At 48.9% G+C, this 130,997-nt stretch overlaps 4 protein-coding genes across 9 annotated transcripts in view; 1 reads left to right on the top strand and 3 right to left on the bottom strand.

Moving 5' to 3' along the window:
• Ldhd (lactate dehydrogenase D) overlaps positions 1-3,296 on the bottom strand; it is a 4,175-nt gene extending 879 nt beyond the window's left edge. Inside the window, exons 1-11 of the mRNA XM_021169335.3 lie at positions 3,142-3,296; positions 2,841-2,953; positions 2,504-2,645; positions 2,179-2,320; positions 1,881-2,040; positions 1,423-1,622; positions 1,212-1,340; positions 1,001-1,128; positions 365-455; positions 155-266; positions 1-67 (exon numbers count right to left, since the gene is read on the bottom strand). The exon at positions 1-67 is cut by the window's left edge and continues 879 nt beyond it. Of these exons, the coding sequence (XP_021024994.1) occupies positions 1-67; positions 155-266; positions 365-455; positions 1,001-1,128; positions 1,212-1,340; positions 1,423-1,622; positions 1,881-2,040; positions 2,179-2,320; positions 2,504-2,645; positions 2,841-2,953; positions 3,142-3,213 (1,356 nt within the window). The 5' untranslated portion in view covers positions 3,214-3,296. The remainder of the gene's footprint in view (positions 68-154; positions 267-364; positions 456-1,000; positions 1,129-1,211; positions 1,341-1,422; positions 1,623-1,880; positions 2,041-2,178; positions 2,321-2,503; positions 2,646-2,840; positions 2,954-3,141) is intronic.
• A 14,191-nt stretch (positions 3,297-17,487) lies between these two features.
• On the top strand, positions 17,488-56,384 carry Zfp1 (ZFP1 zinc finger protein). Of its 5 annotated transcripts, none has more exons than XM_029480636.2 (4): positions 17,488-17,684; positions 43,716-43,766; positions 51,160-51,244; positions 54,552-56,384. In XM_029480636.2, the coding sequence occupies exons 2-4, from the start codon at positions 43,752-43,754 to the stop codon at positions 55,619-55,621; spliced, it is 1,170 nt and encodes a 389-aa protein (XP_029336496.1). In that variant the 5' UTR covers positions 17,488-17,684; positions 43,716-43,751; the 3' UTR covers positions 55,622-56,384. The 5 variants fall into 5 exon arrangements, 4 of the variants coding, with proteins under 4 accessions (XP_029336496.1, XP_021026337.1, XP_029336499.1 ...); XM_021170678.3 differs by having other exon boundaries at positions 51,118-51,244; XM_029480639.2 differs by lacking the exon at positions 17,488-17,684 and adding an exon at positions 17,905-18,140 and having other exon boundaries at positions 51,101-51,244.
• A 16,348-nt stretch (positions 56,385-72,732) lies between these two features.
• On the bottom strand, positions 72,733-77,639 carry LOC110300407 (chymotrypsinogen B). Its single transcript, XM_021170577.2, has 7 exons — positions 77,588-77,639; positions 75,397-75,500; positions 75,228-75,307; positions 75,044-75,122; positions 74,457-74,637; positions 73,247-73,380; positions 72,733-72,894 (listed from the first exon to the last, which is right to left on the bottom strand). Exons 1-7 carry the CDS (start codon positions 77,637-77,639, stop codon positions 72,733-72,735), a joined length of 792 nt encoding a protein of 263 aa, XP_021026236.1.
• Positions 77,640-96,438: 18,799 nt separating this feature from the next.
• Positions 96,439-129,011, bottom strand: Bcar1 (BCAR1 scaffold protein, Cas family member). 2 transcript variants are annotated; one of them, XM_021169848.3, is made up of 7 exons: positions 128,845-129,011; positions 105,339-105,971; positions 101,694-101,855; positions 101,367-101,483; positions 99,415-100,512; positions 98,684-98,773; positions 96,439-97,361 (listed from the first exon to the last, which is right to left on the bottom strand). In XM_021169848.3, exons 1-7 carry the CDS (start codon positions 128,854-128,856, stop codon positions 96,849-96,851), a joined length of 2,625 nt encoding a protein of 874 aa, XP_021025507.1. In that variant the 5' UTR covers positions 128,857-129,011; the 3' UTR covers positions 96,439-96,848. The 2 variants fall into 2 exon arrangements, with proteins under 2 accessions (XP_021025507.1, XP_021025508.1); XM_021169849.3 differs by lacking the exon at positions 128,845-129,011 and adding an exon at positions 116,756-116,873.
• Positions 129,012-130,997: the final 1,986 nt, after the last annotated feature.

Raw genomic sequence — 130,997 nt, 5'->3', positions numbered from 1 at the left:
CAGCTGCCGCTTGCCCAGTCCAATGCCGTGTTCTCCGGTGCATGTCCCACAGAGTGCCAGGGCCCGCCTAGGAAACCAATTGAAGGAACCCTCAGCACTCCTCCCTCAGCCTCTGCCCTCCCTAGCCCACACCCCTCCCTGGCACAGTCCTCACCTGCCCAGATTTTCTGCAAAGGCCTTGACCCTCCTCTGCTCCTCTGCATCATCTGGGTCGACCAGGAGGATGCAGTGAAAGTTGCCATCACCCACATGCCCAACAATGGCTCCTAGGGGCCCAGAGAACAGTAACTGTCACCCCTAGCCTCCTTGCCCAGGCCTTGGCTAACCCCAGCGCCTCCCAGACGGCAGTGAAGTAGAACAAAACCTGTGAGTTTTGAAGCTTTAATCTCCTCCTTGGTCTCTACCAAGATCTCTGGCAGCCGGGAGATGGGTACGCACACATCCGTGGAATAGGCCTGAGTCGGAAGGCAAGCTTGTGTGATTCCCCCCATCACCCACTGCCTACCCGAAGTTAAGGGATCACTGTGGCTCAAGTTTAGGACCAATCCAAGGGGTCTTGATGTCATGGAGTGAAACATCTGACCTCCAGCCCACTGGTCTTCGTGTATTCGCTAGCCCAGGTCTCAGGTCTCCACTACTCCCCTGGATCTAAGTAAGCCTGGACCACATGCAGGGTCCCAGCAGCCCCACACTTCTGAACTTCTGCATAATCTGCCCAGCCCGTCCCATCTGGCTAGACTGCCTCCTTCCTCTCCATTTCTTCCCCAGGAGGCCCTTCCAATGTTTAGAATTCCTAAGTGCTCAACACTACACCTGAGGCTGACTTGTGAACTCCTAAGTTTGGGGCATATTAATAGTTCTCTCTCTCTAGACTCTGGAATAGCTGGGTGCAGTGGTCTATAGCCCCTTGTCCTTACAACCACTCAGCCACCCCTTGGTGGGCCTCAGTCCTCTCTATGTGAGTGGGTAGATCCCACCTCCAGCCCCAGCTCCAGCTCACCTTACTTCCTGGACACAGGGCCAAGGCTGCATACCAAGCATTGTGCCGCGCTGCCCAAAGTTCATTGCGTTTTTCGGCCTCCTTGGCCCAGGAGAAGTGAGAGCCACCATTATCCTGAGTGATTGCCTCTGTTGTAGGCACAGAAAGGCTGATCGTTAGACCCCTACACTGGTACAGCCTCAGACCTCACAGCACTGTGTACCCGGCGCACCTGTGCGCTGGAGCTGTTCTGCCAGTGTCTGCTGGGAACCGTGGAACTCCAGGAAAAGTGTGGGTGCCACAGGGCAGTTAAGTTTGCTGTGTCTGTTGCAGGCATCCATCATGACATCATCTAGGAACTCTGGAACCAGGGAGAGGGCTGATCAGGTGAGGCCTGGCCTTCTAAGGGGGCCTTTTCTGTGGAACCCACCCCCCTGGCTCACCAATGCGGGCCACGGGCACTGCAGCCTGGAGGATCTGAACTGTGCTGTCCACAGCCGCTTGAACACTGGGGAACGCACAGGTGGCAGCCACTGTGGCTTCGGGCGCAGGGTGCAGGCGCAGGGTGGTCGATGTAATGATGCCCAGAGTCCCCTCAGAGCCCACAAAGAGTCCTGTGAGATTGTAGCCAGCTGCACTCTTCCTGGGCCCGGAACATACAAGGTAGGTGAGTGCCCAGGCCGTGTGAGCGAGGACTACTACAGAAGTCACTAAAGCTAGAAGACAGGTTTGGTCTGATCTCCTGCAGCCCCAGATTGTCATCACAGTGTTTGTGGTTTAATGACCAGTGAGGCCTTGCACAGGGAGAATCAACTCCAGCACTCTATTGCTGAGCCTCCAGAGTTCCAGGGCCCTCCTGAGCAATCCGGGAGGCCCTGCCACTGGGTCAGGCCGTGCTCACCTGTAATGGCGGCCCCGGCCTGCGGTGTGAAGCAGCCTGCCGTCAGGCAGCACTACCTCCAGGTTAATCACGTTGTCCCGCATGGTTCCATAGCGCACAGCATTGGTGCCCGAGGCCCCGGTGGCTGCCATGCCACACAGAGAAGCATCTGCACCTGGGTCTAGAGAATGAAATGCTGGAGAGGGCAACAGCAGAGAGGCCCTTTCCCTCTTGTGGGAAAGATGGGGTCCCGTTGAAATCCCTCAGACCACGCCCCCAAGCCCTCGGTCAGGTACTCTGTGGTTAGTCCAAGGCCTACCAACAGGAAACCAAAGGCCACTGTCACGAAGGTGGGTATTGAGAGCTTTACGGGTGACTCCAGGCTCCACCACCACTGAGAAGTCTTCTGTATTCAGCTCCGTGATCTGGTCCATATGGGTCAGGTTGATGCACACTCCACCCTGGTAGCAAGGGTGTCAAAAACAGCTGCCCAACCTAGGTCTCTAGGCCCAAAGCAGCCTGCTAGAGCCCCATTTTATGGCTGAGGCCTGCAGCAACCATACCAAAGCTCTGGGATGGCAGGTGAAGAGAGCTGTAAATGTGTCCTGTATAATGGGACCAGACCCAGGGCACCCCCACTATACCTGCACAGCACAGACTCCCCCCTCAACACCGGTGCCTGTGCCAAATGGGATGATGGGAACACCTTGATTGTAGCACAGGCTTGCCACTCGGCTGACCTGGTCCACATTCTGAGGCCACACCACAGCATCAGGAGGTTGACACCTAGAAGCAGGCAGGCCCCAGAGGTTTGAAAAGGTATAGAAGCCTCTCACCCTCTCTTATCCAGGAACCTGGAATGGTTTAAGTGCCTAAGGACAGGGACATCAGCAGATCAGGGCAGAGAGCACCTCTCCATATGATGCCAGAACACTCCAACAGGTGACCAGAGAGACAGGGACCCTCAGTCCCTTCTGATACCTGTGCATCGATTCATCATGCCCGTGTTGCTCTCTGACTGCAGAAGCAGTGGACACGTGGGGGCTCCCTACAACTGCCTTCAGAGCCTCCACAAAGTCCTGGCTGAGTCCACCCTGCAGGGGAGAAAAATGCGAGGGGGTCAGTCATCGGAAAGACAGTCCGGAGGGAGCCACAGACCTTGCCCTGTGGCCAGGTGGGAAGAATGAGGGCTGGTCAACCTGCAAGATGACATCACTGAGCCCCGAGGACGTCAGGTCAGGCTCTCCACCCTCCGGGACCCCATCCACAAGTAGACTTATACCTGCGACCCCCTGGAGCAGAAGCTCCTCCAGGGAGGCAGCCTCTGGGTAGCCACCCGAAGGAGCATGGCCATAGCCAGACCGCAGCTAAGGGGAGAATAACTAGGTGGGGAGGAAGCCTTGCCAGCTTGCCTCTCGCTGTGCCCAATGGCTGCCCTGGGTGGAGCCTGCTTAAGGTGGAGCCAGTTTAAGGTGGCCTCTGCAGATCTGGAAAAGAAGGACAGCAGCTACTTCAGGTCTTACAAGTCAACTGCTGCTCCCTGAAGAGCCCTCCAAACAATCATCGTGTACAGAGGATTTCAAGTCCCACCGGGCACTCAGACTTTGTCTTCTACACTTCCTCCCAGTCTCTTCTTTGACCTCTAAGCTGCAGTTTTCCTTTCCATTCCAGAGCTCAGAGCTCAGGCCAGCCTGCAACCTTGGCACATACACTGTGCCCTACACCCAGAATCATCTCCTGACTCCCTGTCAAGCAGAGCCTTCCTCACCTTGCAAGCCTCAACAGCATGCCACAGAGTAGACTTGCCATCATGACCACAAAGAGGGAAACTCCAGAGGCCATTCTGGGACAGAGTGGGTATCATAGTGCAGTGCCCCAGGGCGGGCCGCCTTGCAGAGGAGGGCTAAGGAAAAGCAGGGAAGGAGCTTGCTTCCAAGACCATCCTGTTGGTTCCAAACAACTCCCACAGCAATTCCAGAAGAGCCTTTGCTACCACCACTGAGATAAACTACCTCCCAATGACTTTCTTCCTTTCAGTCAGGAATACAAACTCCTAATTTATTTAGTTTTTTATCCAGCTTTATTGTGTCTGTGTGCATGATGGAGGAACATACGTGCCACAGTGCATGCGTAGAGATCAGAAAACAACTTCGTGGAGTTGGTGGTTCTCTCTTAATTCACGCAACCACATTTGGATGAATATGTAAAAAGAGAAAATCATGCCAGCCAGGCCGTATGGTATGCACCTATAAACCCACCCAGAGAGTCTGCGTTAGGAGGAGGATGAGTTGAAGCCAGCCTGAGCCATAAAAAAGAAAACAAAACAAGACAAAAATGACAAATTTAGTTATAGGGAATGGGGTGGTGGAGAGATAGCATCAGAGTTAAGGGCACTGATTGCTCTTGCAGAGGACCCAGGCTCAATTCCTAGCACCCACATGGGATGACTCACAACCATCTGTAACTCAAATCCCAAGCAGGGAATCAAACACCTTCTTCTGGCCTCTGTGGGCACACAAATACACAGGCAAAACACTCATGCATATAAACTAAAAAGAAATCCTTAAAATAGCAAATTTAGTTATAGATCTAATTGTCTTTTATTCGCTCTTTTTGGATTGGGACACCCTCCAAGACTACAGAATTGAATGAAACCCTCCATTGGACAGTGGGTTCTCTAAAACAGGGACAACAGGGGGGGAGCTGATGGGTTGAAGTCAGTCTGGCCTTCCTGGTAAGGTTAAAGCAGATGGAACACTCTGTCGATGGTACACACAGCTCCAGTGTCACGGACTGAGCACTGTTACGTTTTGTTCTTATGAAACATCCCACACACTTCCCACTACCACCCCATTCTCAGGGATTCTCTCCTTACAGTGGCTCAGACTGGAATTTCTAGTTTTCGGGAACCTTAGCCCGATGGGATCCTACATGTTTCCTTACAGTTTTGTTCAGATTGTGTGGCATTGTGCTCAAGTGACTCCATTTTGGCCTGTGTGTGAGTTTCTTTTCTCATACTGTGACAGAAGAAAAGAAAAGAAAAGAGAAGAGGAGAGGGGAGGGGAGGGGAGGGGAGGGGAGGGGAGGGGAGGGGAGAGGAGAGGAAGGGGAGGGGAGGGGAGGGGAGGGGAGGGGAGGGGAGGGGAGGGGAGGGGAGGGGAGGGGAGGGGAGAAGAGGGGAGGGGAAAGAGGGAGGGAGAAGGGGAGGGAAAAAAGAAGAGAGGAGAAGGGAGGGGAGGGGGAGGGGAGGGGGGAGGGAGAGGAGAGGAGAGGAGAGGAGAGGAGAGGAGAGGAGAGGAGAGGAGAGGAGAGGAGAGGAGAGGAGAGGAGAGGAGAGGAGAGGAGAGGAGAAGAGAAAGAGACAAGAGAAGAGAAAAGAGGAGGGGAGGGGAGAAAGAGAAAGAAAGAGAAAGAGGAGAAGAGAAGAGAGGAGGGGAGAAAGAGAAGAGAGAAGAAGGAGAGAAGAAGAAAAGAGAAGAGAAGAGAAGAGAAGAGAAGAGAAGAGAAGAGAAGAGAAGAGAAGAGAAGAGAAGAGAAGAGAAGAGAAGAGAAGAGAAGCGAAGCTTCGCCAGGCAGTGGTGGTGCACGCCTTTAATCCCAGCACTTGGGAGGCAGAGGCAGGTGGATTTCTGAGTTCGAGGTCAGCCTGGTCTACAGAGTGAGTTCCAGGACAGCCAGGGCTATACAGAGAAACCCTGTCTGGAAAAAACAAACAAACAAACAAACAAACAGCTCCCCAACTGACTGATAGCAGGCTTTTCCTTTTCCCATTATGAGATTTCCAGGGAAATTCCAGTTTCTTGTGGTCCATCATCAGGGACGTGTGGAGATCCAGAGGCCATGAGGAGGGAAACTCGCAGAAGTTCTTCCAGGGTGCCGCACAGTGTAGCAACCTAGCCTACTCGAATTCTCTGATAGGCAGAGGTAGAGGCACAGGTCTCCCTTTAGGACATCTTCATCGCTGCCAGGATGGCTCCATTCTCACTCTTTGTTTTTATACCTCAGTTCTGAGACATGATATGCCTGTGCCTGAAACAAGTGTCACAAGTAGAATATCAACAGAGATCAAAGTCCAGAGACATCCAGTTACTCAGTGTCAGGTAGTTGAGGATGCGAGTCATCTGTCCTCTCTTGGCTTTAGTTACTCTACAAGGGTGGGCACAGTGATTCCATTTTTTGTTGGTTTTGACAGCATCTTGTTACAAAACCTAGGCAGGCCTCAAAAATCACAACCGTCCTTGCCTCAGGCTCCCTTTGAGCATTGGGATCAAAGGTAAGTAACTACCATGCCTGGGGTGACGACTTCATTTCAGTTTTGACTTTTCCTTCCTCATCTCTGAGCAGTGTTTCTCAGAAGACATCACTGATCGTCAGGTGGCTTGGTCTCAATACAAGGGTGAGATCTGTTCTGTTTTGTCTACTCTGATCCTGTGTTTAGGGCAGAAGGCTGAGGTGTCAAGAGGTTGTGGTCATTTGAAATGAAAATGACCCCCTCAGGCTCATATATTTGGATGCTTGGTTCCCTAGTTGATGGAACTGTTGGGGAAGGATTAGGAGGCGTGGCCTTGTTGGAGGAGGTGACATGTCCGCCTGCTGGCTGCCATACTCTCCACTATGATAACCATGGACTGATCCTCGGAACTATAAGCCCCCAATAAACTCGCTTTGCTCTAAGTTGCCTTAGTCGTGGTGTCTCAGCACAGCAATAGAAAAGCAACCAAGACAGATATCAAGGCATCAATGCCAATAATGCTCTTTATGGCCAATTTTAAGCAACTGAGAGGTATGGAAGGAGCGATTTTTACATCAGACATCCCTAGAACCTACCCTATTTGTTCTGTGGGTAATATCTTCAAATCTCAAAAACATAGTTCAAGTTCAGGGGCACAAACCTTTAATCCCATCCCTCGGGTGGCAGAAGCAGGAGGATCTCTGTGAGTTCAAGGCCAGTCTGTTCTACATAGTGAGTTCCAAGACAGCTAAGTCTATGTAAAGAGATCATGTCTCAAAGGGAGTTTGGTGATGGTGGGGTAATATACAGGTTTTTTTTTTTAATACGACCAATAGGAGCTAAAAATTAAGTACGTATTTAAAGGTGTACTCCTTAGGTGACGAATGTCTAATACATTTTCATTGCTAGGAAGTACTGCCTAGAGTCTACACTATTAAAGAACATCTTTGCATAAAGAGAATAGAGCCAGGGGTAGGGGTAGGGGTAGAGGAATGGCTCTGTCCGTAAGGTGTCAGCACCAAGCCCACAGACAGCTTAAATTAGGCATGATGAGAATCATGATTTTAGTACAAATAACTTGAAAACAGAAATGCAAACCTGAGGGGCCGGAAATGCGGCTCAGCAGTTGAGAACACTTGCTGCAAACAAAACAAAACAAAACAAAACAAAACAAAACAAAACAAAACAAAAAAACAAAACACTTGCTGCTTCTGCTCACGACCCAGGGTTATTTCCCAGCATCTGTATAAAGGTTCACAACCACCTCTAACTCCAGTTCCAGCGGATCCAGTGCCCTCTTATGGCCTCCACAGACACATGGTGCACGGGCATACATGCAAGCAAAACACACTTATACACAGAAAATAAAATTAAATCTTAAAGAAAAAAGAAAAAGAAAAAAAGCCGGGTGTGGTGGCGCACGCCTTTAATCCCAGCACTTGGGAGGCAGAGGCAGGCGGTTTTCTGAGTTCAAGACCAGCCTGGTCTACAGAGTGAGTTCCAGCACAGCCAGGGCCACACAGAGAAACCCTGTCTCGAAAAAAAATAAAAAAAGAAAAAGAAGAAAGAAAAAAAAAGACATGCCAAGGTGAAGTAGCCAGAGATTTACAACTCAGTTATTTTCAGGAATTCTAGGAACAGATGATCTTGCCTCACACTGCCTTACAACCATCATGCGCACACAAAGCTCCGATCAAAATTCTCCCTAGGGGTCACCAATATAATAAAAGATACAAAGGGATCTGCAACCCTATAGGTGGAACAACAATATGAACTAACCAGTACCCCGGAGCTCTTGACTCTAGCTGCATATGTATCAAAGATGGCCTAGTCGGCCATCACTGGAAAGAGAGGCCCATTGGACTTGCAAACTTTATATGCCCCAGTACAGGGGAATGCCAGGGCCAAAAAGGGGGAGTGGGTGGGTGGGGGAGCGTGTGGGGGACTTTTGGGATAGCATTGGAAATGTAAATGAGGAAAATACCTAATTAAAAAAAAAAAAGGAGGGCTGGTGAGATGGCTCAGTGGTTAAGAGCGCCGACTGCTCTTCCGAAGGTCCCGAGTTCAAATCCCAGCAACCACATGGTGGCTCACAACCATCCATAAGGAAATCTGATGCCCTCTTCTGGAGTACCTGAGACAGCTACAGTGTACTTACATATAATAAATAAAATAAATCTTTAAAAAAAAAAGGAAAAAAAAGATACAACAGTCTTTATGGTTATACAAATCACAGAAAAGATCTCCCTAACACCTCATTTCTCTCTCTCTCTCTCTCTCTCTCTCTCTCTCTCTCTCTCTCTCTCTCTCTCTCTCTCTCGTGATTAAACAGAACCATAATTACCTCAGCAGGGAACCCCCCCCCCCAATTTCCAAATGGGATGAGACCTGTCATAAGATGGTATAATATTCCAAATGACTCAGTGCAACTCAAACAGCTCGGAGTTCCAAAAGGCAAAGCTAATCCCCCAACAGCAGTTACCCAAGTGATTCAAGATGAACTTAAATAGTTCAAAGGAGCCCCAAACCAACAGGAAGGCAAAGCCTGGGGGGGGGGGGAGGCACTGACAAGCAGCTCACTGAGGGTCAACATTTGTGGAAATCTAAACCAAGTCCAAGTACTCATTTCTCCACTTTATCCAACAAAAACAACGGTGGCTTCCCGACCTGGGAAGGAAAGAAAAATGAAATGACCCCAGTGGTTGTGTCCCCTTCAATCTTATTCATCTGAGGTCATCTTGTTCCAAGTGGCTGAAACAAACAAGCCAAAAGTGTCTATCTTCCTGGTTCGGTCACTTAAATTGTGACTTGGAGTTGTTAGGGTCAGAGTCTGAGCTGTGGCGTCACCTAACAAGCCAGGCGTGACCACCCACTGCCAACAGGCCACATCAGCACACAAAGAGTACTGAAACACAGATTTATAAAATGTGACCACATTAGGAAGAGGAGCCAAGAGGCCCAGTGGACCCACCCACTTCCAGTCCGTGTTTAGGTTCTAACTTGAGGTTTAAGTAGAGGGTAAGGGGTATGAGTAAGCCACTCACTCCTAGTGGAAGTGTGGTCCCACCCACAATCATCGTCTCAGCTCACTCTCTACAGCAAGGTGATCTGAGAAGTCAGTATTTTGTGAAAACTTCCTAGGAGACAAGCTCTGCCTCTAGTTGGCATCAGAATCCTAGCCTTTTCCTCTTTTCAGCTTGAGGTCCATTGTCTCAATAGCCAGAGAGCCGAAGGGACCCCAAAGGGAGGGACACCGTATCTGTTTATAGTATCTTCATCCTGTAAGGATGGCTACACACATCACTTTTAAATAATTAATTTCAGTCTTGTGGTCTCTAAAGGCTCGTGTTCTTCTCATAATGCAAAATTCATTTAGCCCATCTTTAAAGTCCCCAAAGTCTTTTTTTGTTTGGTTGGGTTTTTTTGTTGTTGTTGTTTGTTTGTTTTTTGTTTTTTTGTTTTTGTTTTTCTGAGACAGGGTTTCTCTGTGTGGCCCTGGCTGTCCTGGAACTCACTCTGTAGACCAGGCTGGCCTCGAACTCAGAAATCCGCCTGCCTCTGCCTCCTGAGTGCTGGGATTAAAGGCGTGTGCCACCACGCCCAGCTCGCTTGTCTTAAAAACCAGTACCCTGTGGAAGAAGCGGCCAAGTTCTGTTTCCAGCTTGAGATGTGTCTTGTCCCCCTGAGAGCACAGTTATGTCAGTCTCTATGTGCTTTCCAGTCTGACCTAGTAAAAACACTTCCTTAGACAGCTATCTTGGATCAGAGAATCCCTGCTGTAGCACTCTCAGTTTAGGCTCTGCGTCCTCACAAGCTGGAGCCTTAGATGGGTGGGGTCGTGCCTTCCGGGTATGTTACCTTTTTTTTTTTTTTAAAGATTTATTTATTATGTATGCAGTATTCTGCCTGCATATATGACTGCAGGCCAGAAGAGGACACCAGATCTCATTATAGATGGTTATGAGCCACCAAGTAGTTGCTGGGAATCAAACTCAGGACCTCTGGAAGAACAGCCAGTGCTCCAGCCCAGGCACCTTCCCAGTACAGAGCAAGAGGTTTACCTCTAAAGGCACTAATGTCTTTAGCAGTTTCAAATGCTTTGTCCACAACCTCCTTGTCTATGGCATTAAATTTTCTCATAGTCCTTTCTCACCAGACAACGTACATTTTCCCTCTTTCTGGTCTCTTTGTGTATCAGAACAAGAACAGAGAGAAGCAACCATACTACAGTCTGAATGCTATCCTGTCTTAAATTCCCTCTGCCAAACAAATTACTTTAAAATTCAACTTCCCCCAAGTTTTCAGCACATAGGCAAAAAAAAAAAAAAAAGCAGCCTGACTCTTCTTTGCCAGTATACAATACAAATGGCTTCATCCCAGCTTGTGACAGAGCCCCGTGACCTATGAAAGCTTGAGAGCCAGGCCCCCACTATCACAGTCCCTTTGACGTTCTAGTCTTCTGAAATCCCGCCGGAGTGGCCTACCCTCTGCTTCCTGATGCAGACCCTCTCTAGCCTGCGGCTTCTTTATTCCTCACACAAGCTAGTTTCACACGTGATTGGATTTACCCATTCCTGGGTACCGAGTTTCCATATTACTTAACTTTGGTATTCTTATGACAAAGGCAACTTATGGAAAGAAAGGTTCCCTTAGACTCACAGTTTGAGGTCCATCATGGCAGAGAAGGCCTGCCGGCAAGAACATGAGGCAGCTGATCATGTTACACCCACATTCAGGAAGCAAAAGACATAAATATTCTATGTTTCTTACAAAACACATTCTCTCTGTGTGTGCTCACATGTGTATGTGTGCATAGATTCATGTCTATGTGTGTGTGTGTGTGTGTATGTGTGTGCATTCAAGTGTGTCACTGTTCTATTGCTGTGAAGAGACAACAGTGATCAAGGCAACTCTTAGAAGAGAAAGTGTTTAACTGGGGATTTGCTTATAGTTTCAGAGGTTTAGTCTGTTATCATCATGGCAGGAAACATGGGAGCAAGTAGGTGTGGTGCTGGGGAAGGAGCTGAGAACTCCATCCTGATCTATGAGAGAGAGAGAGAGAGAGAGAGAGAGAGAGAGAGAGAGAGATTGAGACTCTGGGCTTGATGAAACCCCCACCACCCAGTGACACACTTTCCTCCAACAAGCCCATGCCTCCTAATCCGATCAAAGAGTTTCCCTGCCTGATGACTAAGCATTCAAATATGGGAGGGAGTGTGTGAAGACTGTGGGTGTAGACCTGCTCTGGCAAGCATATGGGCATATGGTGGTCAGAGGGCACTCTTGGGTGTTGGTTGAGATAGGGGCTCCTGTTGTTCACTGTTCCATATACCAGGCTTAGTAACCTGAAAACTCCTGAGGATTCTTTTTTTTTTTTTTTTTTGGTTTATTGAGACAGGGTTTCTCTGTAAAGCCCTGGCTGTCCTGGAACTTACTCTGTAGACCAGGCTGGCCTCAAACCCAGAAATTCGCCTGTCTCTACCTCCCGAGTGCTGGGATCAAAGACGTGCGCCACCACCACCCGGCAAATTCTTTTTTTTTTTTTTTGTTTGTTTTTTTTTGTTTTTGTTTTTGTTTTTTTGTTTTTTGTTTTTTGTTTTTTGAGACAGGGTTTCTCTGTGTAGCCCTGGCTGTCCTGGCACTCACTTTGTAGACCAGGCTGGCCTTGAACTCAGAAATCCGCCTGCCTCTGCCTCCGGAGTGCTGGGATTAAAGGCGTGCGCCACCACGCCCGGCCCAACCCAGCAAATTCTTGTTTCTCTCCCTCCCATTCATTGTTGGGATACTGGGCTTAAAGATGTGCCTGACAATGGCCAGGATTGCATGGGTTCTGGGATTCAAATTTATATCCCGATGCTTACACAGTAAATGCTTTTCACAAACCATTGAGCCATATCTCCAGCCTGGGTACACCGCCCTGACCTGCAGAATGACTTGTGAGGAAGCATTGCCTCTTCTGTGCTTTCAGTGAAGTTGAAGTTTTTCTTAACAGTAAATGAAAGGAACTGTCACTTCCTGAAAGACAGCTGATTTTATCTGTTGCTTAATGATAAAATGAGCTTTTACATTACACAGGATTTCGGCAAAAGTCTGTCGTGCTTCTGGAGATTTAGCCAGTGCTGATGAGAACACTGGTAGAATAAGTATGGGATTTGCTGCTGTATAATAAGATGTGCAGGCAAATAGAGGCTCTAAATGATTTCATGAGCTATTTTCTTTTTTTGATAATAGTTCTTTTTTAAAAGAAGATTTAAGCTGGGCGGTGGTGGTGCACGCCTTTGATCCCAGCACTAGGGAGGCAGAGGCAGGCGGATTTCTGAGTTCGAGGCCAGCCTGGTCTACAGAGCGAGTTCCAGGACAGCCAGAGCTACACAGAGAAACCCTGTCTCAAAAAACTAAATAAAAATAAAAGATTTATTTTTTCATTTATATGAGTACACTGCAGCTGTCTTCAGACACACCAGAAGAGTGTATCAGATCCCATTACAGATGGTTGTGAGCTACCACGTGTGGTTGCTGGGAATTGAACTCAGAACTTGTAGAAGAGTGGCCAGTGCTCTTAAGCACTGAGCTATCTCTCCAGCCCCAATGAGCCATTTTCAAATGATCCAACTGTGATGGTTTAAGTCCACACTTGGATAAAAGAGTCAAAGTGGAAGAGCAAGGACCTTAAATAATATATTTTTTTTCGAGACAGGGTTTCTCTGTGTAGCCCTGGCTGTCCTGGAACTCACTCTGTAGACCAGGCTGGCCTCAAACTCAGAAATCTGCCTGCCTCTGCCTCCCAAGTGCTGGGATTAAAGGCGTGTGCCACCACGCCCGGCTCAAATATTTAATTTTAAAAACACTTAATGAATATTTAGATTTTTTAATTTAACATATATGAATGCTTTGCCTTCATGTATGTCTGTGCACCAGGGGGATGCAATGCCCAAGGAGACCAGGATGAGGTGTCAGATCCTCTGGAACTGGTGTTAAAGACATCTGTTAGCTACTGTGTGGGAGCCGGGAACTGAACTCAAGTCCTCTGGGTCCTCTGTGAAATCAGCAAGTGCTCTAAACTGTTTTTTTTTTTTTTTAAGATTTATTTATTTATTATATGTAAGTACACTGTAGCTGTCTTCAGACACTCCAGAAGAGGGCGCCAGATCTCGTTACGGATGGTTGTGAGCCACCATGTGGTTGCTGGGAGTTGAACTCTGGACCTTCGGAAGAGCAGTCGGGTGCTCTTACCCACTGAGCCATCTCACCAGCCCGTGCTCTAAACTGTTAAACCATCATCTCCAGCCCCGAAAGATTTAAGTTTAATCATTGCTGTCTGTGTGTACGAGAACATGAATGCAGATGACCATGGATGTCAAAAGTGGGCATCAAATCCTGGAGGTGGAGTTACAAGGTGGTTGTGAGTCCTTGAACATTAGTGCTGGGTCCTCTGCCAGAACAGTAAGTGCATGCTCTGAGCTGCTAAGTCACCTCTCTGCTGCAAGACCAAAGAACTTAAATATAATGAGGAAGCTTGTGGCTGTGGTGGGTTTTGTTTGTTTCGTTTCTGTTTTGATTGTTTTGTTTGTGAGGTGGCATCTCACTATATGTAGCTCTGGCTGGCTTGGAACTCTCAGAGTACTGGTGTCAAAGGTGTATGCCACCACACCTGGGGCTGTGGTAGTGTTTAGAGATGTGATTGAGGGAATACGTAGAAATTACATTTCTGTCACCAATCCATGAGCAACTCCCAGTATTGTTGACGCCTTGGGGCTTTTGCTCCACTCTCAACCGTCACTGTTTTTAATGATGAAAATGTCTGCACATGTGCTGCCCCTGCCAAAACGTACATCTAAGCACAATACAAAGTAGCAAGGGAGTGCGTGTTTGGAGTTAAGAGACATATGGCAGCATGCTGAGGGTACCACACAACTGCTAGTGTCCAGTGGAGGTGGCTAACAAGTGAGTCCTGAGTGCACAGTGGGAAGTAAATGAAATTAAGTCGTATTTCAGGCAGTGGATGTCCTTCAGTCGGCAGCAGGCTCACTCAAAGCTCTGTGGTCTATCCCCAGCCCCACTTAGAGCCGGTCTGGTGGTGTATACCTTTAATCCCAACATTCAAGAGGCAGAGGCAGGAAAATCAGAAGTCCAAGGCTGTTCTGAGCTACACATTGAGTACCCCACTCCTGGGTATCAACTTCAAGGAGTGTCTTCAATATATAAGACCATCTCAAAAACAAAGAAAGAAAAGAAAAAAAGAGAAGAGAGGGAAAAATGCATTTCAGCAAAACATGCACTATGTCTTCAAAATTCTCTTGTGCACTCTCTCTTCCTAAGGGAGAAAATGATTAAAAAAAAAAAAAACTTTGAATTTTGCAAAATCTTTAGGAACGGCTCACCCAGGGAGTGCTCATTTGATGGTGTTATCATAAAGGAGAGGGAGGGAGGGAGGGGGGGAGAGAGAGAGAGAGAGAGAGAGAGAGAGAACAAACTCTTTTTGTATCTTTTAGTTTCATCTCAAAATATGCATAGTTTTTTTTTAAAGATTTATTTTATTTATATGTGTGAGTACACTGTAGCTGTCTTCAGACACCCCAGAAGAGGGCATCAGATCTTGTTACAGATGGTTGTGAGCCACCATGTGGTTGCTGGGATTTGAATTCAGGACCTTTGGAAGAGCAGTTGGTGCTCTTAAACACTGAGCCATCTCTCCAGCCCCTAGTTTTTTACAAAAATAGGGACACATTCTATTTCAGTGTAGATGTGGGTGTGTGTGCTGGGAATCAAGCCCAAGGTCTTTACAAGATAGCAAATGTTCTATTGAACTACATCCCCAGGCTAAATAGGGCCACACTTGACAGACTCTCATGTAACTCCTACCTTTTTCATTTCTCGGTGAATTAGACACCTCCATCATCTGAGCACAGATCCTTTTCAGCATCTCTTCCAGTTCTATTTGTATAGAACTACAGTTTATTTGATTCACAATCATCGAAAGATCTAGATAGTTTCCCATGTTTTACAAATACAGATGGCAGGGAGGCAGAGGCAGGCGGATTTCTGAGTTCAAGGGCAGCCTGGTCTTCAAAGTGAGTTCCAGGACAGCCAGGGCTATACAGAGAAACCCTGTCTCGGAAAACCAGAAAACCAAAAAAACAAAACAAAACAAAAAAAAAACCACCAACAACAACAACAAAAAACCCCCCAAAAACCCACAAAAAACAAATACAGATGACAATATGATTTCCATTCTCTTTTTAAAAGAATTGTATGATATTCATAAGACATGAGATTCATGAAATGTGCATGTGCGTGCCTGCACTCACAAATGTGCCAGTGTGCATGTGGAAGTCAGAGGACCACTTGTGGGAAATGGTTCTCTTCTTCCACCATGCGGAGGGCCAGGGCTGCTACTCAAGGCGTCAGGCTTGTTGGCAAGCACCGTCATCCTCTGAACCACCTTCCAGCCCTGCTTTTGCTGCTGGTGGTGCTTTTTTTTTTTTTTAAGGAAGAATCTACATGGCCCTGGCTGTACTGGAACTCGCTATGTAATCTAAGATGGCATCAAATTCACAGAGATTCAATGGTGTCTGCCTCCTGAGTGCTAGGAGTAAAAGCGAGCACACCACAGCAGGCTCCAGCCCTAGTTTTGAGGTTGGTCTTCAACTCTATATCCCAGGCTAGCCTGGAAATCACTGTATAGCAGCCCAGGTTGGTATCACTCAGCAGTAACCCTGCCTCGGCCTCCTGAGTGGAGATTACAGAGATTACAGATCACTCCTCCTCTATGGGAGGGGCAGTCTCCCATAGACCAGACCAGCCTTCTCCTAATCCTGCTGCTCTACTTCTGAGCACTGCGGTCAATTCTATCCCTGTTCCTTTCCTTCCTGACTCCCATGCCTCAGAAATAGTTTCGTGTATATTTTATGCAAAGTTAAAATTATCATCAACAACAAATTTTTAAGATTTTATGTGCACAAGTGTTTTGCCTATTATATGTATGGATGTGCACAATATGCATGCAGCTATGCAGTGTTCATAAACAGGGTCAAAACAGAAAGAAAATCATACTGAGCATGTTACCATTCGCCTGTTAGGAGACATTTCATTAGTCCAGCCATCTCAGAAACAAGTTCCATCTTGCTGGCAGGACCAAAACTGAGTTCATGTTCCCAGATCCCAGAATCAACTCCTATCCTGCTTCTTCAGGTGTTTCATGTCTGTGTGTTAACCAGTAAAGGATGTAAAAAGGGGGCTTGCCATTATCCCGTTATCTAACTAAGGCATGCAAATAGTAAGTGTATTTATTTCCTGTTGTGATTTAACTGACTACTTGCAGTTCCCTTATCATTCTAAATGCAAGGTCAGAGTCCAGGAGGGAACTTGACTGCAAAAGCTGACTCAGGACATTGAAACCAGGATAAGGCAGAGTCACCAATGTTAAACTTCCTTAACTCCTTGTGTCAAAATATGATTGGTCACTGCAACAGCCCCTCCCCGTCCCCCTTTGTGTTCCCATCCTACAGTGCTGTCTCCCTTGGGGGAGGGACGAGGTTCAGATCCAGAACTGGCTGCCCCATACAGAAAATGAAGCTTTAATTTTGAAGCTTTTTTATCTGAAGTGAGTTGACTTAGTTTCCTCCCCTCTCCAGAACCCAGTAAGCAGGGAGCTGAAGCAGGAAGATCATTAGTTTGAAGCCAACCTAGGCTTGGTGACAAGACCCTGTCTGTCTCAAACCAACAACATGGGGTTATTTGTGCCAGTGCTTCCAAAAATAACTCTAGAGCCGAGAGGTTAAGGAAAATGGTGGTAGTGGTGATGTGTGTGTCTGGGTGGGTGTAACACGGGGGACTCACTTTGTAGCCTTGGCTGGACTGAGACTTTCTATTTGTTTTGTTTTGTTTTTTGGTTTTTCGTTTTTTGTTTTGTTTTTTTGGTTTTTCGAGACAGGGTTTCTCTGTATAGCCCTGGCTGTCCTGGAACTCACTTTGTAGACCAGGCTGGCCTCGAACTCAGAAATCCGCCTGCCTCTGCCTCCCAAGTGCTGGGATTAAAGGCGTGCGCCACCACCGCCCGGCTGACTGAGACTTTCTAAGTCTTCCAACTCCCAGGGATCTGCTTGCTTCTACTTCTCACTAGCTTGAATTAAAGTCGTGCACTACCACACCCAGAAAGATGTGTGCTTCCAGTGCGGTTGAGATTTGCTTTAACGCACATATTTTGTTGTTGAAAGTTTTAATCAGTTACTCCAAATCCAGGTTTTTAACAGCACAGGAAGATGAAAGGGACTTGTAGTCAAAACCACCTCTGAGATCGTAACACAAACCAGACTGTTAACTTGGAAAAAACGGTCCCTACCCAACTAATAAAGCGTAAGTTTCCCAGAGTTCCTAGCAGCGCGGCTCAGAGGCATTATGGGAATTGTAGTCCTACACCTCAGCGTCACAGCTCCGAGGACTCTGGGAACGGCCGCTCGCTCCACAAGCTGCACGCTTGCGCAAAAGCGCTAGCGCTCGCCCTTCCCCCACCTGCAGTCGCGAGTGGGTGACAGAGCCCCCTTCTTCGCGAGCCTCGTGACCCGGAACCGCGAGTGGAGGCTAGACCGCTCCAGGTACGTCTGTAAGGCCGGGATGCGCCGGCCCGGGAGGAGGGTCGCGTCTGCGCCGGGGTGGGAGCCCCAACTTCGACGCCTTGCGGACCGCGGCGACCCCTGGGCGTAGGCTCGGGCCTCGAGCTCTTCTGAGAGTCGGTCCCGATGGGCTGCTCGTGGTCGGCGTGTGTGGGGTCGGAGGAGGACGGGCAGCTCCCGGGCTCAGCCTCCCTTTGTGGGGGGACGCGCCACTGCTGGCCGTCGCGGGGCTCAGGCCGCGGGGCGAGTCTGGAAGCCTGGCGGGCGGGCGCGCGCTTGACCCTCCACGAGGGTGTGGGGGCGGGGCTCACGTGGCTAGCCACGCCCCCACGGTGGCTTTACGGGCTCCTGGAACAACCTCCTTGTTCGTGGTGTCTGGTGTTTCCAGTTATAGTGTCACGGAATTATCACGTCTATCCCGTTACTTCCGGTTTGAGCGTCAGTATAACAGATTTTTTTTTCTAACATTGGCTTTTCTTTTTTCTAATATTGACTTTTCTGTTAAGCTTGGGTAAAAGTTTTCATATAAGTATGTTGCCGAGGTCCAGTCTCTGCGTGAGGTGAGGATAGTCCTGAGAAAGGGGTGAGTGGGAGCGGTGCTGATTGAGTAATATCTGAGTCAGTAGTGGATACAAGCTGTCAGTTCATGTGTTCTCTTGTCAGAGAAACTGAACCCAGTCTTTTATTTACTAAAGTTACATTCATTAAATCTTTTTACCACTGTTAATCATTTTCTAAAAAAAAAAATCCATGGTTACATAAATTCCAGTAATCCCGAACCTCCAACCCCCTATTCTTTGAAATGAAAGCTAAACATAAAGCAAAAGTACATTTCCTTATCGCTTAAACACAGTGTTCTCTTCACGGGCAGCAGGACACAGCTCTTGTGGTTTCTTATTGTTTGAACACAGTCTGTTCTTCACGGCAGCTGGGCATAGCTTTTGCGGTTTCCTGGCACAGCAGTCATTACAGTGACTATCTTCATATAAGAACAGAAAGGTGACAGACTACTGAGGTTAAAATGATTTCTTGCCGGGAGGCAGAGGCAGGCGGATTTCTGAGTTCAAGGCCAGCCTGGTCTACAGAGTGAGTTCCAGGACAGCCAAGGATACACAGAGAAACCCTGTCTCGAAAAACCAAAAAAAAAAAAAAAAAAAAAAAAAAAAGATCTCTTACTGGGCTGGAAAGATGGCTCAGTGGGTAAAAGAACTCACTGCTCTTGTGAAGGTCCTGAGTTCAAATCCCAGCAACCACATAGTGGCTCACAACCGTCTATAGTGGGATCTGATGCCCTCTTCTGGTGTGTCTGAAGACAGTGACAGTGTACTTACATATATTAAATAAATAAATCTTTACAAAGTTTTAACATTTTTGCAAGTAAAGCAGGCAGCTCTGTCTGATATCTCTCTAGGCATTGATCTCTCCAGTCCCTCCAGTAGCAAGCAGAATGAAGGACTAACTTTTTATATGCATATCATCTTTTAATTCTCTAATCTTTGTTTCCATATCCTAACAATTCCATAGCCTCAGGTCCAAGTTTGACTCTCTCCATAAACGTTAGTTCACTAGCCTGCTGTACTTTCCCATTAAACCACACTCCTAATACTATTTGTTTCTGCATCACACACACGTTTTCCTCCTATAAGATAAACCCACCTGTCATTTGCTTGTTTTTTTACAGATTCCTTCTTTTTTTTTTTTTAAAGATTTATTTATTTATTATATGAAAGTACACTGTATCTGTCTTCTGAGGGAGTCAGATCTCATTACAGATGGTTGTGAGCCACCGTGTGGTTGCTGGGATTTGAACTCAGGACCTTCAGAAGAGCAGTCAGTGCTCTTAACCGCTGAGCCATCTCTCCAGCCCCCAATACTTCTTCTTATCTTATCCATGCCTTTTTTTCTTGAGACCACTTTAACTCTCTATCTTTGATGTCCCCAAGGTCACCCTGGCTAACTAATGCAGCAGGCATTGGATCAGGGTACATGTGTCTCCTCATACAATTCCAAGTTTAAAGACAAGTCACATAATGAGTGCTTTTTACTAAGGACCATCTAGGTTTTTATGGCCTTTGTAGTTATGTTGTCTAGATCTTTCCATGGCCTCAAGGCCTGTTTGTTCCTAGTCCCCTGCAGCCCCATGACCACCCCCATTCCTGTGAACCGCTTCTGTTTCATCTGTTAAGAAGTGATTTGCTGGGCTGGTGAGATGGCTCAGTGGGTAAGAGCACCCGACTGCTTTTCCGAAGGTCCGAAGTTCAAATCCCAGCAACCACATGGTGGCTCACAACCACCCGTAATGAGATCTGACTCCCTCTTCTGGAGTGTCTGAAGACAGCTACAGTGTACTTACATATAATAAATAAATAAATCTTTAAAGAAAAAAAAAAAAAAGAAGTGATTAGCTCTGAGTAATGGGGGAGGTATATTCACCACAAAGAGAAATTGAAAGTAAAATAAAGACAGCAGATCAGCTTCAGGGCAACCGCAACCATCAGCACATGGTGTCCACAACCAGGTAATGCTGGGGGGCAGGAACTCTGTCACGCCACCCCTTACACAGCCCTGCCAGACTCAGCAATACATATTATACTGTCACCTCTGCCTAATCCTCCCGTTAGCCCCTGCTAGTTCCTTCGTCTTCCTAGTTTCATTTCTATATATGATTTTAGGCATCTATAAATCTAGGAACCACAAATCAGAAAGCATGTTTTTGGTTTTTTTAGAGTAATTTGTTTCATTGACGATATCCAGTTGCATCCCTTTTCCTGCAAATGACATAACTTCATTCCTTTTTTTTTTGGTTTTTTGAGACAGGGTTTCTCTGTGTACTCCTGGTTGTCCTGGAACTCACTTTGTAGACTAGGCTGGCCTCGAACTCAGAAATCCGCCTGCCTCTGCCTCCCAAGTGCTGGGATTAAAGGCATGTGCCACCACCGCCCGGCCTACTTCATTATTCTTTCTAACTGAAAAAAATCCATTGTGGAGTTAGTGAGAAGGCTCAGTGGGTAAGGATTCTTCCAGCCAATACAAAAACTCTGTGAGTTTGAGCTCTGGAACCTGTCTGTACAGTAGGAGAAGAGAACTGGAGGACTGACTCCTGAAAGTTGTTCCATGACCTCCACATGCACATGAAGAACTAAGAATTCCGTTATGTGCCCGGTGTGGTGGCACACACCTTTAATCCCAGCACTCGGGAGGCAGAGGCAGGTGGATTTCTGAGTTCGAGGCCAGCCTAGTCTACAAAGTGAGTTCCAGGACAGCCAGGGCTACACAGAAACTCTGTCTCGAAAAACCAAAAAAAAAAAAAAAAAAAAAAAAAAAAAAAAAGCCATTATGTTTCTTTATCCATTCCTCTGGTGTCTCTCTGCAGGTGTCTCTGTGATATGGGAATCTTTAGGTGAAGAATCTAGGACTGGTATAGCTGAATCACATGGAAGATGTATCATTAGTCTCTGGAGAAACCTCTAGACTGACTCCTATAGCTGGACTGGTACATTCCCACCGGCAGTGGGTAGTTCCATCTGTCTACATTCTTGCCAGTATTTCTTGGTTTTATTTGTTTGTTTTTAATGACTGCCATTCTCACTAGGGTGCAGTGGAGTCTCAGTATAGTTTTGATTTGTGTATCCATGATGTGAGGTTGAACATTTTTCCACTGGGCATTTGTATTTTATCTTTTAAGAGACACTTGTTTTGATCAGAGTTATGGTGGAAAGTAGGGATCTTGCTTCAAGACTGGTCTATCATGACAGGCAATATTTTTGGGATCTTATCTAGCTCAGCTGTCCAGGTTGCCCACTTGGTGGCCGTCTCTGCCCAGGTATTTATTTCCCTTGCTGGTGTTTTTAGTGATGTTATAAGTGAGTAGTAATAGCATCAGTGCTTCTGTCACAATAATCTCAGACCCTTGGTTTCATGGGGGAGCTTTTGGCCATTAGTAACCCTTCTTTCCAAGTCTACACATGGGCGTGTAGCAGCAAAGACCCACACTTGGTAAACACTTACTTGCTCAAGTTGCAGAAGTCCATTAGGGCAGGAGAGATAGACGCGCTCCAGGGGCCGAGAGGTCAGTGGTCCTGTGGCATTCCCTGTGCCATGGTCTTCTCGGCTTCCCCTTCCACATTCTGCCTTTTCTTTCTTTCTTTTTTCTTTTCTTTCTTTTTTTTTTTTTTGGTTTTTGGAGACAGGATTTCTCTGTCTAGTCCTGGCTGTCCTGGAACTCACTTTGTAGATCAGGCTGGCCTCGAACTCAGAAATTCGCCTGCCTCTGCCTCCTGAGTGCTGGGATTAAAGGCGCGTGCCACCATGCCAGGCTCTGCCTTTTCTGTCCCAAGTGGGGAGAAAGGTAGCATAATTTAAGATTGGCATGTTTTTAGGGTGAGGTCATAGCTAGGTGTGATGCTGTGTTCATCTCCTGTTCTTAGCCAGCAGTGTACCTTTATCTTTGGGGGGCTATCAGGCTTAAGCTTTGATCTTCACCCTTAAGCAAGACAAACTGGATCAGGTGGTTCTGAGGTCTTTGGAGTTGGTTTCTGGAGGGATGTGGAAGAATTTGGAACTTTGGGTTAGAAAACCCCTAAAATGCTGCAACCAGAACGTAGTGGGCCATTCTGGTGGGAGTTAAGACCATAACACCAAGAGAAATTTAAGGAGCTGGAGAGATGGCTCAGTAGCTCAGAGTGTTTCCTGCTTTTGCTGAGGATACAGTTCAGTTCCTAGCAACCATGTTGGGTAACTCACAACCACCTATGGCCCCAGCTCTGGGGAGTCCAATACTCTCTTCTGGCCTCTTCAGGCACCCACACATAGATGGCATACACTCATAAACATACACACATATGCAAAAGTAAAAATAAATCTTAGAGAGAAACACTGATAGTGAAGGGTACTGAGGTTTCCGAGGGAGGCAGGGACTTCTCTGAAATGGGGCTAGAGGCCATTTATATTCAGTTCTGGCCGAGAACTGAGCTGCTTTCTGTCCTGAGAACTTGAGTGAGGCTGAATTCAACAGTAATGGACTAACTTGTGTGGTGCACATCTGAAGACAGGATGGGGGCAGAAAATGGGGGATTAGTGATTAAGACACTGGCTGCTCTTGCAGAGACGTGGGCTCAATGTCCAACAATGTCTTCTAGATGGCATGCAGACTATATCAAGGATACTGCTCACTCTTCTTATCCTAGTGTACTGTGAGAGACAGCTGGGCAGCAAAGGGGGGAGGAGGGAAGAAGGGGCAGCTCTGTGTGGTTTGGTGGGAAAGGGAGGGAGTTTAAAGTTGTAGGCTGCAAGGCAGATGCATAGAAAAGAGCTACAATTGTTAGAGACTAGCATCATTTAAAGGAGACCTGCTCTGCACTGAGACAATAGGAGAAGTGCTCTAGGGGCTAAGTCCCACCCTAAGAGAAGTTCCAGTTTGTCCCAAGGTACTGTTCACCTAAAAGGAGAGACCCTAAATTAAGGATGCCACTGAAGGAGTCCTCTGTTTGAAAACCACCACCTGGGGGGGCGGGGTGTCCTCCAGATACGCTTGGAAGGCACACAGGCTGACTCAAGTATGGCCCAAGGGGACCAAGCTACATCCAGCTGGAGGCATCGTGGTAAAGGTGATAGATGCAAGAGTAAAGGGTTCAGGGAGGCTCATGCAAGTTTGTAGAAGGCTGCTGAGGCCAAGCAGAGTGGCCATTGTGAGAAGCCGTGAAGGTTGTCAGGATCAAAGGAAAGTCCAATTCTTCAAACTCCAAAAGATTGTCCAAATAGCCAAAAAATGAGCTCAATCTGCTCTATGGGAAGATTTCTGGAAGTTAGAGAAAAGTTAGTATTTCTTAGGAACTTGTTAAACTGGTTCCCATTTGCCCAAAGTAATTTCTCCTACCTATGGCAGAAGGGTCATATGGCTACTTGTGATACCTATCAGCTTATCAAAGCCTTGGTGGCCTCACTAACAAGTACCTTTTATAAGCATTTAACACCACTGCCTGGCTTTTTTATTTCGAGACAGGGTTTCTCTGTGTAGCCCTGGCTGTCCTGGTACTCAAGACCAGGCTGGCCTCGAACTCAGAAATCCACCTGCCTCTGCCTCCCAAGTGCTAGGATTAAAGGCATGCCCACCACCGCCCGGCAGCTTTTTTTTTTTAATGATTTATTTTTTATTTATGAGTACACTGAAACTGTCTTCAGATACACACTAGAAGAGGGCATCGAATCCCATGATGGTTGTGAGCCACCAGGTGGTTGCTGGGAATTGAACTCAGGACCTCTGGCAGAGCAGGTCCATCTCTCCAGCCCCCAGACACCAAGTTTTCTTAGCCAGAGCAACTTTATTGATTTGAGCAACAAACTGACCATCCAGGGATGCAGCATGGACTCAGGAGCTGATATTGCCACCCCTACTGTTCTAGTTGAGCAGGTTTTAAGCTCAGAATTCATACTCAACATGTGTAAGACAGATCAAAATCATAATCAGGTGGACCATCTAATATTACAGGAAAGGGAACGATAGCAGGTTCTTAATAATAGGTTTCTGGGAACGGAGTAAGAAATGAGTCATGGTTTCTATGGTTGGAACATGGAAGGAATTGGGGGAAAAAAAGAACAGAACACATCTGAGCCCTTGGCTTGACCTTAAATGATATTCAAGCCCTAGCAAATGGGTGTCTGGCTTAAGATGGCAACACTCATGCCAAGCTTCATCTTTCATCGCCCACACCCCTTTTTTATGTAAGTAGATCAAACCATTGATCACCTTCTGTATACAAAGGGTTATATTATATTCTCATGAGTGTAAGTTAAATAGATCCTATTCATTTTTGAATGAGGTTAATAAAGGCATTGATTATATGCCCTATGAGGAGGAGTAAAGACAGAGGAGTCAGAGGACCAGCTAGGGTCATAAATAGGGAGTTTAGGCTGGGAGGCCTTTTTTTGTTTTGTTTTGTTTTTGTTTTTTCGAGACAGTTTCTCAGTGTAGCCCTGGCTGTCCTGGAACTCACTTTGTAGACCAGGCTGGCCTCGATCTCAAAAATTCATCTGCCTCTGCCTCCCAAGTGCTGGGATTAAAGGTGTGTGCCACCACTGCCTGGCCTGTGAAACCAATTCTAGGACCATTGTCTTTCTTGTTCTCTCTATAATAGATTTTGTTTGACCTTGGCTAAAGCACCCTTGATGGCTCCAGAGTGATTAACATAGAAACAATAAGCCTCTCCCAAAGCCTGCAAAGTCCCCTTTTCTGTAGAATAGCTACTCTAATCTTCTGTTCTGTAGGGTTACTTCAGCTGAAGAGTCTGTCTAGTTCTCTAGCTGTCAGACTGTGAAATTCAGGTATCCCGGGTCTGTATCTTTTTGGCTGGGGTAAAAAAGGATGAACAGATTGCAGCGGGAGCTTTTGCTGCACTGCTGTGTGCCCAGAAGCTGTCTTTGGATCCGTGAATGAAAGACACACACACTTTAGCTTAGTTTTAAAATGCCTTGGCAACCTCAAAGGCTGGGCACTCCTAAACCTTCCCTTGCTACCCCAGGCCCAATCGGGGAAGTGGCCAGTGGCGATTCTCTCCGTTCCTCTCTGTGTCCTACCTGCCCAATGCTGATTCCATCCTGTGCCACGCGCCATTGGCTGTTGGCATCTTTATTGATCAGTCAAAAACCAGTTGGGGATAGTGACCTTCAGCGTCTGGACACGAAGATTCCCAGTTGAATCAAAGCATTAGAACCCATCTCCAACAGCAGATAGGCAAGGGTGATACCAAGGTGCGTACAAACCAAGTAGTAGTGGAGTGTTTTCGCCAGCTTTGCCTGTCCAGGGACTCATGCTCCCGTTCCTTGCATATCCTCTAGTGTGATGGAGGCATGAATGGACCATGGGTGGTTTTTGTCCATCTGGTGTGAAGGAATCTTCTGGATGTTGGTTATATTGGGTCCAAGAGTGACTAAATGTGCTATCCCCATATAATAAGAGGGTCTTAAATGTAAGCAAAGCCAGCAATCTTTCATAAGTTGTGGCTGAGTCACATTTAGGTTAAGCAAAGGTAGCAGTCAGGTGTCAAATAGGGGTTCTATAAGTCCTTGTTCAATGAATGGGTGACTGTTCTGAAACAGGAATCTGACCTTCAGGCCCTGATTTATGGCTGTTAGCCTCTGGTTGCAGGGTTGCCAGGGGCACAGACTATGGTTTTGGTCTAGATAGCGAGTAGATAAAGATCTCCCTATTTGTCCTAAAGGGTTAGGGAGCAGCCTAAAGGGCTGTCTTTGGATAGTAAACTCAGTCCCCAGGTCTCAGCCTGTCTGATACTTTCTAACACACCACTTCTGTCCTTTATCCCAGATGTCTCCTGGAGGGAACATATCCTAAATTTTTTAGGTTTTGGTTACAGTATCAGGGAGGCTTGCACGTTCTGTAGGCCTCGATGTTAGCAGACATATGAGGATCATTGTCTAGGGACCAGGGAGACCAAGTCTCACACCCCAGTTTTTACAGTGATACCATTTTGCTCACTCAGTTTGATTCACAGGACATACATAAAAAGATGATCCTGAAGAGTGGAAAATTACTAGCTGCCTGTGAGAACATGAACTCTTCACCCTCGGGCCCCGACCCCTGCTGGGTGACTGTACCCGGAACATTTTTTTTTTTTTAAAGATTTATTTATTTATTATATGTAAGTACACTATAGCTGTCTTCAGACACACCAGAAGAGGGTGTCAGATCTCATTTCGGGTGGTTGTGAGCCACCATGTGGTTGCTGGGATTTGAACTCTGGACCTTCGGAAGAGCAGTCGGGTGCTCTTACCCACTGAGCCATCTCACCAGCCCATACCCGGAACATTTTTAAGAAAAACATTTCCTGGAACAACCACAGAATGTTCCAATGCCCTCTGTGGAATGTTCCAATGCCCCAGGTGTGTTGCTTAATGTAGCACATGACCTAACTGTTGAGTAAATTTATGGTTTTGGACTTCCCCTATTTCCTCCCCAATCCTCCCCCTCTTTTGTGGTTTTTGCCTTTATAAGCCTGTAGAGAGTTTGGGTCGGGGTCGAACTCCTCTACCCCTGTGTGGTGTATGAGTATGCTGGCCTGAGCTCTCGTTCCATCTCGCTTTCAATAAACTTCCTTGTGTGGTTATAGCAAGTCCGGTCTCAGTGTCTCACTGGGTGCATGCTGTTCCTGAGACTTGAGTGAGGGTCTCCCTTGGGGGGGGGGGCGTGTCTTTCATTTGGGGGCTCGTCCGGGATCTGTGCAACCACCCAGGGGTCCTAGACCCACTTGGAGGTAAGGATTTGTGTCTGGTTTCAGTTCTGTGTCTGTGTTCTGTCTAGAAATCTGGTGCGATCACAGTTTCGGTTTTGCGGACGCTCTTTTGAGGCCAAAAGAGTCGCGCTCCTGGAGGGAGAGCGGAATGGATAAGGATAGACGTGTCCAGGTGTCCACTGTCCTTTTGCCCTGGGAAACGTCCCAGGAGGACAGGGGGAGGACAGGGATGCCTGGTGGACCCCCGCAGGGAAAGTCAGGAAGTAGGTTTACTCCTTGATGATCTGTATCAGCGACCTAGTTCTAGGCCGACTGACTCTTTTCAGTGTCTCTGGTCGACGCGGAGTCGAGGCAGATTTTGGTTTCTTTTTATTCTCGTTTTGGTGTCTGTTTTTGTGGTGTGTGTTGCCGAGCTTGAAATGGGACAGACAGTGACAACCTCTTTGACGTTGACTCTTGACCATTGGACTGAAGTAAGAACTAGGGCCCATAATCTCTCTGTCGAGGTCAAGAAGGGACCCTGGCAACCTTTTTGCTCCTCTGAGTGGCCAACCTTCGGTGTGGGATGGCCATCGGAGGGAACCTTTAACCTACCTATTATCTTCGCTGTCAAGCGAATTGTTTTTCAGGCCACAGGGGGACACCCTGATCAGGTCCCATACATTATTGTGTGGGAGGACCTGGTCCAAAATCCGCCACCCTGGATAAGACCCTGGACATCGGGAGCCGAGGCGGCGACCGTGGCCGTGGCCTCAAAACGCCTTTGCCCGCTCCATCGGCTCCCCTGCGGATCTATCCTGAAATTGATGATGTCTCTCTCCTTGACCCTCCTCCACCTCATTATCCCCCACCGATTCCTCAAACTGTTCCTCCACAGCTGCCCGCCCCAGCGGACCCCCGGGTGGCCTCTGAAACAGGGCCAGCGGCAGGGACTCGAAGCCGCAGGGGCCGTAGCCCGGAGGGATATGGATCAGGACCAGATTCTACCGTTGCCCTACCATTACGGGCTTACGTGGGGGGACCCGCCCCTGCCCCAGGGGAATTGGTCCCACTGCAGTATTGGCCGTTTTCGTCGGTTGATATGTACAACTGGAAGACTAATCACCCCTCTTTTTCAGAGAACCCCTCAGGCTTAACGGGACTCCTCAAGTCCCTGATGTTTTCCCATCAGCCCACTTGGGATGATTGTCAACAGCTCTTGCAGGTCCTCTTTACAACTGAAGAGAGAGAGAGGATCATGTTGGAAGCCAGGAAGATTGTCCCAGGACCAGATGGGACCCCCACTAATCTCCCCAACCTTATAGATATGGCCTTCCCCTTGGCCCGACCGGATTGGGACTTCAATACTGTGGAAGGTAGGGAGTGTCTCACGGTCTACCGCCGGACTCTAGTGGCAGGGCTCAAGGGGCCGCACGGTGACCCACCAATTTGGCCAAGGTAAGAGAGGTTCTTCAGGGTCCAGTGGAACCGCCTTCCGTTTTCCTAGAACAACTAATGGAGGCTTATAGGAGATATACCCCATTTGATCCCTCCTCGGAGGGACAGCAGGCGGCTGTAGCTATGGCTTTCATTGGTCAGTCCGCCTCTGATATCAAGAGAAAGTTGCAGAGATTAGAAGGGCTCCAGGATTATACCTTACAGGACTTAGTAAAGGAATCTGAGAAGAGAGAGACAGAGGAAGAAAAGCAAGAAAGAGAAAAGAAAGAGGCAGAGGAGAGAGAGAACCAGCGTGATCGCCGGCAGGAAAGGAACTTAACTAAGATTTTGGCTGCAGTAGTAGGTGTAGGAAGGTCAGAGAAAGGACAGTCAGGGTACCTGGGCAACAGGGCAAGAAGACCCCCAGGAGGACAAAGTCTGCTGCTTGAGAATGACCAATGTGCATACTGCAAAGAAAAAGGACACAGGGCCAGAGAATGCCCCAAGAAGAGACAGAGGGGCCCCAAGGTGCTGGCCCTCGAGGAAGATTAGGGGAGTTGGGGCTCGGCCGCCCTCCCCAAGCCTAGGGTAACTCTCTCCGTGGAGGGGACTCCTGTTAATTTTTTAGTAGACACGGGAGCAGAACATTCAGTCTTGACCAAACCATTAGGACAATTAGGAAACAAGAAGACTATGATGATGGGAGCCACTGGCAGTAAATTTTACCCCTGGACCACCAAGCGGGTTTTAGAAATTGGAAAAGGTCAAGTGACTCACTCTTTTCTTGTGATTCCTGAGTGCCCTGTGCCCCTTCTGGGAAGAGACTTGTTGACCAAACTTAAGGCTCAAGTTCAGTTCACCTCAAAGGGACCAGAAGTCATCTGGGGAGAGACCCCTGTAGCATGTTTGGTTCTAAATTTAGAAGAAGAGTACCGCCTCCATGAACAAAAGTCTGGGTCTTTGCCCTCTGAGGAATGACTGGCAATCTTTCCAGAAGTCTGGGCAGAGCAGGCTGGGATGGGACTGGCCAGACTAGTGCCACCTGTCATAGTCGAGCTAAAAGCAGTTGCCACCCCCGTTTCAGTCAGGCAGTACCCCATGAGCCAGGAGGCTAAAGGAGGTATTCGACCACATATTCAGAGACTACTACAGCAGGGTATATTAGTCCTGTGCCAGTCCCCTTGGAATACCCCCCTCCTGCCGGTGTGTAAGCCAGGAACAAATGACTATCGGCCTGTTCAGGACTTAAGTCAAAAAGCGGGTGCAGGACATTCATCCAACTGTACCCAACCCCTACAATTTACTGAGCTCCCTTCCACCTGAATGGATTTGGTACATGGTCCTGGACTTAAAAGATGCTTTTTTCTGTCTCAGATTACACCCAAGTAGCCAACTTCTGTTTGCCTTTGAGTGGCAAGACCCAGAAGGAGGGCATACGGGTCAGCTGACCTGGACCAGGCTGCTGCAAGGATTCAAAAACTCACCTACCCTCTTTGATGAAGCCCTCCATCATGATCTCGCACCTTTTAGGGCACAGAATCCCCAAGTGTCTCTTTTGCAGTATGTAGAAGACTTACTCCTTGCAGCTTCAACCCAGGAACTATGCCTCGATGGGACCAAAAAGCTCCTAAATGAACTAGGTGAGTTGGGGTACCGGGTATCCGCTAAGAAAGCTCATCTATGCTGCACTGAGGTGACCTACCTAGGTTACACCCTCCGAGAAGGAAAGCGGTGGCTCACCGAAGCTCGAAAGAAGACTGTGATGCAGATCCCGACCCCCATCACTCCGTGACAAGTACGTGAGTTTCTGGGGACGGCGAGCTTTTGCGGACTCTGGATACCGGGGTTCGCAATGCTGGTGGCCCCTCTGTACCCACTCACTAAAGAAAAAGTCCCGTTCACCTGGACAGAGGAACACCAAAAAGCCTTTGACAGCATAAAGGCTGCTGCTTGCAGCCCCTGCTTTGGCCCTGCCAGATTTGACTAAGCCTTTCACCCTATACGTTGATGAGCGGGCTGGAGTAGCCCGCGGAGTCCTGACTCAGACTCTGGGGCCCTGGAAGCGGCTGGTGGCCTACCTGTCCAAAAAGCTAGACCCGGTCGCCAGTGGTTGGCCCTCTTGCCTAAAAGCCATTGCTGCAGTAGCCCTACTTGTTAAAGATGCTGACAAGCTTACTCTGGGTCAGCATGTGACTGTAATTGCTCCCCATACTCTGGAGAGTATTGTACGACAGCCCCCTGACCGTTGGATGACTAATGCCTGGATGACCCACTACCAGAGCCTGTTGTTAAATGATCGAGTGACTTTCGCCCCACCTGCCATCCTCAATCCCGCCACCCTCCTCCCTGAGACAGATGACTCCACCCCGGTACATCAATGTGCTGATATCCTGGCTGAAGAAACTGGAACGAGAAAGGATCTGACTGATCGACCTTGGCCAGGTGTGCCTGACTGGTACACAGATGGTAGCAGCTTTGTGGTAGAGGGAAAAAGAAGAGCGGGAGCGGCGGTGGTGGACGGAAAACAGGTAATTTGGGCAAGCAGTCTTCCAGAAGGAACTTCGGCTCAGAAGGCTGAGCTCCTGGCGCTAACTCAAGCTCTGCGGCTGGCAGAAGGTAAGGCGATTAACATATACACTGACAGCTGCTATGCTTTCACCACAGCCCACATTCATGGGGCCATCTATAGACAAAGGGGGCTACTTACTTCAGCAGGCAAGGACATTAAAAATAAAGAAGAAATCTTGGCCCTCCTAGAGGCTATACATCTGCCAAAAAAGGTGGCTATAGTCCATTGTCCAGGCCACCAAAAAGGGCAAGATCCCATGGCACAAGGGAATCAAATGGCTGACCAGGCAGCAAAGCAGGCAGCCCAAGGAGAAACTATTTTGACAACTAGGTCATTGCCTGAACCGCAGGCCAGTCCAGATGTCAGTTTCACCTACCCATTTAAAGATTATGACATGATTGAAGAAATGTCAGATGAAGGAAAAGCTCAAATGTTTAGCCACCATAGGGTGGCTAAGACTAAAGATGGTAAGATCATCCTTCCTTCAAAAGAAGGACAAGATTATGTGATGCACCTCCACCAGCTTACTCACCTGAGAGCGAACAAACTAAAAGACCTGATTAAAAATTCTAAGTACCATGTGTTAAAGCTCAACTCAGTGGTTGAAAAAGTGATAGACTCCTGCAAAGCCTGCTCCTTCACTAATGCAGCGTGGCCATTCAAAGAACCAGGACAAAGGCTTAGGGGAGACAGGCCGGAGCATATTGGGAAGTAGACTTTACTGAGATCAAGCCAGGAAAATATGGCAATAAATATCTATTAGTCTTCATAGACACCTTCTCAGGATGGGTAGAGGCTTTCCCTACCAAGTCCGAGACTGCTCAAGTGGTAACCAAGAAGATTCTTGAAGAAATCCTGCCTCAGTTCAGGATCCCTAAGGTAATAGGCTCAGACAACGGGCCCGCATTCGTTGCCCAGGTAAGTCAGGAATTGGCCACACAATTGGGGACTAATTGGAAGTTACATTGTGCTTATAGACCCCAGAGCTCAGGACAGGTAGAAAGAATGAATAGGACTCTAAAAGAGACCCTTACTAAATTAGTCATGGAGACCGGCGGAAAGGACTGGGTGACTCTCCTTCCCTTTGCGCTCCTCAGGGTCCGAAACACTCCTGGACGTTTCGGTCTTAACCCTTATGAGATTCTTTTTGGGGGACCGCCCCATTTAACTGAGTCAGGTGGGATATTGGATCCTGGCACTGACTCATCCTCACCCTCTGCTCTTTTTGCTCACCTAAAGGCTCTAGAGGTTGTTAAAACACAGATCTGGAACCAGATTAGAGAAGCCTACACGCCAGGAACCATAGCAGTGCCTCACGGGTTCCAGGTTGGAGACTCAGTCTTGGTCAGACGACAGCTTAAGCCCCGGTGGAAAGGACCGTATCTGGTGCTGTTGACCACCCCCACGGCAGTAAAAGTAGACAGGATCGCTGCTTGGATCCACGCCTCCCACGTCAAGAAGGCACCCAGCAAGATGAAGACAACTGGACAGTGGCAGCCACTGACAATCCTCTTAAGCTTCTCTTGCGTCGCAGGAGTCACCCTGGGCCTAAAGAACCACAACCCACACCAGCCTCTGACTCTAACTTGGCAGGTTCTCGGTCCTGATTCGGATCAGGTCTTGTTTACCACCTCCAGAACAGCGCCGCCAGGGACATGGTGGCCAGACCTAGCCTTCTGCCTCAAACAGATTATTCCAGCTGCTAGAAGCACTCCCCCTAATCTAGTAAGAAGCTATGGATTCTACTGCTGCCCAGAGCATAGCGAGCAGTCCTTATGCGGAGGGTCAGCCTCCTATTATTGTGGCCAATGGAATTGTGTTACTTCCAATGATGGTGATTGGAAATGGGCTAGTGGTCATGTTCCTGACAGGGCTGAGTTCTCTTTTCAGAACCCAGGGCCTGGACCGCACGCCGTAATGGAACTGTATAAAAGGACCGACTGTCGTCCCGGTGATTTAGACAGAGTACTGATCAAATTTACAGACACAGGAAAAAATGACACCAAGGCGTGGATAAAGGGCATGCGGTGGGGATTAGTTTTTTATGACTATAGTGGAAAGCCAGGGTCATCAGTCATGGTTCGTTTGAGCCTCAGTAGTCCCCCGACCCAACCAGTAGGACCTAACCCTGTTCTAGTTGAAAAGCCTCCATCACCACTTCCCAAACCTACCATCCCTGAGTCTCCATCAGACGATGGCCAAGCTCAGGGAATGCTTAGATATACATAAAAAAGAGAGAGAAGACAGGCAGGGATGGTTTGAAAGTTGGTTTAATAAGTCTCCATGGTTTACCACCCTTCTATCCACCCTAGCTGGGCCTTTAATAATTCTTATGCTTTTACTTACCTTCGGGCCATGTATTCTCAATAGGCTGGTGGCTTTTATAAAAGAAAGGGTGAGTGCTGTTCAGATAATGGTCCTACGACAGCAGTATCAGGTTCTACAAGAAGCTGAAGAATCACTCTAAGATTAGAGCTACTTACAAGAAGAAGTGGGGAATGAAGAGTGGAAAATTACTAGCTGCCTGTGAGAACATGAACTCTTCACCCTCGGGCCCCGTCCCCTGCTGGGTGACTGTACCCGAACATTTTTAAGAAAAACATTTCCTGGAACAACCACAGAAAGTTCCAACGTCCTCTGTGGAATGTTCCAACGCCCCAGGTGTGTTGCTTAATGTAGCACATGACCTAACTGTTGAGTAAATTTATGGTTTTGGACTTCCCCTATTTCCTCCCCAATCCTCCCCCTCTTTTGAGTTTTTGCCTTTATACGCCTGTAGAGAGTTTGGGTCGGGGTCGAACTCCTCTACCCCTGCGTGGTGTATGAGTCTCGACCCCAGCATGCTGGCCTGAGCTCTCGTCCATCTCGCTTTCAATAAACTTCCTTGTGTGGTTACAGCAAGTCCGGTCTCAGTGTCTCACTGGGTGCGCGCTGTTCTGAGACTTGAGTGAGGGTCTCCCTTCGGGGGTCTTTCAATCCCTATAGAGACCTTTCAAACTCCAAATCTCTACAACCATACCAAGTAGTTCTAACTCCTGAGGCCCAGGATAGTGAGGCGCTGGGACTGGCCTTATAGTTTCCTAATCCAGCCCATAATATGCAGAGATCTTTCTTAAAAGCTAGAAGGACTCATTAGGGCTCGCTGAGCACCCTGGTTATAATGGAGCTTGTCTGAGTGTTCAGTACTTCTCAGTCATAAACCTTAAGCTGACAGTAGTTGAGGCTAGACAGGGATTTGAAAACCCAACAGACAAGAATCAAAATTTGGCCAGTCTTAGCTTTAGTGGGTCTCTCAGAGTAGTTCCATCAGTGGGTCTTCCAGGGTCTTCTTCCTCCAGCGCCGCCCTGGGGAGGGGCGGGGCGGGGTTGGTGACGTGTTAGGACCCTTCAAGTAGGGAGTCAGAGAGTCCACTTGAAGCCATTTAGCCCTGACTGGATCACCAAACTGGACACCATGCAGGACAGTGGGCAAGGGCATACCATACACAGCTCTCAACTGGGAAAACAGATTGTCCTGGGTCTTTTGTAGGACATGGACAGACTAGAGTAAGTGTTGGTTAGATGTTTCTGCAACTAATGTGGACTTCAGTCTAGGGCACATTGGAGGAGGTCTTCTTCACATAATTGCATAAGGAGTCACTCCTTCATCCAGGGAGTATTTCTTTTTTTTTTTTTTCCTTTCTTTCTTTTTTTTCTTTTTGTTTTTTGTTTTTTCGAGACACGGTTTCTCTGTATAGCCTTGGCTGTCCTGGAACTCACTTTGTAGACCAGGCTGGCCTCGAACTCAGAAATCTGCTTGTTTCTGCCTCCCAAGTGCTGGGATCAAAGGCGTGTGCCACCACCGCCTGGCTTTTAGGGAGTATTTCTAACTCTTTATTTATTTATTATATGTAAATACACTGTAGCTGTCTTTAGACACTCCAGAAGAGAGCATCAGATTTCATTACGGATGGTTGTGAGCCACCATGTGGTTGCTGGGATTTGAACTCTGGACCTTCCGAAGAGCAGTCGGCACTCTCAACCACTGAGCCATCTCCGCAGCCCAAGTATTTCTAACTCTTAAAAGAGCAAAGGGGGGGCTGTTGAGATGGCTCAGCAGGTAAGAGCACCCGACTGCTCTTCCAAAGGTCCTTAGTTCAAATCCCAGCAACCACATGGTGGCTCACAACCATCCGTAACAAGATCTGATGCCCTCTTCTGGAGTGTCTGAAGACAGCTACAGTGTACTTACATATAATAAATAAATAAATCTTTAAAAAAAATAAAAATATAAATAAAATAAAATAGCAAAGGGGCCGGGCATGGTGGTGCAGGCCAGCCTGGTCTACAAAGTGAGTTCCAGGACAGCCAGGGCTACACAGAGAAACCCTGGGGGGGGGGGGGCGGGGGCAAAGGGAGGAGTGCTGTCCAGTTCTTACCAGTCTCTATGGTTAATTTAGTTAAGGTCTTCTTAGCGTCAGATTGAGTCTTATCTGTCCTGAACTGAAGGAGGAAGACAGGTAGAGGTGATAGACAGTGTAATTTCCAGTTAACTCCCCGCCCCCCACAAGGCTCCAGTTATAACTTGTACAAACTGAGATATTAGAGAAGAGAAGAAAAACAAGAAACAACAGGATCGCACCCTTGACTTGACCTTACATGGTATTTAAGCCCTAGCAAATGGGTCATTTCAGCTTGGGATTTGGTGTTTGCCTGCTGGGTTTGGAGCTGGCCTTGGCATACTCTTTCCTTGTGATTAACCCATTCCTCCCTTTTAGAATAGGAGTTTGCCTGTGCCATTGTGTATTGGAAGTATGGAACTTGTGGGTTTGTTTTGTTTTTTGTTTTTCCTAGACAGGGTTTCTCTGTGTAGGCAAGGCTGTCCTGGAACTAACTTTATAGAGCTGGCTTGCCTCTAACTCAGGAATCCACATGCCTCTGCCTCCAGAGTGCTGGAATTAAAGGTGTGCATTACCACACCCAGCTTCAATTTGCACTTTGAACAGGGTTGGAACTGTTTTTAAAAAATGTGGACTTCTGAAGGTGGACTGAATGAATGCATTTTTTTTATCATGAAATGGCCATGAACCTATAAGGTACTAGAGTGGTGTGGCTTACAATATGTTTGTTGGATTGACAAGTGGTAGACTTGGTATAGTTAATACTGTCTACTCTACTGTTGGTCTTTTGCTATGTATTGTAATGCTAAATTTCTAAGTCCCTGGTTGCCTCAGAAAATCTACCTGTACACCCAATAGACCTTGCTCCTTACTTTAAAACTATTGGTTGAATAAAGATGCTGACAGCCTATCGCTGGGCAGGAAAGAGGTGGGTGGGGTTTTGGTTCCAGGTGATCAGTTGCCTCCTGCTCCTGCTGCCCTGACTTTTCTGTCATGGTGAGCTGTACTTGGTGTGAGCTGATTGAAGTTGCTCTTGTCAGGCAGTCACAGCAGTGAGAAAAGCAAACGATGCTCTACTGCTAAAATGGAGGTTCCTGATGTTAATGCAGAACCAAGGGACTGCACTTGAGTGAAGGCTTCAGAGCCCAGATTAAAGAGGCAGGTGGATATTCGTGAGCTCAAGGCCAGCCTGGTTTACTGAGCTAGTTCCAGGACAGCCAGGGCTAATCTGTCTCAAGCAAAACAAACCATACAAAACAAAACAAAAAGAATTGTGTTGGAATTTCGGTGGGGATTGCCTTGAATTTGTATATTGTTTTTGGTAGGAGGACCATTTTTACAATGTTAATTCTATCAATCCTTGAGAGTGGGAGATCTTTCTATCTTCTGATACCTTTTACAGTTTCTTTCTTCATTGAAGTTTTTTTTTGTTTGTTTGTTTTTGTTTTTGTTTTTCGAGACAGGGTTTCTCTGTATAGCCCTGGCTGTCCTGGAACTCACTTTGTAGACCAGGCTGGCCTCGAACTCAGAAATCCGCCTGCCTCTGCCTCCCAAGTGCTGGGATTAAAGGCGTGCACCACCACCACCCGGCTTCATTGAAGTTTTTAATTGAAGTCTCTCACTTGCTTGGTTAGGGTTACCCCAAGATTTTTTTTAGATATTGTCTGTGGCTACTGTGAAGGTTGATGCTTCCCTGATCTCTTTCTCAGTCCATTTGTCATTTGTGTATAAAAGGGCTAGTGGCCGGGCAGTGGTGGCGCATGCCTTTAATCTCAGCACTTGGGAGGCAGAGGCAGGCGGGTTTCTGAGTTCAAGGCTACACAGAGAAACCCTGTCTCAGAAAACCAAAAACAAAAAGGGGGGGGGGGGCTAGTGATTTTTTTTTTTTTAATTAATCCTGTATTCAGCTACATCACTAAAGGTGTTTATCAGCTTAAGAATTACAAGCCGGGCGTGGTGGCGCACGCCTTTGATCCCAGCACTCGGGAGGCAGAGGCAGGCAGATTTCTGAGTTCGAGGCCAGCCTGGTCTACAGAGTGAGTTCCAGGACAGCCAGGGCTATACTGAGAAACCCTGTCTCGAAAAACCAAAAAAAAAAAAAAAAAAAAAAAAAAAAAGTCTGGTAAAATTTGCTAAAACCATCTAGCCCTGGGCTTCTTTGGGTTGGGAGACTTTTTAATGACTGCTTCTATTTACTTAGGAGTGATGGGTCTATTTAAGTTGTTTATCTGATCTTGGTTTAACTTTGATAAGTGGTACCAAGAAAATTATTTATTTCTTAAATATTTTCCAACTTTGTGGGTATAGGTTTTTAAAGTATGACTTAATGATTCTTTGGATTTCCTCAGTGTCAGTTGTTATGTCTACCTTTTCATTTCTGATTTTGTTAATTTGGATAATCTCGCTATTCCTTTTAATTAGTTTGGATAAGGGTTTGTCCCTCTTTTTGATATTCTCAAAGAACCAGCCAACTCTTTGTTTCATTGATTCTTTGTGTTTTCTTTGTTTCTATTTCATTGATTTCAGATCTCAGTTTAATTATTTCCTGGTGTCTATTACTAACTCTCCAGTATATCACTAATTTCTTTATGAAGGCACTTATGTTATGAACTTATCTCTTAGCACTGGTTTCATTGTGTCCCATAAGATTGGATATGTTGTGCAATCATTTTCATTGAATTGTAGGAAGCCTTTAATTTCTTTCTTTATTTCTGCCTTGACCCAGTAGTCATTCAGTAGAGGGTTGTTGTTTCCATGAGTTTGTAGATTTTCTATTGTTTCTGTTATTGTTGAAGGCCAACTTTAATCTATGGTGGTCTGATAGGATGCAATCAGTTATTTTAATTTTCTTGTAATCTGTTGAGACTTGCTTTGTGACAGAGTATGTGATCAGTTTTGTTCTCCAAAAGCTCCACGAGGTGTTAAGAAGGTATATTTTTTTGTGTTTGGATGAAATGTTCCCGTAGTATCTGTCAGGTTTACTAGGTTTATAGCATCTGTTAGCTCCAGTGTTTCTCTGTTTAGTTTTTGTCAGGATGACCTGTCCTTTGGTGAAAATGGGGTATTGAAGCCTTCACTGAGACACCTCAGGCCATCTTTATTTATTTACATCCATTTTCTCACGTACAGTCTCTTTGAAGAACTTCCTCAGTATAACAATAATGTGCACACTGTACTTTCCCCTTCCTCCTCCTCCTTAGTCTCCATGGTTTCCTGCTAACCCATAAAGTGTACCAAGAAAGGAGAAACATTTTTCAGCAAGCAGTTACTATCTAACCCAGCTCAGTGGTACTAGCCAAGTGACGGTGGTCGGTATTAATTTTGGTTACATCTAGAGAGATGATAAACTACATACCGAGGAAATTCTGATTTAATTGTTGGCACCAAGCATCTCCTCATATCCTAATCAGGAGATAGAATTCTTCTAATGCTCAAGGCTTTCAGCAGATTAGTAACCTGAACCAGTTCCTGGTCCTTGCTTGGCTCGCCTCTGAACATTCCTATTAAGTCTTGGAACCAATGCTCCCTTCTCACCTTTTAATAATCATCTAGTTATTATTTGGACAAATTGGTGGGCAGATTGCTGTCAGAACTAAGTTCTCATCAGAAGAAAACATCTGAACTTTAGCTGATGTACCCAGACCAGGGCCCTGTGTTGACTCAACCACATCACCATCATTAACAATCAGAGGAGTAGTGATCTGTTCCACTCCCATGATGCTCAGAGACAAACAAGAATGAATCACAGTACAAGCTTCCTTTTTCTGATTCTGGGGAAGCATCTGTCATAGACAAAGTGAAGGTAAAGGCTTCCATTAGCAAAGCCAGGAATGCAAACACAAGGCAAAGATGAACTAAACGTTCCCTCAGGAAAGACCACAAGATGCTGCATGAATATCCCCACAGGTCCTTGCCGTGTGGCCACCTAATGCTCAGGCCTTGCCATGTGGAGAGCAGCCTGGATTACACTCATGTGCCTTTCCCAGCAGAGGCCTGCTCACCTCCACCTTTGTGTTTGGGGCATAAATGTTAAGAATTGGCATGCCGGGCTGGTGAGATGGCTCAGTGGGTAAGAGCACCCGACTGCTCTTCCAAAGGTCCAGAGTTCAAATCCCAGCAACCACATGGTGGCTCACAACCATCCGTAACGAGATCTGGCGCCCTCTTCTGGAGTGTCTGAAGACAGCTACAGTGTACTTACATATAATAAATAAATAAATCTTAAAAAAAAAAAAAAAAGAATTGGCATGCCAATTTGGTGGATTTTTGCTTTGAGTATGTAATGTCCTTCCCTGTCTTTTTGATTAGTTTTGGGTGGAATTCTATTTCGTTAGATATTAGAATGGCTTACCAGCTTACTTCTTGGGTTCATTTGTTAGGAAAGTCTTTTCCAACCCTTTACTCTGAGGTCTATGCTTGATTTTGAAGTTTTTGAAGTGTGTTTCTTGTATGCAGCAGCAGGAGGGATCCTGTTTTTGCATCCATTCTGTTAGTCTATGGCTTTTTTTGGGGAATTGGGAGATGTCACTGACCAATGATTGTTAATTTCTGTTACTTTGTTAGTGGGGGTGGTAGTAGATGTGTGTGCTTCCCTTCTTTTGCTTTTGCTAGTGTAGATTATCATGGATATAGTTAAGTTCCTTGGGTTGGAGTTTTCCTTCTCCTGTCCCATGTAGGGTTGAATTTGTAGATAGGTGGTGTTTAAATTTGACTTTATCAAAAAAAATTTTTTTTTTTTTACTTTATCATGAAATGTTTTCTCCATTATGGTAGTTAAAAGTTTTGTTGGAGCCGGGCGTGGTGGCGCACGCCTTTGATCCCAGCACTCGGGAGGCAGAGGCAGGCAGATTTCTGAGTTCGAGGCCAGCCAGGTCTACAAAGTGAGTTCCAGGACAGCCAAGGCTATACAGAGAAACCCTGCCTCGAAAAACCAAAAAAAAAAAAAAAAAAAAAAAAAGTTTTGTTGGGTATAGTAGCCTGGGCTAGCAACTGGTTCCTTAGAGTCTGCAGGACATCTGTCCAGGCCCTTCTGGCATTTAGCGTCTGTATTGAGGAGAAGTGGGTATAATTCTCATAGGTCTGTCTTTATATGTTACTTGTTCTTTTCCCCTTGTGGCTCTTAATATGGTTTCTTTGTCTTTATGTTTAGCATTTTGATTATTATGTGGTGAGCAGACTTTCTTTTCTGGTCCATCTATTTGGTGTTTCTGTATACTTCTTGTATCTTTATAGGAGGCATCTCCTTAGGTTAGCAAAATTTGCTATGATTTTGTTGAAAATATTTTCTGGGCCTTTACACTGGGTTTCTTCTCTTTCCTCTATTCCTATTATTCTTAGGCTTGGTCTTTTTATAGTGTCCTAGATTTCCTGGATGTCTTGTTTTAGGAATTTTTTAAAATTTAACATTTTCTTTGACCGATGTATCTGTTTCTCCTATTGTATCTTTAGTGCCTGAGGTCTTCTGTCTCTTATATTCTATTGGTGATGCTTGTGTCTGTAGTTCCATGTTCACTTACCTAGACTTTCTATCTCCAGAGTTCCCTCCCTTTGTGTTTTCAGGTCTTGAGCACTTGATACCTGCTTGTTTCCCTGGCTTTCTGTACTGGGTTAACTCATTGCCTCTCTAAGGCCGCTGTCATCTTCATAACGTTGGTTTTAAGATCTTTTTCCTGTGCTTCAGCCGTGTTGGAGTTTTTGGATTCTGTCATCTCTCTGGTCTTCTGCCCTGTGTGACCTGTGATTGAACACGGAGTCTCTGCCCACGTTGAGAACTGGAACTTCTGGTGGCTGGCTTGGTCTCTTGCCCGAGTCAGGTGCAGGAATTCTGGCGTGGTGTGTGACTTCTGGTCCAAGAGGGAGTTGTCTTCCTTCAGAGCTGGTGTGGCCTGTGGTTGGGAAGCCCATGTCCTTTATTTAATACTAATTTTTGTTGTTTTCATCTATATATGAGTTTGTCTTGTATGTATGCTCCATGTGCGCTGATGCCTGCAGAGGCCAGAAGAGGGCATCATGTCTCCTGAAGCTGGTATTGTGGTGGTTGTGAATGTCTGGTGTGGGTGATAGGCACTGAACTCCAGTCCTCTGGAGGAGCAGGAAATGCTCTTAATCCTTGAGTGTCTTCACCCCTCCATTTTTTTTTTTATCATTATAAAAAAGTTTATGTGGTGGGTGTTTTGTCTGCGTGTATGCTGAACATCACTGCCTGGTGCCTGAGGGCTCTTCTGGAACTGGAGTTAGACAGTTGTGATCTGCCACGTGGATGCTGGGAATTGAATTCTGGTCCTCAGGAAGAGCAGTGGATGTTCTTATGGCACCTCTCTAGTTCCCAAAGGGGGTAGAAAATAACACCTGCAGCAATGTACTGGCTGGTTTTGTGTGTCAGTTTGACACAGGCTGGAGTTACCACAGAGAAAGGAGCTTCAGTTGAGGATGTGCCTCCATGAGACCCAGCTGTGAGGCATTTTCTCAATCAGTGATGGGGGGGGGGGGAGGGCTTGTGGGTGGGACTGTCTCTGGGCTGGTAGTTTTGGGTTTTATAAGAGAGCAGGCTGAGCAAGCCAGGGGAAGCAAGCCAGTAAGGAACATCCCTTCATGGTCTCTGCATCAGCTCCTGCTTACTGCCCTGCTTGAGTTCCAGTCCTTCGGTGATGAACAGCAGTATGGAAGTGTAAGCAGAATAAACCCTTTCCTCCCCAAATTGCTTCTTGGTCATGATGTTTCGAGGGGAATAGAAACCCTGACTAAGACAAGCAACTATAATAATGTGTCCTGGATCATTCTAGATATTGGTAATTTGTGTCTTCCTTGCTTCATTTTAGAATTTTGTTTGGTTGGGCAAGGTCTTGCCATGTAGCCAGGCTGGCCTGGAACTTGTGATCCTGCCATAGCCCGTCAAGTACTACCACCACCACCACCACCACCACACCCAGCTGCTTTCCCTTTTTCTTGGCTAGTTTGGTTAGGTTTTTTTGGTGTGACTGATTTTTCTTCAGAGCAGCTTTGGCTCCATTGCATTTCTCCGTGTTTCCTGTTTGAGATTGGTTTCTGCTCTCACCTCATTGCTTCTGTCCTCATGGGGCTTGCCTTGAGTTAAATGCACTCAAGTTTAGGGTGGGAATGAGCTAAGGTCATTAACTGAAAACGTTTAGCACCAGGTATTGATTGTATCCATTCCTGCCACCCTAGTACTTGGTAGCCTGAGGCAGGAGGATCACAAATTTGAGGTTAGCCTAGGCTAGATGATGAGATCCTACCTCAAAAAGTAAATAAGAGGAGCAGGTTAATACCGTAACTCTCTCTTAATTGCTTTAGTTGCTCTTTCTTAGATATTCTCATTGTTATTTAATTCCTTGCTGGGAGCTGTTTTAAGGATCCAATCAAGACCCTAAGCGTGCTGAGAATTCTTTGGTTCAGTTAGTGTTTTGTTGCAGTGGTAAATGCTTGAGAGAAACATGTCAAAAGAGGATGTATTGTGTGGCTCCTGGTTTCAGTAAACGGCCCCTTGATCCCATGTTTTTAAATCTAAGGTGACATTGAACATCACAGTGGGACATAGTTGAACATCACGGTGTGTTATAGTCTGCTTATCTCCTCTCACTTCTTGGCAACCAGGAAGCAGGAAGACAGGAAGGGCTGGAGACCGCTTTTATCTCCTGGGTCATGCCTTGGCAACCTGCTTCCTCTATGTCCCACCTCTCATTTTCCACTAAGGCTACCATAAAAGTCCATTGGGGATTAATCTATGAATGAAGGGGGAGCCCTCCTGATTCAGTCAGTGACTGAATGTGGGGCAGGGGTGAGGGAAGAACCTGGGGGCTAAGCCTTTGCTTCCTGAGCCTTTCAGGGGTCACCTCATAGCCAGACCTTGACAGCTGTACTACAAGCCCTTAGCATTTTTCCTTTTTTTTTTTTCCTTGTAATTTCCATCTTTGCCGAAGTTCCTTATTCATTCATATTTGCCATTAAAGACTAGTGTGGGGATCTTAGTTGCTTTAAATTGCTGATAGCAGCCTCAGGAATTGGGGTTCTGGGTTCTCTCTTTTTCTCTTGATGATAGGCTGGGTTTTTTGTTTGTTTGTTTGTTTTTTTGACAGGGTTTCTCTGTGTAGCCCTGGCTGTCCTGGAACTCATTCTGTAGACCAGGCTGGCCTCAATCAAACTCACAAAGATCTGCCTGCCTTGGCCTCCTCAGCATGTACCACTGCCACCTGGCAGATGGGATGTCTTATTCTTGCCTTTTTGTGTGTGTATCTCATCATGTTTGGTTGAAGGCAGGTATTGCCAGCATGCTTTTTTCTGAAGAGGGGGTAGTAGTTTTTCAGGGGTGTGTAGTAGTCTGAACAGACCATTCGGGTATCAAGCAGGTCAGATCCATAATAACAAGGTTCCTTTTCTTTTCTTCCAGCTGTGCCTTTGTGCTTCTGTGCCTTCACCCCAGAAAATGATGGGGTCCCAGGTGAGTTGTCTGCATAGTACTCATTTGGTTTTTTTCACTCTTGGAATGTTATATTTATAGAAAATGAACTAGAAAGCATAATGAGTTAGGTCAGGGCTAGAAAGCCAGCTCAGTGGATGAAAGCCCTTGCTGTACCTTAATGTGGATCATAGTGGGGTTTGCCCCACACCAGTGCTATGAAGGGCAGAGACAGGAGGATTGCTGAAGCTTTCTAGAGTCTTAACTCCATGGTCAGTGAGAACCCCATCTGCCCTTGACATTCTGGGGGAGTACCTCATGTTTTAAGGGGCGGCAGAGGCTCTTGAGGGACATTGTTTTAGTATCTCTACCTTAGATAATCACTGATAATTGCTGTTACATTATATAATAAAGAAAATAAGGAAAGAAACAAAAACACATTCTTAACAAAATATGGCAGAAACACTCAAGTCAATCAAAATCTCTTCTGTCATGGTCATGGTGGCCTTAGCTGGTATTAGCACTGTTTTCCTCCACCCTCAGCCAGCAGGCCGCGGCTCTCTTCCTGGAGGAGGGACTCATGCTTTCGTTCCTGAGGGGAATGTTCCCTTTGTCATCCTGCCTGCGTTAGGTTGGGGTAGTTCCCCACTGACTTTCATCACAGGACATGGTAGCAACAAGGGAGGCCCTAAAGGACCTCCTACACTCCAGATAAAATCTTTCTTACCTCCACTGTGGAGGAGCACTCCAATTTCCTCTTGGTAATCTGGATTAGTCACCTCTCTTAACACTTCTTTCATAGTCTGCTGGCTTCGGGGCATCAGAAGCCTTAAGGAGGAAGTCTGCGCTTCAGTCGAGTGATATTTGTTGTGTTTCATTGCTAGAGAACTTCCCCTAACTGGAACCAAAACTTCTACACCAGCAGAACTTAAGGTCAGAGGAACAGGAAGCAAAAAGATTCCTAGTGGGTCACTGGGGTGACAGTAAGTGGAACTATTCCATTTTCCACTCCTTGATTCCTGGACCTATGGATCTTGGCTTTGGGAAAAAACATAGCATATATTGGACACTGATTCAAAGACAGAATCAGACACTGATTCAAAGCATACACTGTCTTCAGGAGAGCCCTGCCCTAGCCCTCCATGCTGCTGCCACCTAATTGGCACTATAACTGTGTCTTCAAAGGCCATTCCATCTTTCTATCAGGTCAGCTGCTTCAGGATGGTGGGGAACATGTTAAGACCAGTGGATTCCAAGTCATGGGCCCATTGTCACGCTTCTTTGGCTGTGAAGTGAGTTCCTTAGAAACAATACCGTGTGGAATACCACGATGGTGGATAAGGCATTCTGTAAGTCCACAGATGGTGGTTTTGGCAAAAGCCTTATGTGCAGGAAAGGGTACATCTATAACCAGAATAAGTATCTATTCAAAGCATTGTCCTTTTCACAGAGGAAATGGTTCAGTGTAGTCAGTCTGTCACTAGGTCACTGGCTGGTCACCCCAGGTAATTGTACCATATCTTGGGCTCCATATATTGGTCTCTGCTGTTGGCTGTGCTCAGCAGCAGCTGTAGCCAGGTCAGCCTTGATGAGTGAAGTCCGTGGTGAGGTATGCACCATAGCCACTTTGTTCATGTGCCCTTAGGGAATGACAGGGTTGGCTGGGGAAAGAGGCTGACTGTCCACCGCACAGGTCATCCTATCTGCTTGGTTACTGAATGCCTCCTCTGCTGAAGTCACCTTTTGATGGGCATTTACATAGAACACAAAAATCTTCACGCCCTTTACCCATTTGTAGAGGTCAATCCACATTCTTCTTCCCCATTGTTTTTTCTCACCATCTCTTCAACCATGCTCTTTCCAAGTCCCTGACCATCCAGCCAATCCATTGGATACACCCCATGAATCAGTGAACATGGCCATTTTTCGTCCAAACAAAATTTATGATGACGTGTACTGCCTGAAGTTGTGCCTACTGTGACAATTTGCCTTCACTGGTGTCTTTCAGGGTTGTCCCAGAAGGGTTGTAATGCTGCAGCTGTCCACTTCTGGGTGGTGCCTGCATAAGGTGCAGATCCATCAGTAAACCAGGCCCTAGTCTTCTCTTCATCAGTCAACCAATCACAGGGCACACGACATGAAACTATAGGTGCATGCCTGGCAGTAGATAGTATTGTAATGAGTAGAAACCATAGACATTTGGAGAACTTCATGTACCTTGTTTGTGCCTTCAGGACCTGCTCAGGCCTGATCGTGTATAAACCACTTCCATTTGATAGTGGATTGCTACTGTGTCTGCCCTACTATGGCATGGTGGGTCAGATAACACCCAGCTCATGATAGACAGCAGCTCAGGGCTCATGGTAACTTGGTATCCCTTTGTCAGATGTTCAGTTTTCACTAAGGCCAATTGCAGACCAACAGCTGTCTCTCATTATTGCAGATAATGATAGGTAGAGCCTTGCTCCAAAATCCCAAAGGTTTCTTCTGTGATTCACCTACAGGGGCCTGCCAGAGGCTCCAAACAGCATCCCTGTCTGCCACTGACAACTCATATACCATCAGGTCTGCTGGGTCATATGGTCCAAGCATATGGTAGGGCAGCCTGGAACGGTTGAAGAGCCTTCTGTTCCAGGCCCCACACAAAGCTAGCAGCTTTCTGAGTTACCTGATATATGAGTGGGAGTAATCACCCAAGTGAGGAATGTGCTGTCTACAGGATCCAAATAGACCCTCTAAGCACTGTGCTGCCTTCTTGGTGGTGGGAGGGGCCGCTGCAGTAATGCATCCCTCACCTTAGAACCAATGTCTCTGCCTGCCTCGCACCACTAGACTCTCAAGAATTTCACTGAGCACACGCCTTTAATCCCAGCACTTGGGAGGCAGAGGCAGGTGGATTTCTTAGTTTGAGGCCAGCCTGGTCTACAGAGTGAGTTCCAGGACAGCCAGGGCTACACAGAGAAATTCTGTCTCAAAAACAAACAAGAATTTCACTGAGGCAGAAGGCCCTTGAATTATAGTTGGATTTATTTTCCATCTCCGACCAACAAGTCTGAAGTGGTTGCTACCTTCCGTTCACTCTGTCTAATCAGCATGTCATCAATATGGTGAACTGATATTTTGTGAAGTTGATGATCAAGATCCAATTGAAAGCTTCAGGCAGGCATGGTGGCACATCTAATCTCCGTGCTTTGGAGGCAGCTGGGTGTGAGTTTGAGGCCAGCCTGGTTTCCAGAGCAATTTGCAGGACAGTCAGGCTGTACAGAGAAACCTCTGACTCAGGTGCTGGAAATTCAGCTGAAAAGAAATTGGTTTTGGTGGTCTTATGGACAGGTACTAGGAAAAAAGGGCATTTAATAGATGAATAATTGCAAACCGTGTGCTAGGAGATGTGTTAATCTGCTCAGGGACACCACCCCTGCCTGCATCCTTCAAGTCCTTAATGGTGGCACTCATTTCTGCAGTTCCTCCAGGATGTGCTACTGTTTTTGATTTACTGTTTTCCCTGCCCAAGGCAACTCTAAAGGCTTCCAGTTAGCCTTTCCAACCGTAATAGGTCTCACTCCACAGGTCAGGGAACCAGTGTGAGAATTCTGCCAACTTCTAAGTATATGTACCCCAGTTATACATTCTGGGACTGGGGAAATAACCAGAGGATGAGTTTGGGGACCCAGTTGGACTTCAACCAGAACTCCATGAATCATCTGACCTCCATAAGCTCCTACTTTAATTGGAGGACAACAATGTTTTTGGGGTTCCCGGAATCAGCAAGAATCAGTATCCACCAATAGACCCAGATAATCCGATTGCTTCCTTTCCCACCACTGTACAGTTCCCCTTGTAAAAGGCCATAGGTCCCTCTGGGGAACGACTGGAGAAAGGCTAAGAGTAACATTTTTAGGCATTTTATTAAGGTCCTTCATCCATGGACTTCTGGGTCTGCAAACTGGCTCAAGTATGGGAATCAGTTCACGGCAGAGATCCCCTTTTGGCATGATCCAGTGTAGCCTTTCTTTCATTTGTTAAGAGATTTTCCATTTGTACAGCTGATTTAAAAAAAAAAAATGCAGTAGGCTTCTTACCATTTCATGCCAGAAGTACCATGGTTGATTATCTAGCACCAAAGGTCCATGAGAGTTATGCCATTATCAAATTCACCACAGATTAGACCATTATGGACATTGCTATGTCTGTGCTTCCCATTATAACTAAAATCACCTTGTCTTTGGTGACTCAGTGCTGCCACCTGCTGCTTCTGCTTGGGGGCCTGATTAGACTCAGGCCTGGTCAACTTGCATTCAATTCATCCAACTGAGCAGCAACATCCCCAACCCTAAGGCCTGGCACAAGGAAAGGGGCAACAACAAAGTTTATCAAATGTGCTGGTGCCCCTTTTACCATTTTGCACCTTCTAGGATTAGTGAAGGGCATTCGTGATTAACTGAGTTACAATAATGCGTTATGTCACGCAAAAAAAAGTAAAAGCACGTCCCCTTGGAGTTATGTAGCAAGAGTGAGTGCAGGTGGGAATTCTCTCTGCCTGCCTGAAGACTGCCTTGGGAATCTTGTCTGTCTGTCCCTCTGTGTGTGTGTTATGTAAGTAGAGTCTGTATGTGCAGTATGTGTCTTATGTGTGGGAGTGGTCTGTCCCTAGCAAAGGGTTTGCTCTGTCTCTATTGGGCAGCCCAGAAAGCACTACATGGCCGTGGGGTACTTTACTGAAATCTAAGTTTTACAAGGGATTCAGTCCTTGAATTCAGCTGATTCCAGCTGACAGCACATTAACTAGAGATTTATTTAACATTATGGTGGGTTTTAGGAAGTATTTGCTGCTTTCGGCAGATGGTGCACATGCATTGCCCGGGGTCAGGGGCATTTAAAATACCTAAGATTAGGGCTATGATTAGCTCAGGTTGTAAAAGTTGATGACTTAGTACACCCAAGGCATCTAATGTTTGTTATTCCATTGTTCTCTTAAAGGCAGGCTAAATAAAGTTGGAGGGTACAGTAACACGGACAGTCTTAAAATATATTAGCTGTGAAGATCCAGTCTCTTAGAATGTAAGATATTCTCAGAATATTGCATTGCCATGTGTCTGTGCACCACATATGCACCTGGTGTATTGGAGCCCAGAAGAGGGTATCTGACCCCCTGGGACTGGGGTTACAGTGGTCAGTTGCCAAGTGGTTCTGAGAATCCACTGGGGTCCTGTGAAAGAGTAGCCAGTGCTCTTAACCACTGAACCATCTCTCAGCTCTGTCAGATAAGTGTTTTTCAAAGATGTTCTTAGTCTGTCCTGTACTTGGGGGGGGGGGTTGATTACTCAGGGGGTTAACTTTGGTTTTGTTTTTTGGGTTTGTTTGTATGTTTGTTTCTAGATAGCCCTGGCTATCATGGAATTCTCTACTCTCATAGACCAGGCTGGCCTTGAACTCAAGATCCTCCTACCTCTGCCTCTCTTGTGCTGGGATTAAAGACATGCACCACCACCTGGCTGGGTTTGTTTTGTTTAGTATTATTGTGGAGGTGAGGGGGAGAGAATCCTGCTGTATAGCTGGTGTTGACATGGAAACTATGTAGTTGGGGCTTGCCTTGAAATCATGGTACTACCTCCGCTTCTCAAGTTCTGGGATTATAGGTGTGCACCAGCAGAGTAAATGACATCTTTTGGATTTATTAGAGCATAAAACTCTGTCATTCTCATCAATGTTGTAAGGGGCATGGTGTCCACACCCTCAGCCCAGCAGCTCAGGAGGCAGAGGCAGGCAGCCTCTGTAAATTCAGCTCCAGGTACTGCTACATAAATAAGGAGACGGTCTTAAAACCCGTTTTGTGTGTGCTGCTACAGCATCTGAGCTTTGGCTTTCAGGAGTTGGTTCTTCCATCATCATCAAGGCCTTGCATCCTCGAGGCCTTGGGCTTGACCCCTAGTACCCCCACCCCAAACCCAGAAAAGAAACAGTATGTAGTGTGAGCGCTTGTGCATACCTGGGTTAAGAAGTGAGCTGCCAGCTCCCTGCGATGCCAGCTCAGTTGAGCCCTTCTTGGGGAGTTGGGTTTTTCTTAAGTTACATTTTAACCGTCTCATTGGCCCTTTGTATTCAGATTGCATTAGCTGGTGGCAGTATAAGGGGTAGTCTTACTGGCAGACAGCAATACTTACCTAAGCCGTGGCTCATAGTCTAGTTGTAGCTTTCCCGAATGCTCACAGAGCCCTCACTTAGAAACTCACTGGCAAGGTCATGAGCAGGATAGGAAGCACAGGGCTCAATGCTTCTGGTGTGTCGGGCTGGGTCAAAGTGTGCATCTAGTGCTCAGTGTTTGACAGCACTGATTGATGGAGCAGATGCTCTCTATCTTCTGCTTCTGGCTCTACCACTTGACTCCCAGCTCTCGGGAGTTGGTTAAAAGCAGGCAGATCAGTTAGATGGATGGAGTATCCTTACCTGACCCAAGGCATCTTGGTGTGGGAGGAGGAGAGAAATGTCCTTAGCACGTGTCCAGGACAGACCAGAGCAAGTACATGTAAGAATCCGCACATAGAGCCGGGCGGTGGTGGCGCACGCCTTTAATCCCAGCACTTGGGAGGCAGAAGCAGGCAGATTTCTGAGTTTGAGGCCAGCCTGGTCTACAAAGTGAGTTCCAGGATCAGCCAGGACTATACAGAGAAACCTTGTCTTGAAAAACCAAAAAAAAAAAAAAAAAAAAGAATCCGCACATAGGCTGAGTTAAAATCTGGTGCAGTGGCATCGAAGATCTTGATGCTAGGCCTTAAAATGCCTGCTTTCAAATTCCTCCCAACCATACTAGACCAGCCTGGTGTCACTAGAGTAGCTGCTGTTTTGCAAACTCTCCCTGGACACTTCCCTTGGCTCTCCTTTTTTGAATTATTGTTTTATTGCTGCTTTTTCCTTGTTTTTTTAAGACTGGGTCATTTGATGGCAGTGGTTCTCAACCTGTGGGTCTCAACCCCTTTTGTGGGTCCCACAACAGGTACTTAGATTTTATACCAGTAGCAAAATTACAGTTGTGACATAGCAACAAAATAATTATGGTTTGGGATCACCACAACATTTTCCTTTGTCATTTGATGTAGGCCTCTGCATCAGTGTGGATTTGTCTCTTTCTAGCTTTTAGTTTTGATCCCTGACTAGATTGAAATTTGTTATGTAGACCAGACTGGCCTCAAACTCAGCTAGATCCCCCTGCCTTTACCTCCCAAGTGCTGGGATTCAAGGTGTGTACTACCACACCTGTCCTAAGTAATGTCCTCACCGTTGAGAGCTTCGACAAGCAGCACAGTTGGGACTGTGAACATGGCCAGAGTAACTTTCCCTGTGTCCTTTCCATCTCCCAAAGCTAATCACTTTCGAAGGAAATGTGTCATTTCAGGGATCCGTTTCATTCACTGATGTAACTGTGGACTTCACCCAGGAGGAGTGGGAGCAACTGGACCCCTCGCAGAGGATTCTGTACATGGATGTAATGCTGGAGAACTACAGCAACTTACTTTCAGTGGGTAAGGACAGCTTTGGGGACGATAGGAGTTGTAGACAGTGTAGTTAGAATGGTCAGTTCAGAATTCTCCAAGGGAGCTACAGGAGGAAAATGGCAGATGTGATATCTGAGGCTTTGAACAGTTTGAGTACATTTGAGGTTTACAGGATTTTGTTTGTTTTTAAGGCAGGATCTCATTTATGTGGCCCTAGCTGGTCTTGAACTCAGAGATCATTGGCCTCTAACCCTCCTGCCCCAGTGCTGCGCAAAAGATGCACGCTGTGGAAGGATTCATCTGGCCCAGCCTAGCCTGGAACTCTGTATGTAAGCCGAGTGTAGGGTTCCCGGTCCTCCCAACTGGACTCCCAAGCAATCACAGACATGCACTGCTATTCCTGGTTTTATGTGGTGCTGGGGACGGAGCCCAGGGCATTTTAGGTATGGTAGCTAAGCACTTTGCTAACAGAGCTACATTTCCAGCCTCCTTTGGAACTTTCTTTTCTTTTCTTTTCTTTCCTTTTCTTTTCTTTTCTTTCTTTCAAAGATTTATTTGTATGTATGTATGTACACTGTAGTTGTCTTCAGACACACCAGAAGAGGGCGTCAGATCCCATTACAGATGGTTGTGAGTCACCATGTGGTTGCTGGGAATAGAACTCAGACCCTCTGGAAGAGCAGTCAGTGCTCTTAACTGCTGAGCCATCTCTTCAGCCCTGGAACTATTTTTCAATTCCAAAAACCTTTAGAGATGACTAAGAGCTCAGGATGGCCTGTATTTTTGATCCCTGGCACACTTCCAGATACTCATCTCTCCAGATTTATCAGTGCTTGCCTAACACATTAGTACTGGGAGTTTTAGTATTATGTTCTCAGTTTACCAGAATGATGACCTTGTATTTAACCCGCAGGAATGGGCACAGAGTTTTCAATACAAAAATGACATGGTTTTAGACAGCAGCAGGATCCTAAGGAGTAGCTAGTATACATCAGGGCTTTTTTTTTTTTTTTTTTTTTTTTGGGTTTTTCGAGACAGGGTTTCTCTGTGTAGCCCTGGCTGTCCTGGAACTCACTTTGTAGACCAGGCTGACCTCGAACTCAGAAATCCGCCTGCCTCTGCCTCCCGAGTGCTGGGATTAAAGGTGTGCGCCACCACGCCCGGCACATCAGGGCTTTTAAAGGTCTAGACCAAGGCAGAGTACAAACTCTTAAATCTGCTCAGGTAAAGTAGGGCCACAGTAGAAGGATAAAAATGCAGCCATGCTCAGCAGCCTTGGTGTAAGAAAAGCTGTAAACCCAGCATACGATTGTGTCATAAGGACAGACTTTCCATTTTCAATACAGTGAACTCGGGGATCGTTATTGTTGGTATGTGAGACAGTCTCTCTACATAGTGTTGGCTGTCCTGGAACTCACTGTGTAGATCTCAAACTCACAGAGATCTGCCTGTGTTTCTTTCCCAAGTCTGGAATTAAAGGTGTGTGCCACCCTGCCTAGCTAACTCAAAGATCTTGCTGTCTACTTGAGAGGTGTCTTCAGAGACTTGAACACCACATGAGAAAAGGAAAGGTTTTGAGTTATTTGGGGGCTAGTGAGATGGCACAATGGATAAAGGGCCCTTGCCATAAAAAACATCATGACTTGAGTAGAACCCCAGAACCCATGGAAAAGTCAGAGAGAGACCTGACTCTGTAGAGTCTTCTGATCTCTCTTCTCTCCCCATGTTTTGTTTCTTTTTGGAGACAGAGTCTGGCTGTGTATCCCTGACTGGCCTGGACTCACTGTGTAGACCGTGCTAGCCTCAAACTTGTAGAGATCCACCTGCCTGGATTAAAGTTGTGCTGGGATTACAGGTGTGGACCGTAATGCCTGCCCGTTATTGTTTTAAGTTATTTTGATGTAAGAGGTGTGGTTCAGTTGGTAGAATGCTTGCCTAGCATACACGAAGTCCTAGACTGGATTGATTCCTTAGCAGACCCTGAATCAAAAAGATTTAAAAGTCAGAACTGGAGAGGTGGCTCCGTGGTTAAGTGTACTTACTGCAGCTGGGAAGTGGTGGCAGGTCTCTGTGAGGTTGAGGCTTCCATGGTCTACAGAGTGAGTTCCAGGACAGCCAAAGCTATAGAGAATCCAGAAGAAAAATCAAAAAAGAGTGCTTACTTGCTGCTCTTCTAGAGGACCTGGGTTCAGTTTCCAGCGCCCATATCATGGTTCACAGCCACCTGTAACTTCAGTTCCAGGGAATCTGGCACCTTCTCCCTAGCCTCTGTGGGTGTTAGGCACACATGGTGCACAGCCATACATATAGACAAATGAAATACCCACATATATTGAAAAAAAAGTTATTTGGGGGTCAGTAGTTAAATGTCTGTAATAAAGAGTATTGCTGGGAATTTTAGGCCAGCCTGGTCTACATACTGAAACCCAGTCTCAAAAGGGGGAAGAATAGGCTAGGCATGGTGGCGCACGCCTTTAATCCCAGCACTCGGGAGGCAGAGGCAGGTGAATTTCTGAGTTCAAGGTCACCCTGGTCTACAAAGTGAGTTCCAGGACAGCCAGGGCTACACAGAGAAACCCTGTCTCAAAAAAAAACAAAAAAAAAAAGGGGGGGGGAATAATGGAGATGCACAGAGAAGACGGACACCAGGGTCACTGTTAGATAGGATGAAGTGTCAGTCCCTATCCTCTGTCCTCCCCAGGCCTGGTCACTCAGTGTTGCCTACAGTTTTCTTGGTTTCTAGGCTAGCTGTTTGTTGTCCTTAAGAGTACTGGATAATCTTCATCCCTGAAACCACTAGTTTTCTTATGTCAGCTTACACTCAAGTTTATTTTTGATTGTGACCCCAGGGATGAAGAGACAGGATCTCTCTGTGTAGTCCAGACTGGGTTTAAACTTAGGCGTCCTGAGTGTTAGGATTATAGGCATGAGCTGGAAGCTTTCACCTTTGTTTGTTTTTTTTGTTTTGTTTTTTTTTGGGGGGGGGTGGGTTGTTGCCCAGTTTTTTGTTTCATTGGTTAGTTTTTTCCAGACAGGGTTTCACTGTGAAGCCCTGACTGACTGTTCTGGAACATGATGTGAAGACCAGGCTGGCCTTGAACTCAGAGAGATCTGCCTGCCTCTGCCTCCTGAGTCCTGGGATTAAAGGTGTGCACCACCACTACCCAGCTTTTTTTTGCCCACTTTAAGGTCATTTTGTCCTCGGGAAACACACACAGCAGAGCTTAAGAGAAGAGGAAGGCTCACAGTAGGGGTTTTTGTGGTGGGCACACTTGTGGGGATTTCCCACTCTAACAGAGAGAGCTTAAGAACCTTTCATTGTGCTTTGTCCTAGAAGTGTGGAAGGCTGATGACGAGGTGGAGAAGGACCCCAGAGACCTGCAGAGGCAGGCGGGGTCACTTACAGCCATCAAGAGCCAACCACCAACTGAAGAAAGAGGCAGCCTTTCTGGAAAAACATTAACTCTGAACACAGACTTTGTTTCACTAAGACAAGTTCCCTATAAGTATGATTTATATGAAAAAACTTTGAAGTACAATTCAGACTTACTTAGCAGTAGAAGCTGTGTAAGGAAGAAAGGAAATGGGTGTGGTGGATTTGGGGAACCACTTCTGTACCTGAAGCAAGAGAAACCCCACGCTGGACTGGAATACTCAGAATATAATGGAAATGGAAGGGCTCTCAGCCATAAGGATGCCATCTTTAAACATCAGAAAATTAAGAGCTTGGTTCAGCCTTTTGTCTGTAACTACTGTGACAAGACCTTCTCCTTCAAGTCGCTGCTCGTTAGCCACAAGCGGATCCACACGGGCGAGAAGCCCTATGAGTGTGATGTGTGCCAGAAAACCTTCTCCCATAAGGCCAACCTCATCAAACATCAGAGAATTCATACCGGAGAGAAGCCCTTTGAATGTCCCGAGTGTGGGAAGGCCTTTACCCACCAGTCAAACCTCATCGTGCACCAGAGAGCGCACATGGAGAAGAAGCCATATGGATGCAGTGAGTGTGGGAAGACATTCGCTCAGAAGTTTGAACTGACCACACACCAGAGGATTCACACAGGAGAGCGGCCCTACGAGTGTAACGAATGCGCAAAAACCTTCTTTAAGAAATCAAACCTCATCATACATCAGAAGATTCACACAGGGGAGAAACGCTACGAGTGCAGCGAGTGCGGGAAGTCCTTCATCCAGAACTCGCAGCTCATCATCCACAGGAGGACTCACACTGGGGAGAAGCCCTACGAGTGCACCGAGTGTGGCAAGACCTTCAGCCAGAGGTCAACGCTGAGGCTGCACCTGAGAATCCACACGGGAGAGAAACCCTACGAGTGTGCGGAGTGTGGGAAAGCCTTCAGCAGGAAGTCTCGTCTCAGCGTCCACCAGAGGGTTCACATGGCATAGTCCTGAGGCTCAGGCAGACTGCTGCAGAAAACCTGTCAGGCCAGAATTCTTCAGTGAGGGGGGAAGCCCTCGTGAAGATGCTGAAGGAACTTGGGAAATACTATTGAGATGTAATCGATCTCAAAAACTTTAAAAAAAGATACCTAAGAATATTATACTGAGGGCTGGAGAGATGGCTCAGCGGTTAAGAGCATTTCCAGGGATCCTGAGTTCAATTCCCAACAACCACATGACGGCTCACAACCATCTGTAATGGGATCCGAGGCCACCTTCTGGTGTGTCTGAAGAGAGAGACAGTGTACTCATATAAAATAAATGATTTTTTTAAAAAAATTATACTGAAAGTTATAATATCCAGCTAAAGAGTACATATCCAAATATATGTATGTATCTCAGTACGTATATATCCAAATCAATTGTAAATAGACACACCCAGCTCTGTTTCCATGAGTGTTTTTGGCTTTTTGTGCTTCTGGGGATCAAATCTGGGGTCTTATCTGTGCCAGACAAGATGGATGCTTTCTTTAAAACCACTGATCTATATCTGCAGTCCTCAGTGCATTTTAAAAAATCTTGAATGACTTGAATATTCTAAGAGGAAATATGAAGCATATATAGACAGTACCTTAGAAATTTTTATGTAAGGATATACCACAAAAAAAACAAATTGTTTTAAATCTGTTTATGTAAGTTTAATTGCTACTGGAAATCTAAAATTCTCACCTATGATAATTGCATCACAGCAAACGGTTTCCAAACTCAACATCATGTGTGTCTCAGTATCTTTCCCACCCAGCGCATCCAAAGGAAAACCGTGACGGACCTTAAAGTAGCACGCAGCCCTTTTCTCTCTCCAGCTGGCCGCATCCGTGTCAGTGTGGCCATCACTATTGAGCTGCCTGGTCACTAAAGAGACTCTTTTGTTTTGTTTTTCGAGACAGGGTTTTTCTGTGTAGCCCTGGCTGTCCTGGAACTCACTCTGTAGACCAGGCTGGCCTCGAACTCAGAAATTCACCTGCCTCTGCCTCCTGAGTGCTGGGATTAAAGGCATGCACCACCACTGCCCGGCGCTTCATTGCTTTTTTAAAGGAGGTAATTCTGCCCTTGGAACCTGCCTCAGCATTAGCTGTCACCTTGTCTTTTTGTGTTCACAAGACTTGAGGCTCACAGTTCCATAGGGTTAGAGACCATGACTATTATCGGGGCTGCGTAGGGGGAGGATGGCTGCAGGCAGCCATGAGATGGAGTATTATTAGCCTAACGCTCACATCTTGAGACCCAAGCACAAGAGAATAAGCTAACTAGGTGTGGTGTGGGCTTTTGGAAGTTCAAAGCCCACCCCCAGTGACATGCCTCATCCTTACCAAACAGCTCCATCAACTGGAGACAAGTACTCAAACACATGAACTTATAAGAGCCGTTCTCATTCAAACCGCCACAATACATTAGACTTGAGTGGTCTCCATATAGTGGTGCACACCTTTAATCCCAACACGCGGGAGGCAAAGGCCGGCAGATCTAAGTCTGGTCTACATAGTAAAACCCTGTTTAAAAACAAACCATGTTTTTCCATAACTGAAAGATGGTGATTTGAAGCTCAGTTTCACATCACAAGTTCAGCTTTTTTTTTTTTTTAAATGATTTTTCGAGACAGGGTTTCTCTGTATAGTCCTGGCTGACCTAGAACTCACTCTGTAGGCTAGGCTGGCCTTGAACTCAGAAATCCACCTGCCTCTGCCTCCTGAGTGCTGGGATTAAAGGCATGTGCCACCACCACACCTGGCTTGGATTTTATTTTTTTTATTTATTTTATTTTTCTGGTTTTTCGAGACAGGATTTCTCTGTACAGCCCTGGCTGTCCTGGAACTCATTTTGTAGACCAGGCTGGACTTGAACTCAGAAATCCACCTGCCTCTGCCTCTGCTTCTGCCTCCCAAGTGCTGGGATTAAAGGGGTGTGCCACCACCGCCCGGCTGACATTTTCTTAATGTCTTGTTTCCGAAAGAGTCTCAGTCCACTGTGGGTGGCGCTCTCCCTAGGTGTGTCAAAGCTGTAGAAAGAGACGCAGCAAGCCAGAGGGAGAACAAGCCACTAGACTTGTAGTTTCTGCAGCTCTTCCTACCTCCAGGTTCCTGCATAAGCTCCTGCTCTGATTTCCCTCAATGGTAGGTTGTGAACAGGCAGTATAAGCGAGATAAACCTCAAGTGCATTTGGTTGTGGCATTTATCAAAACAGTGGAAAAAGAACATGTTGCCGGGCGTGGTGGCGCACGCCTTTAATCCCAGCACTTGGGAGGCAGAGGCAGGCGGATTTCTGAGTTCGAGGCCAGCCTGGTCTACAAAGTGAGTTCCAGGACAGCCAAGGCTACACAGAAAAACCCTGTCTCGAAAAACCAAAAAAAAAAAAAAAAAAAAAAAAGAACATGTTGCTATGTAGTCTCCCTCACACACTCGCTCCAGAACTTCATCCAGAACCCAGAGAGCATTAAAAAGCCATACCCTCTCTCAGAAAAACATCCTTCCCCTTTACACGTGGCTAATGAGGATGTCAACACCATCTGGGTACATATCCTCTTCCCTGTTTCTGACCTGTCCCAAATACACAGGCTAAACTACCACCATCTAACCAGAGTCCCTTAGCATCAGCATCACTGTGACTTTTGACCTAAAATACACACACACACACACACACACACACACACGTCTGCTCGATAGAGTTCTATTCATGTCTGAACTGAGAAGTTCCTGCTCAACCCAGTTACAGTCAGGCCAGGCTCCATTGCTATGTCTAGTACGGAGTCCCACTGGTCCAGTCAGACGACTGGCATCAGAAACAGGGGAAAGGTTCTGTTGAGACCATATAATGACCCGCTTAAAGGAGAGAACCACAAACAGCAGAGTTTCCAAGAAGCTTGTACTCCTTAAATCTAGCTAGTTAACACTGCACAAGTACATGAATCTGCATCCAGACAGCAGGAGCAAGCTGTCCCTGCTGTACCTTTCATAAACCAAGGAAACTTCCTCTCCAAATGTTAGACAAAGCTTCCCAAACTAAGGACCCAAGGCTCACTCTCTTTGCTTGTTAAACACAGCTTTCAAGGTCTTTAATATTCGAGAGCTTTCAAATCTCAAAGCCTCCAACTGCAAGAGGAAAGATGACTGGCCAGTCCTGTCTGTATATGACTGCAGCAACTGCTTGTGCCAGGCACTTCCCAGGAAATCCCAGCGCTCTCACAGTCACCCAGTCCTGTCTAAAAGGACAAACTTGGCCTTCCATCTGAGGACTCTTTTGCTTGTCAGCCTTGTCAACCAGGATGCCTACAATCCTCTCCTGGAACCATGTCCAGTCTACACAGTAGAGGTACATTGAAAGTAACAATGTCCCTCTCACTGTGAGAGCAGACCAGCTCCACCCGAGGATGTCACACTCAGCCGCTCAGCGGGCCCCTCTTCTTCATCTGTAAAGAGCTGGATGAACAAAGAGGTTTAGTGACGGAAGACTGACAGGGCCTGGAGACCGTGCAGCCTCCATGTTCTCCATTTCTATGAATGGGCCTCAGGTGACTCCAAATGTGATAGGGGCCAAAATTACATCCCTTATTGATAGTGCCTTTTTCTACCATCACTCTCCTTTCCAGTCTCGCCCAGTTCCCAGACTATCTCATTGGTTCTTGATAGCAGGCTTCAACCTGCTTTATCCCCTTGTGGCCTATGGGATCTCTATGACAAATATCTTTTGATCCATTTTTCTGGTCCTTGCTGAGTCTCCCAAAGGCAAGTTGAGTTGAGGCTTTCTGAAACTCCAGAGTCTCTTATGACATTCCAACACCAGGTCTGTCCTGAATGATGGCCCAGAGCAGTCTAGGTCCTCAAAGGCCCTTCCTGTCACCTCTTTGGTGGACCCCATACTTCACTCAGTAAGTACTTGCCCAAAGTCTGGAATACCTTCATTTCTGGACACTGACTGAAACCACCCCTGTCACATTGTCCTGGAGAATCCTAAAATTTTCTTTGAAAGCATCATTATTCTTTAAAGCCTAAAGTACCAAAAGACTTTCAGCTTCCCATTGCTAAAGTCTTTCCTGCTGGGCTGTTTTGTACACTACAATAGTTGGGTAGATCTCATAAGGTGGTCCAGGGCCTGAGGGCCACAGGGAAAGCTGTGGTCCTGACCCATCGCAGACCCTTCCACCTTTACATGCTTTCTCTTGAGCTCCCTTTCCTGCAAACTCTCAGTACCGGTTTGCCTCTTAGGGAAGAGCGCCCCACCCAGTTAAGCAGCAGCTTACCTGGACCATGGCAGCAGGGCTGCCTGTCTTCCCTTTCCACCCCACCGCCCGTAGTCTTTCAGTATACACATAACTCCAGCCAGACTCATGTCAGCTGGAGGCACTGGCCAAGCCTTAAAAACTTGCCTCAAGGAGGCTGGAGAAATGGCACTGGCTGCTCTTCCAGAGGTCCTGAGTTCAATTCCCAGCAACCACCTGGTGGCTCACAACCATCTGTAATGGGATCTGATGCCCTCTACTGGTGTGTCTGAAGATAGCAACAGTGTACTCATAGACATAAAGAAGTAAACCTAAAAAAACTTGCCTCAAAAATGGGCAGTGGTGGGGCACATCTTTAAATCTCAGCACTTGGGAGGCAGAGGCAGGCGGATCTCTGCAAGGCTAGGCTGGTTACAGAGTGAGACCCTGTCTCAAAGTGGGTATATATGTTTTTATTTTCCATATGTAGGACATATATATATATATCTCCTATATATGAGATACATCTAAATGAACCATATTAAATCAAGTGGTTTTTTTTTTAAATACCAAACTATATACACAACACAGTCTCTTTTTAAAAGATGAATGTCAAGTAAGAGAATGAGAATAATACACAGCCAGAGACTGGGAAGACATGATTCATCTAAAGTAAACTTGAAGATGGTGTTTTCAGACAGGAAGACTGGCAGATTGCGGGGTCATTCTGAAGAGATTTACAAGCCTGCAGAGTTCAACAAGAAGCCAACTCATGGGCAGCAAATCCCATGTACATGGGAGAGTGCAACACTCTTCCAAACACTGATACAATTACATAAATCCCAAGTACATGGGAAAGTGCAACACTCTTCCAAACACTGATACAATTACACAAATCCCAAGTACATGGGAGAGTGCAACACTCTTCCAAACACTGATACAATTACATAAATCCCAAGTACATGGGAAAGTGCAACACTCTTCCAAACACTGATACAATTACACAAATCCCAAGTACATGGGAGAGTGCAACACTCTTCCAAACACTGATACAATTACACAAATCCCATGTACAAGGGAGAGTGCAACACTCTTCCAAACACTGATACAATTACATAAATCCCAAGTACATGGGAGAGTGCAACACTCTTCCAAACACTGATACAATTACACAAATCCCAAGTACATGGGAGAGTGCAACACTCTTCCAAACACTGATACAATTACATAAATCCCAAGTACATGGGAGAGTGCAACACTCTTCCAAACACTGATACAATTACACAAATCCCAAGTACATGGGAGAGTGCAACACTCTTCCAAACACTGATACAATTACATAAATCCCAAGTACATGGGAGAGTGCAACACTCTTCCAAACACTGATACAATTACACAAATCCCATGTACAAGGGAGAGTGCAACACTCTTCCAAACACTGATACAATTACACAAATCCCATGTACATGGGAGAGTGCAACACTCTTCCAAACACTGATACAATTACACAAATCCCATGTACATGGGAGAGTGCAACACTCTTCCAAACACTGATACAATTACACAAATCCCATGTACATGGGAGAGTGCAACACTCTTCAAACACTGATACAATTACATAAATCCCAAGTACATGGGAGAGTGCAACACTCTTCAAACACTGATACAATTACATAAATCCCAAGTACATGGGAGAGTGCAACACTCTTCAAACACTGATACAATTACACAAATCCCAAGTACATGGGAGAGTGCAACACTCTTCCAAACACTGATACAATTACACAAATCCCAAGTACATGGGAGAGTGCAACACTCTTCCAAACACTGATACAATTACACAAAAATTCACTGAGGAATACAGTACCTGTTCTTATGAAAGTCAGCGATTTTCAAACCCGTGCACAAATCATATGCACCTAAAATGCTAAGTCAGGGCTGGAGAGGTTGCAGTGAGAACATTTGCTGCTCTTCCAGAGGACCCTGATTCTCAGCACACGTGCCAGGTGGCTCACAAGCACGTTTAACTGCAGCTCCAAGGGTTCAGTTCCTTCTTCTGGACTCTGCGGGCTCCTACACTCACATGTGCACGCACACATACACATGATTTAAAAAAGAACAACCGAAAGGACTTGAGAGGTGATGCTTAGTCCCATCCCCTGTTGCCTCTGAGTCTGGAGGCCAGGGCTGGGCCTGGGAGCCTGGAGAGCTTGTGTTGCTCGTGAGCCCCAGCTGCTGCTGTAGCAGCAGTTTTTGCAGGGCCCCTACCCATAAGTAACCCCACTGCTTTCCAGGACACTAGTTTGGAGTAGACTTTATAGGCAGGAGATTGCAATGGAGTGGAGACCTGCTGCCCATGCTATATACAAGAGGGAGTGTCCAGGACTGGCCATAGTGAAGGACAGCCCGGACAAATGGGAGGTGCCATGGAGTTTTGTTGACACAAGGTCTTACTGTGACATTGAAACTGACCTTGAAGTCGCTGTACCTTTGCATGTATTTCCCAAGTGCACATTTTGTTGTTTTTGTTTTGGGGTTTTGTTGTTTTTAAGAGTCAAGGTCTTAATGTACAGCCCTGGCTTGGCCTGGAGCTCATTATGTTAACCTGGCTGGCCTTGAACTCACAGAGATCCACCTGTTTCTACCTCCCAAGTGCTGGGTGGGATTAAAGGCATCGGTGTGATCGAATATCCTCCAACATCACCATGACAGCTGGGAACTAAGTGTACACAGACACAGAGGTGGTGTGCATGTCCTTGGGTGTCTGGGGAAGGGGTGTGGCCTCCGATAGGGAAAGGGGGGGTACACTTCCAACTACTCTGAAGGCTTGAGGCTTCAGGCTACATGAAACCAGAAGTCTACATCACTGAGTCTGGATCCTGTCTTGGGTGTGGTAATCTAAGCATTCGGAGGGAAGACCACTCAGGAATTTACTCCTGAGATCAAATTCAGGTTGTCAGGCCCCTGCAAACACATCTATGCTCTCACCCCCGCCACACACATACTTCATTCCTAATTTTTAAAAATTTTATGTGTAGGGTTGTGTTGACTGCAAGTAAGTCTGTGCCCCATTTGCATGAAGTACCCTTGCAGGTCAGAAGAGGGCGCCAGAGCCCCTGGAACTGAAGTTACAGATGGTTGTAAGCTGACATGTGGGCACCAAAAACCTGACCCTGGGTCCTCTGTAAGAGCAACTGAGGCAGGAAGCCATTCTGAGTTCTACCGCAGAGACCCTGTCTCAAAAACAAAGCAAACAAAATAAAACCTATCATGATTCAGCAGTGAAAAGATCCGACGAGCTCAGTGCCCCCTTAAGCTACCAGCACTTCCCCCTCAAAAAGGGAGGGCACCTGGAGCCACATACACAGTCAGTCATGCAAGCCCCGAGTTCTGTCTTACAGTAGTCTTGAGTGGTTTTGCTCCAGAGACTCGCAGCCATGGTGGTTGGAGTTTCGAAGGCAGTAGCCTGAGACCTGCAGGAAACTTACCAGGGAAATCTTAAGCTCCAGGCTGGAGAAGGGAGGGAGGGAACAGAGACCCAGACAGGCAAAGAAAAACAAAGCAGGTTTCAACATGGTCTGGGGGTTGAATCTGAGAGACCAGGGTCCTTGAGTTCTCACAAACTAATTGCTGGACACTGACGGCAGAGGAGGGAGGTGGGACCTTGCCCAAGACCAGGCCCTTCAGCTGAGTATTCTCTTAAAAAGAATGGCCCGCGGAAGGCTCTCTGCCACCCGCAAAACACAGCTAGCTCCACCTCCTGCAGTACTTGTACGGGAGCCGCTGTTGTAACATACCCTGGGTGAGCGCAGACGCTACCTGGATAAGGCTTGACTGCTCGGTTTATATCTTTTCAGCTGGTAGAAAGCAAGGTCACCTGAATGGGGATGAGAAGCGAGGCCTGATTAGCATGGGCTGATTGGAAACAGGCAGGCCAGTCACAGCAGCCTCTAATTGGCTTGTTTGGTTTTTGTTTTGTTTTGTTTTTGAGACGGGGTCTCTCTCTCTCTCTAGCCCTGGCTGTCCTGGAACTTACTGTTTAGACCAGGCTGATCTCGAACACACAAAATTCCGCAGGTGTGCACATGGTAGCCAGTATTTTCTCCCCCCGAGTTGTTAAGTCTATTTGGATGAATTTGAGAATATGAGTCTGTTTTTTCTTTTCCTTGAGTTGTTGTTTTTCTGTTTTGAGACAGGTTCATGTTGTAACTCCAGCCTACATACCTCATGCTAGTCTTGACTTCAGAATAGGGCACCACGTCTCCTGGAACCAGAATTACAGACAGTTGTGAGTCCCCATGTGGGTGCTCAGGTCTGGTGGAAGGGCACAGTGCTCTGAGCAGGCAAGGTCTCTCCAGCCCCAGGTTACCCTTGAACACAGGGTAATCTGGGCCCAACTAAACCCCACTCCCCTCACCCTTCTCAGCCTCTGTAGTGCTGGGATTCATACATGAGACACCACAACCACCCCAAGTCTGCCTTCCAAGTGTAAGTTTTGTAATAGTTAAGGACAGAGCAAGTGTATTTGATGAGAAGTTAGCAGGTAAATAGAGATAGATGTGTTAGAGATACAACTTATACTCAGGGTCAAAGAATTCTCATGCAAACTATCAAATTCATAATTTCAAAATAAATTCAAATGGGTTAATGTTGAAATGATAATATTAGAGTATATTGGAGTAAATACATTATTAAAATTAGGTCACCTATTTCTTTTTTTTTTTTCTTTTGTTTTTTTCCAGACAGGGTTTAGCCTGTGTAGCCCTGGCTGTCTTGGAACTCACTTTGTAGACCAGGCTGGCCTCGAACTCAGAAATCCTTCTGCCTCTGCCTCCCCAGTGCTGGGATTAAAGGCGTGCGCCACCACCGCCCTGCAGGTCACCTATTTCTTGATAAAGTACAGAGCTGGGTTAGAAAATGACTGCAGTTTTCATACTGACCACCAGGTGGCAACCCTATCTCAGAACTGCTGTGTTCAGCCTCCGCCAGAAGGACCTTGCCTGGAGAGAAAAGGACCTAGGTTCGTGTCTGCTGTTCTATTTTTATATTAATTACACCTTACACCTGGCCTGGTTGTGATCTTTGAGGTGCCTTATTTCAAGTCTTGCTTCTTCTCTGCTTGGCCTTTCTCCTTTTGTTTTACTTTTCTCAAATTCTACCCCAAACCAAGGATGTTTCATGCCCTGAGTGACTAAGTTGTCCGGGCAGCCTTCGCCTCAACGCCATACCATCAAAACATCTAATATTCTACAGGGAAGAGAAAAAGTATTGTGAAGAACTTTGAGAAATGCAGAAGGGACCCCAGCCATGCTTACCAGCAGGCTGGGCTAGTATAACTCTGGCTGCCTCACCCAGAACGACCCAGAGACAATGGAGAGGAAGCCGATTTGAACCAGGAGCTGTGGTCAGGGCTGTGGCCAGTGGCTGAGGCTGAGGCTGGGCTGTGGGAAGATCAAATGGGGAGGAAAGGGCCTGAACCTGCTGTTTCTCCTCACTCTGACACCTTGGGTAGGAGGTGCCGGCCCCAGGCCCACCTCAAACAGCTTCTTCACTCCTCAGAGTACAGGGGTCAGGTGCAAGTGAGGAGCCAGGGACAATGGGAAGGACACCCCCTGATTCCCATCCTGTTCCTCCAAGTCCCCTCTGGATGTCACGAAAAGACGAAGTGTTTCCCTGGTGCTCGGGCCTGTGGGGGCTCTTCCACAGGCTCACCCACCACTTCCGTCTGCCTCATCTTGAGACTTGGCTCCCTTCCCTCTGCTCTAGTAGAGTTATAATGAGAAAATACTTGAAAAGAAAACCCACTCATTGGGAATACAGATTGTGTTAGAAGTAGGAACATTGGTGGACGTGGGCAAGATTCAAAACAGGCAAAAATAAGCCTAGTAAACAAAAGATATTAGTGATCAAGTAATAAAAGCCATTAAAGAATCCAGCAGGGCGCTGGGAAGTGGTGGGGCATGCCTTTAATCCCAGCAGCACTTGGGAGGCAGAGGCAGAAGGATTTCTGAGTTCGAGGCCAGCCTGGTCTACAGAGTGAGTTCTCGGACAGCCAGGGCTATACAGAGAAAACCTGTCTTGGAAAACAAAAAACCAACCAACCAAACAAACAAAAAGATCTAAATAGAAGAGAGGTGTGTGCCTTCCTACCTCAAAGGTCCAGACTAGAATGGAGAAGCAGAAAATCTCTCACAGGTGTGCCCTGCCCTCAATTTCTACATTGTAGTTCATTCCAGATGTAGCCAAGTTGACAACCAAGATTAACCATTATACTCTGTCTCAAACAGAAACAAAACAAAACAAACCAGGTGTCAAAACTAGAGTTATTGCCAGGGGAATGGTAGGTAGCTCAGGCCTATAATCCCAGCACTCAGGAGGCTGAAGCAGGAGGATTGCCATGACTCTGAGTACGGAATGGACTCCATAGTGAGTGTCAGGCCAGCCTAAGTTACAGAGTAAAACTCTGTCTCAAAACAGACAAACAACAAAAACAGTCTGTTGTGATTGCAGTAACAATAATAGGTGACCGCTCATAATAAAATCAGTGCTTCAGAGAAATTAGTGAGTTAGGTCAGGGTAAGGAACGCTCTTAGAAACAAGAAAGAGAGAGAGAGAAAAAAATAAGACAAGTGATGTGTAAGATCAGATGCCAGCACTCAGATAACTGCAGGCCAAGGAGCCCGAGTATGAAGTCAAAGAGATATAAATCTCCATTTGAAGAAATAACGGAGGTGCATTCCTCAGATTTCAGAAAAGATTCAGTTTACCCAAAGGTAAAACAGGTGGCTGGCATCCTGTAAACCTGTAGTTCCAGTTTTCAGGGACTGAGGCAGAGTGACCCTGGGAGGCTGAGACCAGCCTGGGCAACCCAGCGAGATCGGATCTCAAAAACAAAAACAAAACAAAATAAAACAACCCCTGCCCAACACACATTTGAGATGGCAAATGCTCCGAGATGCTTTCTCTCTCTCTCTCTCTCTCTCTCTCTCTCTCTCTCTCTCAAAAGGTTAACTTATTTATTATATGTAAGCACATTGTAGCTGTCTTCAGACACCCCAGAAGAGGGCATCAGATCTCATTAGGGATAGTTGTGAGCTACCATGTGGTTGCTGGGAATTGAACGCAGGACCTTTGGAAGAAGCAGTACGTACTCTTACCCACTGAATCATCTCACCAGCCCTCTGCACTGCTTTCTAATTCACGATACCCTGGATGCTGCCTCAGGCTGCAGGAATGGCGCTGTGGTGGGAAATCATCTCAGTGGCTGCCACAGGAAGAGTCTGCAGACAGACAGGGCGGCTCCGGGACTTTTGGTAGCAGCATGTGTGCTCGTGGTAGGAGCCCTCCTCAAACTGCACATTCCTGAGCTCTGCACCCTGCTCTCCCCTGAGACGTACACTGGAGCAAGAGGGGGAAGATTGCTCAGAAGTAACAAGCAGGGGTCGCTGGGAAACAGGAGTTAAAATCCTCAGGACCCAATTAAAAAGCAGGTATGACCCTACATGCCTGTAATCCCAGCTTTAGGGAACAGGGGACTCCTGCGAGCTTGTCGGCCCACCATACTCTCTGAAACAGCAAATTTCAATTCACAGAGAGAAGGTCCTGGCTCAAACAAATTAAAGTGGAGAGTGTCAGAGAACGACATCAGAAAGTCTCCTTTGTTCTCTATGTTCGGCATATTCTGGAAGGAGCATCCACACATCACATCATCACATCACATCGTCTAGAGATGAAGCTCAGCTAGTAGGATATGAGGACTCATCCGCACCATCCCATAAAGTGGGCGTTCAAGAGTGAATTGGGGAGAGCAATATTACATCACAAGAAAGGGCAATTACGGACCAAACGCTCTTCATAAATACAAACGAAGACAAACCTTCCGCAAACCACACCTGAGTGAATCCAACAGTACATTAAAAGGATTATATGCCCTGACCAAGCGGGATTGGTCCAAGTGTGCAGAGGGTGATTTGACATGAGAAAATCAGCAGTGTAATGTACCGAGCCATTAGACGGAAGGAGGAGAGTCACATGACCATCTCAGTTGATGCAGAAGGGGCCTGGGACAAAATCCAACTTCATTTCATTATCAAGGCACTCAGGGAAGGGAGAGGAGGAGGAGAGAGCTTCCTTACCGTGGCAGAGGATGCCGCTATCTATCCTTTACCACCATCACCTCAGAGAGAGATGGTATCCTATTGAGAGCCAAGTGTGGTAGCTCATGCCTGAGATCACAGCCCTGGGGAGGCAGAGGCAGGAGGATCAGAAGTTGACAGACATCCTCAGTTACATATAGAGTTTGAGGCCAGCCTGGGCCACATGAAAATCTGTCTCAAGAAAGAAGAGAAAGGACTGGAAAGATGATCCAAAGGCTAAGACCATGGGCTGACTGCTGTAGAGGGTCTGGGTTTGATTCCTAGTACCCACATGTCGGCTTACACACATTTATCTATGTATCTGTGTATCTGTGTATCTATGTATCTGTGTATCTGTGTATCTGTGTATCTGTGTATCTATGTATCTGTGTATCTGTGTATCTGTGTATCTGTGTATCTATGTATCTGTGTATCTGTGTATCTGTGTATCTGTGTATCTGTGTATCTGTGTATCTATGTATCTGTGTATCTATGTATCTATGTATCTATCTATCTATCTATCTATCTTTCTTTCTTTCTTTGGCGTGAGCAAATTTGACAGATTATAACTTTAGAAATAAAAATATATTACTCCTTCATGTTTTTTAAAAAAAATCTTATGCACATTGATGCTTTGACTGCACTTGTGTCTGGGTGAGTGTATTGAATCCCCTGGAACAGGAGTTACAGACAGTTGTGAACTGCCATGTGGGTGTTGTAATTGAACCCAGCCATTGGGAGGGTAGCCAATTGGTCCTCTGGAAGAGCAGCCAGTGCTCTTCAACCATGTCTCCAGCCCTGCTTCCATGTTTTTATTCAAGTCTTTATAATATAAAAATCTCATAAACGAGCTAGACCGTGGTGCATGCCTTTAATCCTGGCACGCAGAGGCAGAGGCAGGTGGATCTCTGAGTTTGAGGTTAGCCTGGTCTACAGAGCTAGTCCAGGATAGCCAGGGTGACAAAGAGAAACCGTGCGTACCTCAAAAACAAAAAACAAAAACAGTTGATGCAGAAGGGGCCTGGGACAAAATTCAACTTCATTATCAAGGTACTCAGGGAAGTGAGACTCAGAGGAGAGAGCTTCCTTACCGCGGCAGAAAATGGTATCTTTTTACCATCAAAACAAAAACCAAACAAACAAACCCCTGACTAAATAAAAGAATGACTTGGGAGAAATTAAAACAAGAACAAATCTTCAGAGTGCTTGTTTCCCAAATCGGCTGCGACAGAGATTACAAACAGCACGGGTGCATCCATCCCCTCACTGTTCTGAAGGCTGGAAGCTCCCCACTGAGCTCGCTGTGCTGCGATCCCTGCATCAGAAGGCCGGAGGGGGCGTGTCCTCATGCTCAGCCTCTAGCCAATGGTGTTCTTTGGCTGGTCACAGCCTCACACCTCCACCTTGTCTGTGTCTCATCTCCCTCAACCTCTCTCTCAGGAGCCTTGTGGTGGGATTTAGGACTCAAACCGCTCTACTCATGTCAAGATCTGTGATGGAATCATATCGTACAATCAAGCCTGGCAGGGTTTGATGTGTTCGCTTAGCAAACTTGAAGCCCTTTGTTTCCCTCCCCAGCACCACATACAAGCAGCATGGTGGCACAAGCCAGTTCCGAGAGAGAGCGTAGGTGAAGCAGGAGTTCAAGGTTGGGGCTGACACTAAGACCCAAGGTTAAGAGAGCTTGCTTCTCTTTCGGACGAATTGAGTTGTATCCTAGCACCCACATCCGGCAGCTAGCCACTGCCTGTGACTCCAGCTCTGGGGCATCTGATGCCCTCTTCTGAACCCCCCACTACTACCTACCCACCCTTACTTCCTGGGCTCCCTATCTCCTCCCATAAAGAAAAAATTTTTTTAATTTTAAATTCTAGGCCATCCCTCTGCTACATAGAAAGTTTGAAGCCAACTTGGGCTACATACAAGACTCTGTCTCAAAAACAAACACAACAACAAAAGACTTTTTTTTTTCCTTACAAAATAGCATTTATAAGTCCCAGACACAAAGATGAAATGTCCCTGTTGGCCATCATTTAACCTGTTTTTAATATGCATAATTAGACAATCATTTAACCCGTTATCATATACATTAGCAGAGTCCCGAGGGCAGCCAATGATAGGCAGATGTAATATCGGGAAGGGGATGGCTGAGAAATTTTCTGAAACAGGTTTTAAAAGGTAAACAACTTTTTGGATGTTTTAAGTTCTTTGTTTTGTTTTGTTTTGTTTTGTTGTGTTTTTCAAGACAGAGTTTCTCTGTGTAGCCTTGGCTGTCATAGATCTTGCTTTGTAGACCAGGCTGGCCTCGAACTCACAGAGATCCACCTGCCTCTTCCTCCCAAGTGCTGGGATCAAAGGTGAGTGTCACCACACCCAGCTAATTTCCGTTTATTGCATGTGTGTGTGTGTGGGGGGGGCACATATATGTCAGCACGTGCTTGTACAGGTCGAGGACAACTCTGTCGAGTGGGTTCTCTCCTTCCATTTTACGTGGGTCCCCAGGTCTAACTCAGATCATCAGGCTTGCAGGACAAGCACTGAGCCATCTCACCAGCACCACAACTGTCTTGTTTTGTTTGTTTTTTTCAGGACAGGGTTTCTCTATATCGCCCTGGCTGTCCTGGAACTCACTTTGTAGACCAGGCTGGCCTTGAACTCAGAAATCCTCCTGCCTCTGCCTCCCGAGTGCTGGAACTAAAGGCGTGTGCCACCACCGCTCAGCTCACTTTTGATCCACTGTCTTTTGATCCACAATTTAAGAGTCAGAACCAGGCAGATCTCTGAGTTTGAAGGTAGTCTCATCTACAAACTTGAACAGTTGAGTTCCAGGCCAGCCAAAGCTACTGAGAGACCCTGTCTCATATCTCATATGTGTGTGTGTACACATATACACATACATACATACACACACATACACACACATACACATACACCCATACACACACACAGCACATACATACACACACATACACACACACATACACACACATACACCCATACACACACACAGCACATACATACACACACATACACACACACATACACACACATACACCCATACACACACACAGCACACACATACACACACATACACACACATACACACACACATACACACACATACACACACATATACACACATACACACATACACACACAGCACACACACACATACACACACACATACATACACACACACATACACACACACAAATTCAAAGAAGAATGAAGTACAGAATAAAGCAATGAGCAGGGGACATGGCTCAGAGACAGAGGACAGAGTACTGGCCTGATAGTCACAAGCCCCAGGTTCTGACCCTAGTGCAGCAAATAAACAGAACCAAACACCAACGGGTTCAAGCCACGCAGTCTTGAAAGCATCCAAAGAAAATTCAAAACCCCTCTTAAATGTAACAAGGAGGCCTGGTGCAGTGGCACACACTTTTGACCCAGAATTCTCCAGAAGCACAGGTAGGTGGATTTTTTTTTTTTTTTTATTTGAGGCCAGCCAGGGGGAGCTACACAGTGAGAGATAATGGGTCTTAAAAAAACAAAAAGCCACCACCACCACCACCAACAACAACAACAATAAAAAACCAAACAAACAAGTGCTTACCTGCAGGTAGGCCTTAGGTTCAATTCCCAGTACACAGATAGATAGAAAGCAAGCTATCAGGATAGATAGATAGATAGATAGATAGATAGATAGATAGATAGATAGATGAGCAGTGAGATAGCCCAGTAACTCATTTCCTGCCAAGCCGGATAACCCACCCAAGTTCAATTCCCAGGAGCCACTTGGTGACAGGAGAGACCCAGCTCCAGGAAACTGCCCTCTGACCTCCACATGCCCACCCATGTGTGCCCGTGCACACTAAGTGAATGTGGTAACATATTATAATCAGTAAAGAAAACATGCCTTAAACTGATAAAGGAATAAACATTTATCCAGTGCGCTCTATGTGAACAGTCACACTAGGGCCTTATGTAACAGGCAGGTGAGAGAGGGGGGACACCCTACTGAAGAATACACGAGAAAGAAATGTTATCATTTTTGAGATAATTGCTGCTGAGGTCAGGTACCCTCTCAGGAAGCAGCCCTAGCACAAGGGGGAGCCATTCCATCTGCAACCAGGTAGAGAGATTGAACCCTGGGGGTAATTCGACCTCTAAACTCCCTAAGGGCAGAAAATAGTGGGAACAGGGAGAGATGAGAGGGTGGAAGCCACAGGGTGGTGGTTTAACACCTAGAGCTGGGATGAGGAGCTCAGAGTCTGGAGCAAAGGCAAGGGTGTGGTCTGAAGCAGGAAGGATGCTGATAGGATATGGGGAGTGGGAGCCTAAAGGCAGAGAAATAGGTATGTCTCCAGCACAAGGTTCACCACCTTTAGATGACTGACCCTTCAGGTCTGTGGATGATATATAGTCTGGCCTAGGACTACACAGCTTTCCAGAGAACGCCGTGGGTCTAGCTAATTCTAATCGAAATAGCCCGAGTTCTGACCTAGGGTGGGGTTCTAAGAAGCGGGGAGGCAGAAAGAAGGGCCTTCAGGGTCTACGTAGCTTAAAGAGGGGCCAGTAATCTGTTCCCTTGGTAGATGGCAGGGATCATTCCAGGCTCATGTCCTCTGGACCACAAAGACACGGAGAGAGTCAATGTTCTAATTAGATGATTTTTATTGTAGATGCACGGAGGGGGAGGAGGAGGAAAGAGGAAAGGACCGTGTACTTAGTTGGCTTCCAAGATCTCCTGAACCCAGGGCATGAGGGCAGTGACTCGGGCATACACGGCAGGGGTGGAAGTGGAGCAGAAACCACTGCCCCAGGACACAATGCCTGCCAGGGTCCAGACTCCGTCCTTCTGGCACACGAGGGGGCCACCAGAGTCACCCTGTAGAGAAAGGTAAAGGACTTGTCTTCAAGCCTGACAAGGGTACCCAGACCCGGTGGGGTGTGAGGCAAAGTGTAGGGCAGTTCCCTGGGGTTCACTGACACCCCCAGCTGTGCTCCTGTACTCCTGGGGAAGACCTACACCCTTATCTTCCCTCTGTGAGTAAGAGACACAGACAGCTCACAGGTAAGAGTGGGTTCTGTACCGGCAGTACAGCGCCCGTCTGGGCAGAGATGCCTCCTCGGGGTGTCTATTAGCTGAGGCCCATCCTTTTCTGGGCCCTGTGCTCTCCGCTAGCCTGATCAGGTTAGGCAGATCTGTGAGTGGGTCGCGGGGGTGGGAGGAGCTGTACCATGCAGGAAGAGACGCCACTGGCGCCTGCGCAGATCATCACATCCGTGATCTTGGAACCCCAGGACTCCTTGCACTTAGCCTCGGACACGATGGGCAGGGCAGCCTGCTGCAGCTTGTCAGGGGTCTTGAGGGCTGCAGGGACAGAGGGAATGGAGTCAGGGTCCCTAGGCCCACCAGCCTACTGGGTACCACCATGGGTCCTTTCAGGCATCGGCAGGGAGAGCTGCTGTCAGGTTCCACCACAGGCAGGGATTGGCCCTTGTGACCATGGGCAGTGAGTGTGGAAGATTTATTTCAAGAGAGCGCGGGTTCCACCCTGCGGGAGACTTAAGAGACCCATGATGGGATGTACAATCAAGACCAGGCTCAGAGAGAATCCCTCCTGCTGAGGCCAAGGGCTTCCTTCTGGCCCCATCTTATCAGCAACCCTTTGTGTTGGATGAGTCAGTCTTAAATATTAAGTCTTAACTGACGCATAATAATTGTTAATTTTATAGATTACTAGTTAATAATTTTTCTTTTCAGACAGTGTCTTATTATTTGGCTCTGGCTGGCCTGGAACTCACAGGCTTTGCCTCCCAAGTGCTGGGAATTAAAGTGTGCCACCACGACCAGCCTTAATTAACAAATTTCAATTAAGAAATGGAAAGATGGCCGGCGGAGAGTTCCAGGACAGCCAGGGCTACACAGAGAAACACTGTCCCGAAAAACCACAAAAAAAGAAAGAAAGAAAGAAAGAAAGAAAGAAAGAAAGAAAGAAAGAAAGAAAGAAAGAAAAGAAAAGAAATGGAAAGACATATTATTATTGGAATTTAGACCAAAATAAAGGAAGGATGGAAAGAAAGAAAGAAAGAAAGAAAGAAAGAAAGAAAGAAAGAAAGAAAGAAAGAAAGAAAGAAAGGGCGAGCTGGAGAGGTGGCTCATTAGTTAAGGAGCACTGACTGCTCTTCCAGAGGTCCTGAGTTCAATTCCCAGCAACCACATGGTGGCTCACAACCATCTGTAATGGGATCTGACGCCCTCTTCTGGTGTGTCTGAAGACAGCAACAGTTTGCTCATATAAACAAAATAAAATAAATTAATTTCAATTAATTTTTTTTTAAAAGAAGGAAGACAGACAGAGAGACAGCGGGAGTCACAGCTAGAAGAGCCTGCTGCCTGGGCAGCATGACCCAAGAACAGCTTCCGCTGGGCAAGGCCACACTCACCATTGTATTTGGTCTTGCCCCAGCCAGTGGTGGCACACAGTGTCCCAGCAGGGAAGTCATCGTCAACAGTGGGCAGACACACGGCAGACACAGTCTCAGAGAACTGGGCAGGAGTGGCCAGCTTCAGCAGGGTGATGTCATTACGCACGGTGAAGGAGTTGAACTTGGGGTTCTTAAAAACCTGTGGGGACAAGAAGCTCAACTAAGACTTGGGGGTGCGGGGAGGGGGACACCTGGGCTCTGCCGGGGTCCAGGGGACAAGCTTCTTCCCTTTTGGCCCCATCAGAAGAGATCGAAAAGAGCCCGTGGTGGCACACGCCTTTAATCCTGCACTCCGGAGGCAGAGGCGGGCAGATTTCTGAGTTCAAGGCTAACCTAGTCTACAGAGTGAGTTCCAGGATAGCCAGGGCTATACAGAGAAACCCTGTCTTGGAAAAACAAAAACAAAAACAAAAATAAGAAAGAGAATTCTAAGACCGGCCCCAGCTCCATTGTGTTCCTGTCCTTTAAGGAGCCAAGGGCTTCTTCCCGGGCATGCTCGCCCATCTTGTGGACTGAGCCCCTGACGCGTCCATCAGTCTGTGTACCTGGGCGATATTCAGGACCTGGATATTCTCTTCATCGGAGCCCTGATCAAACTCTCCAGCTACCACCACATCGGTTGTCCTAGGCATTGAAACACATAGGGGTGAAGACAAAGAATGGGGCCTAATCCCTTCCCCATCCCCAAACAAAGCTGGAAGCAGAACCCCAACGTAGCCTGGGACTCACTTGACCCCGCAGTGGGCAGCAGTGACCACCCAGTTTTCGCTGATGAGGGAGCCCCCACAGAAATGGAAGCCAGTTCTGTCCTGGGGGGGGAATGAAAAGTAATGTCAGTGCCTCCCACCTTGGCAGCACCCCAGTACAGGCCCTCGTGTTCCCAGAATCCTCCTCTCACCTGCAGGGACACCTGCCAGGGCCAGGAGCCAGGGATAGCATCCTCTCCGTTGACGATCCTGGACAGACCGGTCAGCACGGGTTGGATGGCAGGGACCCCACAGCCTGGGGAGACAGTGGTAGTCATGTTGTCACAGCCAACCCGGACCCCGCTGAGACCATACCACCTCCCCTGGAAACATTGGGTCCCCCCCCAGACCCTCCTGACCCCAGTTATTCCCCCAGGGATGAAAAGAGGCACAGCTACCCCCAGCCAGGCATGTCACAGGAGAAGGAACAGAAAACAAGCTGGACCACCAGGCTGTCAGACTCAACCGCCAGGCTAGCCATTTCTGTGGTACCTGCCTATTTCAATAGCTATTCATCATGTGAAATTTGGTTCTCTCTCCACCCTCTGCCCTTTTTTCTAGATAGGGTTTCCCTGTGTAGCCCTGGCTGTCCTAGAGCTCACTCTGGAGACCAGGCTGGCTTCAAACTCAGAGATCCCTTGCCTCTGCCTCCCCAGGGCTGGGATTAAAAGGGGGGCTTTGTTCCTTAATTTTAAAAAAAATTAGACTTTGTTCCAGGTATATTGGTGCACTTTTTTAATCTCAACACTCAAGAGACAGGCAGGGACATCTTTGGTTTTAAGACCAGTCTGATTTACATAGAGAGTTCCAGGCTAGAAAGGGCTACATAGTGAGACCCTGTCTAATTAAAAAAAAAAAAAAAAAAAAAAAAGCAAAGAAAAAAGAGGAAGAAAGAAAAGGGGGACTTTGATTCTACATCATGAAAGAACACATCACAGAAGAGGGAGACAAGTGGGGGGAGTGGTCAGGCATCTCGGGCATGCAGGAGGAATCACTTGCTACAGTGGCTGGTGGATGTTCATTCACAGTTTGGTTGTACAGTGGACACTGTGGCCCCTGTGACCAGCCTCTCCACTTCTGAAGTCCTCCGACTCACTCAAGGGGCCAGTACCTGTCTCTATTGAGCACAGAGACTACGAAATGGACAAGATTCTCCGTCGATGACTGAACACTGCCCCCCCCCCCCCCGCAAAGTCATAGTCATCTATTTTTATACTAGCCAAAACCATGGGAAACGAGAGTGATGCGTTCTCATAGCGGAGTGTAATTAAGTGAGCGAGATGGCTCTCCATGGTGACGTGCCTGGATCTACCACACTCTGAGTGGGAAAAGAGCACCTTGGAAAAATGACAGAGTCAACCACTATTTGTGTCATTTTGAGGCTCTCTGCTGATGGATTTATAAATATGGAGCACATTTGTGTAAGCCCGAAGAGAAATGACTCAGAATGGGACCAGGGAGGGAGCAGACAGAAGTTCGGCTGAATCTGGGTTATCATTCTTAAAGTTTCTGAGGCTGGGTTAGCGGCAAATGCCTGTAGTCCCAGCTGTTCTGAAAGCTGAAGTTGGAGAACTGCTCGAGCCCAAGAGTTGCCAGGCTGAGCAACAGGGTAAGATGGCAACAGCAATAAAAAATAAATGGTGGGGTGTGTGTGCCTCTGAAATTGACTGTGGGGAAGACATGCCTGGCATCCTAGTATATGGGAGATGGAGGCAAGGAGGATCAGGTTGGACTAAAAGAGACCCTGTTTCTGTAAGGAGCATCTGTCTCCCAAGTGCTAGGACTAGGTTAGCTCTGCAGCCTAGCTAATCTCTCCCCCTTTCGCTTTTCATCTTTTTATAAATGAAAAGCAAAATAGTAAGCTGGATGTGGTGGCATAAGTCGTTAACCCATGCACTTAGGAGACCTAGGCAAGAACCGAAGTCTGAACCTGCCTGGGCTACATAGTAAACTCTGGGCTAACCTGGGCTACAGAGTGAGATCCTGTCTCAAACAAACAAACAAACAAACAAACAAACAAAACAACACAAAAACATCAAAAATAAAACAAAACTCTTAGCATCTGCCAGCCGGCTCCTGCTGGGCCGCCAGAATGCCCCTACCTCAGCCACATCTGAATCTACACACCACAGCTGGACCCAGGCAGGTCTTTTTGCCCCTGAAGTAGGGCATAAACCCAGAAAGTCCTAGAAGGACTCCTGTCCTTCCTGGGGCTTCAGGGTACTGGTCCTTAGATAAGGTTCAAACAGGAAGAGTGGGGGATCAGCTATTTCAGGATAAACCCTCTCTGCCCTCTTCCCCTCTGATGGTGCCTGGCTAGGCCAGGTGAGTCCCAGCACTTACCAAAGGTGGCTCCCACAAGGGCAAAGCAGGACACAAGCCAAAGGAATGCCATGGTGCTGATGAAGGGAATGAAGCTTGCCTACTCTGAGGCTCTTTTATGTCCCCTAGGGTCCTCAAGCCCCGCCCAACCCCCATGACCCCATCCAACCAGAAAGGTCCAAGAGCCCCCCTCCCTGTTATCCAGAGACCTTGGGTGGAAGTGGGGACCAAGTTCCTTATCACTGTCTTGTTGGCTCTTAGCCTGCATTGCCCAACCCATGGGAAAAGGACAGCTGCTCTGATTAACAGTGCCCATGAACATTGGTAGTGGCCAGCATCCCCAGGGCTCTGTGGGCAAGAGCCCTTCTGGCACAGGAGCACACGGGCTGCCAAGCCCTGCTCATGCAGACTTTCTGGGAGGTGGGCTAGGAGACTCAGTGGCCATCCTGATGACACAGAAAGGCTTCCCAGCTCTTAATGGAAGGCAGTCCCAGGATAGATTCAAAGAAGATGGTGGCTGGAAGCCCAAGTGAGTTGATGGTCTATGACCACAAATGCATTTCACTCATTTAAAACAAAGGGTTACACGGCCAGTCAGGACTATCCAAGGCTCACACACCCTGTCTCCAGTCCCAACCAAACAGTCTAAGTGTGGAGAGGAGAAGTAAGAATGTTGCCTATAGCAATAGGACAGTAACCCCATGTGAGGCTGCTGTGGTCATTGGAGTGCCTGCCTAACTCATATGAAGCCTTGGGTCCGGCTCCCACCACCTCAACATACCAGATGTGCTGGCATACACTATAATCTAAGCATTCCAGAGGTGGAAGCAGGAGAATCAGAAGTTCAAGGCCACTCTTAGCTACATACTGAGTTCTAGGCTAGCTTAGGTTACATGAGAGCCTGTCTCAAAAGAAGAGGAGGAGGAAGAGGAGGAATGGGAAGAGGAGGAGGAGAAATGAGAGGAGGAAGAGGAGGAAAAGGAGGAGAAAGAGGAGAAAGTTTTTGTCTTTGTATAAAGCTTTAGTTTATTTACTGCACTCAAGTAATGAGTCAGGGACTAAGAGCACTGGTTGCTCTTCCAGAGGACCCAGGTTTGAGGACCCAAGCACCCACATGGCCATTCACAACAGTCTGGAACCCCAGTTCAAGGGGATCTGACTCCCTCTTTCTGTCTCTTTGGGCACTGCATGCACGGGAGGTATAGACAGACCTGCAGGTAAAATGCCAACACGCATTCTTAAAAAATTGCATTTACTTATGGGGGTTGGCACACATGCATGGCATGGTGCACCTGTGGCTGGTGTGAGGAACACATTAGCAGGACGTGCAACCGAACACATTCTCAACAGAATGCACACAAGTCCCTTCTGTCCTGTGGACAGGCACCGTTCCAGGCTGAGGCTCCAGAGCAGCAAATGGTGCCTCTGCCTGTGTGGGTAGAGAAGCCCAAGACAAGAGGGCACACTAACTCAATGAGACTGTGAGGCAGAGACAAGAGGAACAAGCTAAGGATCTTGGTGGTGGGACTGTTGGAGAGGGTGCTACGCAGGCCTTGCAGTCCAGGTAGGTGACAGAGAGCCAGTAGGGTAGCAATAGTGACACATGCCTATGATATCCCAGCACTATACAGAGACCTGCAGATTGAGGGTAGCCTAGGGACTATCCCCGGTCTCAGCTATGGATTTTCAACTACTATATAAGAGACTGGAGAGGTGGCTCAGCAGTTAGGGAGCACTTGCTCTTCTCCCAGAGGACCAGAGGTTTTTTGTTGTTGTTGTTGTTTTGTTTGTTTGTTTTTGTTTTTTTCGACAGGGTTTCTCTATATAGCCCTGGCTGTCCTGGAACTCACTCTGTAGACCAGGCTGGCCTTGAACTCAGAAATCCACCTGCTTCTGCCTCCCAAGTGCTGGGATTAAAGGCGTGTGCTGCCACCACGCCCGGCACCAGAGTTTTATTCCCAGCACTTTTGTCCGGTGGCTTGCAACACCTATAGCTCTAACTCTAGGGGATCTGACACCCTCTCTTCTGCCCTCTGAGTACACATGGAAGTGCACGTTCTTGGACACAGCCACAGCCGCACAGACACACACACACGCACACAAAGAAAAGCAAAAATATTTAGAGGCTAGCCTAGACTACATAGCAAGTTTGTAGCTAGCCTGGGTTGGAGATCATGTGTAAAAATAAAAAAAGCAATGTTGAAAGGAAAGAAAGCAAGCAGGCAGGAACTGTAGAGGAGACTTCATCTAAGGCACTGAGGCCCTCTGGTCATCAAGTCTGCAAGACAGTAGCGGAATTGAATCTGAGTCATGGGACACGTGTCCCTGGGCCTGCAAAGCTTCATTTGAATTTGTTTTAGTCTTTAACTCACAGGTTCAGTGTGAGCAGATGTTCCCCCAGGACATTCAGATCTCCAGCAGCTAGAGCAATAGTCTAGTCATTCTGGGAGGGTCCTACAGACCCTGGGCCAGCAGTCCAGCTGCTGCTAAGGCCCCACCCCCAGCCCCAGCCCCAGCCCCATTGTAGCAGTGTCTGTGCAGCTGCCCAGTCCCTTAGCCACTTTGATTTGAGGAATCCATGCTTCAGCTCCAGGCCAGAGTGACTTAAGGAAACCTAGCAAATGCTATACTTCTCTCGCCAGCCTTTCCAAGCAGGTGGCCCCATTTGGACTTTGCATGCCTAGGGAATTTTTCCAGAGCAGAAGAAAAAGGCAGTTCCAAATTATTGGTTTGTCTGGCTTCTGTGAGAGCCACTCACGCCAGACTCGAGGATAAGGGTCGTCTGGCTCCAGACAGGAAAAGAGGCTCTAGGCTACATCCCAAAGGGCTGCTGTGGAGTCTCTCTCCAATCTCTAGCTTCTCCTTTTGGATAAGGAGTAAGATTATAGGGTACCTTGGACAGGTTGCAATCTGATAAGATAAAGTTGTGGGTCACAAGGGTTGCACAAGGGAGCTGGGACATGTCTCATGTCTTGTACTGTAAATGGGATTTTCTTCCCCTTTTTTTTCCCTTTCCTTCTTTCTTTTTGAGACTCCTAGAAACCTGCATGTTTACTACTGGGGAGGGACAAGTCTCATGTATACATGAGTCTTCATTATGAGTCATTCCTATTTTAACACCCTTCTCCTCTGAAACATCCCATGTAAAGAGAGTATTGTCTCTGCAGGCAACCTCTGCAGAGTCTGTTGTAACGGGATTCTTGACTCTCAGCTGATAAGACTTTAACCAGACTTTGGGTAAGGCTGGTTTGGCTCAGGAGAAAGGAGAATCTATTCTCTGGCTCCTAAGATGGCTGTCTCTCTCTCCTTAGGAGGTCCTCTCTACTATCTATCCATTCTTTCTGTGTTCTGTAACGACCACTAACCTTGTCCCTTTCTTTTAAAAAAATAATTATTTATTTTATGTAATTACAATGTAGCTGTCTTCAGACAGTACCAGATGAGGGCATCAGATCCCATTACAGATGGCTGTGAGCCACCATGTGGTTGCTGGGAATTGAACTCAGGATCTCCGGAAGAGCAGTCAGTGCACTTAATCGATGAGCCTTCTCTCCAGACCTACCTTTTTTGTTTTTGTTTTTGTTTTTTCGAAGACAGGGTTTCTGCAGACCTACCTTGTCCCTTTCAGCATTAGGTCTATGCTCCTGTGGGCTTCACTAGCTTTTGCTGGTTTCCACAAGCTTCACCCACCTCTGTAACAATAGCTTTGTTTAAGCTCTCCTCTATTCCACAAGCTTCACCCACCTCTGTAACAATAGCTTTGTTTAAGCTCTCCTCTATCTGTCTATCCTGCTGTGACTCTTCAAATAATGCTCTCTTGGACTGGAGAGATAGCTCAGCAGTTAAGAGGGCAGCTGCTCTTTCAGAGGACCTAGGTTCAGCTCCCAACATCCACGTGTTAACCATTGTCTGTAACTTCAGTTACAGTTACCATTGTCTGTAACGGCCCCTGCAGTCACCAGGCATACACATGGTGCTCATACCTGTGTGCAAACACTCATATCTATATAAAATAAAAATTAACTCAAAGTAATGTTTTCAGATCTGATGTGGTGGCTCACACCTGCAATTCCAACATGCTAGAGGTGGAGGCAGGGGTATTGTTGGTCTCAACCAAACAGAAACCCTCCTCCAATTACTTGGAAATTTTTGTCTTTGCTTTTGGAGACCAGATTATGGTTAAGACTAGCCTGGAGGGCTGGTGAGATGGCTCAGTGGGTAAGAGCACCCGACTGCTCTTCCAAAGGTCAGGAGTTCAAGTCCCAGCAACCACATGGTGGCTCATAACCATCCGTAACGAGATCTGACGCCCTCTTCTGGAGTGTCTGAAGACAGCTACAGTGTACTTACATATAATAAATAAATAAATCTTAAAAAAAAAAAAAGACTAGCCTGGAACTCAGGCTGTAGCCCAGGGTAGCCGGATGACTACATGAAAAGATGGAGAAAGGCCATCAAGGACCAAAGGGCAAAGCAGAGCCGCATGAGGCGTCACTTCATGACTACTGGGATGGGTGCAGGGTCTCAATCTGTAGCCCAAGGCTGATGTAGCCCATGCTGGCCTTGAATTCCATGCTGGAATCAGAGGCATGAGCCGCCATGACTAGCCTATAATTTAAAGCACAAAACAGGGTCTGCGGATGTGGCTTGTGATGGAGTGTCTCAAAAAACAAACGAATGAAAAAAAAAACACAGGAAGGAAGAAGGAATGCTGGTGAGACTGGGAAGGAATGAGAGAGGAGCAGCTGCTGAGAAAGAGTTCACAAGCTGCCAGAAAGCTAAAAATAGCATCGTTTAATGACCTAACAATTCCGTGGTGGTGGTGGGGGAATCCTCAAAAGCAAGGACTTGAACAAACAGCCACAGACAGATGTTCATAGCAGTGGTGTTCACATACAGTAGCCAGTGGTAGCCAATTAACAATGAGTGGCTGGATGCATAAAATACAGAATAAACACACCATCGAATACTACTCAGTTATAAGAAGAAATGCGGCAGAGCCACCAGCCAATGTAGATACGTCGTGAAAACAGAAAGACAAAGGAGCTTATAGGGGTCCTTTATAGGAAATATGGGAAGCGAGAAGTTCCCATGGGGAATTAGATGTTAGCAGGGATTACAGAAACAAAAAGGACTAAAATTGGATGTTAGGGTTCAGTGGGTAGAGTGATCAAAAGAAGTTTGGGGCTGGAAAGGTGGCTCAACTGTTGAGGGCTAGCTAGGCTCACAACCAAAAATAAAAGAAGTTTTGAAGTCTGGCGTGGTGGTGCACACCTTTGATTCCAGTACTCAGGAGGCAGAGGCAGGAGGATCTCTGAGTTTGAGGCCAGCCTGGTCTACATTGCAAGCTCCAGGCCAGGCAGGTTGACATAGTGTAATCCTATCTAAATCAACCAACAAACCAAAACCAAACAATCCCCCCTACCTAATCTGTGTGTTCAAGTTGAGCATTGGCTTTTCAGAACTGGAGAGTTGGCTCAGCAGTTAAGTATAAAATGAACTTGTAATTCTAGCTAGCCCGTATAAAGAATACACAATCCAAAGCCAGGTAGTGATGGCACACGTCTTTAATCCCAGCACTTGGGAGGCAGAGGCAGGCGGATTTCCAAGTTCGAGGCCAGGTTCTGTTTTTTATCCACTGTTCCTTGTGTTCATGGTCTATACATTGTTTCTTGGCAAACTATGGGCAAGGAGGTGGAAAGAGCTGGGTCCATTTTCTAGTCTCCTGCGGGATCTACTCTTGTGAAGGGCGTGAGAGATGGGGACTCATGGGGGGCAGTTCTGAGAAGAGTTCACATCTATGAAGCCCTTGGAAGCTTATATAATACAGAGGGAGCTTGGCTTCTTCAGAGGGGAAGGGATGGCGGCGTGGCAAGGGAAGACTCAGGTCATCAGGTCTGCAGCAACTGCCTTAACCCCACGGGCAAGATTTTGTGCTCCTTTTAGAGTCATTTAATCTGTAGAAGTGTTTTGCTTTTCTGTGTGTGTGTGTGTGTGTGTGTGTGTGTGTGTGTGTGCCACAAGTGTGCCTGGTATCCTAAAGGTTGTCCTTAAAGAAGGCTTGAGATCTCACTTGGAACCGGAGTTAGAGATGGTTATGAGCCACCATATGGGTGCTGAGAATCAAACACAGGTGGGTTGGTCTGATGCTGTTTGTATTCTATGTTAGATGCTGGCTCTCAAGTGAATCCTAATGTACATCCAGTGATGCTATGGAAAACTTGCTCCCTGGTTTAACTGGTCAATAAAAGGCTAGAGCTTGTGATTGGGCAATGGAGGGAGAAAGGTGGGACTTGAGGATGGTGTGAGGGGTTGCAGGGAGAGAGAAGGCAGAAAAAGGAGATGGAGGTAAGGGAGGAGATGGACCATGGCCATATGGCCAGGAAAAACAGCAAGTGACAAGGGATTTTATAGCTGGGGAATGCGTTAATAGAGCTCCAAACCTGCCTAGTTGAGCTTACGACTTGTAAATAAAATACCTGGAGTGTGTGTGTGTGTGTGTGTTTCTTTTCTTTCTTTCTTTCTTTTTTTTTTGTTTTTTGTTTTTTGTTTTTTGGTTTTTTTCAAGACTGGGTTTCTTTGTATATCCCTGGTTGTCCTGGAACTCACTCTGTAGATCAGGCTGGCCTCAAACTCAGAAATCCGATTGCCTCTGCTTCCCGAGTGCTGGGATTACAGGCGTGCGCCACTATGCCCGGCCAGGCTTGGGGTTTTGAAACCTCGAAGCCCACTCCCATTGACACACTTCCTCCAACAAGGCCACGCCCATTCCAACAAGACCACACCCATTCCAACAAGGCCACACCCACCTCCTAATCATTCCCCAGTACTGCTACCCTGATGACTAAGTAAATATTCAAATATATGAATGAGTCTATGGCAAAGATTTATTTATTTATTATATATAAGTACACTGTAGCTGTCTTCAGACACTCCAGGAGAGGGCGCCAGATCTCGTTACGGATGGTTGTTAGCCACCATGTGGTTGCTGGGATTTGAACTCTGGACCTTTGGAAGAGCAGTCGGGTGCTCTTACCCAAGGAGCCATCTCACCAGCCCCTATGGGAGCAATTCTTATTCAAACCACCACAGCTTCCCAATCATCTTACTTCTGATTTAGGCAAGAGATCGCTCAATACAACCTCTCCGCACCCCCACCCCTCCCCAAAAAAGCCGGCAGGATGTCCCACTTGTGTTAGCTTGTTCCTGCTTCAGGCTTGCGCTGCCACAGCAGGATACCCATGTTCGGATCTTAGGGTAAAGGTACCTTGGCAGGTTAGGGGCCAAGGTGTGCCCTGCTGCTAAGATGATCTAAGCGAGAGGTTTATTGGGCATGCGGGGTGGGGGTGGGGGAGCAAAAGACTGTCTCGGAGTGGGAGCATGAGAGAGAAATAGAGACAGAGACAGGGAGACAGAACAAATAAGACACTGAGCAACCTGGGCTGGCTGGGACCTTCTAAGGGCAGCACATGTCGACGTTCAACCCGCAGCATCGGTGGAAACTGGCCGGGGGTGGGGGTGGGGGGGAAGGAGGTGATGTAAGCTACATTGCTCATAAAGGCAGCTCAGCACAGTGCACCTGATTTACAACAGAGACAATTTCTAGCAAATAGAAATTGAGTTCTGCCCCGTTCTGGAGGCTGCACGTTCAAGATCAAGGCGCCAGCTGATTTGGTGAATCAAAGTCCAAAACAGCCCTGGGAAGACCTTGCATGTCTCCACCCGAAGAAAGGCAGAAGGGCCTAGAGAGGCAACACGGGCTAATTCAACAGAGTAGAGACCTCAGGGCCCAATCGCCTCTTAAAGGTCCCACCCATCTCTTAATACTGTTCTGATGGCAATTGACCGTACGCTCCAAGCTCTGGGGGCCGGGTGCTTTTGCTACTTAGGTCCTCTAGTGCTGAGCTCCTGTTACAGCCTCTTGTACTTGCTCTTAAAGGGTGCACTCAAGTAGATATCCATCCTGTAGGTAAGATTTCTAATATTTGGGCTAGGGTATAGCTCAGCAGTACAGCTTTTGCCACCATGCATGAAAACCCGGCTTCAATCTCCCGCACTACTCTCCCCCTGCTCCAGTGCTGGATGGGGTTGGGGGAGTAGCAAGGTTGATTCCCAGGCCTGGAAAAAAAAAAAACCCAAACCAAACCAATCCAAATCCCTATAAGACTTAAGACATAGGTGCGTTTTTAAGCCAGTGAAATGGTTCAGCAGTCAAGGTGCCTGTCGCCATGCCTAATGACCTGAATTCAGTCTCAGGACCCCCATGGTAGAAGTCAAGGCTACAGGGTAAGATGCTGTCAATCTGTGTGTGTCAACGTGTGTCAAAACACGTTAGCTGGTTGTGGTGAGAATTTTGGTTTCTTTAAAAAACACAGAAACAGGGCTGGAGAGATGGCTCAGTGGTTAAGAGCACTGACTGCTCTTCAATGTTCTGAATTCAATTCCCAGCAATCACCTGGTGGCTCCCAACCATCTGTAATAGGATCAGATGCCCTCTTCTGGTGTGTCTGAAGACAGCTGCAATGTACTCTTATAAATAAGTAATTCTTTAAAACACACACAGAGAAATAATCTAAGAATGTTTTCATTTAATCCCAGGTGTGGGGTGTGGGGCTGCTTCAGACTGTCCACCGCAGCTGACTATGATTTGCCTCGTGCTCTAGCAGGGGTGTGGCTTTGTTTCCTGCAGCTGTGGTATATAAATGCTAGAGCCCCCAACCTCTATAGAAGGGGTTGGTTGCCTGGCTGGTTGCGTTTTGTCAAGTAGTTGTGTGCAAAGAGACGAAAAGAAGAAATTAGGTGGCCTGAGGGTGAAAATCAAACTTGCCCTAAGGAACTTGACACCTCTAAGCAGCAGTAGGCAGTCCAAAGGGTGGAAGATAAAAGAATCCACAAAGTAGTTATTGGGGTGATCAAGGCCTGATTTAACAGATTTTCTAGAGACCTAAAGAATCTCTAAGAAAAGTCAGAACAAAATATTCTTCTTCAAGTATCTTGAATGAATGGGGTTGGAGAGGTGGCTCAATGGTTAGAAGCACTGTCTGCTCTTATGGAGGAACCAAGCCGGATTTCCAGTATCCACGTGGTAGCTTCCATTGCCTGTAGCTCAAGCTCCAAAGGACCCTATGCCATCTGTTGGTACCAGGCACCCATGTAATACCGTGTACTCACAGAAAGACACGCAGGCCAAACACCCATATACATAAAAATAAATAAATCAGGGCTGGAGAGATGGCTCCGTGGTTAAGAGCACTGACTGTTCTTCCAGAGGTCCTGAGTTCAATTCCCAGCAACCACATGGCGGCTCACAACTGTCTGTAATTCCAAGATCTGACACCCTCACACAAGATATACATGTGAAAATAAACAAACAAACAAATACATCTTAAAAGAGCAACAGTCTGGCTTCCACAGTACTGACAACAACCACCAAAAGAAACCCACACTGTGATGTTCCAGGGCAGGCTATGCAGGTGGGTTCTAGGCTGGCTGCAATTCTGCAGTTCCGCATTCATCTGCATGGTGGCTTCCTTTGGCCCCAAGAGACAGTTGGAAAGAAGAAATAATGGAGGTGCCACACTGGGAGACTTCCCTGGGCTGGGTCTAAAAGTGGAGAATATCAGACACGCCATTCTCCAACCTGGGTCACATGACCATACCCTCTTCTGAGAACTAGATCAGGGAGGGACTAGAGGTCCCTTTTGTCTTGGTAAGCAGGTAGCTCTCTGAGTTTAAGTGAGAAGCATTCATTTAGGAACACAGGAGTTGGGAACACAGAGAGTCCCCGGTGTTCCATCTGAGGTGTTGATGGCGGTGATATGTTTGTTCTTAGCACAGGTTGGGTATCAGGCAGGTGCAGGCAAGTTATTGTTTTTACCATATATAAATACTTATATATACATACATGTGTGTGTGTGTGTGTTAAATATACATCACCATGACCTGAGAAGTTCATTATTTTTATCATTACTTGATAAAAATGCTAGGGACCCACTCTGAAGAGGACAGTCTGCCTATGAGCATGGGGACACTGAAGGAATCTCTGGATTTGGTGGCGTCTAGGCCATCAGAACAGCAGGACAAGCATTGTGTGTGTCCCTAGAACATTAGGAGGCCCACATGGGAGGTGAAGAGCCCAGGGCAGCTGTCCCCAGGGCCTAGCCAGAATGACTCCCTAAGACGCCCAAGGCTGGCCATGAACTTGGGACCCTCCTGTCTAAACCTTCGGAGTACCTGGGTTCCAAATGTGTTATACACAGGGGCATATAAGAAGAAGTGTGGGCCATAAGGTAGGTGGATGCTTTGTGTTGATCAGGCCACAGAGGAGACAGTTTACAGTGGGATCTCTGGTTAGTTCAGGGTGAACTATGTTTTTATCGAGGAGCACGGACATTTCTCTAAAGTCACTTAGCTAGAGATCAACCTGGGAGAGAAGGGATTCGGCAAAGAAGCAAGTAGCCACGCTTATTTTCACCACACTGTGTCAAGGGCCCCAAGTCTGGTGTAAGACCCCACTTTTTTTTTTCCTTTCTGTTCAGAAACAGGGAAATTTCATGAATGTGATTCTTAGAGCCGGGCAGGGTTTGAACCTTTCTGTACTGCTATTAAAAGAAACTTCTAGATAATCAGCATGGAAAACTGCTAATAGCTTCCACTTTCCAGCACAGTACATCAGGTATATCACAAGTGTGTGCCTCAACACCTGGTTGTCACGGGGAAGGGGGGAAGGTGACTGAACAAACAGCCCGACTGAATCACTTGTCCAAGATTCTCCAGATCACAAGCCACCAGGCTAGGGCTCAGACCACAGAACGTCTAGACTCAGGCTTAGGAACAGAGACCCAGGTTCAGCCCTGCCCCCTGCCCTTGGTCCCAGGGTCAACCTGTAGCCTGCAGCTGCCATTCTTCTGGGCTCCCACGTCAGCCCTGCTTTGGAATATTCTGTCTACCCAGGTGCAAGCCCACAGAAAGGGTTCTCACCTCAATATCTAAGGTGATATAGCCCAGCCTGCAGGCAAGGATAGAATAAGCCTCTCCCAGCCTCCCACACAAGCACAGTACACGTCTGTGTCTATAGCACCATGGTCTGCCTGTGGCTCCTCTCCTGCTGGGCCCTCTTCTGCATTAGATGCCCAACATGACCTAGGCAGGAAGGCCAATTCCCTTAGGCTTTGCTCACTAAGGGGTTGAGAGCCCAAGGGACTCTGTTCTGAGTCTCCCCAGTGCTGTCTCTACAATGGGGTTGCAGGAGGATGGCTCTGAATCATATACCCAGTCCCAGGCCCAGAATCTGGCAGCTACTAGTCCCATCCTCTCCCTCATGCCCAGCCAACCCCAGGCCCCTCCTCCTCCTCTGAGAAATTGCTCACCTTGGGGGATTAACTCAGAGTGACCTGCGCTTGGCATGATAACTCAGACTCCCGCTAGCTCCTCAGCCCTGGCAAGTCACTGAGTGTGAAGAGGGTGGCAGGTCTGGGGTTTGGATCAGCACGGAGTCTCAGTGTCAGCAACTGAAGTAATGGTCACATCCCTGCCAGCTTCACAGGCTTGGCATGCAGGACAGGTGTGAAAACGTGTGACGGATGAGTGACAGAGTTCTCATGCTGTTCTTGATGTACATCAAAGCAAAGACATTAAAAACAAAACCAAGTGTCTGAGTGCTCTGTCTTCCTGTCCGTCTGTGTGCCAGGAGAGGGCACTGGATCCCATTATAGATGGTACTGAGCCACCGTGTGGTTAGTGGGAATTGAACTCAGGACCTTGGGAAGAGCAACTAGTGCTCTTAACCACTGATTCCTGTCTCCATCCCCAAAGCACATACATTTAAAAGGTCAAATATCAAGGCCCTAAATGTGCCAAGCCACCAGCACCTATATGCTTATCTCCCAGCGTTAAGAGAATCTTTTGTGCCGGGCAGTGGTGGCGCACACCTTTAATCCCAGCACTTGGGAGGCAGAGGCAGGTGGATTTCTGAGTTCGAGGCCAGCCTGGTCTACAGAGTGAGTTCCAGGACAGCCAGGGCCACATAGAAAAACCCTGTTTCCAAAAACAAACAATCAAACAAAAAGAGAATCTTCGCTCCCCCCAAATGCAAAGCCTGGGGTCAGCCCTAAGAACACCAGCCTCCTCTCCTGAAGCCCTCAGACTAGCTGGGTATGGGGGAGAGCGTGGGACCCACGGCTGCTAGGTTCTGAGGCGATTCTGAGCCTCACAGTGGGTGGGTGACATAGAGTCACCATCTGGCACCCCCATTTTGGAAGTAGCACTAGTGAGACTCAGGAGAACAGGCTCCCTTGGGCTCTCAACACTCAGCTGAGAGAACTGAAGACAGTCTTCATGGGCCCCAGATCCTGGGATAGGTCACAGGTAGAAAAGAGGCAGGGGGCAAAAAGAAGCAAGACTTAAAAATTCCTTGGAGTCAACTTTGGGTACCCCCTCCACTCCAGGCTGTGCAGAATTGTCACTGGGGAGGCTGCAGTCCCAGGCTCTTGGTTCTGGTAGGTGTCCCTCCTACAGGTGAGAGGGGGATTCTGGGAATTTGAGGGCACATTCTGGGGTGTTGTTTATCTGAGGTTGCTGCAAAGGTAGGAGTCAGCCCCCTCTTTCTCCTGCCCAGGATAGCACTGGTGTCTGTTTCTGTGGGGCTCTCTCATCATGGCGGATTGGGCGATCACTGCTGCCTACTGCAGAGTCAAGTGAGGCCTGGGTTACCATGAGGCTCTGATTTTTGTTCCATTTGGGGTGGAGGAAGGGAGCGGGCCTATTTTTCGTCATTACCATCACCATCACCACCATCCCCCATGTATCTCAGTGTCTAGGACGTCTGACATGAGGGTGGCTGCGGAGTTTGACCAGGACTCCGATGTGGAGAACCTCCTGGTTCTGAAAAAGTAGGTACACGGGCTGCAAAGGTACAGGGGCTGGACAGGCAGAGGCTCACGGAGGGATGTGGGAGCAAGCCTAGGGAGGAGAAGGCCCCTGGCTGCTTGAAGAATGGGGTACAGTGTGCCCGAGACTAGCCTTGGGATTCTCTTTCCAGGCTCGGAAGCTTGTCTCCTGACAGCCCGCTTGTCCCAGGGTCATAGCTGGTATTGTCACTTCGGTGACATTCACAATGTTCACTTCCCACAAAGACACTCTCATGCTTGAAGCTGGCCACTCCTGTGCACTTCTCTGAGACGGTGTCTGCCGTTTACTGTGAGTTCTGGGGTAGCATGATCATAGATGAGTTGATCTGCACAAGAGCCAGTGGTGCCACCCCATTGCACAGTACTGCCTCCCAGGCTGGGCTCTTCCCATGCCCTCTCCCCTCCCACCCTGCTGGAGATGCAAGTAAAAGCCTCAGGCCAGGACTTGGGCAGAGGAAATGATAGCGGTTCTAAGTAGGCCTTTTTGTAGGGCATTCTCAGTTTCCCCTGGACATACCTGCCCAACATAATCCGGTCGGATCATTGATAACCTTAGCTGAGGGACAGGGGTAGGTTGAAAGACTCTAGAAGGTGCCCAGGTCTTTCCCCTCTGCCAGTGGCCCCATGACCAGCCCCACTTCCGGCTCCGTTGAGCTTCTGTTATATGTTGCCCTGGAGGTAGACCTGACTCCTGGGACATAGACCACCCGGGAACTGGAGTCTTTCATAAATTCACCTAGTAAGCATGAGTATGGCATCTACTGGTGTCAGATCTAGCCCTAGGGTCTAGGGTCATGGCCAGATCAAAGCGCCTCCCCTTTTTTCTGCAGTGCACCTCTGGTGGCCGCTTGATCAAGGAAGGAGCCTGCGCTCTTGTCCTAAGGCAGTGCTGCCAGCTCTACCTTTATGCCTGCCATGTGTGCCCATGCCAAAGTGTTTATGCCCTGGGTGCCACAGATCCTGGCAGCCAACTGAGCCAAGTGCTTCTGCGCCCACGAAACCTCAGCAAACCATGGCGTGTGAGTCAATGTCTGCCTTCTGTTTGGGGGCCTCCAGGGCTACACTCTGCTCCTGAATTTCAAGTTTCACTGGGTTAGATATGCCGCACAAGGTCAGATCAAGTTGTGTGTGTGTGTGTGTGTGTGTGTGTGTGTGTCTGGAAGGGTCTCTTCTTGGTCCTCGTCCCCACCTCCACCGCCCCAGAGGGTAGTAAGGCAGGACACAGGCAGATGAAATTGAATGTCACGGGAGGGATCTAGTTGAGTGGAGTGTGGGTCAGCCTGGCTCCTCTACCCGCAAGGCGGTAGGATTGTTGCTTGCTGGTGCGTTCAGGGGCCCCAAGCTGGGGAGAAGGCATGGCCTCAGACACCTGTGGCTCTGTGACTCTTCCCCACAGTTCTCTCTCCAGGCCCTGGCTTTCACAAGCCAGTGCTAGAGTCACCGGCTTTATCAGACCAAGGACTTGTGATAAGGGGGAAATGTGGAGGCAGGCTGTGACAGAAAGGCCATCAGGTGGGGCTCTCCCAGCCACCCACTGGGGTGACCTTGCTCCAGGTGGTTCTCAGCTATCAGCTTTAGTGGGTAGAAGTGCACACAGCTGGGAAGCCTAGGTCACACCTACCTAGTGTGGCCCAAAGACCCAGCAACGGGGAGTGGAGAGGGCAGGGGAACAGTGCAAGGGCTTGTTTGCTTTAAGAGCCCCACCCTATCCTGGTGGGGTGCTCGTACATCCTGGTAGTCAGATAGGCCAACTCATGCAGGGTCTCTCTACACTCCCAGGCTGTCCTGGAACTCACTCTGCAGTCCAGGCCTCACACTCAAGATATCTACCTGCCTCTATGTGTCAACCCCCCCCTCCCCCCGAGTGCTGGGATTAAAGGCATGTGCCACCATGCCTGGCTTACCGGGGAGTCTTAAACTCAAGTGGATGCACCCTGGTTCCCCTTTTGCCTTGATCTTGTCCATCTACTCAGCCGACCACAAAGCCCCTCACTGCTTTCAAGCCCCGCCTGTCTGATGTTCAGGCAGCCCTGTCACCTGGTGGATGTGGGCAGCCTCCTTGGTTTGTCTCCATAGGAGTCTCAATTCTCTCCTGACACATGCTTTTGGAACATAGCAGCCAGGACCTCGGGAGCAGTGTGTCCTAGGACTCAGCTCTAACAGGATGGCACTCCTCTTACGTGCACAGCCCGGAAGAGGCTATCTACTGTGGAGCTTCCTAGCCCCAGGCCCCCAACTTTAGGTGCCCTGAATTCTTGCCCCCTCTCCTACACAGGGGCTCTCTGAGCATAGTTGCTGGGTTGAGCAGAGCTAAGGATCTTGGAGAGACCAAGTACCTGAATGTTAGGGGGCTACAAGTCTGGAGCCCCCAAGTCCTTGCTCTGGCCTGCTGTGAACATGTTCACTAGCCACCCTGTCCATGGCTATCATGCTCTATGACCATCTATCTATATCCACATGCTGAACTAGCCCTTAAGATTATCACTAGGAAGGATGCTGCCCCTGGCTCCTGGCCTGGGCGGGTATCTTTGAACATGAGATGGGGGTTCTGGGCGTGTAGTGGCCACTCTGGATTAAGAGTGTTCAGCTGAGACTTGTGACTTCCTGTTTTCTCACTGGAATAGCAGTGTCTGTCTCTTGTAGGGGAACCTACTCCATCAAGGATTGGACTGTCACTACTGTTCACCAGGGGTGGGGTGGGGGGCCCAATGAAGCTTGCCACAGGCTGCTGGAATCCTCTGGGAGTCGGGGAATGACACATTTCTAACTCCAGTCAAAACAGTGTCTAAAAGGAAAAGGATCTGAGAGACCACAGGCTGGGGATGAGCCATCCCCCAGTAGCAGGCAGAATAGCAGTCTGCCAGAGACGCCTACCTATCCAGTGGGGTCACCCATCATCCTCACAGGCATGTAGAGAAACTGAGAGCCAGGGTAAGGGTGGTCAAGCTGTGGCTCACCCCACCAGCACACTTCTGTGACTCTTCTGTAGGGAGAGTCACCTTATGGCAGCCCGAGCACCTGACACTGACTCTGTCCAGGAGTGTCTGGGTGCCAAGGGACAGATGAGGTAGTTGTGTAACCAAGGTAAGGTAGGTTAGGGGTCTTTGGGGACAGGGCCTGCACATGAGTGCCTACAGCACTCTAGTTACACACAAAGAGCTGCTTCTGATTAGAAGGTACCAGGGAAGGAGAGCTGGCTATGGCTACAAGCATTGGCCATAGGAGGCCCTCAGTTCAGTTCCTGGGTCCCAGGTCCCAGCTAGAAACAATCTGTAACTCCAGCTCAGGGGAGCACACTTTTGATCTCTCCAGGAACCAGAACCTCTACATGGCATTCCCTCCATCCCTCCTTCCCTCTCTGTCATGTGTGTGTGCGCGTGTGCACTCACACACTGGGAGGTTTGGGCTGGGAGGAGTCTCAGTGATAGAATGTTCTCCTGGTGTGTGCAAAGCTTTGGGCTGAATCTCCAAACTAGATTAATAAATAAGCCTGGGGGCTGGAGAGATGGCTTAGCGGTTATGAGCACCGACTGCTCTTCCAAAGGTCCTGAGTTCAAATCCCAACAACCACATGGTGGCTCACAACCATCCGTAATGAGATCTGATGCCCTCTTCTGGTGCATCTGAAGTCAGCTATAGTGTACTTATGTATACATAAATCTTAAAAAAAAATTCATGTAATTCCACTTCCAGGAAGTCCAATGTCCTCTGTGGATACCAAGCACACACAGGACTTCCATGAGGGTAAAACACTCGTACATAAACAATCCAAAACAAAAACCAAACAAACAAAAAACCAATTCCACCGAGCTGGGAGATGACTCAGCAGTTCAGAGTTCTTGCTGCTCTTCCAGCGGACGGAGTTCAGTTCCCAACACCCCATCAAGAACTCACAATTTGTGGCTCGGGCCCCAGGGAGCCCGAGCCTCTGGCCTCTTCAGGCATCTGCTCTCAGGTGCCCATACCACATGCAGGCACGCACACCCACACATAGTTAAAAATTAATCTTAAAATCCACCAAACAACAGCTGGAGGTCAGGGTCACCCTTGGCTGAGCTGGAGGCCTGCTTGGGCTAAACAGTCTCCCCAACAGGCAAATAAATAAAAAACTCCGAACTCAGCAAACACAAATAGAAAAAGCTAGTAACAGGGTCCTGGAGAAAGCTTTGCAGAGAAGATGCCAACCACCCAGGAAGACTGCTAGATGGCCTGTGGGCCCCCAGTGGCACGTTTGCCCTGTAGTCTCAGCTGGGAGGATTTTGTTTTTTGTTTTCAAGACAAGGTTTCTTTGTATAGCCCCTGGCTGTCCTAGAACTTGCTCTGTAAACCAGATTGGCCTCAAACTCACAAAGTGCTATGATTAAAGGCAGGCGTGTCACCACCGCTGGCCCTCAGCTGGGAATCTTCTGGGTAAGGAGTCCCAGACTGTCCCTGTTAGCACAAGCATGTCTGATTGTCCTATAGACTCTGAACTTGTGTTACCCAATTCACCATGGATCCTGTCTCCCATCACTGACAGGGACATCTACCCATTCACCTCAGAGGGCCACAGCTTGTGACCATAGTGCCAGGCTCTTTGCCCAGAGTGTAGGACCAGTGACAGCCCTGCTTGAGGCCCAGCTCTTGCCGGGGGTAGAACCTAACAGCAGCTGTTCCACAGATGTTTCTAAGGACCCAGAACTGTGGTCTGTGACTGGGACCCCAACTCCCTCTGCCTCTGAAGCCAAGATCTCACACACCCACATTGGGTGGCTGTGCCCTGAGTGTCCCACACCCTTCCTGCCTGCAAGTTTTGGGGCAGTGAGATCTCCAGCCTCCTGCATGACGCAGCTTCTGGCCCTCTCCACTCACTGACCTGCTGAGACCTTGTTAGGCCAGAAGGACCACAGGCTCCCTGCTCCCCTGGCTTCCTCTACTGAACCTTGACCCTTCTTAGTGTACCAGAAAGACAGGGTGCTGACAACCCTGGGAGGAGCCTCTGCTCAGGAGGGCAGCTGGGTGCTGGGTGAGCCTTCTGATCATAGAGGTTGCCCAGTCCCTTAGGAGGTTACAAGTTAGAGACAGGGTTACCACTGAACCTAGACCTGAGTAATGAGTAAAACCAAGTAACTGTACAAACACTACCAAATTCTATACACCCTTCCCCCGCTGAGGCACCCAGAGACTTAAATACTAGTGCTTCCCCCCCCCCCTTTTTTTTTTTTTGAGACAGGGTTTCTCTGTGTATCCCTGGCTGTCCTGGAACTCATTCTGTGGACCAGGCTGGCCTCGAACTCAGAAATCCGCATGTCTCCGCCTCCCAAAGGCTGGGATTAAAGGCGTGCGCCACCACTGCCCAGCTCGTGCCTTCCATTCTGCTCTTCCCAGCAGCTATGGGGTAGGAGACTAGGCACCCTCCATGGGGTTCCTTGGTGGCAGATCTCCCAGGCCTAGCTCCTTCTTTACATAAGATAAGGAATCTGAGGCCCACATTCATATGCACAATGGTCAAAGCTGAGACCACCAGGATGCCAACCATACACTCTGGCCTTCCCTCTGGGCCAGAGGCTGCCACAACTCCCAGCACACTGTTGTAGGTCTCAAACCAGCTTGTTTAATCTAGGGAAGACTCTGGGTGTCCTAGCTAAGTCTGATAAAGACTGGAAGGTGAGGTTGTTTTGTGCAGTGCCTTGGCTTGTAAACTTTCTCCTTGGGGTACAAAAGACCCAGATGGTATCTCGCTGCTCTGGGTCTCAGGCCCCGAATCTATAACACGCTCCCAGGCACAAAGGACACTCACTGCTTGGCCAGACCAGCTCCCTGCCTTCCCCACAGGCCCCTGGGCCTTGATTTTGCTCTGAAGGGACCCACCTTCTGGGAAGAGACTTTACTGTTCATAGCTCCCCACCACTTCTACTCACTTTGCTGGGTCAAAGACATCCACCTTCCCACCCAGAGGCAGTCTCAAGCATTTCTGTAGGCTCCTTCGCATTTTTAAAATTTTATTAAATGTAGACTATTAGTCAAATGATTGGAAAAAATCAATAGTGAAAAATAGTTCTTTAGGGTTTTTTCTTGGTGCAGAGGTGTACACCACACTGTACTTGCCTGTCATGGGGAGCCCTGAGGTTTGGGGCCCATGTGCACCAACCCTGGTGATCCCCAGTCCACAGTACACTCCTACTGGGCTCCTCAGCTTCTCCGAGGAGGCATCCCACATCCTGCCTTGATATAAATATGTACAAATCCCTGGACAGTTGAGGGCACCAGGCCCAAGGCAGAGCTGGGGTTACCTGTCCCCAAACCTGCAGGAGCTCCATTTTCAAGAGGAATGAATGCTAGGTAGCTCAGAGCATCGCTGCCCGTCCCCAGCCTCACACCCTGGTCCTTTGCTCTCAGGCAGCAGCTAGCTGGCCCAGGACGCGGCGGAACTGCTGAGTGCTGTGGCCTAGCTCCTTGACCCTGTCCACCATGTCCTGGGCAGCGGAAGGGGATGGGTACTGCAGGGCAGCGGCCTTGGTAGTGGCCACGATGCCACGCAAGAGGTCACACAGCAGATTGCTGTAGTGGGTCACTTGGCTTCGGACATCTGCTGCCTTTGCCTGCCGTGACAGTGTGTCCCCAATGAACACAAGCTTGTGAGCACTGAGGATGACAAACTTGCTGTGTGCCACAAAGATCTTGGGTGGTTGGTTGGTGGCCACCGCAGTGAAGAAGGCATCCACTGCATCTGTCAGTGTGGTCAGGTTGGCCTCGCACTGCTCCAAGTAGAAGAGCAGCAGCTGTCGGTCTGAAGGCCCCAGGCCCCCTGTCCGGCCCGGCACCAGGGGCTGGGCTGGTGTCCAGTTGGCCAGGTCATGGTCTATTGGACGAGACACCTCCTGCTCCAGTCGCTCAAACTGTTTCAGCTGTGGGAGGCAGGACAAGGTTAGGCTCTTGGCGGACAGACATGTGCAAAAATCTGTACTCATGACTGCAGAGTACACCACCAAAGCAGAGCGAGCACCAGTATCTGCAGCATCGCCACCTGAGGACATGCTGGGAGTGCACAGGAAAGACAGCATCACCAGCAGCTTCAAACATGGCGCTCCATGTCTACACATGTTCAGCTATTTCAACTACGATTAGGGAGGAGAATTCTGCCACATATCCTGGTTGGCTCTGAGTGCTGGAATTACAGGTGTGTGCCTGGCTTATTTTAATTGACATGCATTCCTTGTCACCTGCTATGTGCCACACACGTCCCAAGCAGTTCACACAGGACTCATTTACTTCCACCATCATACCTGGGAAGCACATACCAACCACAAGCCCCACGGCGAGCCACCCCTGGCCTGCCTTCTCTACACCTGGACGAGGAGCAGTGAGAAAGGGTTTTTTTTGTTTTTGGTTTTCGAGACAGGGTTTCTCTGTGTAGTCCTGCCTGTCCTGGAACTCACTCTGTAGACCAGGCTGGCCTCAGAAATCCGCCTGCCTCTGCCTCCCAAGTGCTGGGATTAAAGGCGTGCGCCACCACCGCCTGGCAAGAAAGATTTTCATATTTACTTTGTGTTGTTATCTTCACAATCAAAACTGAACTTCTTTAGTATTTTTCAGAAAAACTTTCTTACCCTGAGAAAGGATTCACAATACGCAGAAAACTGTGGCTAAACACAGCACTGTTATTTGTAAAGAGAACTGGACACAATGGAAACATTCAACAATAGGCATTATGTGGCCTATAAAAAGGAGTTAAGAACAACATTGTCGGAGAGTGTGACAGCTCACAAGTGTCATCTCCAGCATGCACAGGGAGGCACGGTTTGTGAAGGGAAGTCAGCGTCTGGTCTGTGACTCTGGCTGCCAGTGTTTCTAGTCCTACAGTGTTCTGTGCTCTCTAAGAGGCACGTTACTGACACTAACTACATCTGTGTTTTACTGCTGTGCCTGTAATGAATCAAGCACACTAGCCAACCGCTACAGTCTTAGCTCTCTGCTGACAGCTTCAAAAAGAGCCGCATCAGACTGAGTGGGTGGTGCACAGCCGTGGTCCCAGCCACTCAGAGAGGGTGTAGTAGGAGGTGCTGAGCTCAGGAGGTTCAAGATGAGGCAACACAGCGAGACTGACATCTTTAATTAGCCAGAAGCCAGTGATGGCCATGATGCTGGATGGTGACTGGCTGGACAGAAGGCAAACAGGGCTCTATCCCTGGTGGGTATCACTGTGAGAGATGACGAATGGAAGCCTCACCTGCTGCAACTCCAGTTGGCCCTTTCCCTGCCGCATGATGTTACCCCTTTCTAGCAGCTCCTTCTGGGTCTTCTCAAATTCCTCCTTCCCCTAAAGCAAAGAGAAGACCTGGATGAAGTCTCTTCTGGGACAGAGACACTAGCAGGTCCCACGGGTGCAAGGGCTGGAAAACCACCAGGTGGCAGTGCAGGTGCACCAGTCCCAGGAAGAGGTGGCTTCTAAAGGGAGCAGCTTGGCCCAGGAGGGCTCCCTGGCACAGGATGCACTCACTCCACAAGGCCATGGCCCTCCTGGGATGGCTCCCATACCTGAAATCAAACCCAAACCCTGCCCTTTGCCCACATATGCAGGTGGGATGCAGGTGTCTCTTCTGACCCACCTCCCCACTCCCCTTGTCTACTCCCCTGGACCCCAGTGTCTGTCTCCTTGGAATGACTACACACAGAATGAGTTACATCTATGGCCACCACAGAAGCCCATCCCCAAGGTTTCTGGAGCCATCTGGTTAGCATTTCAACCCTCAGGGACATAGCCATGTTGATTATCAGTCCAAAAATGGGGCAAGATACAGGGAGGGCACTAGGGTTCACCAGTGGCCACTCCTGGAGTCTGAATTCCCTCTGACCACAGATCTCAGTGTGTGGGAGGAGAAGGGAATTGGGGTATCAGGGTCCTCGCAACAACAGTGGCAGAATCAAGAGCTCTTGGGACTGGGCAGGGTGAACACCCACCTGTAGATGGACATAGTCATAGTCCTCCATCCAACCCCCTTCACTGTTCTCATACTGGCCGTCTGGAGAGTCCTGGGAGGTGAACTTTGGAGGTGAGGGGAGAGGGCGTGACTGGATGCTGCTGGCTTTATCAGTGGGGTTGGGGTGCAGGGAGCTGCTTCCCTCAGGCCCTGGGCCAGGGGCTTTGGTCCGTCTGAAAAGCAGCGAGGCATTGCCATGCAAAAAGGAAGCTAGCTGCTTGGCATCCTCGGGCACAGCCCGAGAGCAGGCCACCAGGCGGTCCAGGTCTTCCGGAGTGAATCCTGGACTTCCTCTGCCACTGTCAAGGACCTGACCGTGGACCACCAGTGTCTGGTACACATCCTCCATCTTCTGTAGCTGCCGGCTAAGCTTGGCATGCAAGGTGCGGTCAGAAGTGTGGGTGGCATTGCTCACAGCTCCGCGGGCGAACTCCAGGAGCTCATGGACTGCCCCGTGAACTGCTGCCACTGCGGCTTTCAGGTCCTGTGCGGGAGGCTCCTGAGGCTCAGAGGCACTACGCCAGCCCCCGGACCCACTGGCACTGCCCACCAGGTCCAGAAGGTGGGCTACGGTGGTGCTCACGCCTTGCTGCAGCCGAGCCAGGGACTCCACAGCAACCTCCAGTTCCAGGGGCTCCCGGCCTGGCACCACCACCTCCAAGGAAGATGCCGATTGGCTGCTGCGTGTGCTGCCCGTGCTAGAGGCCGACAGGCGCTTGCCATCCGTTGGGGCCTCTCGCTCGGCTGGTGGGGGCACAGCATACACACCATCGTCAATTACACTCCCATCAGCCACCTCAGGAGGGAGCCCCCGCTCACGAGGCACATCATACAGTGTTCCAGGGCCAGGCCGCCGCAAACCCGGGGGCACATCATAGAGGTCGGGAGCAGGGGGAGGCACATCATATACATCCTCAGCTGGTGGGGAGTCCGGAGGAGGTGCAGCAAGGATCAGTGGGTGTCGGGTGGGATCAAAGGGCTTGGGCTTGGCGAAGGCAGGAGGTACATCATAGGTCTCCTCACGCAGCAGCGGGCCATCGGGCACATCCTTGCTCACAGAAGGAGGAACATCATACACCTAGGGGACCAAGTACTGGTTAAGGCCTTTGTCCATCTGTCCAGCGATGGAACCGAACGTGAGACGCAGCTGGTGCAAACATTGAGCATGAGTCGGAGCTACAATGACTATGTCTAGAGTCTAGCTCTGGGCTAGATGACTAATTCATTCTCTGTGCCTGGCTGTTCATCTAAAAGATGGGAAACTCCCCCACAGTATGAGGGCTGTCTGTGTTAGGTGTAGTGTCCACCTCTTACCTGCGGACATACAGGAGAGACTTGCTACCATACTGCCAACACTGCCTCTGCCATTCTCACCACATCACCTGGCCTCGCAGGAACTGACGGACTTCCTGTTCTGTAGCAAGCACTTAGCTGGGCTTGGTGTTATAGTCCACTCGGCTCTTAAGACAACTCTACATGACTACTGGTCCCCTTTCACATCCCAAGTGTCCTAGTTTGGAAGACAGATTTTGTGGTCTCCTTGCTCATTCCTCTCAGAGCATGTAAAATGATAAGGCCTGGCAATGGGCCATTGAGGCATAGAAGGGCAACTTTCTTTTTAAACTTAATTTATGTATTGTATGTGTATGTCTATGCACCACACACATGCCTGGTGCCAAGAGGTCAGAAAGAAGCACTGGACCACCGGGGACTGCAGTTACAGAGAACAGCCAGACACTGTATGGATGCTGGGAACTGACCCTGGGGCTTCAAGAAGAGCAAACAGTGCTTTGACCACGGAACCATCTCTACAGCCTGGGCATTCATCTGTCCCTAGAGCAAGTAAGAGCAGAGCCAGGGTCTGCAGACAGCAGCCCAAGCCCCGTGCATACGCTCAGCCTCGCCCTCGGCCTCAGCATCAGTGATCCTTACCGAATGATGGCTGGACGGCAGCAGGCCTTTCTCCACACTAGGGGGCACGTCATACACATCCAACAATGGGTCTCGGCCATTGGGACCTTTCACTGCCATAGGGGGGGTGTCATATACCTGGAGGGCACAAAAGAAGGCACAGTGACACACTGTCAGGGGCACCTGGTCTAGTGGATAAAGTGGGTCCCCAGAAACCTAGAAACCTACCTTAGGTGCCTAGGCTGTGGCTGCTGTGCTACGCAGGCCTTGGCTAGGCTGAGAAAATGCAGCTCCCAGAGCAAGGCCCAGTCCCCACCCTCTCCCATGCCTCTGATCCCCAATGCTTACCTCCTGGCCATACTGGTTAGGAAGCAGTCCTCGAACAGGGGGCACGTCATAGATGTCCTGGGGACCTGGGGCTAGCAGGTGGCGCGGGGTGTCGTACTCATCCTGTTCCGTCTGAGCGGCATCATACACATAGCCCTGTCCCACTCGCGTAGGAACCACCACCTGGGAACAAACAGCCGGCTGTTGTCCCTCTGGCCCTAGGATCCACCCACAGGCCCTCAGGAGATCCCTAGAGAGGTGGGTCAGGTGGCTCTGCAAGGGTGGGCGTCGAGGCCCTGCTTCTCATTCCCTGGGAGCTCCCTTTCTGCAGTGAAATGCAGGGTTTGTGAAATGATAATGACACCCCTAGGTGTTGTTCAGAGCTCCCTGGTTCTGGGCCACGAAACAGGGATATGTTGGATATCTATGGTTGGATAACCCAGTAGATTCCACAGGATAGGGTGCAAGTATGGTTACACACAGTAAACAAGATGGAACAGGAAGGGTACAAAGGCCTGGCTCCAGAGGCAATGCCAGCAGGCAAGGGGCAGCCTGCACTGGAGTCCTGAGCACAGCAGGACCCATGTCAGGGCTGCTGTGTCATATGACCTGTTAGCTGCCCTGCCCCAGAAAGTTCTGCTCAGCACGAGAATGACCTAACCATCATCACCTCTAGACTCTGGAGGCAGAGAATGCTGCTGCAGTTGTAGCAAGCAGCCTTCCCTTGCTCACAGCATACTTAGTGGGACGAAAAGACACACAGGGCTAGAATATAAGGTCAGCTACATGGCAAAGGGATTCTAAGTGGAACCACAACCCTATGCTCTCTGTCCCCACACCCATGGCTGCCTTGCCCACCTGAAAGGGTAAGCCCTCAGTGGGAATCACTGGTCAGAGAGAGCCAGCCGCTTCCTCCCCAGGGCCTTGACCCTTGGATCCATGGCAAAGCTATGGCTCTGTATGGAGAAGAAGCAGGGTCAGGAGGTATACTCAGGGATGCTCATACACTAACCTCAGACCATGCTGTCCCCTGACAGCAGCATTCAGCCTGGTAGGGATGGAAATGGGCCAGGCAGCCTCCCCCCACAAGATTCTCCAGGCAGGCTCAGGGTAACCTCCCCCACGGGGCTCCCTGCTCAGCCTTCTCCACAGAAAGGCCTTTTGTTTTCTAATCAAAGGGGATGTCTGGGACAGGGCTGACTCAGGGCCTCCACACACACACCCTGCCTCCTTCAGGCTTGACATCCTAGAAGCCAACTGAAGCTTCGGCAGGCACACCAGTGCCATCTCCCTGTTCCCAGCCCCCACACGGCACAGGGGCACTCAGCAGACCCAGACCTGACAACCTCCCAGGCAGCACATTTGAGCTAGGCAGTTGACATTCAGGCCAGCTGGGCTTCTTTCTGGGCTCCCCTGGCAGACAGCCTGGCAGGCTGGTGTATGCGCCACTGTAGCAGCTTCAGGGTCTCCTGTGTGGGGTGTCCCCAGCCACCAATAACAGGGCCTAGGGGCGGAGTTGCAGCTGCCTCTCCAGAGTCACCTCCCTGCTCAGGCCCCAGCCTTGAGTCCCCTCCAGGGTTATTTTTAGATGTTGGAACCTGCCCATGGCAGAGCAGACTGGAGCTGGAGGGACGTGGCAGGTTAGAGAAGCCTGTGGCAAGGCCTGAGGCTTCTCTAGGCCCAAAGCTTCCTAGGTGGGAATTCAAACCCCAAAGGGGCAGACAGCGCACCTCTCAGAGGCAAGCCAGCAGCACCCCTGCCTTGCCAGCAGCCATCCGGGCCTTGTGTAGTCAGAGCTGCAAGCCCAGGCCAGAGGCTCTCACCTCAGCCCCCAGTGGTTAGTCTAACGGCAAAGGGAGCTCCTATTCCTACACCCGAGTCAGGTGACAGTCAGCAGCTATGTTGGCTAGCTAACATTTTTCTGTTAGGAATTTTCTGTTAGCAAAGGTTTCGCTACTGCTCGACAGAGAAAGCAGGGAAGAAGAGCAGCTCATTAGGGAAATGGATTCATCAGAGAGCTCCTGAGCCCTGCTAATCACTGCTCCACTGCTCTCTGCACCTGATGCCCCATTAGCAGGCCCTGGAGGGAGGACAGAGACAGACACACAGACAGACAGACAGAACGCATGTTAGGCTGGGCTGGAGAGAGCTGTTTTTCTTTCTAGCCTATACCTCCCCACAAGTTTGAAGGAAGAGGGAGACTGAACCCAGAAGCACACCCCAGCTTGTTGGTTCTAAATGGGGATGAAACTTCCCGAGTAGCCCTGACTCTACAGGGGCCAAGGCAGGAATCCAAGCAGCAGGAGTCAAGTAGGGGGAACAAAGACAAGAGGAGTCTCTCTTGGCTGTTCATTCTGGGTTGGGGCCCCACCCCTCCAGACAGTTTGGCTGCTTATCTTTCCCACTGCAAAACGGACAACATCTCCTGAGCGCGCGCCAGCTGCTGGCTTGGTTGCTCACACTCTATCCCTCCGCTGGGAATGGAGTGCCAAAGGGACATCATGGGGCCTGACAAGTGCCTACCTGGCTGAGCATCACCGCCCTCTGCTGGCCAGGAGGTGCTGCTTCCCAGACAGATACACCTTAGTTACTTGTGTTTCTCTCCCCTGGCAAGCGTAGTTCCTGACCCAGAAATGTTCCTTCAAAAGTGGCCTTGCAGACAGATGACTTCCCTGCATGTTTAGGCTCTGTCCCTCAGCCTTTGGCAGAGGCTCCTGGGGATTCTGGACCTCGCTTCCTCCACCTACACAGCAGATGGCCACCTGCTTTCTAGCTGGTATCAATTAGGTTTTCACCTTGGCCCTCTGTGGCTTTGAAGACAAAGGCTCAGTGCCATAACTGAGCATGCACGAGGCCAATGTCTCAGCAGACATAGGTGGCTCTGGACGAGACATCATCAGAACACGAAACTGCCTTAGCTGAGCATGTGCTGCTGTGCCCACCACAGTCGGCTGCCTCCACCAGAGCCTCTGGGGCATGATCCTCCGTTCTCATTTAGTCCCTTTAAGTGACATACACCAGACAAGGTTCACACCTCGCCTCCCAGGCGGCCGAGTGGGACAAAAGCAACGGAGTGACATAACTACCCTCAAGACGGCGCCTTAGGAAGTGGGCAGTCTCTCTGGTCCCAGTCTGCTGCCTCTAATGCAATTTCCAAGAGGAGATGCCTTGCCCTTCTCAGCTCTCCCTGTGCTGTCACGCTGATGCTTTTCCTGGCCCACCCACAGGCTTAATGTTCACATCATATTTCCACTCACACCAGAGTAAGCTGACCTCAACGTGAGCTGTGCAGGCTCCTCCTCCCGAGCTCCTCCCCTTCAGGTTTGGCTATCAGGCCCTGAGAGAGACTGTCTGGGCTGGTGGCTCTGGCCTTTCCTGCTTGCTTGGAACACAGGGCACTTCTTCATACCTCTAGACCTGTCTCCGGCTTGTAACCTGTGACTAACCTTTTCCATTTCAGGGCAGCCTACTGAAGACTTCCTCCTCCTCTATGGCCACCTTGGTGTCCCTACTCACCCACCTGCATCAGATAAATGGAGACATTTGTCCAGATACCTCCCTCCTGGGCCTCAGACCAAATACATAATGATACTAGAATGTGGGCACTGTGGTGGCCAGGTCCCTAGACTGACCCCAGGGGTTTCAGCTGTGCCAAGGTGGCCTTACCTTTGCCGGTGGCTTTGTTCCCTCCCAGCTGCGCGTGTCCAGAGATGGAGGAACTTGGTAGATGTCATGCCCTATGCCAGCGGAAGGTGGCACCTGATAAATGTCCTGGGCTGGACTTCCAGGCCCTGGGGGCACCTGGTAAAGGTCCGTGGCTGGGCTGGGAAATGAGTGATGAGGTGTTTGCTTAGAGAATGTGGATGTCTGCTTGGCTGGGGGTGACTGGAACTGTGGGTTGGGCCCAGGGGCTTGGTAGAGACCTTGCTGAGTCTTGCTGGGAGTGGGTACCAGGTACACATTGTCAGACTGGGGCTGGTATGCAGTGGGGAGCATGGGACTGTACTGGGAAGCTGGAGGTACCGGAGCATGGACGCCCTGGGGAAGGCTGGGCTGGGGCTGGGGTGGGGTGGCAGGTGGGCCTGGTCCAGGTCCTGCTGGCTTCTTGTCATACATGCCAACCAGAATCTTGAGGCGGTTACCAGGCACAATGCCCTGGCGCCCATGCAGTGAGCAGAGCCACCAGCCATCCAGGCCCTGAGTATCCCGCTCTAGCACTGTCATGATGTCACCCTTTCGGAAGGAGAGCTCATCCGGGGATTCAGCAACATTGTCATAGAGGGCTTTGGCCAGCACGTTCTGGGGAGAGAAGACACAGGTGGTCATGAAGGTAGGACGGGCACAGGTCTCACCAGCTCCACCCACTCCAGAAATCAGTTGGCACCAGTTTTGGCTTTCAAAGGGGACTTGGTCACATCTGGCAATAGCAGGGGACCTTTGTCCTGTCCATCATCAGGAGCAAAGTGGAGTTGACCCCAGTGCATCTTTCAGCTGAGCTGGGGCCCCTCCAATGTGCAAAGGCAGCACCTGCCATCAGCACTCCAGAGATGGCCTCAATATGTTACTAAAAATCATCCCTGGAGAGGTGGCTCAGCAGGTAAAAGGGAGCCTCCTGCTATGGTGGAGGAGCTGACGTTGGTCTTCAGCATTAACAGTGGATGCTCACAGCCCAGGTCCAGGGGACCCAACACACTCTTCAGGACTCTGTAGGCACCTGTACTCACGCATATATGCAGACACATCATACACACCACACATTTTTTAAATAAAATAAAATCTTTAAAATATTCCTGAGTTCTGAAGTCGTGTGACAGTCTATACCAGACAGGTTAAGAATATGACAATTCAGCCACTAGGCTGCCAATGTACACAGCTCAGTAGAGTTGAGAAACAAACTGACAAAACAAAAAACAAAACAACAAAAAACCCACCCAGTTTCCTTTCTTTTCTTTTTTTTTTTTTTAAAAAAGGCTGATCTTGAACCATGAGCCTTGTGCCTCAGCCTCTTTCTTTTTTTTTTTTTTTTTTTTTAAAGATTTATTTATTTATATGTAAGTACACTGTAGCTGTCTTCAGACACTCCAGAAGAGGGAGTCAGATCTCGTTACGAATGGTTGTGAGCCACCATGTGGTTGCTGGGATTTGAACTCCGGACCTTCGGAAGAGCAGTCGGGTGCTCTTACCCACTGAGCCATCTCACCAGCCCCCCCTTTATTTTCTTCTTTCTTCCTTTCTCTGTTTCTCTCTCTCCCTTTATTTTTCAAGACAGGGTTTCTTTGTATAGCCTTGGCTATCCTAGAACTTGCTTTATAGACCAGGCTGGCCTCAAATTCACAGAGATCCACCTGCCTCTGCCTCCGGAGTGCTGGGATTAAAGGTGTGTGCCACCACTGCCCGGCCACAGTTTCTTAAGATAAAAACACTGGGGATTAAAAAAAAAAAAGGCATATTATCCTAAATTCATCTACCCAAAAGCTAAGAACTAATGGAGAAACTCCCTTAACTGAGAAGCAAGGTGGTCCTTCCCACTCTAGCGCCAAGGTTCAGACCCTTGTGTCCAGGGTATTGCAATTCTTCCAGAGGAAGAAAATGATGGGTGGGGGAGGAATACACATATCTCATCGTCTGCAGACCATGTGATCATCTTCATAAAAGAATCAAGAACTGGGCTGGTGAGATGGCTCAGTGGGTTAGAGCACCCGACTGCTCTTCCGAAGGTTCAGAGTTCAAATCCCAGCAACCACATGGTGGCTCACAACCATCTGTAATGAGATCTGGCGCCCTCTTCTGGAGTGTCTGAAGACAGCTACAGTGTACTTACATATAATAAATAAATAAATCTTTAAAAAAAAAAAAACAAAAAGAATCAAGAACTGATGAAAATGTCACAGCATGCATAGAACAACAGACCTTGCACAAGACTGGAGAGGACAAAATGTTTTTACTCCAGTAAAAACTTGAGCAAAAGGACCCCCCCCCAACCCCCCCCCCAGCACCAAGCTCCCAGTGGGGTGCCCCGCCTCTGTAATGTGAGGTCAGTGTCTTACATTCTCTCAGGACAGCCACCTGCCCATCATTCATGGTTCCGCTTTCCATGGCTTTCATTAGTTACCTATGGTCAACTATGGCGCAAAACTATTAAATAAAAAATTCCAGAAAGAACAGGCAATTCTAAGAAGCATATTGAAAGCTCTTGCTACTCCACTCCACCGCTCTGGGACCAGCGCATCCACCCTGCATGTGCTTCTTGCTTGCTAGTTACTTGGTAGCGATCTGGGGTGTCAGACCTGTTCAGCTACTATAGAGCTTACTGTGTTCAGGAAAGCCCTATTGCAGTGTTCTTAAGCATAGGAGCAGCAACTCTGATATCGTTCAAATCTGCCTAAGAGAAGCTATAAAGGTACTTCTGTTAAGTGAAAAGGTTAAAGTTACTAATTTATAGTTTTGGAGGGACCAATCACTTAACTTTTATAATGTATTACAATTATAATATCTGTGAGTCTGAGGCCAGCCTGGTCTACATAGTGAGTTCCAGGCCAACCAGGGATATGTGGTTGTCTCAGACAAAAACAAACAAACAAACAAACAAACAGAAAAACCTATCACAGACAAACACCTACTGAAAATAATATAGTACACAGAGTGCTTAGTACTAATCTGAGGTTTGGGATTCTTTGGGAAAAGTCTTGAAATGTACCCAAGACCGAGAGGAGAATAATGTGAACACAGATAATTTAATAGAGCATCATAATAATCATCACAAATTATTATGCCAGAGAGCTTTTTTATTTTATTTTTGAGAAATTCTTTTAGAATGAAATGGAGGAATAGGAGTCAATATATAAACAAGCCACTTCTAAAAGGCACATGTACTCTTTCCTAGCTATGAGGACAACTCTAAGCAGGGATGGGGCAGGACAAGGGCTGGGAAGCAATGGGGGAGGGCTAAGAGCCTACAGCAGGCGAATGTAGGAAATTCACTGTAGGAAGGCAGCCAGTATGGTCCTGACCTGGCACCACAGACTGCCAATCAGAGATCAAATACAAAAGACCAGTGCTGGGCAAAACAGGTTAGTAGGGATTTGGAGGAGTTCATACAATCCAAAAGGAAAAGACAAGACCAACAGAAAACCTACACTCTACAGAGAGGTCATCCAAGGGAAAACAAATGATCAAGAGCTACTGATGGATGTTCTGTACCAACAAGTACGGACACAGAGGGCGGGCTCAGGCCACATGGTCCTTCGGGTGGTTATGGTGTTTAAGGAAGTGGTGCAGGCACGAGTGAGTATTCACAGGGGAGCAATGAGGAGGTACAGGTGAGGCAGGTCAGCCCTTCCCTCCTGAGTTTAGTCACAATATTCCAGGAGCAGATCCCAGACATATTACTACTGTGAGTGCTTCTGGGGCTTGAGGAAGATGCAACAGGAAAAACAGAGGCATTAGGCAAAGGAAGAACAGCACCCCTCACCTTTACTAGAGCTCCTGTCAACTGTCCCAGATGCTATAAGAAATGGGTACTACAATGGCCTTTCTATAATGGGGAGATACTCCCAGAACGTACTTCATGTGGCCCAGGAGCCAAGTAGCCTGTGCTGGGGCTGTGTGACTTGAAGCAGGAGGACAACAGGATGGTAGACAGGGCAGAGGGCACAGGACTGAGTGGGAAGCTCTAAGATGGCCACTGTGACCTGAGCGGCCTTGCTATTACTGCCTCCTTCCCAGGAGCGGGCCTTAGACATGGCAGAGGGCAGGAAGAAGGCAGGAATCTGGTCTGGGTGTGGCTAGGACATCTGTCCTCTTAAGAGTATCAGAAGACTGTGTGCCTCCGCAAAGCTGACTGAGACCCCCACTGGGCACTCAAGAATGTCAGATGCACTCCTCTGGCCTTCAGGTGAACATTAATCATGGGTGAGCTACAAGGTCCCTCCTAAGTTTCCTGGATCTGAAGACAGAGAGAGATCTAAACTTAGAGATGGGACCTAGGCTCTGGGTACTTGCTGTGTGTCCTTGACTCAAGAAGTAAAACCATGCCCTGGCCAGGCTGGTGGTACACAACCTGCAATCAAGCCAAAGCTAAACCAACCAAACAACAAAACCCACCAGCATCCTACGGACTCCAGCTCCTTCATGGAATCAATTAGGAGCTGGAATGCCAAGCATCAGGAAGGGCCACATCACTGGGACAGAAATCCAAAGCAAGAGTCTAGGCTCTGAAGCAGAGGAGTCCCACAGGGCTACCTCTGCGATGTCTCTCAGTCCTGCCACACTGACAGGTCAGAAGCATTGGATGGAAGAGTGCCCCAGGAGTCAACAGCTGGGAGCTATTTCTTTTTCTTTTTTCTTTTCTTTTCTTTTCTTTCTTTTTTTTTTTTTTTTTTTTTGGTTTTTCTAGACAGGGTTTCTCTGTATACCCCTGGCTGTCCTGGAACTCACTCTGTAGACCAGGTTTGGCTTCGAACTCAGAAATCCACCTGCCTCTGCCTCCGAAGTGCTGGGAATAAAGGCGTGCGCCACCACGCATGGTTTGGAGTTATTTCTTTAGGACATCTTGCAGTCTCCAGTCTCAGAAAAGGCAGGGACAGAATACGTCCCTAGGGAGGAGCCAGGCAGGCAGGCAGGCAACCTAGAGAAGGCAGAGCCCTGAAGTTTGGTCACACCAGTTAAAAGAAGAGTTACAGAGCACTACATAAGCTGGGCATAGAGTATTCCAGCACTTCCAGCATTCAGGAAGCCAAGGCAGGAGGACTCCATTAGGTTACTTTAGTCTACAGTGATATCCCCAGGCCCCCAAAACTCCTCCTTCATAAAACACCATTTTAAACTTTAAAATGAGGTGTCAGAATACCACTGAAAATACCCAAGACAATGGGGGTGGATATTCTCTCTTCTTATTTATAGAATTTTCCAACTTGTATTTGATAAGTATTCCTTATTTTGAAGTTGAAAAAAGTATGTTTGAGGGGGAATCAATCAAAATTAAATATGTATAAAAGTGTCATTAAAAACACTATTATTCTAAATGTAATTTTTTTAAAGGAAAGGAAAAATATACTTATCCAGAAAAAGAAAATAGTGGACCACCTTCCAGGTTCTGGGCCAGGATGGACCACAGACAGACAGGCAGCTAGTTTGTTCAGAGGCCAGAGCTCTGACGAGCAGGCCTGGGTGGGAACTACCTTACAGCCCACCAGGCTCAGAGGCCCCAACCCCAAGCTGCAGACAAGAAAAACCAATTTCCCAAATATGGTCTGCAGCCTGCCTCCGGGAATCACCAGGCCCACCCTCCCTCAGTGACCCCAGAACACCAAGCTGCCTGGCTGGGTCCCCCTGGCCCCAGCCCTGGTGACCACAGGAAGTGCCAGCAGAGTGAGTCACGGGGAAATTCCCTCTAGCCAAGTCAAAGGCGGGTGGAAGTGTAGACAGAAGGGCCCCACTACTGAGTCCCCTCACCTCTATGACTGCTGCCCAGGCTCATCAAGAGGCCCCACTGAGTGGGTCTGGGAACACTGGTAGAGAGAGAGAGTGAAAGCATGAAGACTACAAGGGTCTGCTTAGGAAAGGGTTCAGTGACAAACCATGCAAGACAGAAACTGGCCAGTCTAGGGGAGCCACTTGGGCTTCCAGACTCCCAGAGCTGCTCACTCTACCTACAGCACAAGCTCACAGGGTGCCTGCCAAGTACGCCTTGGCCAAGTAGGGCTGTAACTAACTGTACAGTCAAAGGCAGCTGGAGCCAGGGAAGCACCTCATGGACTGGGCACGTGGCATCAAGAGCCTGGCACCAGGGGCTCCTCTGCCTGTGTCAGCTGGTGTGCTCTGGCCCAGAGCCCTTGCAGCAGCCTCTCTCCTGCCCAACCCAAGTCCTAAGCACTGCCAGTGCCCGACCTATCAACTTCTTTAGCTGGCCAAGCAAAGGGCTTTCAGTCTCTTTGCCTCCCCGGTTAGCTACTCTTCAAGGCCACATTGCTCCTTCCCTCTCTCCTGTCACTAGACAACAGTGACAACAGCTCAGCCCCAGACTAGGTCTAGCTCTCACTCCTACTGCTGTGTGACCTTGGGTAAATCCCTTCTCCCCTAAACAGCCAGACTGTGGAAGCTAAGATGACAGAAGTGTGTCCTTTGTTTAACAACACTACCCTGGCTCCTGTTCTTGCCAAACTCCTAAAGCAGCGGCTCTCAACCTGTGGCTCACAAGCCCTTTGGGTGTTGCTATCAGTAGCCTGTGGCTTAGATATTCACATTACATACATAACATGCACACCAGTAGCAAAATTACAGTTATGAAGTAGCAACAAACTAATGTTATGGTTGGGGAGTCACTATAACATGAGGAACTGCTTTAAAGGGTCATAGTATTAGGAAAGTTGAGAGCCACTGTTCTAAAGCCACTTATCCTCCTGAAGCCAGGTCAGCACAAAGCTCACCACTGCAGCAGGGCAGAGAGACATCCAGCCATAATGTGTCATGTCTAGGAGTATAGCTCAGTGCCTAGCTTATGTGAAGCTCATGAAATTGATAATTTCCCAAGATGTGGGGGAAAGTGAGGTAGCAGAAATAATGAAGGACAAGACCTTTGCATGTTTATGACTTTCCAAGGAAGTAATACTGTAGCTGACTTAACTGGCTAAGCACAAACACACAGACTTCTGTGACTCCAGAATGGCAGGTAGGAGAATGGCAGGTAGGCAGGCGCTGATTGCTCTATACACGCCACAGATTATCTATCCCTCTATCATCCCAGGGCCAATAAATGCCACCCAAATAGTGGCTCTCCACAGCCAAATAAGCCCAGATGGGTAAACGTCCACCACAGCCAAGCATTCCTGCTGTGGACTGCTTTCAGGCCTTAGTGCTCTGCCATGGGACTCTGTGTTTGGAAGATCACAGGGATTCAGTGTCATGACTGAAGCTGGAAAAGTAGTCAGTCCCTAAGCCTAGTTTCCCAGTCTCCGTCAGCAGGACAGCTGTATGGCCTATAATATGCTATATATGTTATGTTCCAAACCCACAATGGGTACAACTGGGACTCTAAGGGATGCAAAACCAGGCTACACTGATCTGTCTAGATTACAGGTTCTCAACCTGTGGGCTGCAACCCCTTTGTCAAACCTCTATTTCCAAAATCTATTTACATTATGATTTGTAACAATAGCAAATTGTTTAGGGGGGTCACCATGACATGATAAAACTGTATTAAAATGTCACAGCAGTAGGAAGGTTGATGTCGCCAGTTACACACACGACACCATGACGGCTGCTGCCTGACTTGCCAATCTCTGGTCATCTCACTCTGGGAACCTTCTGTTGCATCCTTCGCCTACAGGACCCAGTCAGACATCACCCCTTCTCCTTCAGGAAGGTCAATATCCATCTTAAGACGCCCACTTCCCCTCTGCCTACCTCACATACCCGTATTTCTTGTTCCTAATTCTTGTTCCTAACACAGCACGGGAGGCACGAGTCTGCCTTCAGCAGACCCCTGGGCGCTAGAGCAGCAGGCTGGCCCATAAGAGATGCCACAGCAAGTGCCTGCCGGGTGAGTAGAGCCAAGAGAAACCCTTAGCACCCAGGTGCCAGTGCTCCCTGATCCACACACGTCCCTGTACACGGGACCAAGAGAGCAGCCCCACAGCCTGTCTGGTTGCAAGTGACTCTCATTGCACTGTGGCCTGAGAAAGCTTCAGGCCTAGCAGGGTTGTAGCCAACCTTGCAATGCAGAGGAGCGGAGGGCAAGCAGCTGCAAGGATGGCTGCTTCTTAGCTCCAGCTGCCTTGGGGGAATGAATCCTCCAGTGCTGTGGGAGTTCCCAAACCTGACAACACGGCAGGATGGCTTGGAGTACTGAGAAAAGACACTGCAGTTTCCTCTCCACAGAACCTTCAAGCAGTGCCAGTCTGAGCCCACTAACCAGAGGACCCTCTGTAGGTATGCCTAGTTCCACAACTGGTTCATACTTATTTATACAGAAAATCATGTTCTCAGCGGCCCTAAACCAGCTCAAGGTGGGTACCAGGGGAATCAGAAAAGGAACTGGGCAACATGACACAACTGACAGGTTCCTAAGGACAAGAACAGCGAATTTATCCTAGGCCATAGGCCAAGCTCCTTCCTCCCATGACCATCTCACTAAATCTTCAGAACGGCCCAGGACAATCAGAATTGTGTCCATCTTGCCCAAAGGAAAGTGGGAGTTCAGAATAGGTGCACCTGTCTCACCCAGGTTCACAGAGACAAGACAGGTTTCCAGAGACAGGTCTAGGGCTCTGAGATGCAAATGGAATTGGAGATTTGGGGGACATGTTGGGCTTCACAGAATCCAGAGCATTAGTGGCACAAGCCTTTCCTACCCTGCCTAGTCCCACCCCCAATGCATACACACACACAGGCACCCACCCCAAGCACAGAGCCTCACACACAGCAGGCACTAAAGAAACACTGGTTCCCTTCATACTCAGAACCACTGCAAATGTGAGCCAAGTTTATTTCTGGGATATTCTGTTTGCTTGTCCCAAAGAGTCCTGCTCTCAGTGGTGGCCAATGGCTATAGGCCCAGTGACTGTGTGCCCAACTGGCAGTCACACTCACCACTCCTCTTCACTCACACTCAGGCATCCACCTGGAGCAACATGCAGCCATAAGCCACTGACTAGACTAGGGACCTGGCAGCCCTCCTCGCCCCAGTCCAGGGTCCATCAGAGCCCCGAGAGACGCTTCTTCCCGCCCTTCCCTGTCCTGTTATCTTGGGTGGAATTCTAAGACAAAAGAGGTCTGGCAGCATCCTGCCCTAGCATTCCCATGGACAACTGAGCAGCCAGTTCATGTCCCTGATATGCTGATAAGGGACAGGAGTATGAGAGTTGGTGCTCAAAATGGCCTGTGCACGGGCCCCACATTCCAGAGCCAGCTCAAGGGAGTCACAGTTCCAGCTCTGACTCCCTCAGGAGAGCACGTCCAGGACACAGGCAGGGAGGCATGCATAATAGGTGGCTCCCAGCTCACTGTCTGACAGTCCATAGCCTGGGCAGAGGTCTGGAAACGGGAGCAGTGAAAGCCCACCTGCACTGGGGTGGCCACTACCAGAGATTCACCCTCACACACAGACGCTGACCTTGGCTCTAGTAGCAATAGCAAACGACTGTGTCTAAACCCAGTTATGGACTGGAAGCAGGTTCCTGCTTCAACTCCTGCCACAGGGTCAGATCCTGCCTTGGGGAGTCTGGGCAGAGGTGAAGCGGCATAAGGAATCCTCCTGCTGAAGAATGGCCTCTGTAAGCCCCATCACACCACATAGGGTGGGAGAACCACTGCTCCCTTCCCTGACCCTAGGATTCTAATGGAGGATTGGTGAAATTATCAGTGGGTGGGCTCTAGTCCACTTTTGTGATCTGCAAAAAAGCCTTAGCAAAGCTCAGTATAAGACTGGCCCTGACCCTTCACTGTAAGGACAACATGGGGCCCAGAATAAGGGCAATCCCTAGCCCTGACTCTGTCATGGTTGGATCCAGAGATCAGAGCAAAGAGACAGAAGGACCTTGGTTTATTCACCTTCAGGTCTTAAGGCCCCTGGAGCTCTGACACTTTACATCCTGAACTGTACATAATAGCCTTCAGCAGCTCGTAATGTAGTTCATCTATATGAGTACCTCCTAATGCAGCGGCCCCACGTAAGGACAGGGGGACAGTATCACAGAAACTGTCCTTCTCCAGCACACAAAGCTTATCCCCTCCACTCTCTACCTCTCCTACAAGGCCTGACTTTGTGTCTCACCTAGAGGTAAGAAAGTTTCACCAAGAAAAACATGGGTCCTTGACTCTCCCTAGAGCTCAAGAGTGCACAGCCCCACTGTCTGGGTCTGAGATCACCCCTCCACACAGTGCATCCGCTGGAAAATGATCACCACCCACTCCCCATTCCCCAAGCCTGGCTAAGACCTCTTTCCAAAGGCCTCCCAGACTGAGAAGATCGGGTTAGAGGGTGGGCAGAGGAAAAAGCTGTTCGGACTTGGGGAAATTTTGTGGTGGAGCCACCTAAAAGAATGGATGCTAGCAGAGAGCCACAGTAGGGCCTGACAGCTCAAGGCCAGTTCCCTTAGCCCAGGCATGGAGCAGGGAGCCTAAATGGTACAGTACACAGACACCACATTGCTCCTGCTCTCTGCCTCAGTTTCCACACTTAAAACCTTACAACCAGGATGGGGAGCAGCACCGGCCTCAAGGGCCAGACCCAGGGAGATCGCACTGCTTTCACTCTCCTGCTCAAAACAACCAACCACCAATGGCCAGGAGCTCCATTCTTCCTCCTCTGAGCAAAGGTGACTTTACAGGCACAACCTAGGGCTGTCTTACCCTGCTGTCTCCACCCAGTTTCCAATGGGTTCCTTCCTTGCTCAGGGCAAAGGGGCGGTAAGTACAGTGCCAGGAGGGTGTGCCGGCAGTTACTTCCCAGGGGCTCCCTTCCCTGAGGCTCCACCTGGCTTCTGGCTCCTGATCCTCTAGGCATCCACACCTGCTATTCTGGCTCGTCAGCCCAGGCCGGTCACCATCCAACTCTCCACCCGGAGAAAGGAGGGCGTGTCTCCTGGCCCAAGACAATCGGAAACTTTCTCACTTAGCAAGGAACAGACACATGGTCGTTTTGTATAGGTGACCAAATTCACAGCAAACCTAACTCGGGTGTGTCTCTCAGCCTAGACCTTTCTTCAATCCAGAGTCGTGAAAAGAAGCTGCCGCCTTTACTGCGATTCTCAACTCCCCAAATCCCCCCAGGTTCTGACCTATCGCGGCTCGCCGCCGGTTTGCAATCCTCAGCAAATCTCGGTTTTCCAGTCCCTCTGCGTACCGCCTCGGGCTCAGCCTCAGGCAGCCCGGCCGGCCCGTGGCCCGGCTGCCCGAGGACGTCAGGACCCAAGGGCTGCGGAGGGCGACACGATAGCTCCGTGGGCTGCGGGGACTCGAAAGGCGGACCGAAGGAGGGACTCGTTTACGCGCCGAGCTGCTCCGTAATTCTGCAGCCCGCAGGACGCTCCGGGCCCGCAGGAATCGTCCTCCTCGCCGCCCGCCCGCCCAGCGCCCACACTCACCAGGTACTTCATGGTGCTCCCCGGCCAGAGGCCGCGCTGCCCGCGTACCGCCCGCAGCCCGCCGCCCGCGCCTCGCGTCTCAGCCGCCGCCTCGGCCGCCCGCAGCCGGTCCACTTCGCTCCGCCCGCCCGGCTCCCGGCATGCCCAGCCACGCTACCATTGGCCGCCGCCGTCCCCCATGCAAATGAGCCGCCGAGGTGGGCGTGTCGAGCTGGCTACTGCCCGTTGTGGACATCCCCGCCTCTCGCGGCTGCTGGCCCTGCTAGCGAAGGTCCTTAGAAGACGCCGCCCAGCCCCATCGCTCAGCTCTGGTGCAGCCCCTCCGTCCCCTCCAGATGCTGGTCTTTTGCCTTCCTTACCCACCAACACGGGAGTATTCACGCGTGTTCGCCGCATACGATTCAGATCTGAATTCCTAAGCAAATTGGGGGGGGGGGGAGTATGCCCCAAAAGCAATTACTGAAAACAATAATTGTGTAAGACTATTGTAGACAGGCCTTACTGTGTAAGGATCCCAGGAACCCGGAATGATGGTTTATGTCTAAGATTCCAGTAATAGGGAGGCAAAGGCAGGAAGCCAGCTTGGGTGACAGGATAAGATCCTGTCTCAAAACAAAACAGACCCCAGGGTTGCCAGCTACAGTCTGGTCCCCTGCTTTTCACTGGCAGCACCAACTCCTAGCGCTTTGTATTCCTGGACTTTTGGGGATCCCCGCTGGTCCCCTGAAGCCCAGGGGAGTGAAGCTAGAACTATGTCCACTCCATATATGCCTCTGGCTCTAATAAGCAAGGCACCAGAGGCTTGCCAAGTCCTGCACCAGTTCTCCACTGAAGTGAATCCAAGATCTGGAAGAAGGCTGCCCCTGTTCGGGTCACAGTCATGCCCTAGGCGCGCCCCTCCACCTTTCCTGAGTCAGTCCTGTCCAGACATAAAACTCGTGCCCAGCAGCAATCTTCCAGAAACCTGCTCCAGCTTGTCTGTTTCAGCACTGTCTAAATGTGCAGAGACTGAGAGAAGTAAAAAGCACCCGGGAAAGCAGTGGACACAGCCTCAGCTCACCTCAGGGCTTGCTCCTTGCTAGGCTGCAGTTCAGTAATGTCATCCCAAGCAGCAAAATGTGCATGCCAGAGTCTCTGAGCACAGACTGCCGGGCAAACAGGGGTGAAACTTATCGGAAGCACACAGGACCCCCACTGCACACTGTCTGTCCGGCAGCTGCTGAGGTAAGGAAGCAGTGAGCCAGACCACACTTCATTTCAGCAGAGCTCTGAAGACCAGTGGCTAACACACACATGCTCAAAGCCAACCTCCACTTGACAGGCACCGGGCAGGCTTTTGCCCAGAGCTCCTTCATCAGGAGCTAGGCTACAGCAGAACAGAAAGCGCGCACAAGTCCTGTGAACACCTGGTTAAACCAGACTCCTGGGTCTTAACCCTTCTGAAAAGCTAGACACCTGCATTTCCCTGGGGCTTCTGGCTTATGAGCCACTGGCCAGAGCTCACAGTATGAGGGGGTGTGGAGCAAGGAGAACTGACTCAGTGTCCTGTAATAGCACCTGGAACATTCCTGCTGGTCACCATGCACTACCCCCTGTCTTGCTCTCCTACACCCCCCTCTCCATCCAGCTACTCAATGGCCCTATGCCAGTGGGAAAGAACATGCCTAAGCATTTGTCCCACTGTGCTGGGGTTGAAGGGTCCATAACGTGTCACTGAGTCTCTCTACTTTGGAGGGGGGAGCAGGACCCAGAGACCCAGGAGGTCTCTGCAGGATGGACAGGAACACAAAAGACTAGGCTCAAAGCCTCTATTCCACCCCTGGCCAAGGGAAGGCACCACAGAGAGGCAGCTGACTCTAGGATCTTGGGAAAGGAAGATCCACTCTCAGAGGAGGGCTCCAGGGGTGAGTGTGGAGGTGGGGGAAGGGAGCTGAGCTCAGGCTCAGGCATTTCAAAAATTTGCTCCTTTTCCACTTAACTCCCCCCCCCAAGCCTGTGAACCTTGGAATGGCATTTCCGCTTTGGAAACAAGACCCCAGGATTGACACCCCACTGTGCTAGGGGAATACCCCTCCCCAAGCTATTGGGGAGGAAGCACCCATCAGGGTGGTTATGGCAAAGGGCTGACAGGGATGCTCTACACACACACACACACACACACACACACACACACACACACACACACACGGTGGTCTGTGCTGGCCTGGACACATGTGCTCAGTGATGCAATCCTCCCTCCCCCACACCAACCCGACCTCCATGATGCCGAGGGACTCATGCCCACAACAGTTTTACAACACACTTTCCTGCTGGCCTCTTTACAGTGATGAGACTGACACAGTCCAGGGGCCCTTGTCTTGGTCCACACAATCTGTGCCCAGGAGGGACAGAGCTGACACCCAGAGGAGGACAGTGGAGATAGTACACCTTAACCTTCACTGACTTCTCTGTAGTGGAAAGGGAACTTAGGGACAGCGACACTCCAGAGCTAAAGACCTCTGCCACACTCAAACTGACTCCAGAAGGACAGGGGTCTGAGACCCAAGAAACCACCTCTCTTCCATCTCCCCAACAACAACAACAACAAGCCTGCACCTGGCACTGGAGCCAGCTCTCCTCTGAAGTTGAGCTTCATGGATAAGGAGTGTGTAAAATAGGGTGGAACCTAAGTGCTTACTTACTCTTGTGGAAAGAGCTGGCTTGAGAGCTGGTCAAGTTTCAAAATATTGGAAGGTCAAGTCCAATATTGCCCTAATCATGCCTGAACACATACAGGTACACACAGAGGCAGCATGTGTGGGCACAAGCACACACTGGGACAAGCTCACGTAAGTACAGGTGCAACACACACAGACAGAGCCGAGCATGCACAGGTGTATATGCAGAGGAGGAGCTCAAAGACGCGGTGCTGGAGAAAGACTGTACAGGCCTGGCCAGACAACAGTTTCCACCCTCCAGGACAGGTGACAGTCATCCCAGGAGTGGCCTGGAGTCTCTTTACCAGGTTAAAGATGAGCTTACAGGCTACAGAGGGATATCTCTGTCCTCGGGGGTATGGAAGGGACGTTTGCACAGTAAACACGGTAGACCACTCCTCTCCTGCCTATTGCAGTTTGCCCTGGACCCCTCTGAGGGGAGAGGGTTGGAGCATTCTGGCCTTTCAGGCCTCAGAAGCAGTGCAGGCCCTACGGAGGAGCCATCACTGCTTAATGCCCTGTAACGCCCATTGTAGCACTCTAGTGGAATGGCTAGATGAAGCAGCCCCTCCAAGAAGACCACACGGAGAACCACTTCCAAAGAGCAAATTATACAGAGGAATTCTGGCTTATGACTAAGAAGAGTGAACAGATGAAATTGAGGAAAATATGTAATAAAAAATATAAAAAAAAAAAAAAAGAAGAAGAGTGAACAGAGCAGGCCTAAACTAACCGGCACAAGATAAAGCGCACAGCCTCTCTCCTCCTGAAGCTTGGGCTGGACAGGTCAGCTGATGGCCAGCTCTGGGAGTGGCAGTGGGAAAGGATTTCCTGAGACCGGAGGTAAGCGTCGCAAGCCCCAGGGACAGGAAGACGTGTTGTCCCTAAATGGCCACAGGGGCTGTTCTTTCCTTCTGAGAGGACTACTCACAGGGTCAAGCTCAAAACCTGGGCAAGGCTACAGGGACCTAGGACAGAGCCTATCACATCAGTTAATCCTCACCACTGTGGGGGCCAGGAGAAGGAAAATACCACCTCCCAGAGGCTCAGAGGGCAGTGAGCCACACAGCTCACACAGGAAGAGGCAGGAGAGCATACATCTGTAACTGCCCATTCAGCATTCTAAGCATGTCCCTAAAGCAACCCAGGTGACACCCCCGCCAGCCCTCACACACAGCAGAGCACACACTCTTAGGAGTTCTTAGCCATAAAGAGCTTGCCTGTACTCTAAGGCTGGAATGGGCAATGAGAGCATTCACTCTTCATTACAGTGATGACTCTATAGAAAGGTGGGCAGGGCCTACAGCCTGGAGCCAGTTTCTTCCTGGTCAGGTCCCCATGTCATCCTTTGGGCAAGTCCCTATGGACCTGGACGGATACAGAGGTAGGATGAAAGGCAATGCTACCTGCTATGGAGGGACAGAGCCCAGGGGTGAGAAGGGTCCAAAATGACAGGCCTCCCAGGAAGCCCAGCACCCCCTCTCAGCTTCTCCATCTCCCTTCAGGTGTGGTTCTGGGACAAAGAGGCGGGGAGGGGGGGAGTAGGGCACCCCTCCTTTCACATTTTCCTGCAGTAGGGGCACCTTCAGGGATGTGCCTATTTCAGACAGGACCTCCCTCCAGCAGAGGCCTCACTGTGTGCTGGCAGACAAGAGCAGGCTAGACCTGAGTACCGCAGCTTCATGTGTGGACCAGAGGCTGGGGCCTTGTGTGCCTGCCCTTGAAGCTGCTCTGGGATTGGCTCTCGTCCCCTCAGCTCATGTTAGGGAGGAGTCAGAGTAGTGCAAGAAACCTGTCAAGGAAGAGAAGGACACGGACAGGTCCCTGTCCCCCGGGAAACTCCAGTGGATGCCCTGCTTCCACCAGCTAGGCTGGGTGGGCAGGGACAGGGTGTGGTCAAGAGACCTCCCGAGCTGGGCCATCTGCTCTCCCTCTCCCATGGCAACAAGCAGTTCAGACGGAGGGGTGACTTCACATGCCATCTGCTACACGCCTTCAGCAGCTTCCACTGAGCACCCATGCACACCCACAGATACCCAGATGGGCAGAGAACGGACAGGGCTGGCAGCCATGGGGGCTGGAGTCAGTGAGCTGCAGGGCTAGCAGGGTCACAGGGTCTCCAGAGAGTATAAAAGCAGCTCCTCCCTTGTAAAAAAAAATCATATATAGAGTGGATCCCACATGAGCCTACAGTGCAGGGCCCATTTGCTTCTCTAGACTAAGTTTACACAAATGACTCCAGCTGGCTGTGGCACCCTCAGCTGGTTGCTGCCCTTCAGGTGGTAAGGACAACTGTTACCAGCATCTGGGCCGACACTCAGGCACTGATATGGACATACACAGGGCTGTACCAAGCACAGGGCACTATGGTGTGTCTCCATGCCAGCATCCCATACTGCCATACATCAAGTTCCACCCACTAGGAACCAGCCCCACAGACACAAGTGCACACCTCTAACCCTATCTCCTAGCCTTCACTGCTCTCCCTCATCCGTCTTCAGATGCTCCAAGGTTCCCCAAGTTCCTTCAAAGCACTGCCTGAGGACCTGGGTGCAGCTCTTCCTTGGAACGCAGCTGCCCGAGATCCACAGCTAATGCTGGAGGTGAGTAGGGACGTCCCTCCCACCAACCTGGGGGTGACAAGTTATGGAATCCACCTCACTCATTTGCACACATGGTCTGAGCATCAAATGCTTGTCAAGTGTTGTGTTGCACTAGGACACTGCCATGGAAGGAGTCCCCTCCTCTGAGAACTCACACTTGGGCTGTGGGAGGTGGGTATGACCTGCAATCACACCTGTCTGTGGCGACAAGAACTCAAGGAGGGCAAAGAAGGTGGCAGGGGTAGGGGGTTGTTTCACGAAAGGTGTATGGAACTTCTTGAAGGAGGAGGCATGTGAGTAAGGTGTGCATCTTTTGCTAAGGCTCGTGATGCCAATCAATCAATCAATCAATACTAGTGAAAGCTGATGTAAACAGTGCAGGCAAGTGAGCAGCTTGGGAATGGAAGAGTAGACTAAGGGCCAAGGTGCCGCAGGAGGAGACTCTTGGCAAGCTGGCACCAGCTCTAGCTACCGGCTTCTGGCTTCTTGCAGGGTAAGGTGTGTCCTGGACTTGGGCTCTCATAGTGGCTTGTGAGTGGGTGCACCAAGCAGGAGTGGCTGGGGAGGGGGAAAGAAGCAGGCACAGTTCTTGTGTCCAGAACTGGTCTTCTCTGATGTGCTCCCCTCAACCCTCCAGCCAGAACCTATGGGACAGAATGAGACCCTGGGGGAAAAAACCACAAATGACCCAAAAGCCTAATGTTAACCTGCAACAACTGGGTGAGAGAACACAGACCCTTATGGCCTGATGGAGGCTGTGAACGGAGAAGACTGTGGTCTCAACACGGTCTGAGCAGATCACTTTGGCAGATACAGTGGTTGAGGGCATGACCCAAGGTTGCATGACAAGTTATCAGTCTTTCTAATACCAACAATTTATCAGTGTTCTGATACTTTAAAAGTCACATTAAACAAAAGAGACAGCTATCCATCAACCAGAGAGGGTAGGTTAAACGCATTGTGGTATATTCATAAGTAGAATATTATTCGGCAACCAAGAAGGCACAAGCCAGTCATACGCCCATGTGGATGGCAGTTTCTAAACTATTTTGCGGAATGAAAGAAGGCAGAACCAACATAGAATGAAGAGGTCTATCTAAGTCAATGTAGAAAACAGAGTAGGGGCTGCCTCCTGGGGGCCTCTGAGTACGCTCTGAGGAGATAGTGCCATTCCTTATCCTGACGGAGCTCTTCATTAGCACAAACCTATTCATGGTACATTTAGTACCTGCACGTTTCACACATGGAAAAATCTACCTCAATGTAAAATCTCCCGGAACAGAAGAAAAGAAACAACCCACAAGGATGGACGGTGTGACGTAGTTTTCTGAAAGACCCCCGGGGGGTATCATGATCTTAACCCACTAAGTTACCATTTTCGTAAGTTCCCTGCTACCTAGGGAACTGGGTACAGTTAGGTTTCTGTGACCACTCAGCCTTGGCTTCCTGGACAACAGTCACCTTTCTTCATTTATTACATAGCTATGGAAGTCTTGATGATCCCAGACTATTGTGTCTTCCACTATAATCTGTTTCAAATCCCTCTTGGAATTTGGCAGGGTTTAATAATAAAATTATGGAAAAGCCCCTTAGCCTCTAATCTCTCCCCTAGAAAAGAGATTAACTTTAGAGCCACAACTTGTGACCATCTCTCCTGCCAGAGCAGGCGTCCCTCCTCACCTCGGAGGTCTTGGCTCTCCTGGGAGAAGAAGAAGCTGACGCCTCAACCAACAGTGGGTATAAGAGCACACAGAAGGAGTGGGGCCAGAGAGGACCGGGGCCCTTGCTGGGCAGTTCTGACCGCCTTCGGTCCATCCCTGGAGCTACAGAAAAGCAAGAGAGAACCGGCCTGGCAAAGTCATCCTCCAACCTCTACCCTTGCCCATGTGCCCACACAGGTCACACGCACACGTGACGATAATGCCAACAATGACCACAGAAAGGAAGGAAGGGAGGAAAGTAATAAATAATGAAGTGTGTCCAGGGAACAAGGAAAGCAAGCAGCTGTGAAGAAAGAGGCTGAGGCTGAGGCTGAGGCTGGAGTGGAAAGCTCCTTAGGGCAGTAGCAGGAGGGGGCAAAGCTGACCATGAGGAGTGCCCTGGAGTTGCCCAGGCCACTCATCTTTCCACAGCCAGCGTCAGCATCAGCATCTTAAAACATTTAGCATTTTTTTTTAAGATTTATTTATTTATTACATGTAAGTACACTGTAGCTGTCTTCAGACACTCCAGAAGAGGGCGCCAGATCTCGTTACCGATGGTTGTGAGCCACCATGTGGTTGCTGGGATTTGAACTCTGGACCTTCGGAAGAGCAGTCGGGTGCTCTTACCCACTGAGCCATCTCACCAGCACCCACATTTAGCATTTTTTAGATTAGCATCTCAAGGTACTGAGAGCTACAGACTGGGGTTGAGGTCTCGCCTCAATCCTTCCATTGCTGAACCACGCTGCTTGCTGCAGACCACGGCTGAGGACAAGCCCGCACATCAGTAGCTTTATCCGCACGTGACCCTGTCCACTGCAGAGAGCATAGCAGAGCGCCCAGCTGGCCCGAGACATGGTGGGCCAGCCGACAGCAGAGTCAGAGCAGAGCGCCCGGCTGCCCGAGATGTGGTGGGCCAGCCGACAGCAGAGTCAGAGGCTACTACCATAGTAGTGAGGATGGCTTAGGAAGATGGGATCCCACAGGCTGTGCACAGCAGGGCAGAGGCCAGGCCCATCTCACCACTAAGGCCTTCCATAACAGGAACTAAACTGAACCACAAAGAAAAAATCTCCAGAGGGAGATGGTATACCACAGAGGACGGTGCAGGGGTCAGCAAAGGGTGCTTCGTTACCATACCTGCCACCTGCCACCAGAGGCTGGAAGCAGAGACTGTCTCCCTGCAGCAGCCCCACCCAGCCTCTCATGAAGAGCTGCGTGCATCCCTCGTTGACTTCCTCCCAAATGCCAGGGCCCAGCGCAGTCTGGTAACACCCCTCCACCCCTCTTCTGGAGCCTTAGCCCTGACATTTCCTACCAAAACATCTGCCCATCCTGAAGCAGCCTCTTCTTTAATCCCCACTCGGCCTTCAGTGAAGCTGCCTGGGAAGTGACTATGCAATCTTAAGGTTTAGGCAGGGCCCTGGCATTCCCTGCCCAGCCATGGTGGCAGAGAGAACAGATAAGAGCTCCACACCCTCAGCAGGTGGCTGGGCTGGGCCAAAGAGAGGAGGGGAGGGAGGGGGAGGGGGAGAATGAGCAAGGTAGCATAAGGGGCCAGAGGGTCACATGAAGCCTGCAGTCTTGTGACAGAATCTGCTAGCAGCCACACAATTCCATCTTCAAATACACAATGGCAATGGGGCCAGGAGGTGTCCAGGGGAAAGCTGTGTGGGTGCAGGGTTGACCTACCTGGTAAAGTGGGTACAAGGTTTGCGACCAGTTCCTGCAAGGAGGAGGCCGAGAAGGACAAAGTACAGTAATGGGAGGAGGCACGGCATGGGCTTTGGGGAGCGAGGTGAGGGACTGGACAGTTTCTCCCATCCCCTGTGCCTGTCCTACGAGGCTACAGCTGGATACCGGGCCAGCTGTAAGCCCTGGTTCAGATCTCTGGCTCCCTGGCCAACTCTCTCAAGCAGAGAGTGAACCCCAGGGTCATCCAGGTTCAATCAAGTGCCTACTGATCTCCACTGGCTGTTGCTAGATTAAGCAAAACTAGACCGACTCTGCTGCCCAGCCCTGGGCAGGCTGTCTGGCCTCTGTGAACCCAGAACAGCTATCTGCAGAGACAACAGAGACCCTGGGTTTGCTCTCTACCATAGCAAAAGAGAAGACAGTAAGTAGGTAGGTAGGTAGGTAGGTCGTACTTGGAAAGCCACGGGGAGCTGTCAACAGCTCTCTGAGATGCAGCCCTGAAATCTGTGTGGCCACACAGGACATTGGCCATTTTACCACCCTGAATATTGTCAGGCTTGGTACCCACCCTGCCTTACCTCCGTGAGTCACGTGACTATGGCCACTTGTGTCCTCCCTCAGGCCCAGCATATAGGACATACTTACACCAGGTATCATCTGTGCTCCTTGAAAGGGCCCATCGTCCAAGAAGGGGCTTGGTAGAGGCTAGAAGAGCCACCCAGTTTCACAGAAAAGCAGCAGTGGGCAGAGCCATACTGCAGTGGGGCTTGTCACCTTACTGAAACAGGGCAGCCAACCTCTCGTCACTTGTGAACGTGGGTCTGGCATGGCAACAGTCATTTTCAAGTGCAAACTTCAAGCTAGGCCAGACTGCCTGATAGGCCTGTGGCACTGGCCAGCCATGCCCAGAAGGAAGGCGGATGTCAGAGGAAGCCAGGAAATGAGTAGCCAGGCACTGCCCAGGTACCTCTGATCTCAGCTCCCAGCAGAGGAGAGAGTATGAGTTGGCAGCCAGGGCTGTCATGGTTCCTCCCTCCCTCTGAACCTTATATCCCATGGGGGTCAAATAACAGAGCTAAGACCCCTGGCACAGCTGGGAGTGGTAGTGCACACCTTTTAGACCAACACTTGGAGGAGGCGCAGGCAGATAGATTTCTGTATTAATTCAAGGCCAGCCTGGTCTACAGAGTAAATTCCAGGCTATTCAGGACTATACAATGAGATCTTATCTCAAAAAACTAAAACAAAACCCTATTCAGACCCAGCTTGGATACCCAGGAAACCACATCAACTCAACCTAGTCCGCCCCAAGTTCTCTCTCTGCCATCGTCATCTCCCATCGTCGGCTGTTAGCATCTTGTAATTTCTGTGGGCCAAAGTGCCTGTGTCAGCTCTATCCAGGAAAAGACTGCCCAAATGAATGGGTGTTGCTTAAAACTCAAACGTGTCCCTAAGTACCACATGGCCAGTCACCATTCTGGGCTCCCTGAGCAGGAACAGAGCAGGCAAATCTTTCTAGAAGCCTACCAGGGCTCCCAGCAAATGAAAGCTGTTTTCTGCTTCAGAAATGAACTTTCTCCATAGCCCCACAACCTCACATACTCTCAAAGTCCCAGGGGAGAGGACAATGGACTGACAGCCTAGCTACATACCATGCAGATTACTGAGGGCTGTGGCTACAAGCGAATGGGAGATAAATCAGACTGAGTGGATCTTGGTGGGGACAGACCTTCACTTTGCTTCTTCACAGCGATTCTTATCTGTGCAAGTTTCACCAAAACCCCTTATCCTCTCTAGTTACAGATGGTGCCACTGTGGCACAGAGCAGAGAATGATGACCTGAAATCTTGTGAGGTAAGGGCCTGCATGGACTACTAAACCAATCTTGGCCCTCCTGACCAGAGGCCTGTCCAGAGGGGTACTCCATGGTCATTACTGCCTTGGGGACCCTGGCCCTCCAGCACACTCGGCAGGTCTGCCTTGTTTTTCTGACCAGTGTCCACAGGGGCGGGGCTGGCTGGTGCCCTATGCCCCAAGCCAGAGAAAATCCTGAGCTCTGCAGAACAGCAAGAGCAGAACAGAGAGAGGAGAGAGGCTTGGCAGGCTTGCTCTGTCTCTTCCTAGAGATGAGACAATTATGCTTTGAACCAGAAGAGATGGGGGTGGGGGGCTCCCATCAGCACTGCCTGGAAGCCCTAATTTTTTCATCTGTAACTCAGCATTACCGCTTCTAGGGGCGGGCAGGAGCTGAGCTCTCTAATTCTGTAATAACAATGCTTTGCGCTTACAGAACCCTCTCTTCTCCAGGAATCTCTGTACCCTACGGTGGTTAATTAAGAGGCCACTTGCCCTGCCAGGACGCTTGACTGTCTGCATCATGGAGAGAACCCAGTTCCCTGAGTGGATGAAGAGCAGTTCAAGCATAAGGCCAGGCCAGGCTAGGCATGGCTCTAGCCCATTGCCCCTTCCTGTCATCTGGAAAAATGCTTGAGTCAGCAGAGAAACGGTGGCTGTAGGCCATTACTCCAGGGCTGACAGGATGAAGGTGTGGTTTCACACCTCTGTCTGTCCATCTGTAAAGTGGGTTAATGCCTGTACCCGAGTCCATCGGCCTGACAGAATAATCAATGGAGACCTCAGAAGGAGACCCAAGTGTTAAGGACTGGCCCAAGGGCTGCTCAAGTCTGCCTGGTGGGTGGGTCAGGAAGACAGAGGACCGGGATGTCAAGCAAACGGGGAAGCCCCTACAGAAAGGAGCTGCTAGTCGAAAGGTCCTGGGGTTCAATGGGCCAATAAAACTTCCCACAAAGTGAGTGTACAAACCAGAGATAGGGGGGAGGTACGCTATTTTCCATCAGGCAGCCAAGCAAACCATTCTGGGGTAAGGGTGTCTCCGGGGACAAAACAGACCCCGCCCCACGCCTGGCCATCCGGGTAGGGACCCGACAGCACAATAGGGCAGCCCTCCTAGGGAGTTTTCTGGGGAACAGTAGAGACCTTCCCACCCTTCATTCGGCCCAGCTGACCTGGCCATGGGCTTCTAAGGAGTGACAGAGCCCTCTTCTCCGTAGGCCTGGTCACTCTGGTAGGAGATAGGGAAAAAGCACGGACCCCACCGGGCCCACCAGTCCCAGGGGCTCTCAAGAGGCTCCTAAACACCCCCTGCCCAACCCAGCCGTGCCGGGCTGCTCCCCGTGGGGCCAGCACGTCCCCCCCACCCCGCTCCTACTCCGCTGTCCTGGGAGAGGCTGGAAAAGCCGGGTCTGAAAAGCCGGCTCTGGGGCAGCGCCCCGACCCTGACCCCCACCTCGGCCTGAAAAGAACCTCCGGCGACCCCCGATGGCCCAGGCCTGCGGTAGGGGGCGCGGGGTTCTCAGGCGGTCAGCACTCACCGGCACGGTCATCTTGGCCGCCGCCCCCCCGGAGCCCTGCAGCAGCGGCGCGGGCTAGCTCGGGCTCGGTGGGCCCGCGCCGCTCACAGCCCCCGGAGCGGGGTCCCGGCGTTCTCAGCTGCCCCGCCGGCTGCTTTCCGCCGCCACCGGACAGTCCGGCCGCTCCCCCCGCGCCGCGCATGCGCTGCCCGCGCCGCCCCTCCCCCTCCCGCCTGCTCCGCCGCGGGCCGCGTTAAAGGCGAGGACCCGGGACCCCGGCATTTTTTCTGTCGGCACAACTGGTCGAGGAGGCTGGGTTCCCACACCTTGCACGTCCTTCCAAAGGCCACCTCCAGACTCATTATTAGACAATCCCATCCGGTCCGCCCACCCGGTTCTGGAATCCAGAACCCCCAACCCCTCACATCACGTCCCTCAGTGCGGGTCCCAAGGCTCCTACAACCCTACTTTGGAAGCAGTTTAGTCTGGCTGAAGGCGATCTTAGATCAGCCTAGCACTACACCAGAGTTCCTCTGCCCTCCGAGCCCAGCTGAGAAGGAGCTTAGGTCTCCGCCAAAGCCCACTCCATCCCCCCAGGGAGCTCCAGACCCCCAGGAAGCAGCCTGATTAACATTGGATCCCCTGAAAATAAAATCTAGAGTGGCTTTTAGGGAGGGACCCACAATGGGCCCTCCTGCCCAAGGCTGGAAGACAAGCAGGCCTTCAGGTCTTCCTTTCTTCCATGTTAATCACCCCTAATTTCTTCAGCTGTTTCACACTTGGTATGATGCCCAAACATGCACCTGCAAGCAGTGGGCACACGGTCTTCAGACTGCCACGCCCTCGCTTCTTTCACCTTCCCTCTCAGTACACTGAGGCTCTGAGCTCCATCAGCTACCAAGGGCATAAGACCCAGGGGTCTGTCCTGCTGCCCAACCACATATAACCTGTCACTGCTCCATGGGACCTCTTCCTGGGTAAGGCCAGACCCAGGGTAATTAATGGCTGCCACGCCCTGAGAAGGAGCGTGCAAACCTACATCAAGTGGGAGATGGATTCTATGGCTTTGCTTTGTCTAGGAGCCTACTGCTTTCCTAAGGGAGCCTGTTCCGAAAAGCTGATTGGCAGCAGCCTTCCCTCCTGAGAGGACCTCAAGAGGGCGAGAGCTTCAGCTAGCTAGTATATAGTATCTGGGAACAAGGCTGCTGTGACCCGCAGCTGCCTCCTCTACCTCCTCCTCTTTCTCCTCCTCCTTCTCTACCACTACCACTACCACCACCACCACCACCACCACCACCACCTTCTTTTCCTCCTCCTCCATTTTTTCCTCTTCTTCCTACTCCCTCCTCCTTTTCCCCATCCTCCTCGCCTGGTTAATTTTATTTTGCGTGTGTGAGTGTTTGTGCATCCATGTGTGCATACCATGTACCTGCCTGCTGCCCTCAGTGGTCAGAAGACAGCATGGGATCCCCTAGAACTGGAGTTATGGAAATTATCAGCAGCCATGTGGGGGTACTGGGAACCAAACCTGGCTCTTCTGCGAGAGCAGAGGATGCGCTCCGATCCCAGGGACAAGCTTTTTTTTTTTTTTTGTCTTCCAGATGTACAGTGGTTGGAGGGCCGGGTGACTGGAGGAGTGAGGATGGGTATCTAACTTCCTCAGAGGCTCAGGGGTGGCCTCTGATCCCCCAACTTTTTTCTCCTGAGGTCTTGGGGGCAACCTTAGTCCCCTCAATCCTCTGGTAGATTCTGAGAAGGAACTCAACAATGAGGGGAGATATTTGAGAAAGAGGGACATCAGGACAGCCACCAGAGCCAGGTCTTGATTCCAGGACTGATGAGGGGGTCTTCGATACTTTGAACAGGGTTGCTCCTGTACCTCTTGAATACATGTTCCCAAGGTATTGCTAGGAGAGGGCAGACAAGGCCACAACAACCAGAGGGGTGCCTGGGCCGACAGCTGCCATCTCCTCAAAGGGCATTCTGTGTGTGTCTGGCACATGGCCCTACCCGTGCCCACCCGCCCGCGCCCAGCTGGCACCCGGGCTTCTGAGCTGAGAACAGCAGTTCAGCCTGGCGCCTGGGCTCCAGGCCACACGCGCCGGAGGTCCCGGAGCCCCGCCCCTCCAAGTCAGGCTCCTCCTCCCGTCCTTTTCATTTCCTCTGGGAAAAGG

This window comes from Mus caroli, unplaced genomic scaffold (assembly GCF_978045245.1).
Source record: "Mus caroli unplaced genomic scaffold, Mus_caroli_1 scaffold_10, whole genome shotgun sequence".
NCBI lineage: Eukaryota > Metazoa > Chordata > Mammalia > Rodentia > Muridae > Mus > Mus caroli.
Note: the sequence above shows the minus strand (reverse complement) of the source record. Positions and strands in the feature narration are given on the sequence as shown.

Bases quoted from the DNA above. Each gene is read 5' to 3' on its own strand.
- Bcar1 (XM_021169848.3), bottom strand. The intron at 101,856-105,338 runs GTAAGGCCACCT...GTTTGTTCCCAG, and splicing joins GAACAAAGCCACCGGCAAAG to GTGGTGGTTCCTACGCGAGT. The intron at 98,774-99,414 runs GTGGGTGTTCAC...TCTTTGCTTTAG, and splicing joins ATGACTATGTCCATCTACAG to GGGAAGGAGGAATTTGAGAA.
- LOC110300407 (XM_021170577.2), bottom strand. From the start codon at position 77,639: ATGGCATTCCTTTGGCTTGTGTCCTGCTTTGCCCTTGTGGGAGCCACC. The intron at 75,308-75,396 runs GTGAGAGGAGGA...TTCCCCCCCCAG, and splicing joins CCTGGCAGGTGTCCCTGCAG to GACAGAACTGGCTTCCATTT. The intron at 75,123-75,227 runs GTGAGTCCCAGG...TTCAATGCCTAG, and splicing joins GCTGCCCACTGCGGGGTCAA to GACAACCGATGTGGTGGTAG.
- Zfp1 (XM_021170678.3), top strand. The intron at 51,245-54,551 runs GTAAGGACAGCT...GCTTTGTCCTAG, and splicing joins CAGCAACTTACTTTCAGTGG to AAGTGTGGAAGGCTGATGAC.